The following is a 121,132-nucleotide window of genomic DNA, read 5'->3' as shown; positions in this document are numbered from 1 at the left end:
TCTCGTGTATTTTCAGCCTGCGGAGGCAGAATGAAATCACCATTCTCTGCTTTTTGTTTGCAAAAAGCTTCCCTGGGCAGTTCCTCCCTTTTTTCATACCAGCCTTCGTGTGAAGACTTCATATTTTCACCCAGAGCCGTCTCTCTGTGTACATACTTGTGCTTACCTATATATAAACCTGTCCAGAACTCCTCCCCGGAGCCAACGTACCTGTTCAGCACCCGCTGCTGACTCAGCTCTACGACTCAGGGTAGCAACAAGCGTGGCAATCGCTTTCTTCCCAACGTGTGTTCCCAGAAAAAAAAATCCTGCCCCAGCTCCTTGCTGCTCCCCTGCAAGAGGCAGATCTCCTGCGGGGCCGCTTGCCTCCGCCCAGGCGGGAGAGCATCCAGCTCCGCGGGAGCTGCTGGTGTAACTGGTCTTGAGGGGAGAAGCTGTTGGGGCTTTGCTGGTAGAGGTTGTCACCAAATCCCTTTCTGTTGCAAATTATGGTGGGGGGGAAGAAAAAATCCTGGGTGTTTGGGAGTGAAGGGGTTTATCTGCATGGAAGCTGCTGATGGCAAAGCTGGCCTGTGCCGCTGGTTAGAGCCGAATTTTTGGGTTATAGCAGAGCCAGTTTCTTTGCATCCCTGTGTTCCCCTGGCAATGTACCTCTTCCCTGAGCCCCCATGCGTGCACACCCCCTCCCTGGGATGCTCTTTCCAGCAGATTAAACCCTGATCCGACCCAAACCAGCCCAGAATTGTTGCCGTCTCGGGATGAGAAGCTTCTCCCGTCCAAGAGTGAGTTTCTGTGACCCCTTGCGTTCAAAGAGCTATTTGTGGTCGTGCTCCACTTGTGACCCATCTAGTTTCGGGGCTGACGCTGGCACTGACGTGCCTGTACCTCAGGGCCCCGTGTCCTTGTGAGGGTTTTGGGGGCAAACGCAGCTCTCCTGCTGCACGGACCCTCCGCAGCTGCGCCCACCCCGCGGGTGAAGAACCGGGTGTGTTCCTCGCCGGCGGGGAGATGGGCGAGGGGCAGAACTGCTTCTTTGCTGTCCCTTGGTGGGACTCCAGGGTTGGTGGCTCTTCTCCTCTCGGGAGGTGCCCAAGCCGGGGTTATCCCCCACTGCTCCCGCCCAGCCCCGACACACGCACACAGAGTCAGAAACTGTAGGAAAACTCTTTTACTTCCCTCCCACCCCATCCACGACTCCCTCCCCGTGGCACAGACCGTGGCAGTTGGGAGCCTTCATCGCGGGAAGGCTTCGTTCCACACCGAGACACCAAGAAACAATTGCTACGGAGGAAAGCGAGACTCAAAAGCAGAAGAAAAACACTCTCCGGCGTGTTCCAGCCACAACGTGTCGCACACCGGACCCACGCACGCCACGCAGAGCACACCTATAGGTACAGAGCAGCCTATGTACAGGAGGTGGGCAGCGCCCTGCAGGGCTGCTGGGGGGTGACCCCCGCCTCGCTGCAGCCCCGGCTGGGCAGGGGAGGGCTCTGGCATTTAGCAGAGGCTACAGCTCACCCTCCCTTGCCCCGCCAAAGCCGCCTGTCAACGCGGGAGCAGCTGCCGTGCTCCCTCCCGGCTCGGGCCCGGTGTCACCAGCCCCACGGCACACGAGGAGGGCGAGGGGGAGCCAAGGGAACGCCGAGGGGTTGGGTCCGACTCGCTCCTGCGTGCGCAGAGAGGGGCTGCAGCGGGTCTTTCCCGCGTCACTGTAACCACCCCCTTTGCTGGCGTGTCCGGTATATACATGTATGTACAATCACCCCCCGCTTCCCTCCTGGCCGTGCAGTGTGGGGTGGGATGGCTGGGGGGTGCCCAGGCTGGTTGTCTCCCAGTCACAACACGGCTTGAGGCTGGTTCCCCCCAAATCCCAGTCCTCTTGCCCTGGCTTTTTGCAGTCCAGGTCCTGGAGCAGGCAGGGAGCGGGGCTGAAACCTGGCAGGAGACAGGGGTACAAGGCTGGGGGTCGGAGGCTGGCAGGGAAGGGCAGAGGCGTCCTTGGGTTGGAAAGCGGCAGCTCTCGTTTCAGCGGGAAGGCTGGTTTGGGGTCTGCTGTGCCCATTGCTCGTGCCTTGCCGGCGAGTCCCCCTTTTGGGCAGCCCTGGGCAGGGCGTGCGGTGGGTGCAGCCCCGGCAGAGGGGATGGAGCCTCTCCCTGAGCGGTTTGAAATCATTTCGGTCACAGCGAGGGCTGAAACAACCCCCTCCCCGAGATGTGAGAGTCGAGCCCTGCTCTACAGCAGTGGCCTGGATCTGGGAGCTCTCGTTGCAGGGCACAGAGCTGGCAGTCGAGGCTGCCTGAGCTCTCGCAGGTCCGGGAGGGAAGGGACCTCTCCGTGGAGTCTCCATCAAAGACAAGGCTCTTCCCGTGACGACGGAGAGTCAGGAAGCCCTCCGGAGACAGGACAGCACGGTTCATTAGGAGATAATTATTTCAAAGGAGTCCAAGGCAGCTTTGGTGCTGATATGAGGAGCTGTAGAGATGTGACAGGGAGGCTCCTGGTCCAAACCCAGCCTCTCCCAGCCCATCAAAGCGGGGTTTGGCTATTGAGCACTGAAGAACCACTGGCCACCACAGTGCTAGAAGCCAGGTCTGAGGTGGGCACGGTCAGAACCTTCCCCGGGGTGATGCTCAGCCCAGCCACAGCACCAGGCTCCATGCCCCCGGCCCCCCGAGGGCTGAGGAAGCGGGGACAGCGAGGATGCCTCCACACCAGTCAGTCCCTGCTGGGGTCCCTCGTTGGTGCTGGGGAGAGGCCAGCGGCAGGGAGGGGAAGGGGAGCTGGTTTCTCACGGGCTTTGCGGGGGGCCATGCAGGTGCTGGGCCTGGAAGGCTCTTGCAAAAGCAACCCGCTGCCAACCCCCCCCGCCCCGGTGACGGTGACAGCCCCGCAGCCAAGCGCCCAGCCCCAGCGCTGCCCCGAGGAGGAGCGTGGGGCCGGATCCGTGCTCCCGGCGTACGAGGAAACGCGACGGGACACACAGGTCTCTGCTGCCCCGTCGCCTCCGTGGGGTGAGGAATCTGCTCCTGCTGCTCCAGGCGGGAGCTGTCATTAATGTCACTTGCCCGGGGACGGTCAGTGCGGGAAGCAGCAGCGGAGCCACTTGCAGGATCAGCCTATTTGTGCCGCAATAACCGGGAGAGGTTTCTCATTACGCCACCAGCAGCCCTGCGAGGCTTTTCGGAGCGGATCCGAGATGAGGTCAAGTTCCCACTAAAATCAAGTGGCTGGGAAGGAAAACTTTGTTACTGGCAGCGGCGACAGTGCTGCTGTTTATTAGGCAGCGATGAGCCAGCAGAAGGTTTTCTTCTGCTGGTTTTACTGCGAGCACCGAGGCGGCACGTTCCGCTCTCCTGCCCTTTCCCTGGGGGTGAGCTGCGGCAGGGCGGCCGTGGGGTGCCCTGGGAGCCACCTCATGCTCCCGCCCTGCAGCATCCCACCTTGGCGGCCTTTGGGATGTTGGTGACAGCCCCCCTGAGCCCCTGCAGCCTCGTTACCCCCAGCCCAAAAGAGCCCCTGGGTGCAAAGCAGGGGGAAGGGTGGGATCGGATCACAGCCCCCTCACACTGCTCTGAGCTGCCAGAAATGTCACTGCCTGGGTTTGCCGGGACAAAGCTGACCCGGGCACATGCAGGGCTGGGCACGCCTCCTTCCCAGGGCAAGAAAGCCGGGCTGGCCGTGTTTTCAACATGAGACCAGCACAGAGAGGAGATGCTCCCAGCTGAGGGCTCCCGCTGGAGACCCCCGTGGGTGTGTGGCTGGGAACAGGCATCTCCCCCCACCATCGGTCGGGGCGTGGGTGGCACGGGACAGCACCGGGGCGAAACCAGCCGCTGGCAGGTCTGGGTCTGGCCCCGCTGAGTGCTGGGGGTGCAAACATCAGGTCTCACGATGGGCAGGGGGCTCACAGCAGCCCCCCTCCCCACTGCCTTCCCCTGCTTTCTGCACAAATAACTCCTCCACCGCCCACCAAAGACGAAATACCCAAAGCCCCGCTGACGCACCGCTGCAGCCGCGACACCGGATCCTGACGGAGGGCTCCGGCTGCACCAGGCCCGGCCAGCGCCACCTGATATTTCACCGTGGCGTGACACATCGCTCGTGTTGTCACGCCTGCAGCGCCAGCAGGGCAGCCTGTGCTGTCTCTGAGCCCTGCTTTGGCTGCACATCCCTGAAGGAAGCCGGTGCAGGCATGCGCTGGGCGGGCAGCTGCCTGCGCAGCCCGGCACAGGCAGCGAGGGGACGCTCAGCACCGAGCCCGTGCGCTGCCTCCGAGCGCTCGAACGCAGCCACACGCTCCTCGGCGGAGCAGTAAATAGCGAAAAGCAAATAAACGCTGACAACGCTCTGCTTTGCGCCAAAGAAAGCCGCCCCCGAGCCCTGCGCCGTGTCCCCAACGCTGCTATGCCGGAGCCAGTGCCCTACAGAGCTGTGCCGGGGAGGAGGCGTCGAGCCTGGCCCTGAGCACTTTTGGGGGGGCTGGTGGGGGATGCTGGGGTGGCCCAGCAAGACGTGGGATGCCCTGGGTAGGGATACAGGCAGAGCCATGGGAAAACTTCCTCCCAGAGGTGGTGCATCGCCTTGGGGGGGACACGGCTGAGCGAGGCAGCACCTCAAAGCGGGCAGCACCGCGCGGGCAACGCTCATCCTCGCCTCCCGCATCGCTCGGAGCGTGAGGTGCATCTTGCCGGCGGCGGGGCTGGTGCGGGGACGCCAGGGTGGGATGGGAAAGGGGAGGGTGAGCGAGACCCGGCTGTTTTCTCGCCCTAAACCACCGCGTTCCCACGGCTCGGCTGTGGAGCGGGAGCCTGTGAACAGAGTCTGGCCTCTGGCACAGAAACCGCTCCGGGTGCTCCGGCAGGAAGACAACGCTTCTCCCTCTCCCTTGGGCTTTCCCTCGTGCTCTGGCCGAGGAGGGCGGCTTCACCGGGGCAGGAGCAGGCGGTGGTGGCTCCCGAGCCCCGGGGTGGTGCGCTGAGCTGGAAGGGACAGGGGCAGAGCCGAGCGCTCCAGGACGGTCTTGAGGAGCTAAATGCAGGGGCTGCCGGGTTGGACTGGCCACCCCTCACGCTGTGCGCTGCACCCTGTGTCCCCCCGTTTTCGCATGCTGCGGTGCAGGAGAGGGACCAGGGGGGGCTGGAGGTGGGCTGCCCTGCTCTTCCTCATGCCCCGGTGCTGGAAGCCCTGTCGGCGGCTCTGCCTGGTCCCTTCGGCTCGGACAAGGGTTGGGGTCAAGTCCCCAGCACCCCCCACCTCCCATCCCCCATCCTCTCCATCACCCCTTCCTCCGGCGTTGACTTGCCTGGAAGGAGCAGGGCAGGCGTCACCGGCGGCCGGTCGATGCTCGCTCACCGTGCTGGCAGCCCCGGCGATCCTCGGAGCCACGGCCAGACAAAGCCCGGATCTCACCCAGGGGTAGGAGCCGTTGGCAGCGGGATGTGCCGCAGGCCATGCCAGGGTGCTCCAAACCCCCAGGGGGTTTCTGCTCTTTAAACGCTTCCGAGGATTTTCCCACCAGGGACTGGTGCCGGGCGATCGTGCCGTGGCTGCTGGGGAGAGCCGTGGTGTCGGTGGCCGGCGCAGCGTGGGACTGACCGTGAGCAGATGCGGGTGGCAGGAGGGGCAGCGGCTACCGGGGAGGGAAAAAGGGGGAAATCCTCCATCTGAGGAGAAAACCAGCGGGCAGGTGACGTCACGGCAGGAGGAGAGAAGGGGCTCTCCCGCAGCGGGAGGCGCAGGGGCTGGAAGGAGGCAGGGTGGGAGCGTGGTGGGACCAGAGGGGCTGCCAGGGTGGCAGAGCCGCACGGCCTGGCGTGCCATCACCGGGCAGGGCGGCTGTTGCAAACATGGTCAAACAGCAGCAGGGAGGCTTGGGGGGAGGGGAGACAAGAGAGTAACTTGTAAGCCCCAAATGCAACCCCAAATATCCTCGTCTCCTCGGGGAGGGTGACTGCGGGAGCACTCCGGGGAGCTCCCACCAGGTCTTGGCCACGGGACTGTGCATCTTCGCCGTGGCACACGCGTCGGCACACACCCGTGGCCTCGGCTCCCCCTGAGGTCACCCCGCTGCGTGTGTCCACCTGCAAGCACCCGTTCCGGGGCAGAGCACCCCAAAAGCAACCAGCCCCAAGGGTAACACTGGGGAAGGCAGCGGAGCCACCCCAGCAATCCCTGTGGCCCACGGTGGCACTTTGGTGTTGAAACGCGCTGCATGGCTCCAAGTTGTCTCTGTTCTCCTGGCGAGGCAGCTCCTCTTGAACCGTATCCTTCCCAGCACTCGAAAGCCAACCCACCAGCAGCTGAGCGGGAGCCCAGCTGAGGACCCTCGCCGCCCCTCGGTGTGTGCCCCGCCGTCCCCTAAGCTGGCTCTCCTGCGTTGGCTCCGTACATGCCACTGCCCGTTGGGAGCAAGTGGGGAGAGGAGAGCGAAGGAAGGACAACCCCGCCGTCCTCTCAGATGCTCGTCTGCAGGTCACCATTGAGCAGGGTCCTTTGGGTTTCGGTGGTCTCGTTGAGCCTGGATTTGTCCTGCTTGCTGTCGCTCCGGTCCGCCTCGTCCATGCCGCTGACCTTCACCAGGCAGAGGACATTCTGAAAGCTCTTCTTGAAGTTGTCGGACAAGAAGGCGTAAAGGATGGGGTTGGCGCAGCTGTTGGCGTAACTGAGGACCACCACAAAGTCGAACATGCCCTTGAGGACGGGCGTGGGCACGATCAGGATGGAGACGGAGGAGACGTTGAAGATGTAGAAGGGGAGCCAGCAGAAGATGAAGACAGCAACCACGATGGAGACCATCCTGGTGACTTTCTTCTCGGACTTTTTCCTCTTGGATGAGCCCACTCTGATGCCCGAGGACTTGACTTTGATGATGATGAATAAGTAGCAAAGGCAGATAATGGTGAGAGGCACCAGGAAGCCCAGGATGAAGGTGTAGATGATGAAGCCCGTGTACCAGGCGCCTGACTCTCCTGGCCAGATGATGGTGCAGCTACTCCTGCCGTGATTATGCTGTACCCCAGCATAAATCATGATGGGCATGATCACCAACAGGGAGACGCCCCAAACGGCCACATTGATCATTTTGGCTGTCCTGGGCCGTCTCCACTTGGCAGATTTAATGGGATGGACGACAGCCAGGTACCGGTCAACGCTCATAACCGTCAAGCAGAAGATACTGGTAAACTGGTTGATCCCGTCCACCGTCATGACAATTCTGCAGATGGCTTTGCCAAAGGGCCAGTGTACCAGGGCGACCTGCATGGCCAGGAAGGGCAGGCCGAGCATGAAAAGCTCGTCTGCAATGGCCAGGTTGAGGATGTAGATGTTAGTGATGGTCTTCATCTTGGCATAACGAAGGATGACGTATATCACCAGCGTGTTGCCGCACAGCCCAATGATGCAGACCACGAAGTAGATGAAGGTGAGGATGGCGTTGCTGGTGAGGTCGAAGTGATGGCCCGTGGCGTTCTGCGACGCGTTGGTAGGCGCCTCCACGGAGAAGTTGTCAAAGGGGGAAGCCGGGGAGAACCAGAAGGCGGTGGCGTTGGGCAGCTCGTATTCCAGCTCCATGGCTCCGCTGGTCCCTGGGTGCTGCTGGTGGTTCAGAGGAGCCGAGATGTCATCTTCCCTTGCTCTGGGGATAGAGGAGAAGATTCTAGAAATCAGACAATAACTAGAAAGAAAGGGATTCCCGAGGAGGATTTGCCTATCCCGCCACCAAGCTCCGGGGAAGAGATGCTCCCTGGAGGGGCTTTCCCCAAACCACCTCCCCCATCTCCTCCCTGCAGCCCCCAGCAGGCTGCCCTGGACACACCACAGCTCCTCCAGACCCTGGCCATCCCGGAGACCTCAGACTCCCCAAAATCCCACCGCCGTGTGTCGTGTGTGTGTCCCCCCCAATCCCGGTGGGTGCGACTGACGCCCGGAGCACTGAGCGCCGGGGGAAAATCCACCAGCCCCTTCCCCACCGGCCACCACCGCAGCCGGGACGGGCACCCACGGGGGGCTCCCGGGGACGATGAGCAGCCCCCCCCCCCCCGCCCCCCTCCCTCCTCTCCCCGCCGCTGCAGCCGCCGAGGGGCACCGGGGCGGTGCTGCCCCGGGTGCGGAGCCTGCCCCCCCCCCCCCGGCCCCGCTCACCTGCTCCCGCCGCCCCGGCTCGGCTCGGCCCGGCTCGGCCCGGCGGGCAGCGGGGAAGCGCCGGCACCGCACCGCTCCGCACCGCTCCGCACCGCTCCGCTCGGCTCCGCTCGGCTCCGCGCACTCGCCCTTCCCGGCGCGGCTCCGGCGCTGGACCCAGCGCACCGGCTGCGCCCCGCCCCGTGCGGGGCGGCTCTGCGGGGCCGGGGCGGGGACAGCCCTGCCCGCCCTGCCTGCGCTGCCCGCCCTGCCTGCGCTGCCCGCCCTGCCTGCGCTGCCTAACCTGCCCACCCTGCTCTGCCTGCGCTGCCCGCCCTGCCCTGCCTGCGCTGCCCGCCCTGCCTACCCTGCCCAACCTGCGCTGCCCACCCTGCCTGTGCTGCCCGCCCTGCCTGCGCTGCCCACCCTGCCCTGCCTGCGCTGCCCGCCCTGCCTGCGCTGCCCACCCTGCCCTGCCTGCGCTGCCCGCCCTGCCTGTGCTGCCCGCCCTGCCTGCGCTGCCCGCCCTGCCTGTGCTGCCCGCCCTGCCTGTGCTGCCCGCCCTGCCTGCGCTGCCTAACCTGCCCACCCTGCTCTGCCTGCGCTGCCCGCCCTGCCCTGCCTGCGCTGCCCACCCTGCCTGCGCTGCCCGCCCTGCCTGCGCTGCCCGCCCTGCCTGCGCTGCCCACCCTGCCTGTGCTGCCTAACCTGCCCGCCCTGCCCTGCCTGCGCTGCCACCCCTGCCTGAGCTGCCCACCCTGCCTACCCTGCCCAACCTGTGCTACCCACCCTGCCTGAGCTGCCCACCCTGCCTACCCTGCCCAACCTGTGCTGCCCGCCTTGCCTGTGCTGCCTAACCTGCCCACCCTGCCCTGCCTGCGCTGCCCACCCTGCCTGCGCTGCCCGCCCTGCCTGCGCTGCCTGCCCTGCCTGCGCTGCCCGCCCTGCCTGCGCTGCCCGCCCTGCCTGTGCTGCCTAACCTGCCCACCCTGCTCACCCTGCCCTGCCTGCCCTGCCCACCCTGCGCTGCCCGCCCTGCCCACTCTGCGCTGCCCACCCTGCCCTGCCTGCTCTGCCCAACCTGTGCTGCCCACCCTGCCTTCTTCCCTCCGCTGCCCACCCTACTCTGCCCGCCCTGCCTGCTCCCTTCCCTGCCTGCTCTGCCTGCCCTGCCCGTCCTGCCCTGCCCTCCCTGCCCACTCTCCTCTGCCTGCCCTGCCCGCCCTGCCTGCTCTGCCAGCCCTGCCCACTCTCTTGTCCCTACTCTGCCCACCCTGCCCGCTCCCCCCCCTGCCTGCTTTGCCCACCTGCCTGCTTTGCCCACCTGCCCCCTGCCCTGCTGCACCCACTGCCCTGCCAGCACCCGGGCAGCCAAGCAAGGGCACCTGGGGGCTGCCCGCGGCTCTGGGGGCAGCCCCAGGCTTTGCCCCTTGGAGCGGAGTCTCTCCCGCTCGCAGAGGCTTTGGGGCACAGCGAAAGGTGCCCAAATCCAGGGGTTCAGGCAGGGTCCCAGGGGTGTGTGCCGGAGGTGCTGTGCAGCTGCAGGGACCTGCCTGCTTCCACGGGACTTGAGCAGAAGAGACCCCGCAGGACCACCCACCCCTTGGCTCCTTCCTCTTCCTCGCTCACCCTTGGCCTCGCCACCCGGCTCCTCCTGCAGAAGCCGATTCTCTCCGTTTTGATTCCTGCCATGGTGCAAAGGGCTCAGCTTTTGATCCCTCCACATCCACTGGCAGGGAGGGATGGAACAGGGCGATGGCAGCGTGATGGCCACGCTGTGACCCCAGCTGGAGACCCCCAAGAGAGCCCAAAGTCTCCCGGGAAGCTACGAGTACCTTGGCCTCAGGATTTTGCACCTTGCCACCAAAGGCACGGCGAGGCAGGGCACAGCCCTGGCTTGGCACAGCCTGGGAGACGTGAGAAGACGAGGCAACGAACGCCCACAGCTTTGGGGTCTCCAGGGGCTCGGCAATGCGGGTGGCTGACGCTGCAGCCTCTCCCCCTGCAGTTACCCAGTAACGATGACTGGAGGACGAAGACCAAAAAAAGGGAGGTTTGGGGCAGATAACCTCTGCACTGGTTTGTTTGAAAGCTTGAAAGCAATTAAATAATCGCTATTCCCAACCCCCCCCCCCTTTCCATCACATATCAAAGAGACAATAGAAAGCCGGAAATTAAGAGTGACTTGGAACAAAGAGCCTGGAGTGAGGCCACTGATTGCGGCAAGAGAGGCTGGGAGGTGCCCGTTTGCACTTGGCCACCCACTTCCCGAAGTGGCTCTGAAGACACCAGGTCCTGGGGCATGAGCGAGAATCATCACCAGCCTCATAAATCTTTAGGAGCCTGGAAAAGGCTTCTCCTGAAATAAATTCTGTGGGAATTAGTATCCCAGTAGAAGTGGGTGAGGAGGGAGGATAGGGAAGAAGATGGTTTGGCTGATGCGGACGGGAGATCAGGTCTCTGCAGGGTGCTGCCCCGCTGGGTTGGGGTGTCCCAACCTGGGATGCTGCTCATGGAGCCGGGGACCACCGCCATGCTCTGCCTGCTGGAAATGCAGGCAGAGGTGCAGGCAGAGCAGAGATATTCCCCAACACCGGGGAGGAGGGAGCGCAGCACGCCAGCGTGGCACAGGAGAGGGTTTTGATGCCTTATGACCTTTTCAGAGCTGTTTTATCCTCTCTCGCCTGGTTCCTGGGCCCAGGAGGGATGTCCTGACCGTGCCCTTCCCTCCGAGCCGCATCGGCGGCAGCGGGGAGGGCAGCGTCAAGCCCTGCTGTGCGTGTTTCCAGCGCTGCCTCCTTGAATTTCTCCCCAAACAGGTGATGCTGCCACATCCCTCCGTTGGGTCCCTCAGCGCTCAGCCCCTGCGGTCGGCGAGCCTTGCTCGTGGCAGGTCGGGGTGCTGCGGTCCCCCCTCGCCCCGGCACAGAGACCAGCCCCCAGCCTGGGCTTGCCGCGGTTTTGTGGTGCTGAGCATCATCCTCCCGCTGTGCCGGGGGGCTGGAGCGGTGGGCGGCCGGGGCAGGGCAAAAGCGGGGATCCCGGGGCTGCTGGACTGCTCAGAGCTGCCTGCAGAGTGTCAGGGCTTCAGCCACCCTCTGCCCTTCACTGTCACCTCCGTGGGAAGCTGGTGTTGGATGCAGGGGCCAGGGAGCTGTGTGAAGTCAGCCAGCAAGCTCGTTTGGCTACATCCAGCTCTGTATGATGAAAACCCCCTAAAACCAATGAAAAGGTGGGCTGGTGTGTACTAAGCGGCTGAGCTGAGCTGATATCCATCCAGTGAGGAGCACAGCAGCAGCTAGCTGAGTTGGGAAGCCGTGCTTGAGCCTTTTGAAGATTGTTTTGAGGTTTTTTTTTAATTCTGCTTAGATTTAGGGTTGAATTAAAGCCTAGCGTGGAGTCTGATCTGTATCTCTGGGTGGTCCCTGGTTCAGAGAGACGTTGTACCCCAGCAGCTGGTTTGGTGCTGGCAGATAAACTCCTTTTTGTCCTTTAGCCTGGGAAGCATCCATTCTGCTGAAAAGCGATTTACTGGCAGGGCTGGATATAGGAGAAATGCACGGCCTCTTCCCACACAGCTTTGCCGGCCGATAGAACCCATGGGAGAGGGGCACGGGGATTACGTGACCACAAGGCGGTTTTTAAAGTCCTTCCAAGGTTTCTGCCATCCATTCCCAGCTGTTCTGCAAGAGTCCCCGTGCAAAACAGCGTTTTTTGACCCCTGTCCTGGAAAGGAGTGTGGTAAGGCGCTGGGGGTTGGTTGCCAACGGAGGGGTAGGGTGAGCCAGCCTTTCCCCCCGATACAGGGAGGGGAGGCAGCGAGATCTCTGGTGTTTTGCTATGTTGGACTGGTGGGGCTCTCTGATGATGGAGGGGAACTGGGAGGCAGCTGCTGTTCCCCAGCAGTCAGGAAGGGAAGGATTCCGCTCATCTGCAGCCCCCCCTGCGCTGCTGGGGGGAGAGATGGAGGTGCGCGGGGCTGGTCACCCACTTTTGGGTCCCACGGGGTCCCTGCGCATGCCCTGCCTGTCTCAGCCCCGTCCATGGCTGTCCTCAGGAGCACCCCTGCCCACAGCCCTTCCGCTGGTCCCTCCCGTTACCTCCGTTAACGACAGATGGCAAAAACACCGGGTCATCGCCCTGGACCCTGTTTGTGCTGGGGGATGGGTCCCTGAGGGTTAAAGCTTTCTCTCCTCTCCTTTCCTCTGGGTGCTGCAGCCTCCTGTGGTGGGAAGGACCTTTGCAGGGAGCGAAGTGATGCCATGCTGGCACTGTCACCATCCCCACTCACAACATCCCACTCCCCAGGAGCTCTGACTCCCAGCGTCCCACTCCCCAGGAGCTCCCACTCCCAGTGTCCCACTCCCCAGCAGTTCCCACTCCCAGCGTCCCACTCCCCAGGATCTCCAGGGCTCATCGTCACCTTTGCAGAGTGGTGACCTGGCCCCGAGCAGCTCTGCCTCCCCGTGCCCAAGCCCTCTCCTCCCCAGCCCGCTGCTTTCAGGAGGACCCCACTGTCCCCCGTGGCTGTGGGGACAGGGCCGGTGGAGGTGACTGTGGGGGTTCCTCTCCCGTGGGCTCTTTGGCGGGCGCTGCCCTGTCCTTGCCCTTTCCCTTCCCGACACCACGAGCGGTTTTGGTGGCTGCAGCCTGGCTGTTCCAGGGCTGCCTGCGATGAGGGGAGGCCTTGCTTTTCTGCTCATCACCCGGACAAACAGCCCTGGACCAGCTCCCCGCACCCTCGAGGCAGGGCAGAACCAGGCTGGTTGCTGCCGGGGCGATGCGATCTCATCGGGCAGCGCCTGCCAAAGTGGTGACCGCCGGGGAGGAAGAGGTGCTGGGGCCTTCCCCTGCAGCCAGGGCAGGCGGTGGCACCCCCGCACCCCCCGCAGCACCCAGATCCCGCGGGATGCAGGGTTCTCTACGGCCCTGGTGGGTCAGAGGCTCTCCCCGGGGGGGAGCCCAGCACCCTCCGCATCCAGCTCCTTCCTCCTCCTCTCGCCTCTCCCATTCTCGCCCCGCCGTTATTTGCCTCCGTAATTAGTTTATCGATCTCTGCCGAGGGCAGCGGGGCTGGGCTGCAGCGGGAGCTGCCGCCCGCCTTCCCCGTGAATCATATCGCTGCGAAGCCCTGGCGCTAATGAGCCTTTGGCAACCACGGCCCGAAATCTCTGCTCCCGCTCGTGCTTCTCCCCGCTGTGCCTGGCTTGCCGGAGGGTTGTACACGGTGAATTGGGATGGCACCGCTCCGCGTTTGGCACTCGGGCTGCCTGCACCAGCTTGGAACGCCCGGGTTAGTTACAGCACGCGTCGATCCGCCGGTGCTGGCATCTCCCTCCTCTTCGAAGCAGCCGTGGGTCGTGGCTCGGTGCCGGGGCGGGGGGGGACTCGGTGCTCCCCCAGCCTTGCGCTGGGTCCGTCGTGTCACTCACGGCGAGCCTAAAGCCAGCGGAGAAGCGTAAAGATGTCCCTTGGTGCCCTGTGACTCGGAGGTGCCCTTAGCGGGTGGGGGGATGGCGTAGCCCTGCCTGGCACTGCGCTGCTCCCCTGCCCCGTCCGCTGCGATGTCTCGGGATGTCCTCGGTCCCCTCGGCGCGGCAGCCGCCTTGGTGCCGGTCCAGGTTGGCTCCGTCCGCAGCCTCAGCTTGACACGGATGGATTTGGGTTGGGAAAGAGCCCGGACCGTGAGCCCAGCCTGTGCAAAGGGGACACAGGGGGCGTGTGGAGGGACCCCACTCGCATCTCCAAACCAGCCCAGTGCCCTGGGGTCATCACTGGGCTGGTATGTGTCTCTGCACCTTCTGCCTGGCACAGCTCCCCCAGACATCACAAACGTGTTGTGTTGCAAAAAAATCTGTAGGGATTTCGGTCCCAGCTGCCCCAGGGCTCCCCGGAGCCAGGACTGGGGTGCTGCCACTTGCAGCACCTGAAGGAGAGAGATGGCACAAGGATTTGTGCCCCTTTTGGGGTTTAAAAAGAATTTTAGGGACTCCGGGTCAGCTATGGTGGTGTCCACGGGTCTCATCCTTCCCGGTGCTGCCACAGGCAGGGGCCACGCCGGAGCTGCCAGCCCTGCCTGGTGCTGCCTTTGCCTGCCTGCACCGGGGTGCAGCCGGAGGGGGACCTGCCCTGTCCCCATCATCCTGGGCAAGGTGCCGTGGAGGTGTCCCCTCAAGCAGAAGGGACACTGGCGAAGGGAGGGCGTGTGTTGATTTTTGCTGATGTTTCAGCACGGAGCCTCGATGCCACCAGACTGTCCCCGTTGCTCGGGTCTGCCCACGCGTCCCCAGGCAGGGACATCCCTGCCAGCCGCCCCCAGAGCGTGGCAGTGTGCAGGGCAGGCTCTGATGGCAGCGCTGTCCCCACGGCCAGCCCCGCCAGCCTCACCAGCTGTCCCCAGCCCCTGCCAGCGCCTCTGTCACGGCTGGCCGGGGAACCCCGGGGGTGACGAGGGGACCTCTGCTTGCTCTGTCCCCACGTCCCTCCCAGCTGCATCTGCCTTGTTACAGGAGCTAATGAAGGATGCAGGCAATTACAGGAGGAGACTGATTGAATCCTCACTGGGGGAGGTTTCAAATGGCCTTGACCTTTCCCAGCTGTGGCAGGGGAGGCTGAGCAAAAGCTGTTAAAAGACAAACACTCCAATAAAGAAGGGTTCTGTGGCAGAAGAGCTGGATGTGTCCTTCCGCCACCCCCTGCACCTGCTGGCGTGGCACAAGCAGGAGACACCAGCGAGCCCTGGGGCTGGCCCGGCTCCCTCTCCCTCCTGCCAACGTGGCTGAGCTGCTGGGGGGAAATAGGTGCTGGAGCTACTTCTGCCCCCAGCCGGTCCACGGCTGCGGGCTTGGCCACCGTGTGCCCCATGATGGTGCTTTGAGGGGACATCAATGGGTGGGAGAGGACACGGCGGTGCCCAGTGCGCTGTCTGAAGGCTGTACTGGGGCCAGATGCCAGCGGTGATGGGTGGGGGGTTGTTTCCAGCAGGCTGCCGTGCGCTGATCATGAAGTGGCAGCCTCCGGTTGTTCATGAGCACGGGCGCAGCTCATCACACCGATGTCAGAGCCACTCCCACAGGCTGCTGGGTGGCAGGAAGGGACGCTCTCAGGTCGCCCCAACCCAAAGACCACGAGCTGCCCTTATGCAGCACGGCGGGAAGCCCTGCCCGGGGGTCACCTTGCCCCTCCTGGGGGCTGCGCTTTGCCCCGGCGGTGGCGGTGGCACTGCCAGCTCCCCCGCCTTGCCGCGCCCGCCCGCGCCGCCCGCCCGCCCGCTTGACAATCCCGCCGCCTCACCCTCCCGAAACGCAGAGCCGCGGGCGGGCCCCGCCTCCGCCTCTCTCTGATTGGCGGCCACCGCGGTGGTGGGCGGGGCGGCGGCGGCGACACGTGTTGCCGGTACCAGGAAGTGGCGGCGGGGCCGCGGCGGGGAGCGCCGGGCGGTGAGCGGGGACGGGCCCCGGCGGCTGCGGGACTGGGGCGGTGCGGGACCCCCGGGCTCTGCCCTGGCGGCTGTGGGGCCCGGGGGTGCGGGGGGTGCCGGCGCCAGGGCTGGGGCACCTGCGGTGGGATTTGGGGGGGGGGGGGGCGTGGGGTGTTGGGGTCTCACCCGCGTCTTGGGGCACGGGTGGGGGGGTTCGGGGTGCTGGGGAACGCGGGCTGTAGGAGAGAGGTCTTCCTCTTCCCGGGGTGGGGGGGGGTGTGAGCCGGGCAGCCACGTGGAGGGTCTGAGCCGGGCACCCACTCCGTAGAGTTTGGCAGCGGCCTTGGGGCAAGGCCGGGGGGCCGGGAGGGCCTTCGAGGGGGGAAGAAGCCACTAGTGTGGTGTGTCCTGTATATTTATAAACATGCGTGCATTCCCATGTCTATACATATAAATATAAGTGCATTTTTGTACATTTATATGCCTATATTGGCACACAGGGGTGTATTTTCGTACCAGGGCAGCTCCCCGGGCCGCCCCCCCGTGCACAGAGCACGGTGTGCTCCGATAACCCCCCCCTGGCCCTTGGCAGCCCCTGGGGCGCAGCCCCGAGCCGTGTTTTGGTGGCCCATCCCTGGGACTTGTTCCCCTTTTTACGCCTGCTTTCGAGCTGGGTGCTGCGGGGGCGTTCGCCTTCAGCGTGAGTAAAATTGGGGTTTTCGGCACAAATAAGCGCCGCTGAGAAGCGGGACGTGAGGCACGTGGCTGGGAACCGCCCGGGGGACGTGGGACGAAGCATCCCCTCGCTGGGTGAGGTGTGAGCACCGTTGCTTTGTGCTCTGCCTTGGTGAGCTGAGCCCCAAATCAGCGTGGGGTTGCGTACCAGGTGGTGGGACGTGGTGCTTCCCGTCCCTCCTTGGTCCCCCCGCTCCTCTGAGCGGGGATTGAGTTGGAAAGCCTCGCTTAAGGGGAAGAGAGAAGCTTAGGGAGGCGTTGCAGGGTTAAGCTCCCTCTGTCCCCTTTGGTGAGGAGGGGTTTGGGGTGCTCCCTTGTTAACCAGGGAGGATTTGGGGGGGCTATTCTCTGTCTTGAAACACCAGGCGCTTCTCCTGATGCGCCTTGTCTCTCCTAGGTCAGCATGATCCCAGGGCACGGGCCGGTGATCCAGTCAGTGCTGGGAACTTTCCTCACCTGGGGGCTGACGGCGGCTGGCTCGGCGCTGGTGTTCGTGTTTTCCAGCGGGCAGGTGGGTGCTGGGATCGCGTCCTCCGCCCCCAGGAGGTGGATGGGGTCCGGGATGGGTTTGGCTGCTTGGTCCCAAGCTTGAGAGACTTGCCCTGGGAGGTCCTGGGGCAGGAGGAGAAAAAAAATCCAGCTCATTTCTCTCCTGTGTGTCAACAAAGGAGAGGGGAAAATCAAATTCCTGACCCTGGGCTGCGGTATGTGCTGTGAGGTGCTCAGGAGATGGGGCAGAGCCGCAGGCGGGGGCTCTGCGTTTGGCACAGCAGGTCCTTCTCCTGTAACCTGGTTTTGCTGCCGCGCCTCCAGCGCAGGATTCGGGTCAGCCCCGTGCTCAGAACCAGCGCGGTGCTGCTCGTGAAGTCACCCGGTGTTCCAGATGGAGCGGCCCCCCCTTTGCTGTTGGGTTCCAAACGGCCCCGATGGGTTCGTTCTTTACGCCTCTCTCTCTCTCGTAGTGATTTATACAGGAGTTTGTTGCAAAGTGAGATTCCTTTTGCAGCAGCACGTTCGTTTTCTTCCTGGGGGGAGGGTGATGTGCTGAGCGAGGAAAACGGCAGCGAGGGAAGTGGGCAGGATGCGTGCTGGGCTCCTGGGAGACTAATGGCATTGTTTGCAGCAGCCTGTTGGGAGAGGAAGGAAAATCTTTGAGCAGGGGGAGATGCAGGGCAGCGTGGGTGAGTGGGCAGGAGAGGTTCCCGTTTACCTTTCCCCATCCCTCGGCCTGGGCGGTGGCGGTGGGTTGAGGGAGCCGTGGGCTCACGGTGATGGTGGGGAGCTGTCACCCCGGGCTGGTGGGCTCCTCTGCGTGAGGCCTCAGAGCACAGACACCCCTTGGGTGGCAGAAACGGGGAGGAGAAAGTTGCTGCTGCCGCCGGGAGGTCCATGGTGTGGTTTGTGTTTGTTTTTTTTTTTTTTTTTTTTAGAGGCGGATCCTGGATGGGAGCTTAGGCTTCGCCGCGGGGGTAAGTACAGCATCCTTCTGCTCTTCATCTCGGCCTGTGGACTCCTGCCGGCCCCTCTGGAGCCCCCTTGGGTTGCCCGCTCGCATTAGTGTCTCTTGGGTCGTTGCCCGAGGTGGAAGTGGAGCACGGAGCGGCGCCGGTCGCGTCTTGGTGTGTCTCGGGGCCTCTTTGGTGAGGGTGGAGGTGGCGCGAGGAGGGTCACGAGGACGTCGAGCTGCCCACGCTGGATCGGGCGCTCTTGAGTGAAACTCTCCTTCCCTCGGGCTTCTGAATCGCTCCTCCTGGAGCCCTGGTGTGAAGATGGGCAGGAGAGCTCTTGCCCTGGAGGCTAACGTGCATAGCTGCACCTTACTGCACCTACTCTGCTGCAGAGCGTGGGTGCTGTAAGCCCTTGGGAGAAGGGGCAGTGAAGCCACTGCAGCTCTACATCAAGGGTGCGCGCTAAACGTGGGGCTCATTGCATCTTCCTTGAAGAAAGACCTCTGACTGTGGCTTGATCTTGTGTTGAAGCTTGTGAACGTGGACCTTCTCCCCCTGCCTGGCTGCTGGGGGGATGGGGAGCAGATGGAGGCTCATTCGGACTTGTTAAATCACGTTTGTTTTGCTTCAGGTGCTGGAATGGGCCTGAGAGCTTGGGGGATGTGCTCGGGGTGGAAGGCACCTCTTCCTGGTGCTATTACTCTTGCTCTGAGGGATTTCTGTTTAAACCACCGTGGCTTTGATGTCGATCTCTTGCAGATAGGGACGGGCTGTTTCTCTGAGCGCCGCCGTAGAGAGAGACAGAACTTAACTTGGTCTTTATTTGGGCTGCTGGGTTTAGTTAAACTTCCTCTGTGCTTCCCAGGGCTCTGCCAGTTCCTGCTGGGTAGGTGACACCTGGCCGATGCTGCCAGGTTTCAGGGGGAACCCCGAGCCCGGCAGCGTGGGTGACCTGCCCTGCAGCACCCAGTAACGCCGCTGGTGCTGAGGAGCGGGGCTCCTTCCCCCCTGGGCACCCTCAGCGTTGCTCCTCAGGGCACGATGTGACCATTGGCAGCTCTGGAGGTGGCGGGTTCTCCTGCTGCTCCCGCTGCCTGGAGCAACCCCAGCTGCAGCGCCGCGGTGGGGGCCATGAAACGCTCCAAAAGCTCCGTTTGCTCCTCGCAAACTTCCGCGGAACGGGCCTGTGCCAGCCGGTGGTGTGAATAATTCATCTCGTCTGCGGCAGCGCCTTCTGGGGCCATCATTTATCCATGAAGCCCTCGCCTTAGGAGTTGCCCCTTCTGGAGCTTTCCTCTGCGGTTTCATTTCCGAGCTGTTTGGCTCTGGAAATCGCCCCCCTCGTCCCCGCGAGCCGAGTCGGAGCCGCTTCGGTGGTGTCGGGGAGATGCTGCTGGGGACAGCGCGGGCTGGGCTGTCCCCTCGCTGTGGCGCTGCTCAAAGCAGCCGACCCTGCAGCTGGGGAGGGACCGGGGCATGGCGGGGCGTCCGCCCTGGCTGAGGGCTGGCTCAGGTGCTGCCCTGGCACGCTGCTGTCCTTGCTGTGGCCACCGGGTCACCCTGCCAGCAGCCCTGAGTCACCCCTGCGCGGCAGAGGTGTGGCTCAGCTGGTGAAGCAGAAGTCCTGCAAACGTTTACTTTTTCCCCAGCTTCTTTCCTGTGCTCGGAGCAGGAAAGGGGAATTTTTTTTTTTTTCCCTGGGGTCGCTGCAGTGTCTGGAAGGGAACGTCAGCGCAGAAATCGGCGGCGACAGGGTCCCACTGGCAGAAGGTGCTGCCGCATAAACCGCCCACGAGCTGCGATTTGTGCGGGTTTCTAGGTCACGTTTGTGGGCCTCGGCTGCCAAAGCAGGTGCTGGTTGGAGTGAGCTGCCGTCGTCACCCAGGGTCACCGCAGCCCTGCCCTGATGCTCAGGACCGGCTCTGTTGGAGGAGGATGCCAGGGATCCATGGATGATCCTGCCACGGTTGCTTCTAGGGCCGCTGGGCTCGCTGGGAGCAGGTCAGTGCTCGACGATGCAGTGTTGGGGTGGCGCTGGTGTGGCAAAAGCACCAGAGATTGGAACTTTTGTCTTCCTTTTCGCTCGGTTTGCTCCACGTGTGCCCATAGTTTTCTCGTGTCCGACAAGGGGCTGGCGTTTCCCACCGCCTGGCAGGCTGCCTTCGCGTCGGTGGGGGAAAAGCAGGAGGAGCAGCTGGTTTTGAAACCTATTTGTACTGTTTTCTGTCTCTTCTTCCCTTTAAGACGTGTTTCATCAGACAGCAACGTTGCTCTGAGGGAACATGGGCTATTGCTCTTGCTCTGAGGGATTTCTGTTTAAACCACCGTGGCTTTGATGTCGATCTCTTGCAGATAGGGATGGGCTGTTTCTCTGAGCGCCGGCGTAGAGAGAGACAGAACTTAACTTGGTCTTTATCTGGGCTGCTGGGTTTAGTTAAACTTCCTCTGTGCTCTGTCAGAGCCAGCAAACCTCCCTTTACTGCACTTCCAGAGGCAAGTCGTTGCTTCAGATCTTGCTGTTTTGGTGCTCAGGACCCCAATAATTGTCTGTGTTCCATTGAGTGTGCATGGTGCTCTCTGAGACCAGGATCGCTGGTGAAACAGGGTGTAGAGGGTGGTTCCTGTGGGTAACCGTTTGCCTGCTTGTCTTCTGGGAGCTGGAAAAGCAAAATAAAACCAGAATTAATAAAAAACTTCTCTACCAGGAGGAGGACGTGGGATGGGGATGTCCCCACAACCTCGAGGAGGATGATCCGGGCTGCAGAGTGTCAGCTCAGGATCCAGAAAGTCGCGGCTTGGTGCTGATGCGCTGTCTGACCTGGGGGGGCTGGTGAAAGCTGGGGGGCATGGTCAAACTGCCGCGCTCCGAGCTGGGGAGAGCCGCCTGCGTGCGCTGGGAGCATCCCGGCCGCGAAGCAACATCCCCTCGAGGCACGGCTCGAGCTGACCGTGGCTGCTGGCACCGGCGCCGTCTCGGGCGAAGGGGACCCGTGTGGCTGGTCGCTGTGGCGCGGAGGAGCTCAGCTTCTTCCAGCCCAGCACCTCTGCTCGGTGTCCGGCCGTTCGGCTTCCCTCTGCCTCAGTTCCCTTTCTGGAAATTGCGGATAATAGAGGGGTTTGTGTGCGAAAGCCTCGGAGGTGATGTGTTTCCATGGAGACGAGGCTTCCCTTGCTTGGGCATCTGATGTGGAATTCTGGCTTTTCTCTTCAATCTTGATCTTCTTAACTCAGACCTTTGTCTTTTTAGATGTTCTCCGTTATCTCGGCGTTGTCCTGGGGGTGCTGCGCTCTCAGATGTTGTAAACTCTACATAAACCCTTGCAGTCCTCGGTCCCTGCGGCCTCGCGTGGCTGTTCCTCTTACTGGGTCGCAGTTTGATTTCTTCTTCTGTCCCAGGTGAAGCAGAAAATCATAAAGACACACTCTTTAAACGGCACCAGGCGCGTCTGATGGAATATTCCCTTTCAGTGCTGCTTAAAACAGCATCAGTCATTTACACGGGTCTGCTGGGGCTGGTGCTCGTTGTTGGGGCCTTAATGAAGTCAAGCTAAAAAGTTTGGCAGGGTAAGTGTCCTGCCAGCCTCTCGCCTTCCACTTTTCTTTCCCGTCCTGCCCAGGGGATCTGCTTCACTTGGGTTTTCCGATCCGCCCGCCATCGACATGGCTGTTTCCCTTGGAGCTGCTGTTCTCGTCTCAATGGTCGTGCGGGAGCATGACGAGACGTTGCTGTTGCAGCGGGCGAGCTGAGAGCTTTAATTTTGATGCAGCGGCGTGATACCAGGCTTGTGTGTGCAGGGACCCTCTCCCTGGGATCCAGCAGGACCCGCTGTGGTTGGGAATGAAGATCATTGTCCCGTTTATTCCGTATTTGCGGCTAAAAAAGCTCCTGTGTGGCTCTGGAGCTATGAGGGCTGAGCTGGGGCGGTGCTGACTCCGTTATCCGGGTGGGGAGGAGTGTTGGCGCCGTATCTGGGAGAGCCCAGACTGGGCACCTGCATTGAGTCCCCGCCTGGAAGGAGGTGCTGGTGCCCAGGGCTCGGCGGTGGAGACCCGTCAAGCGCTGGGAGCGGTGTTGGGGCACGGCGTGGTGTTCAGTCCTGCTGCCGGGCTCATTCTGAGCGGTTCCCATCAGCATGAGGACACGGCCCTGGGTTCAGTCGTTTGCTGCAGCGTGAGGCAGTCGGGTTTTGAGCCTGGCCTTCGTCTCTGGTTATGCTGATGTATCCCAGGGAAGGGTTCGGGCTCCCCACAACCCGGGAATGCTTCAGATACGCAGCTGCCTTCTGCGTGCGCTCTCCTCCCCCATCATCTTGTTTTCCCCAAGAGCTGGTGGATTTACAGTGTTGTTGATTCTTGGCTCTGGAGCACAAAGTCTTTTAGCGAAAAATGTCCAAATCCAGTTTGGCAGGAGGTGCGTGTGCCGGTGCCAGCGAGCCGGCATGCTGCGGGTCCCCTGCTCCCCATCTTGGCTGGGCTGAGCGAGGCGGGTGCGAGGGGAAGGCTTTGTGCAGAAAATCATACCCTCTGCTGAAGTGGCTTCGTGTTTTATTGATCTGAGGAGAGCCTGGGCTTTTTCTTTTTTATTCCTGCCTTTGACACTGGTTTGTGTGACACTGGTGGGGTTTGGATGTCTGTCCCTGGCTGGACAATTAAAAAATTTGAAAGAGAGTGTGATTTATTATTTTTTTTTTTCCCCCCATTTTGTTACTTAAATCAGGTGGCTGGCAGAAATCCTTACCCTTTTGTTAGTTCATGAGCATCATCTGATAAGGGATGCTGCTGAACCAGAAGGATAAGTGCCAGCTCCGAGGCTGACCAGGGTGGGCAGGAGCTAGCAGCACCCTTGAGCAGGACCTTGGCTGCTCCCAGGTGAGCCCACGTCCCGAAACCTGCACCTGAGCTCAGAGGGGGCTGAGGGGAGGCGCAGGGACGTTGTCGCTTCTGCCGGCTGCTGCAGGGTAATGACTTCCAGCTCCCCCCCAAAGTGGGGTCAAGGGGTTTCCCTGCATAAAAGGGTGCAGGAGTAAATTGCTTTTCCTTCCCAAGCAGGTGAAGGTGGCTGGTGCAGCCCAGCAGTTGGCTCCTGGTGAGTCTGGGGTGGCTTTAAGCTCTTGTCATCCTCTTCCCCCGTAGAGCAAAGCTGGTGGGAGCTCCGTTGCTGACTTTGGTGGTGACAGGCTCTGGAGGCTGAGCAGTGTCAGGCCTCTGTTTTCTGTGGGGAAATGATACCTTAACATAAGATGACAATATAATTCTGCAAAGCCTTTCCCAGTTGCTTGTGTTTCCACGTTGGAGTGTGTGGTTGTTTTTTAAAGGAGGTGGCATTTGAAATATGAAGTTTGACAGCCGTAGTTAAGCCTGACGTGACAGCCTGCTTTCTTCTTACTCATAGTGAGCTAGATTTACACAATCCCTCAGGGACTGGTGTCTACAGCAATCGGCATCTCGTTCCTTCATTAAAAGTGATGTAAAATGCAATAGTTTGTTACGCGCTTCTCTTCCGCGGGCGAATACTCGTGCCCTGAGAGCAAGCTGAGCATCCTGCAGTTGGGACCTGGTGGGGTTGCTGGGCGGAGAGATCCTCCCGCTGCTGTCTCCGAGCTCACTTTGCTCCTTCCCACTGGATCCTGATCCTGCACTCCCTTTGTCTGTGGAAAGCTCCCCTTTGGAGGGCTTCCCTGCTCGCTGGCGGGGCTGGGGGAGAGCTCGGAGCATCATCTTGTCCACCCCAAGGCAGCGCAGACCCTGTCGGCCCGTGGCAGGGCAGTGGGTGCCGCTGCTCCTCTGCCCTTGCTGCTCCAGACCCTTTCCCAAAGCCAAACACGCAAGTCGGTTTGATTTTTTTTTTTTTTTTAAGCCCATCTGGGCTCGTTTTGCTGACTCGCTTCTTCCCGATGTGTGATGGGACCAGTCCCCAGAGCGGGTCACAGCTGAGCTCCCACGGAGAGAAATGGGGGCCAAGGCTGCTGCTGAGGGCGTTCTGCTGGGCTGATGACTCTTTAATTAACCGAGCCCAGTATGTTGGGAAGCAGAGAGGGAGAGATAAGGTGATAAAATGCACGTTAATAGTATGTTCTTTAGCATAAGCTTAGTGAAACTGGTGCCTTGCTTGGCTTTCTATTCTCACGCTGGGTAACACCCTGAGCAGGGCTGGATTGGAGATCCCTACAAGTCCCAAATTCTGCTTTTCCAAGGTCTTTTGGGTAGCTTTTCCTTCTCCCTCCCTGCTAAGCACCAAGCAAGGAAAAAAAAAAAAGCATTCTGCTGCTGGAAAGGATTATTTTCCTGGTGTTGGTGAAACCCCACGGTAGGACTTCGGCAGCGCTGGGCTGTGCCAAGAGCCGGCATGGTGCTGTTTGGGATGGGAACTTGTTTCCCTCCCAGCCTGGGTGCTCTGGCTGGGATGCTGGGGCAGGAGCAGAGGAGTTGCAAAGCCCTCGTGCTGCAGTTGCCTTGGTCTGGGGTGGCGAAGCTAAACCTGAACCAGGCTTGAATCTGAGTAGCAGAGCCGTGGCGTGCCCTCAGCTAGCTCAGAGATGGCTCTTTGCCTCCAGTCAGCCAATATTTATTCCTTTTTTCTGGATGAGATCAAGGCCGTTTCCTTGCCCGTTCTGCGGAGGAGCCCAGAGCTGGGTGCAGGAAGGATTTGGTTCATTCCAGCTTTGGCTGGGGCGTGGCAGCCGGCAGAGTCGTGGACCCACTCCTGTTGCTGCAAAATGCCCGAGAGGAGGGTGTTTTTTCTGCTCCCACTCTGCCGCTGTTCCCGTTTGCGGGGCTGTCGTGGCTGTGCAAATCCCACAGAACATCACCCTGGTTTGCTCGTGTCGTTCGTTTGCTGCCTTGGACTTTTGAGCCAAGAAAAAGTGAAAACGGGGCGGGGGGAAAACCCTCACTTCTCCATCCTTTGGTGGTTTGTCCTGTTGGGAAGGGGGTTTCGATGGCTCTGCTGGGTTGCAGCGACCGCGCAACTCGTGGGGGTGAGCGCAGGGATCTCCTCGGCCGGAGGGTGGGCTGCCGGCAGAGGCGCTGGTGGTGCTGCCCACCCGCAGCCGGTGTCGGATCCTCGCAGCGTCGGTGCCTCCGTGGTTCTCACCGCTCCCCTTCTGTCTCCCAGGTCATGCTGGCCGCGTCCTACTGGTCCCTCCTGGCCCCGGCTATTGACATGGCCGAGGAGTCCGGCAGCTTCGGAGCCTTCGCTTTCTTCCCGGTGGCCCTGGGCTTTGCTCTGGGAGCAGCTTTCGTGTACTTCGCCGACCGGCTCATCCCAGCGCTGGTGAGTAGGCGTCGCTGGGCTGGGGGGCTTCTGCTCTGCCTTCCGCTCTGCTGTGACAGAAGCTGGGTACAGATTGGTTTCCATCACAGATTTAATGAAATCGTGTTTTTTCCAAGACCCTGGGTGGCTCTGCCAGTGCTGAATGCAGCTTTAGGCTGTCTGCAATCTTTTTTTTTTTTTTCCTCCTTCTTTTTTCCCCCCCCCTTTCACGCTTCTGCTTTTGTTCTTTTCACTGGCAACCCTTTGCAAACAGTTCAGGTGTGACCTTCTGTTTCAGCCCAGGGGTTTAATTTGCAGAGCTGCCAACCCTCTAAGCGTTTCAAAATGGAATGAACCATCCTAATGTCGAAGAGTATTATTAAAAAAAAATAAATAAATTGGAAGCTGTTGGACTTTTACAGCTGAAAACACAAGAATGGCTTAGTAAAGCTATTTTCAAAAACTTCCGAAGAGCTTTGTAAATATTTTATTGGTTTTAGTGGAAGGGGGGGGATTGTCTGTGGTTATGAGTAAGGAGCGTGAGGCTTTCCATTTGAAGAGGGTACAGCTGGTTGTCCTGGTGTCCAGGGGAGCTGCAGCATCAGCCTTCCCCGCTGCCGTCCTTTCTGAGCCTCTCCTGACAGGTACAGCCAAACGCATCCTCAGCTGTGAGGGAAATTGCTTGATATTGTGGCGTGTGGCTTCCCGTGCAAACGGGTGCGTTAGGGTGAAGAACACATAAATGAACCGACAGCGGTGTCGGACAGCTGAAAGCCTGGCCCCGCTCCGTGCTTTCTGCCTCCCCATGTCCTGCCTCTTCTTTGCAGGATACAGCGGGGGGCTGGGGGCTGCTGTGGGGCAGCCAGAGCCCTTGGAAGCCGTTTGCCATCAAACCCAGCTTTTTTTTTTTTCCTTCTGCTCTCGGTAACCCGAGGTCTCTTACCCGTGTTGGCCGTCGCAGCGCTCGCCCTTGTTACAAGGCGCTGGATGCGGCCCGGGCTGTGTTTGATCAGCTGCCCGGAGCTGGCGTTTCCCAGCAAGGAGGATAAACGGTTGCACCACAAAACCCGCTTCTTCCTGATGACTGGGGTTCTTCGCTGCTGAGTTTTGAAACATGAGCGTGTGGAGGAGGAAGAGCGTCAGGGGAGTGAAATTCTTACATTGCAAAGAGCGAGATGGAGCGGTGACAAGGGCGGCCAGCGATGGTGGCGATGGTCTTGTAGGCAGCAGCGATCTATATATTAAAAAATGTGCGGTTCTGTCTTTAAATCCAGTTCAGGTACCGCAGGGAGAGGAGCTGTTACCTCCTCCTTGTAGCTGGAGCGTGTGCTAACGCTGAGCTCGAAGGGGGTTTGTGCCCCCTGGTGATGCTGCTGGTGCGTTTTGCTCCCTGCGAGAGGGGGTGTCCCTGCGCTGGGGTGTCTCCTGCAGCCAGGGAGCGGGCGGGACTCCCCTTGGTAGAGTTTGTGCCAATGCCAAATCCTGCTCGTCCTTCCCCTGGTACCTCGAGCAGGGTTGGGAGAGCTGGTGGTGGATGAGAGGCTCCTGTGTTCCCCACCCAGAGGCAGCAGCGAGGGCTCCTGGGGCAGGTTGGAGGCTCTGCAATGGGCAGGGGATGGGACTTTTGGGGTGTTTTAGGAAGAGGACGGGGTACGCAGAGCCTTGGTGAAGTTGTGAGGGATGCTGGGGAAGGAGCGTGGGTAGAGGTTAAAGCTGGACGTGTTGAAATGAAAAATCAGCCAGTGCCTGGTCAGTCCTGAGCCATCCTTGGGGCAGGGAGTTTGGCTGAAGACGCACCTCCCTTCACTTGGAGCCAGGACTTCTCTCTCAGGAGGCAGTGCTGCTCAGACGAGGGTTAAGCCATTGCACTTCACTTCCAACAAGTCTTGCTGCTTTCTAAATCAACCAAAATCTCAGGGTTCTGGTTATTTTTTTTTCCCCTCCACTTGAAGCTGGGCGGGGAAGGGACGCTGTGCAGCATCCCCGGGGCATGCTGTCCCTGGGAGGGCAGGACGAGGGGTCCGTTTTTAGCAGGCTGCTCTTGGCGCAGAGCGCTCGCTCTCTCTGCCTGGCATTCCTCCGTGACTGGTTTGCTGGATAGCAACAGGTAGTAAAAGCTTTTAATGACTCGTTATCACCCCAGCCCTGCTTCCCAGGGAGGCAGCGAGGCTTCGCTCTTGCTGCAGCCCCACCGGGAGCTCGCGGTGGTGCCCGAGTGTTTGCCCAACGCCAGAGCTGGGGCCGGCGGGAGGGTTAAACCTCCCAAGACAAACTGGTTAACGATGCTGAACAGCTGAAGTCATTACAAATTCCTTACAAAAGACAGATCTAACCCATTTCATCTTTATCTTTCACCGTTTCCCTGGGTGAAGCCTTTCACGTGTTTGTTCGTCCTTTAAGCTGAGTTTATGGAGGAGGAGACGCTTGGCCTGGGAGCGCCCGGCTGGTGGGGGAGAGCAAGCCACAGCGGGGCGTTCGGGGAGCGAGACTGTTGCAGAAACAGAACTCAGGAGCTTTGATAAAGGGGCTCCCCCTTATTTTGGCAACCGTCTCCTCGCCTGTCGTGTCCAGCCGAAGCGTGGCTCTACCAGTGGCGCTGGGTTCGGCGGCTGGGGAGGCGGCGGCAGAGCTGGGTCTGCAGCAGGACGTTGCTGCAGTTTCTGGAATATCTTAAACCACTAACGAACGGCCGGTCTGTCTCTTCCCTCCCTGGCCCTGGTGATGGTGCAACGGGTTTCTCTCCTTCCTTCGCTCTGGTTTAACCTTACGGCTGCTTTTTAAATAAGACCTTGGCTTTCCACTGGTGTTAGGGGAGGCTTCTGGATGGAGAGGGGCGGGTGACGGGGGGGGTGTGTGAGACGCTATTGCCTTTACTAGAAAGTCTTGGGGCTGAGGGTCTTCGATGCCAAGACCTGAAGCCTTTGAGGGAGAGTTTACTTAAAAATACCGCTCGGCGCAGTAGGTCCCTGATCGCTGAGCAGCTATTTTGGGTCTTCTGTAACGCATAAGAATGCGGGAATTAAGTATTATTATTCTCATCCTTCAAATCTGTCTTGCAGCTCTGCCGACTTGGCTGGGTTTTGTTCAGGGTGTGATGTTTTATTGCGTTTCCATGATGGCCGCCTTGCTCTGGCCTCCCTCCTCCTGGAGGAATCCCACAAGAGTCCCGAGGACGCATCCAGCCCTGACTCTGGTTTTCAGACAATCCCTGGCGGCTTTTGCTCCTGAATTTTTTGTTTTCCACACGCACGTGTGTTGCCTTTGTCTTCGAGCTGCCGCATGCCCGGCGGCGCTGCAGGCTGTTGGAGTCCCCACGGGTGTCCCCGTGCCCACGCGGGTGGGCTTTGGGTGGGATGCTGGGTCCGGAGCACCCCTGTTGAAGCTGTGGCTTCCAGGAGCTCCCTCGCTCCTGCCTTTCCCGGGTCGCTGCCCTTAAATGCTCCTCCAAGCAAGCAGGAATTCACAGGTGCTGGTGGGACTGGGAAGGTGGCACGGGTGGGGAAGAGGAGAAAGCTGGCTGGCCGTAGCGGGGGGCAATCAACCCCTGGGGAGCTGCCCGTCAGCCCGGCCGTCCCCCCCTGCCCACGTACGTACGGGCTTCTATTAACTGCCTCGTTCTTTCCGCTCCCCGGCTGCATGACGTCCTCTCGGCTCCGCGATCATTACGCTAAATAGGATAATGAGGCTTAATCAGCTTCATCTCCTCTACCTTGAGGCTTCATTTTGCTCAGAAACATCTGTCCACGTACAGACAGCAGCTCTGTCCCTGGGTGCGTGCGGGTCTGCAGCCAGAGCTGAGCTCGGCCCGGGACCTCCATGGGTGCTGCGGCGTGGGGGGGGGGGGCTGGGGCAGCCCCGGGGTCTTCCCTGGGAGAGGTGATGGGTGTTGAAGGGGGAAGGAGAGGAGGGCAGATGTCGTAGGAGAACCAGGAGTTAATATATAATCCAGGGATAGAGCTGATGGGCCATTACTCAGTTATAACTAGGAGCCTGCCAATACTTCTCGTGTAAAAGATGGTCGGGGGTGGGAGGATGGGGAGCGAGGGCTGTAATTCTGTCCTGGAAATACCAGCTCGATTGGATTTTTAATATTTTTTTTTTTCTTGTCAGCTAGGTACAGGGTTTGTTGGTGTTGGTTTTGGCTTTTTCCTGAGTACAGACTAAATCAATAAAGCCACATGTGATGGGTAGACCATTCTGTAGATTTAAAATAAATAGTAACTAAATCGCCTTTTAAAAGCCTTTTGCCTGGGGCAGGGTGTGCTCCCTCGCGCTGCAGGAGGGACCAGGGTGGCCAAAACCCCTTTCTGGGGCTCCAGGGCTTGTGCTCCCTACCCGGTTTGAAGTAGTTTGGGCTGTGGTTTGCAGCTGCATCGTGGTTTTCCTGAGGATCTTCACGTGGGATGGATGAGAGTGAAGCGGGTGCGTGTGTGGGGATGTTCGTAGTAGGAGGCTGGATCCCGTTAACCCTCGCAAAACGTAACTGCCTTGTGCTCCTGCCCTTTTCTACTTTGGCGAGCCGAGGCTTGCGGGCTTTTTTGGAATAGAGTCTGGGAGTGGGCATTTTGCACAGGGAATTTCAGGCTATTTTTGGCGAGCGCCCTTGGGAAGCATTTGAGAACTTGATAAACAAATATCCGAGGGCTACTCTCCCGTTTAATAACGATGGTGCCTGCCGTTGGGCTCGGAATGTGCCTCGAGGATGTAAGATTTGCTTTCTAAATCTGTGCAAGTCACGTATCGGGGGAAAGCTGAGAATAGTGTGTGGATGGTGAAGCTGCAGGAGGGGGAGGAGAGCCCATCACGCCCGCTCCAGGCGTACTTGCATGTCATTTAAAATTGCAATTCCTTTCTCAGGGCTAAACCACAGCTGGATTAGACCACGGGAAGCATCTTTTTTTGGGGGAGGCCACTAAGCAGTGGTTCCTAGCCCCTACGTGGTGTATCGGGGTAACGGCGTGAGCACCGCGGGTGCAGTTGGAGGATGTTGGTGATCCTCCCAGCTCGGCGCCGGCAGCGTGCGTGCTGCCACCCGGCAAAGATGGAAAGCTTTTAATACTGCTCTCCCTTCTGATTTGCAGGGAGCTGGATTTGATGGGTTAATTATTTCACGAGGCAGTAAAAATGTGCTGGGTCTTGTCGCTGGTGTTAATTTATAATCGGAATAAAGGTTCCTCTTATGCAATTTGCTGATTCCTCTGAGACCTGCCCATCACAAGTTCCCATTCTTAATGTGCTTTTTCCTGTTCATCTGTGACTCCTAGAAAGTTAATTAGCTGCACATCCTCATTGCCATAGTAGGTAGAGGCTTTTTCGATTCGAGCATTAACCGCGGGACGTGCCGCTGCGGGGGGGCATGTGTATTTTCCGGCTTATTAAATTTTTAAGCGTGGGACTGAAACACTGTCCAGAGCAGCCCGGGCACCCAGGCGCAGGGGCGTGGGTGGCATCTTGCCGAGCTCAGCCTGGCGGCTGCGCGTCTTGGGCCACGGAATCTTGGGCAAATAATCAAATAAAGGGGTTCCAGTGAGGTGGTTTTGGTGGTCTGGGGTAGGCAAAAGGGACTCTACCCCCTTTTTTTACATGCAGAGTGTGTTCAGTCTCCCCTGCTGCGTGCTCCTGCTGCCTGCGAAGCCTGCCTGCATCTCGGCATGGCCCTCCCGGCCAGAGCTGAGCTGCCGTGGGGACGCCTGGGTGCAGCAGGGGGGAGCGGGCGATGCACGACTGCAACGCCCTGCCTGCGGCCGTGCTGCCCCCCTCGAAGCGGGGGCAATGCAGCCCTCCGGGGGCCGGACGGCCCCGCTGCCGTCGCTGGGCTTTGGTACGCCTCGGCGTGTCGGCGTCGCACCGAACCCAGCCTGAACCGGTGTTTTGGCGTGCGCAGGGGCTGCCGGAGACGAGGCTTTGCCTCGCAGCGGGGGCGAGGATGGAGCAGAGGGACTCGGTTGACAAGGGCTCGCGTGAGCCGCAGCTCGACTCGTGCATTCCTGGTTTGCTCTGATTTCCTTTGCTTAGGGGAAAATAAATAGCAGCCCTGCTGTTTGTTTGGTTTGGTGGTGTTCTGGCCCTTTTCCACTGGCTCTGGAAGGAAGGAAGGATCCAGCTCTGATGACTGAGGAAGGGAAACTTCTTTTGGGAGCCTAATCAGGGAACGGAGCAAAGTCTCCTGCTGGGAAAGGTCCTTATCCTTCTAGCTCTGAATAGGAGGACCTGAGCGTGGGGTTTATTAACTTCTCAAATAAACCCAACCCAACTCTCCCCGAGGCCGAAGCTGCAGAAGGTTATGGATCCGTGTGGACTGATGCCTGGCAGCGGCTCCCCCCGTGTCCCGTCCCAGGCAGGTGGCAAGGGCAGGATTTCAGACCCGATCCCTGGTGCTGACCACAAAGCCCACCCGTGGGATCCTCTGAAACTCTCTTGTGAGAGTCCCAATTCTCAAGGCTGGCGCCCAGAAACCCCTAAAAGTTTATTTAAAATCTGTTTTCCCCGCATGATCTGCGGAAAGCCTGCGTGCCTCCCACCCCCTCCCTGCCCTTGTGTGGTGGTTTTAGTGATTGAAATCCAGTTGTGGCTAAACAGTGTGAAATTATTTGTGAAAAAAGCACAAAGTTGTAATTATACTAATTTTTAGAAAAGCGTTTTGTTTTATTAATGGAGGTAAAGAGTTATTTGCTTCCAATTTGTCAGCTGCTCTTAATTATAACTGCCTTACTATCCATTAAGCCTTTCAAAAAGCCCATTACATTTGAAGCCCCAGAGCTAGAGCTAAAGAGCAGAGATGCTTTGCATCCGAGTCAGGGTTAAACTCCCCTCCCGCCCTCCGTGGGTTTAGGGGGACAGTCACTAACTGGGCTGACAGCAGAGGCAATCCGGAGCACTTTGCCGGCGCTTGCAGCAGCGTGGCTCTGCGGGCTGACAGCGGGGAGCCAGGAGGTGAAAAAAAAATCCCGTTTTTACAAAAGCAGGGACTGAGAAAACCCGCTTTAATTCTTCCTTCGATGAGCTCCTGCGCTGCACGCGCGTGTCTCCGTCGTCCCCTTCTCCATTGTGTACCTGTGCCCACCATAAAGCACCTCTGTCCCCTCTGGTTACCTCCAGCGGGTATTACCGACTGGTAAGGCTGGTCAGGCAACGTGAGGCTTTTCTCTCCTCTGTGGCTCAGCCTTTGCTGGTTGAATTTCAATTGCTGGCCGGGGTCTGGCTCAGAATTGTAAAAGAGGATAAATTTTCCAAAAGGAAGAGCGCGCTGGAATGCCAGATCTGCCCCGTACCTGCCAGAAGAGTCTGGCTGGCCCCGTGGGGAGGGATGCGGCGCTGTCGGGGGGGTTCTGCTGGATCCTCGACAGCGTCTGACGTTTTGCTGATTGAATTTGAGCCCTCTTTTTTTCAGGCTTTAGTCCCAGAATAAGCAGAAAGCAGGCAGCAAGCTCCCAGGGGGAGAGCGGGGTGTGGGTGCTGCCCCACTGCTCGCAGCTGAGTGTGGACCAGAGGGTTGCACCCATGCTTCAGGCTGGATGGGCGCTGTTGGCGGGAGCCTGCTGGGTTCTGGTGGTGATTCTCGAGAAATTTCAAGCTCCCTTCCTCGCTGCAGCGATGCTCTGCGTGCTGGGGTGGGCTCGGGGAAGGAGTCAGGAGTCCTCTGCCTCCCGTTCCTGTGGCGGTGGTGCTGGTTCGTGGTGAAGAGCTGGCCGGCCTTGAGACGGCGTCGCCCGTTGAGACTCGCTCCTGCAGCCTCCGTGCTCCGCTCTGAGCGAGGCCCCTGTTCTTTGATCTTAAAATCTGCCTTTGAATTTGCTCATCGCCTAACCCCAAATTAAAGCCTCCACTGTGAAAAGCAAACCTGCCATTAAAGTGACAGAGAAGCAGCGAGCGAGGTTGCCGTTGGTTGGGCGGTGAATGTCAGGGAGAGGAAGGCTGCTTTCCCGCAGATCCTGGAAAATACATACGCACAGATCCGTACCTGCAGCACGATGCCAGCTCGAGCTTGCTCTCGGTGTAAACTCTGACTCACCCAGACTGCCTCGACACGCTGTCTGCTTCGGAGACGAGCTGCAAAGAGCCAGTTTTGTGCCTCTCCTGGGCCTGGGTCCCCAAGGAGGACAGTCCCCTCGGTGCCAGCGGCTGCAGGCAGGTGGAGAAGGCGCTCCCTTGCCACGCTCGGTGGCCACCCTTCGGTGCAAGTGGCTTGTAGGTGCCATGAGTGGTGTAAACCAGACGTTTGCTCTTAATCCAGTGGAACGTCGTGCCTTGTTATTCGGCTGGTGACCTGCCGGAGAGCGGCACGCCGCTGAGGAATTGGGGGGGGGGGAAATGTCTTGTATGCTCCTTTCTGCTCAGCCTGGCTCCTCTGCCCAGCATTTGCACCCCCTGGGTGTCTCTGCTTTCGCACCCCCTCGAGGCAGTGGGGCGGTGTGTCTGTGTCCCTGGCGGGGGGCACGTCGGGGTGCGCTACGCTCAGGGTGTGAAAATTGTCATGGTGTGTTTTCCTGTCGGCCCCCATCATGCTCCGATTGTCAATGAGGTGGTGATAGTGATGTGACTTTAATGTGCTGTCCGCAGGCTTTGGAGCTAATGCAAACTGAAAAACTGGCTGGATGAGTCTCCTCTGCGAGTTTCAGGCTGTTTGCAGGCTTGGGAAGGCGCCTTGCTGTTGGTTTGTGTTTCATATGTGTTTTTTATAAGGTCTGTCGAGTCTTTATCGGTGAGGTACCTACCACACATCTAAGCAACTACTATGAGGGCTGATTTCAGAGCTTGATTTCTGGGCTTTAGGTTCTCTTGGTTGCACCCGAATGAGCTGCCTGTGAAAGCCTCGGTCGAGCTCTGTCCCTGGGGCTGGGTGGAGGGGAGCCAGCCCATTCCCCAGCTCAAGCTTCAGCAGCGCCCCGTGGAGCTGTCCTGAGCTTCCAGAGGAAGAGGAGTTGGTTAGCTTCTCGGTGGTGGTAATCAGGAAGTGCCTTGTCCCTTATTACACCTCTCTTCTGTAATGAATTATCAAATTAATTGCATTAGCTGAAGGGAACGAAGGGCTTCTCCCCTGGATTTATTGCCCTGTGCTTCAGGAAGGTGCCTGAGGCTCCCCTGGCTCTGCCGCTGCAGACGAGCAGAGGAGTCGGTGTCTCTCTTGGGCTTCGGTGCTATTTTGGTAGTTACGGGATGTACAAGACGTGGAGAGGAGGAAAAAGAGCAGAAACCACGTCCTTGGGAACGAGCTGGCTGCGGGCTGGGTCCCTGGTGGCTGCGATGCTTGGGGCGGGGGGGGGGGTATGTGGGGAGAAGGGGCTGAGCCCAGCAGCGCTGCTTCTCCATCCGCCTGCCGGGGACTCGTGCGCATCCGCGCCGCTAAATGCGGGTCTGAAGGAAGTTGTGCTTTAACGTAATGGGATTAGGCAGCGCTGGCACGGGGTGGCTCTTCATTTGAGGGGTGATGGATCGCTCGCTCAGCTCCGAGGAGCCCTCGCCGTTCCCATCCCAGGGCTCCTGCCATCCCACCCCGCAGCGGCAGCCGCCCGCTTTTGTTCGCCCTTTCCCATTAATTCAATCTGCGCTGATAGCAAATCATTACCGAGGAGTATATTGTGTAAAAATGAGCTGTTAATTGAAGTTTTGTTTGCTTTTTCTCTTACCCTTGCAAAAAGCCTTGCATAATAAAGGGCTGTGAAAATACATGTTGCCGCGCTACAAATATACAAGGTGGGAAGGGGGCAGGGAGAGAGAAAAGAGGCGAAGCTGGTCTCCATTAGACTTTAATAAGCATGTGGAGAAACTGCTCTCGTTAATCCCATCTGAGGCTTAAAGGTTTATTGCTAACAATTAAAATCTCATATTGTGGTGCTGACTCGATGCCACAAACCTCCCTGCCGTGTCCTGTGGCGCGAGCTGCAGGCGTCGGGGTGGGGGTGCCGTGTGGGGCTGTCCTTAGGAAAACATCCCTCAGGATCTGGCTGTAACAGGCAGGTTTCCTCCCAGCAAACAACTGGGACTGTCTGTGCCTCCTAACTGGGTTTGGTGGGCGGCACTCGTGTGCTCAAAAAACTCTGCCTGGAGCAAGAGGTCCTTGGAAAAATAAATTTACTGGTTGTGCTTCGAGGTTTCCCCGGGCTTCCTGGTGGATAGGAGGGTGGTGACACGAAACCTGCCTCCTGCTGTCGCAGCGATGGGTTTGGTTTGTTTAACCAGCTGCTTGGTGGTTTTTTGCTGGGTCGCGTGGCAAAAGCGGCAAAAACATTCCCGGGCTTTTGTTTTTGTAATGGCAAAGGTTACAAAAACGACCTCCTTTTCTGCCGTGGAAAAAACATCGCTGTTGCAAAACATCACGTTTTGTAACAAACCTTCTGGGTTTGCCCGAGGAGCCTGGGAATTGCCTGTGTTCCCTCCTCTGGGCTTTGCTCGCCCCGGCCGCCTTCCCAGCCCGGGTGCCAGCAACATTCCTGCTGTGTTTTTCCTCCCTCCAGGAACGGCCAAAGCCCCACTCGTGCCAACGAGAAAAATCCGTAGGTTTGTTTTTAATATGAACGTTGCTTTGGCCGAAAGAATGGGTGGGCCTGGGCCTGTCTCCCCTTGGAGCCCCTCGCGTGGGGCTGGGGCAGCCGCCGCTCGCCGGGGCTGGTGCCATCGGCGCTCCCCGGCAGTGATGCTCTGGGGGCGTCCGTGCCGAATACGGGCTGGGAGTGGGTACCCCAGCACCCTCGGGTGGGAAGGGCTGCGTTTACGGGATGCTTTCATTCCTGTTAGAGGGCAGAGTAGGTTTATTGGGGGGCTTGGGGTGGGTTCGGATCAATTCGCCTTCCTCCCTCCCTAGGGCTGCCAGACTTGGTGTTTGTGGGCCGTGCTCAGCGTTGTCAGATGGTGAGAGAGCCGCGGGTTTCGGTGCTGCCAAGGGCGCCCCCTCGGAGTGGCGGCTCCCAGGGGAGCCCCCGCAGCTGGGGCTGCTCCGGTGTCACCCTGCAGGACACCCCGGCTGTCCCCACGTTCCTGGTCACGCAGAAGGGAGGCGATTGATACCTCCTGCCCTCGCAGGCTGTCAGCAGAGGCCGGTGATTAAAGCTGCTGTTTGCAATTTTCAAGAATTATGAGTTATCAAAGTGGCTGGTAATTAGCAGTGAATAAAATGTACTTGCGCTGATATTACATTAGTTACAGATAAGCTGATACCAGCCCTTCCCTAATATTCACTTAAGCTTCCCTGTTTGCAGTTATTAGGGGAAGGCTCTGGTGTCGTGTGGCTGCCAGCTGCGCTGTCAGGACAAGAAAGGCCTCCCTGCCTGATGTGATCTGTTCGTGGGATGCTGCCGGAGCAGATCTGCCGTGAAAAAGCTGAAATTTTTGTCTGTGGACGACCCTTCCCTTCCCAATCCCCGCGGCAGCGCTGCCATAGCTACAAGCCTCCTGCCTGCCGCAGGCAGGGCTGCGTGCTGGGCCGGGGGAGGACGCGGGGCTGGAGGAGCCAGATGGAAGACGCTCGGTGTGGGAAGCGGGGAGCCCCTGGGCCTCCCCCCCCCCCCCCCCCCCCCCCCCCGCGCCTGCTGCCACAGCTCTGCAGAAATGTTGGCGATGCCAGTGCTGGCGTGGTGGGAGGGCTGTGGTGCTGGGTGCGTTGCAGGATCAGGCCCTCTGGGCCTGTTCCTCCTTGGGAAATGGGGTTCCGTGAGGATGCTCTGGTGTTAAGCAATTGCCCGAGGGATCGTTTGGCTTCGAGGTTGAAACTGCGCCGCTGCTCAGGGTCGCCCCGCGCCTGCCTGGGGCTGCGCGAGCCGGTGCCGGTGGATTTCCGCAGAGGCTCCGCTCGTCATCGAGGAGCGATTCCTGTCCAGCCCCCTCGCTGGTGGGGGAAGCGATTGCAACCCCATGTCAGCGCTCCGCTCCGGAGCTTCTGGTGGGACAAGGACATATCTGGGACCTGGGGATGAGGGCTTGGGTTGGGCTTGTGGACCCCAAGAGGTGCCGATGGCCACGTGCGCACCTTTTCCCTTTGCCTTCTCTGGTGCGGTTCGTCTTCTCCTGCCGCAGCGCTCGGAGGCTTCGGAGGACGGTTCTGATCACGACCTCTGGTGGCACGTGCTGTGGTTGAGGTTTGATGACACTTCAGACGGTTGAGCTCTAGAGGGAAAACGGGAGAAATCCATTTCACAACGTGACAGGCAGCGCTGACCCGGCTCTCGTTAGCGAGCCCGAAGAGAATTGCTGCCGAGGTGCCGTTCTGCCTGCCCACTGCTGCTGCTCCTTTGTTAGCGATCTCCAAATTAAAACGCAGAGATGTACCTGAAACGCTTGGAGACCCTTAAACTTTCATATGGAAATAAATTCAGCTTTCCATCTCCATTATGCGGGGTTTGTTGATGAGGTCTTGGGGCTACTTGCTGTTACTCTGGGAGCCGGAGCAGTGGTCTGGGGCGTGCTGGGTGTCCCCAGATTTGTTCCCAATTTATGGGGGGTGAAGTCTATCTCATCAAAGGGGTTTGTGTGCTGTTGGTGGGACCCAGTTGTGACCCCACGCAGCCGGACTGGGCTGTGCTGGGGCATAGGGCTGCCAGGCACCGTGGGAATAGAAATAAGGGAGACTTGCTTGTGTCCCAGAGCTGTGTCTTGGGTGCTGTTAATCATCAGTGTGACTGCACCCACTTCAGCGCTGAGAAGGACCTTTTTTATTGCGTGGAGTATTTACGGTTGCTCTTGAGCTGTTGATTTTAGTATTTCGAGTGAGGAGCTGCCAGTGATCCCGCCTTTGAGAGGAGCTGTGATTCAAGTCCTCTTAAATAGGTGCCTGCGAACTCCTTCCCTTAACCCATCCCTTCGTGCCAGGTCAATATTAACCAAAACCATGGGTTTTTTTCCCCCAGAAGAGGTGGAGAGACTCATTGCTTTGGGGGATGCTGTGCTGGGGGACCGTGGAGCTGCCTGACCGTTTTCTGGCAGGATGCCTGGTGACATCGTGGCTTCTGGCAGCACGACTCGCCGCAGCCTTTAACCCTGTCCTGGGCACGTCCTCACCTCCCCAACTCCTTGTGCTTCTTCCAACGAGCGCTGGCTTCTGGTCCCGCAGAGCAACACGGAGCCTTTGGAAGGAGCCCCAGCTCCGGCACGGTGCTGGGATGGGAAGCGATGTGGCCAAGTGGTGTTTGGCTTTGCTTGGGTTTTTTTTTTTATTATTAAAATTGTAGTTTGAAGTGAGGAGGGCTTTGGAGGAGCGTGGGCGTGAGCAGGAGGACCTGCCTTCTGCACCCTCGGCGGTGGGGCTGCTGCAGGGTGCTGCTCCCCAGGGGTTTGGCACATCCCGTGGGACACCGGCTTCCCCAGGGGTTGCTGGTGCTGTCCCCGAGCACCCCTCCAGGGACTTGGGGAGCAGCGGGGCCGGCCGAGGTCTCAAGAAATGAAACCGCAGGGTGCCGAGGGAGCGTGGGGCACGTTGTTGAGCGCTCGGCGGGTTCCAAATGAGCGCTGCTGGCCCGGGGGGTTCGTAACCAGCGCTGTGCCGCGGAGGTTCCCTTGGGAGCATCGAGCCCTTGATATGTTTTTTCAGATAACAAAATACCAGCCGGGTGTTTTACATGCAAATGGGCGCGCTCTGCTAACGAAGTGCTTTCTGAGGGAGCTCCTTTCCTCCGCAGTCCTATTTCATGTTTTTAACATAAATCCGTTCCTCCGCCTCACAAAAGCCGGGGGGGGGGGGACTCGCTGCTTTGTGGCTGCACAGCCTTTGTCTCCGTCCCCAGAGGTGTTGGGCTCTGTGCAGAAGCAGCGAAGCCCAGCGAGCGGCTGGTGCCCGGCGTTTGCCACGGGCATGGTGGGGGGCACAGAGGCACGGCTGGGGACATGCAGTTTCTCTCCTTCCTCCACGCTCCTCTTTCTCTCACTGCTTTCTGGTCTCTGATCTGTTATCACCGTCTCGCTTTTAATAAGTGTGAAGTGGGAGCCTCTGGGCACCATCAAAGCATGGCTTGTTATTGTCTCTTATTGTCTCTGTGGTAGCTCCTGGACAAGGTGGGAACATTTTTTTTTTAATAAGGTAGTAAAATTTTTATTCTATTTCTCTTTCCCGTCGAGGTGCTTTCTGCTGCTGATTGATACGTGATGGTCTTTGTTTCCTGCGGCTTTGCAGAGGCTGTTCCCGGGCGTTCACTGGGTTAAGGCCAGTGAGATACTGCACGGGAAGAGCAGCGTTGCCGACCTTCCCAGACAAGCAGCACCTCCAGATTTGGGGTGGCCAGACCATTGGGGTTTGTTATTGTGATTTCTTTATTAATTTATTCTCCTTCGTTAGTCAGGTGGGGAAGAGCAGATTGTTTCTTAAAGGTGTCATTCACGCTTAATTTCCTTTTAAAATTTGGTTCGGTTTGGTTAACAACGGGTGCAAGAGGCCAGCTGGGCAGCAGGATGCAATCCCAAATCGTTGCTTCATCCAAAAGCAAGCAGCTGCCTCCTCCTCCTCCCTGTCTCACCCCTTTGCCCAGCCATACCGGGGTGATGGCCACATGGAGAGGGGCATGTTTCCATACAGATTAATTCAGGGTTTCTGCAGCTTTTGGGTAACAAAAGCAGGATCTGCCCATTTAGGCGGGTGCTGCATGGAGCGGGGTGCTTCCCGGCTCTCTGCAAAAATACCTATTTTTATTTTCCTCATTCACTCTCACACACGAGGCCACGACAATCTAATGACCTTTCTGCTGCAGCTACGAGTGCGGTGGGGACTCCCGTGTCCCAGAATAGTTTTCCTCCAAGATCTTCCTGTCCAAGTCTCTTGTTGCATCTCGCTTTTTGAAATAATCAGCCCCCGTGGTTATTTCAGTGAATGCTAATTACTGGCACAAACTAATTAATGTGGGTTGACTTTTCTCTTTCTAATGCTTTTTTAACCCACTGACATGTTCCAATTAAGGGACTCATGCAGGGACCGGACTGAAATGACTCAGAGCAATCACAGTTGGAATAAATCGTGTGCTTTACTGAAGGTCACTAATATTTTTTTCAAATTGCTGGCGTTGCGTGTTTGTGCCTGCCAACAGGGAGGTGACCTGACCTCGCAAGAAGCATCTGAAATAGCTTCAAGTTTGCCTCTGTTCCGGTGCAAGCAGATCCGTGGGTACCACGTCGATAAGCGTTCGATGTGCTGAGAACGGTGACACAGAAAATAGCCGTGGGAGGCTTCTCATCAGGACTGCAGACCTTGAGGCAAGCGGTCTCGACCTCGCCAGGACCTTGCTGGTTTGCATCTGTAGCTGTGCAGTGGCAATACAGGGCACAAGCTGAATATTACCCCCCTGCTCGTGCTCGTACAGCGATTTCTTTTCCCCTTGGTTGGGTTATTGTGACTCGCGGAGCCCTGCGGGCTCTGGCCGTGCCCTGGGCTCGCTTCCCTGCCTGTGCTGGCAAGACCCAGCTGAGAGGCAGCTGCCTTTGGGCTGGGGAAAAAGCCACAAATCCAGTGGTGTTAAAGCCCTACGAAGCTGCTGTTGCAGTGTTTGTAGCCTGTTTAATAAAATACCGATAGGAGCCGTGTGGAAGGAGAGCCGTCTGCTCTGTGAGACCTGCTGTTCCCCAAGTCCGAGGCGAGATCAATGGCAAGCGGGAGGCTGGAGAGCCCTGTGCAATGCTTGCAAATCCTCCCTGTGCACGTGAAGGGTCAAGGCTTTGCTTCTGCAGCTTCAGATCCCCATCCTTGCTTCTCCTTCAGTTGGCATTTTCCAGAAAGCAATGCTTTCCAGAGGTGAAAACCTCTTTAGCTTCAGCAAGACCGGACTCTCTCCTGGATGTGGGCAGACCACGCACTGCAGAAGGGCCGGCAGCAGGGTGAGCCCCTGAGTTTCCATGCTCGGTCTCTCCCTGCCTTACCCAAGTGGGGTTGTGATGCTGAAGTCCCTGTTTCTCCTCACCGTGTCGTGCCACGCAAGTTTTGCTGGAAAACACTTGTATTTCTACCTGCTGTTCCAGCTACTGCTCATGATTCGAGGTGCAGAGCTGCTGGCAGCTCCCCTGGGCAGGCGCCGTGGGGTGGTGCAGGTCTCCCTTCCCCCGGGGGGATTTAAACACGAGCACCTCGTCGGTGCATCTTGTGTTGCTGGGTTAACGGAGGTGAAAGGACCCTGATTAAACTGCAGGAGAGAGCAGAGAGCAAATATGTGATTAGTATTAATAGCGCCGGTCAGACTGTAATATGCAAATGACGGGAGAACAGATGATTTAGTTATTCATCTTTAACCTTTATTTTTGTTTAATGTGACCTTACCCGTGAAGTCTCTCGTTACTGTCTCTGGCTGCTCAGCGTATGTTCGTTTATGCTGCTGCCATCAATCCGAGAGCTAATGCCGTGTTCCCGGCCGGTGACGCCGGGTGCAGCCTGGACGTCCCTCCTTGCCGATGCTCCCGGCGGCTGGTTCCCAGCCCTGCGAGGAGATGGGGACTCGGGGTCCCGCTCCCCACGTTTTGGGTAGAGTTGGTTACACCAGGTCGTACCGCCACCACGGTGGGCCGCATTCCTTCCTCTCAGCTGTGTGGTTATGCCTCTAACCCCGCGTTTCCCATCAGTTTTGTAGCCATCTCCAGGGGGATTTGGGCAGCCTGAGGACATCCAGAGACGCAGACCTTCCTGCCACATGGCCAGCGTGGCGGGGGAAAGGCAGAAACGGTGTCTGCCAGGTGGTTTTTTTTTTTTTTGGCCGATGCAGATAAAGACTCTGGCGCATCCTTGAGTCGCAGCTGGTTTTCGTGAGCCGTGTCCAGGTTGGCAGGAATTGCTCGTGGGAGCAGCGTGGTCCCTCTTGCGGGGAGGTGTCTGCTCTGGTTCCCTGCAGAGTTTACACAGAGCTGGACAGGATTGGGTTTGGCCGTCCCTCGCTGCTTTCTGGAGGGTTACAAATGGTGTAGGAATACATTCCAAGGGAGTCCGAAGTTTTATCGAGCCATCTGGATGAGTCCCACTGAACTAACGCTGGGTGGCTGTGAGCGTGGTGTCTCATTTGATGCTCAAGCGGGTTCGATTTTGGACGAACTGTTTCCCTTGCAAGCTCAATCCACGTTGAAGAAATGGTGCCCTACTGCAAACTAAACTTCTGCAGAGGCCAGCCCAGCAGCCTGACCCTCTGCGAGCGGCTTGGCAGCACTGACAGCAGCGACTGTCCCTCCTTGTCTGCTGGTCTCCTCCAGGATGACTTCGGAGGGAGTTGTGTTGGTGGAGCTGCATTTCTCTGTGTTTGTGGAATTGCATTTCTTGCTGTTGATGCACCTGAATTTTGGCTTTCCCTTTTTAGTCCTGTGCTTCTTGGCTCACAGCTCTTGTTTAACCATGTTCTTGATGTTTCTGCTGGAAATGCAGACTCAAATCTAGACAGCTAGGCAGCTTCTAGAGAGAAGGGAACCCAAAAGACGTGTCTCCGCGCCGCTGCGTGAGAAGCTGCTGTGACACATGCCCCGATTGGCTTCCCAACCACCCAGATGCCAGAGCAATCCCCGAGGATGGGGCTGGGAGGAGGTTGAAGGGGAGATGTGGGGAAAACCCTGAAATTTCTCTCTTGCCTTGCAGGGTTTCAGCGGGCCTCCCCACGCGGCGTTTGCCTTCAGCTGCGACCAACGTGCGGGGAAAGAAAAATACGAGCACGACCCTGCCCATCCGCTGGCCTACGAGAGCGAGTTGTCCATCCGGATAGGTAGAGCTGGGCTCCATCCAGGCAAGCATCCTGTCATATACCAACAGCAGAGGGTACGGGGGAAACCCCCCTGTTAAACTGGCACCTAGGCCGCCACGTATGTGATTGAAATTAGATTGGTTTTGACACGGGCATGCAAAGTGCACCTTCTCTTCCCTCTCTGGATCTGTCTCTCTGCTGTCTCTTGCTCCAAGAATCGTTGCTGCTGTTTCTACTTCAGTTCTCAAAGCCACTTGCACGTCTGTCTGTGCCTCTGAATTATTGATAATTAGGGATCTCATTCACCAGGGAAAGGAAATCATCAGCTTAGCTTGAGATAAGTTTATTTTCAGCGTGGGCACGGCGAGCGCCAGCCCTGCCTTTGCCAAGTTACGCCACGTTGAAGGTGCCCCGTGACGCTGACCCTCGGTGGCCCTCCTTAATTATCGACTAGGACTGGCATTCGTGCTGTCACTCCTTATTTTGGAGGTTAATAGAATTGTAGCTGCCAAAGCGTGGAATAAAAGTGTCTTGTTGGTGGCTGTTTTCTCCTTAAATAGAATTTAAAGAAGGAACTTCTTAGTCAAGGTGGTGGAACCTCGTGAGGCTTCCTGAGCTCCAGGGTGTGTATATGGGGCGCCCTTGCACCCGGCTGTGTGGGGCTACATCCTCTGAGGCAACACTATTTTCTTCTCCTCTGCTTAACAGCAGCTTTTCCTTAGACAAAGAAAATGTCATTTAGTGAATTAGTCTTATTGCTCCTCTGCTTTTTCTTGGTTGGAGAGAAACTGAAATAGCAGTTTACAGTATCTTGAGTACAATTGGGAGCAGATTGAGATGGAGAAATGATCCTTCTTTTTGCAAAGAATAGTGCTAGCCTCTTAAATCAGGCTCCGTTATTTAAGTACATTGCTTAATTGCGTGTTTCAAATCCATAGGATATTTCAGAACTTGAAATACCAGCTTAGATTTTTCCAAAGGGATAGAAGGAAGTTTTGTGCTAGACTCCATGGGCTTCAGGTCCTTGAAGTCTTCTAGCTCTTGGGGCAAGTTCAGGCTTGAAGACAGCTCTAGCCCTGCAGGCTGTAAGGCTGTCACGAGGTTTTTGATGTTTTTTTAAGGGGGAAACTTTACATCCCAGGTGCAGTTTGATTTTATTTGTCGAGAAAAAAAAACCCAGTAGGCAGCCCTGTGATTTTCAGCTGCTGGGGTTTTATGTTTTCATCTTCTCCTAGTTGCAAACAGTAACAGTGCAAATGGTTTCGAGAACAGAAAATTTCCATCCGACTTCCTTGGTTTTCCTCTCTCTGGGGAAATGGTGTTAAGAATCTACAACACGTAAATTCTTTTATTTGTCCCTTGCAATTTTTTTTTCTTTTGCTTACTGAAATGAACTCGGTATTTTCACGAGACACCTCAAACCTTCCAAGAAAGCAGCTTTCCCCAGCTCTGGGTACTGCTTGGCTGCGCTCTGGGGAACGCTCTCGGAACGTAACGGGTATTTTCAAAGCCTAATGGGTGCTAAGTGGAATATTTCAGACTTAATCACTGTTGAATCATTGACCCTTCCTTCATATTTACATGTTTTAAAACAGCTAAAGCTGTGAAAACAACAAAAAAAATCCCAAAGCACGCCGCTGCCTTGTTTTGCAGTTGTCTTTACTGCCTGGGGATGGTGGTGAGGAGCAGGGGGGGCTGGTGTGGAGGTGGCTGGAGGAGGCGTGAACACGCGGCTCTCCAGGGCCCTGCACATCCGAGGCCCTTGCTGTCAGAGGTGTGAGTGTGTCTTTAACGTGGCTGCGTGAGAGGGTGGGAGCAGAAGCGACTTGTGTGGCCACGCTCGCGTGGTGGGATCCTTGTAGCCCCGCTAAGCAAGCGAGCAGGTTTCTTTTGGACATGTAGGAGATGGAAGAAGTGCCACAGCGGGATCTATCCTTCATCTGCTCTGTTGGGAGAAAAAAATTCCTCTTGCTTTTTTCCCCCCTCTAGTCAGCAGTAAGTTGGGGTGGCTCTGTTCTGCCCCATCATCCCGAATCCCTTGGCTTCCCATCACTTGCAAGTGGTTTGTAGGGAATGAGGCAGCGCAGTGCCATCCGGATGGGGCTGGGAGCCCCCTCGCCCCCTCCCCAGCTGGGGCTCTGCTCCCCTCGCCCTCCAGCCCCTCTCCAGCCTGCAGCCGCCGTGCGATCGCAAGCATCGAGGCCGAATCGACATGAGATTTTTTTTGTTATGGGAGTCGCTAGCGGCTGGCTGCCTCGTGGATGCGGGAAGCGAGGCACACGTATCCACGTGGAACGGAGTATGGGCGGATTTGGTATGCGTTGCAGTGAAAAGTCTGTGTCTAGACTTGGTATTTGACAAGTGGGATAATCACTCGGCTTTAATTACTACAAACGAAAGAGAAGCCAGCCTTGTCTTTAATATGTCTGGCTAGGCAAGGGATGTAATCTGCATTGCTCTGTCTCCCTTGGAACAGATTGGGGTAAAGCTGAGGAGGGTTTGTTCGTTCCTCTGGGCGCAGGTGAAGCCCTCTCCGGTGCCATGGGAGGGACCCAGCGGGCTGTACCCTCCGTGCCGCAGTGGGGCAGGGGCTGCCTTGCTCCCTAAACCTCCTCCTGCCACCCCCCCAGGGCTTGGGGCAGCTCAGCCCCCGTGGAAAGCGGGAGAAACCCTTTGGGCAGGGTCACCGCAGGCTGCGGGACTGGGAGGCCGGGGCTGACCCCTCGAATCGTCGCTACGTGCGCGGTGTTCTTGGGTAGTTCTCAGAAAGGATTTACAGGCAGCATCGCACCTTGAAACCTGAGCTGTGACTCATGCTCCTGGAAACTGTATATTGAACAGCGAGGCATGTTGGCTCTTTATCGTGTCCTGGTGCCGAATGATTCACGTCGCTCCAAATGAGATTACGGAGCAGAGTGGGAGGGCGGTGATGTTCCCCAGCAGCCTCCTCCGCTCTCGCTTCAACGTCCCCGCTACCCTCTCGCAGGTGGAAGATCTTCTGAGCCCAAGGACGTGCTTTCGAGGTGTGCTGAGGCAGAGGAGTTCACAGCGACGTGGCTGTCAAGTGCCTGGTCTGAAATACCAAATGTTTTGGTGCTCAGCTGGGAGCATCCCCGGTGGTTGTCACAGCTCCTGCCCTGGGGAGCTGAGAGGAGCAGTCTCTGAGCTGGCTGCCGACCCAAGCCGCAAATAAACGTCCGCTGAAGGGCCTGGCTGACCGGCAGCGTCTCCGCTCGCTCATCCCGGACGCACGGATGTCTGTGCCGGGGAGCGTGTGATGCACCTCTGGCATCGCGCTGCCAACGCTGTTAAGTCACTAATGTTATTAAAAGGAATCAGGGTTTGTTTTAATGACTCGATTAACTTTTGGTGGGGCGTGATTTAGGAAAGGGTGCTGTGGCGTTCCTGCCTAGGTGTTCAGTGAGTAAATTCGGATGGGTTTAGTAATTGGAAAAAAATCCTGGTGTTTGAAATAGTGTGCTTAAGAAAGGAAATGTCATTAAACTTGTTACTTAAATGAGCCATGGGGTTTGGGCCATCGCAGAGGAACCTCATTACGTAGAATTTGTATTTATTTATTTTTTTTTTCCTTAAATTTGAGCTGCTGCATCAAGCCAGCTGCAGTGTTGCAGAGGCTTAGGCGGTGTTTCAGCTGGGGAAGCTCTGGAGTAGGAGAGGCGGTTGGGCTGCGGCAGCACGTGGGCTGGGGTCACCGCCAGCCCCAGCCCCAGCCTGGGTCCATCCTACTCTGCTGCCCGAGACCCTCTGGGCCCATTTCAGCAGCATCACCCCCAGCCTTTGCTCTAACTTTCTCCCTTCTTCCTGAAGCCGTCATTTTTCCCTGTTTTTGCTTTATTTTTCCCCTTCAGAGGAAGCTGTCATGCACCAGGGCTGCTGGAGCGGGCTGCACACGAGAGGAAGCAGACCCCGCTCACACAGCATCTCTCATCAGCGCCTGGGCTGTTCAAGTGCTGTAACGATGTAGTGAACTTCTGGTGAAAGGCAGAAGGGAGCTGGGGAGAGAAGAGGAGGCAAAACCCCTTAGGGACCATATAGAAGGTGTGAGCTGCGTTGTGGGGTTGGTAGTGATGCTTCAGGCAGCATGTGGGTATGGTTTCCCTCTGTCTCTGCTTGTGTCCTCGCAGCCAGAAAATTCACTCTTTGCCCTGTGGCTGCCGCTGCACTGCCTGGTTTCAGCAAGTCGAGCTTTGTCCCAGCTTTTCAGGCTGCTCTGGTCTGCGGCCGTCCCCTGGTGCCACAGGGGAAACTTCTCCGTAGCAATGGCTGGTTCCCATCGTAAGAGCACGAGCGGTTTGCTGCTGTTTGCACTATCAGTTTTCTCCTTGTTCCCTCCTTCCCTGAGCAGAAGCAGAGGCCGTGAAGGAGGGATGATGTATAAAGCCTCTCCAGCCCTGAAACCCCATGGTGATTCATTGGGGTAATATTCAGCCGGAGCCTCGCGTGTGTGTCTGAAAGGTTCATTAAGTCATTGCGACTTCTATAACATGAGGCTCCTTCTGCAAAATGGGACGTTCACCAGTTTTAGATGGTTCCGACTGTATTTGTAATAATGTCAGCGCATTCACGCCGTGATTGGTCTGGAAAAGTGCTGCTTTCAAAAGGCATCAATTCATTTTGAGTTTTAATCGCCAGCCTCCATGATGAACGCCTCTGGCAATGACTGTATTGATTTAAAAACATCCTAATGCCCCTTTCTGGAGTGTTTCAAACGGTTATTGACCATCCTTGTCAGGCTGGCTTCCATGGTTGGTTTTTATAGTAATGACTAAACGTGAATTTATATACACAGAGCTTCCAAAAAATAAATAAAATAGGAGCACATAATCCCTCATAAAGTGATGAAATGCCTTCTTTACACATAGATCTGTACCCCTATTATTCTGGTCGCAGCCTTACTCCTTGGATTTTGACTTTACAGGACTTAATGCAACCTGGTGGTTCGCTCTCCTTTGCTCTGGGTCGGCGTTGTCACTGGGGATAAGTGTCTTCCCGTCTTCTGCTTTCCAAGATGCACGTAGCAGTGGCTTGGGTGTATTTGCAGAGGGCCCCGTTCTGCACTCCTACACTTCTCACAGCCTGGAGTAAATAACCCACCCAGTTCAGCAGGTTGCTCTGGGTGTAAGCCGTTAGGATTCCTGACTCCAAACAGCCTGATCCCCAGGGACATGTCAACCTGTGACTTGCCAGGAGAGAGAGCCCTGGCTCTGGGTGACCTGTGCCGTGTCAGGACTGTCCCTCTCCACCTCCGAGGGCTCTCGAGACGGGGATCTTTGTGCTGCGCATCCCATCTGTTTGCTGTTGCTCATTTCAACCTTGCTGGGGGAGCAGAGCCTGTTTTCACACATCATGGTGCTTGTGTGATTAGTAATAAGGAGTAGGAGGAGAACCAGGTTGCAGCAGCAGCAAAATGACTTCCAAATTCCTTGGGTGGGGTTTGCTTTTTTTTTTCCCTGAGATATTCCTGAGTTAGTGGTAGGTCTTTATAGAGTTCAGCTGCCCTTTGAGGAGAAGGAGAAGTTTTGAGTTGGAATATTGTCAGACCTTTTGAAGAGGAGGAGAAGTTTTGGGTTGGAAGGCTGTCAGAGGTTGGGGGCACCTGAGGAACGGCTCCTCGGGGTAAGCCTGGCGTAACGCTCGGTCGCTTTGCCCTTTGCTTCGTTCCCAGTTGAGCAGCGCTGTAAGGAGCGTGAGAGCTGCTGGCGAGTGCGGGCGGCTGCCGTGGCTGCCCGTAGAGGCACGAGCTGCCTCCACACTTGCTGCTTTCACGACTGCTTGGACAGGGAGAAGCGCTGTGCCAGGAGGAAACAACCATCCCTCTCCGCAGAGGACATCTGTGCCTGGGAAATGGGCTCTTGGCATCTCTGCTGCTTCCTGCTGTTCTCGGCAAGTGTTGTCTTTCGTGGCTTCTTGTTAACGTGTCCTTCTTGCCTGGGCTTCATCCAGTGTCTTCCTAAATGGCCAGAAGGGCTTAGCCTAACCGCCGGCTGCTCTATTTAATTCTGTTCGACTCTTAGAGTTGCAGGAGAGCTGCAGCCTTGTTTCCATCAGCTCCCTTTCGAGATGGGGACCCTTCGATGGGGCCTGCGGGTGGCATTTGGGCTTTCCGAGGGAGAAGAGGACAACACAAAATTAGCTTGCTGGGGATTTGAGGTCTGCCAGCGCCGGTGGCACCGCTGGAGGATTGAGCTGTGCCCTGCAGGTTTGGCCATGGAGGCTGCGCCGCGCAGCGGTGCCTCGTGGTGCGTATGAGGTGCAGAAGGAGAGCTGGAAGGGCTTTTGTCTTTGAGATGGCTTTTCCTGAAAGCCTCTTATCCCGCCTGTGTCAACACAGGCACAGATTGAACCGCGCGAGGACGGGGCTTTCCTGCTCTGCTGTTTGCTGTAGGGTCGGGCTGTGCCGTTGCCTATAAAAAATGGCAGTGAGCAAGCAAAGAGGGCTGGGTAGGCGTGTAAACACGGCAGGGTCCCGCCACCAAGGGTTCGGTGACAGACGGGCGAGTGTCTTCGTGGCTGCTGCGGGTGGTGGTGCAGGAGGGGTAGCTCCTGGGGACACCACCTTGGCTGGCACCGTGACCCCGCACGCCCAGCCCGTGGGACCGTGGGTGCTGGGGACACGGGTGGCATCGTGCCACGTGGGCTTGCCGCTCCGCTCTGCGCTCCTTTGATTTCAGGGTGAGTCGTTAATCTCTGAGGGTTGTTGAAGTCTGTCGAGTGACGCGCTGATGAGGACCCACGCTCTGAAATCAGCTGTATCGGCCAGGGTGGGAGCTGCAGAGAGGCTTTCTGTGGTGCTCACAGCCATTAATCAGAGGAGTCATTTCCCAAATTGGGCCTCGTTAGCTCTGTGCAATATTATCAAGGAGCTTTAATCTCCTGGTGACACCTGACAGTCTGTTAAGCCTTTTTCATTCTGCAGCTGTATAAAATAGGTTCCTCAAACTCAGCTCCACCCTCAGCCTGTTGATTGCAGGCAGCTCTGATGGCTGCAGGGTGGTGCAGGGGTCGGACAAGTGTGCGCACATGCGTGTGCAGGGATGGGCTCTGGTGCTGTAATTAGTCCTCTAGGAATAGCTCTCCTGACTTAGCAAGGTAATAGGGCATTAAAACATGCCCTGAGGAACATCTCCAGAGACTTGTGTTGCATCAAACCCATTGTCTGCTTGTCCTGCAGTGCGGGAGCTGGCTGGAGGGCCAAAATCCTGCCCCAGCCCGGTTCCAGGCTGGAAGGGGATTAGCACAAGTGAAGCTTGGGACAAACCCCACTCCACTGCAGCTGCATTCAGGCAAACCTTAAATTTCAAGGTTTATTAAACTGAACTAACAACCAGTGTCGTTGCCTCTGGAGTGGATGTTGTTGTGGCTTCGTTCAGTAAGCACAGCAATTCATTTATTTTCTAGCTGTGGTTCTTCAGTTGAATGGGGATGGGAATACTTTTTAGTCACCCTAAGGATGCTTTGGAGGAGTGAAATGAGAATCAGGAGCTCCAGCAGTCGCTCTGCATTACAGTAGCAATATTAGCTGAGGGTTGATGCCAGGGCATGTACCGTGAAGTGTCGGAAGGCCATCGGCGTTACTTTGAAGGGAAGGGAATAAACTGCATCAAAAAAACCCCCTTATTCCCCATATTCAAACTAAACAAATATTTTAAGGATAACGAAGTGTGTAAAAAGCTGTAGCCCAGCTGTGTCATCGGGGATTGACCACGGCTTCAGGAGGGCAAAGGTGCATGCGATGGGGTCTGCAATGGGTTGGAGGAATCCCCAGGCAGAGTTGGGCGGGGGCACTGAAGTGGTCCCCAGCCCCTGGGCATCTGTGCAGAGCAGTTTGACCACCTTATGGAGACAGATAGATATGTATTGATGTATACATATATGGGGGGGGGTCTGTGTGTGTATATAATGTATGTATGTATACATATATGTGTGTCTGTGTGTGTGTGTATATATATGGTAATTTGCTGTGTGGGTCTGGTCACACTTTCAGGTGACGTGTTCTCTTCTCTGCAACGTGCCCATCGAGGGCTCTGTGTAGCTGAAAGCCGGTGCTGCTTTGGGATTTTTAACCGTCACCCCACGCCTGGTGCGTGGCGGTGGTTGGGGCGTGCTGGGAGATCCTGGCTCGGCTTCTGCTTCGCGTCAGCTCTGAGCAAGCACAAACCTCCTCAGCGAAAGTGCAGCTGGTCTCGGGGTGCAAAGAGGGGCACGGGGGGAACACCATGAACTGTGGTGTTAGTGCCTAAAAGCATGAAGCACTCGTGAGGGGCTTTCTGCCCTTGCAAGGCTGCGCGAATGGTTCTGGAGCTGCTGAGGGATGGCAAGGAATTGGTGAGCTGGCACCCCGGCTGGGACCAGTGGGCATTGGGGTGTTCAAATGCCTTTGGGGAGGTGAGCCTGTGCCCTGAAAAGAGGGATAAAATAAGACTTTGATCTTGTTTCTGATTTGGAGCTGGCGGGTGTTGGCTGGGAGCTCTCGATGAGGTCTCCCATGCTGCTGCTGCTGCTGCCAGAGGAGGCTGCGCCTGTGGGCTTTGCTCTTGCAGACCAGTTTGCCTCCAGGTTTAAATCACAGCTGAGCAGTCAGGGAAGCTGCTGGGGACAGAGGTCGTCCTCCTCAGGAGAAGGGGGTCAGGAACCTTTTTTCCTTCTGAAGGCAGCGGGTTCGTTTTCCCTAATCACTGGTTCTGATGTGATTTGTGCTTGTGATTTCTTGCCCATCTGATTTCAATTTCAACGCATTTTCATTTCAATTCACTGTGTCCTGAGACAGTTATCGTGTCCAGGCCTCTCTTTTTATCTTTTTCCACATGGTATATGGCACAGGATGATGGAATATGCCTTTTCACTAAAAATCAATGGTTTATTTCCTCCCCTCCCCGCCAGGAAGCTTTCCCAGATACAAATATTGATTGTTCAGATAAAAGCCACATTTACACTCTAATTGCTCTTTAAATCAGTGGGGTGGTGGGTTTATGCTATAATTGCTCTTTGAACCAGCACGGTACTGGGTGGGTGCTGTGGGACGGAGCTGCTCCTCGGACAAAAACGTGGAGAGACGTGCCTTGGTCGTCTGAATTGCTTGGGTAACGTTTTGCAGGAACCTCTGCCTTTGGCCAAGTGACACACAACCGGGAGCTGCTGCGGCGCAGCCGTCACCTCCTGCACGCCAGGCTCGGAGTGACTTCAGCAGCGTCAACATTTTCAACGCTATTTTCACCCCGACAGGCTCCCGAGAGGACAGCCCCCAGCCCTGGGGTGACCATGGGTTCAAACTGCTCCCTGGGGAACAGCGCTGGGGTCCCCCCCTGGGCCGGGCTGGCTGGAGAGATGGTGCTCAGGGTTGGAGCTGGAGGTGCCACATGGTTACAGGGGGATTTTTGCATTTTTGAAGGAAAAAGCTCTGCGAGGGGCAGAGGTAATGAGGGCTGTGCTCCTGCAGCTCCTGCCTCGCGCCGGGTCCCTGCTGCCTAATAAGACAGAGGCTGTGATTGAAGCTTTGTCGGCTCCTGGACTTTTGCAATGGCTCTATTTAATGTGAATTTTTCAGCATCTAAAGAGAGGGAGCTCCTGCTGGTGCTGTTCCCGAGGAGGGAACCCAAACTGCAGAGCATCCCCCCCCCCCCCCCCGCTCCCCGGCTTCATCTGCCTGTTTCCATGAAAGGCAGAAGAGCTTTGAAGCAGCTGCCCTGCCTTCCCTGCCTCCAATCTGCCTGCTGCTGCCTGCCGCGTCCCCAAGCCGTTCAGCGACGCCCAGGGGACCCGGTTGAAAATGGGCTTTGTGGCTGGGACTTCATGGGGAGGGGGATGCGGGGCTGGGTGGGAGACCCTCGCCCGGGCTGGGGCAGGTCCATACACCAGTGATCCCAGTCTGCACAGCCGCTGGGAGAGATGGGGGTTAAATAACCCCAATTACAGAGTGTCTTTCTGCCTTTCATGCAGGCACTGCCACACTGGAATGACTTTTGGTTTCAAGCTGAGCCCGTGTAGTGGGTTAGCTGCTTAGACAACCTGTCCATCACTCACCGTCCCTTTCAGTGGGCTGTTGTAGAGGAAGGCTTTATTTCATCCTGATATGGGGGGCAAACAGCGTTCAGCCTGGCTGGGTGGGCTATCGCTGGGCTCCTGGTTGTTTTTTCCGTGGCTTGCTGCTCGGCACAGAAATGGGCTGTTCCTGACTCGGGCAGGACCCGGGGAAGTGGTGCTGTCCTCCCCCTTGGAGGCTGCACGGGGTGTTCCTTCGTCCCGGTTTGGATGCAGCATAGCTGCAGCGTGTGAGCAGAGATCTCAAACTGTGATTTTTTTCGCCCGTATTTTCTAGTAGGATGCGGAAGCAGGAGGGTTGGTGGGACTGGAACAGCCCCGGCACCCAGAGCAGGAGCCAAGCCCGGCAACTGCCTGCGAGGGAGGTGTGGTGGGAGTGTGCTCCCCCGAGCATCCCCGTCCCCAGGGCCTGGGCTGGGGTGGAGGGGACCGATGGCAGCAGGGCAGGACCCGCTGCTGGCTGTGAAGGCATCGCTGCAGGGGTGGAGGCGCCAGCGGGGTTTGGCACTCGGCTTTTTGGGAGCTCCGCAGAAAAAAGTCTTTTATTTTTTTCTTTTTAAAGACTTGGTAGGTTCTCATCTGTATGTGCCGTAAGCTTAAACCAAGTCTCTCTCTTTTTTTAAATGGTGTTCCCTGCAAGTCCTACAGCTCAAGCGCATTCACTGTGTGTCACCACGCAGCAGAGCGCTCGCCCTGGGCCCCAGTTTTGCCCTCCCTGGTGCGAGCTGGGCGGGTGATGCCCCCCATGGCACGTGCTGCTCCACCGGCCTCAAGGGCATCTGGAGAGAGGAAGCAAAGCTGAGACTGATTTTCTTCAAAGCCCTGAGATGTATCTGTGGCAGCAGATGGTGTGAACCGCCTTAAAGTCAGGATGAAGTAGCACTGAATTCCTAATTACGTATAATTAACATGGTGCTTATTTATTTATTTCGCTGCCAATGGGCGGCTCTCCTCTTTGTACCTCAGCAGCTTTCCCAGGGCGCGGTGGGGTGACCAACACGCTTGACTCTGGACATTGCGTTGGCTCCAGAGCTGACCTCAGCCTGCTCAGTCACGGCCGTGCTGGGCTCGGGGTATTGGCTGTGCCCGGGAAGGTGCATCGCTGCCGGGTGCGAGAGCCTGGCGAAACATCTGTCGTTTTATGCCCTGTGTCGGTTTTTTGCTGCTTTAGTTCTGGGGTTGGTCTTTGGGGAGAGCAGGACCAGCCCCAGCACTGCGTCCCTGTGTGTCGTAGGCAGCGGGGTCCCACTGTGTAGGGATCAGAAATACCTTTGAGTGGAAACAGGAGTTGTCTGGAAGGCTTAGTGCTGAGGGCTTTTCCATGAAAAGGCAGATAAAGGCTGTTTAAAATAATCCTTTATTGAAATACTAGAGGAAAATTTAAGAAATGGGTATTATTTTTTTCATGTATGTGTGTACTTCCCAGCTGAATTCCCATGCCGCAGTGGAGGAAGGAGAGCTTAGCGCCGTGCTGCCGGCTGAGTCATCCCCGTCTTCCCACCCTGGGCTGAGAGAGATCGATTTGCTTTGGATTCAAAGAAAAAAAAAAGAACCCAGCTCCTTCCCGTCGTAAACACCGGTGGTGGTTCAGATCCCTTTTTCTGAAATTGATTTTTTGAGAGGTATTTGTTGCCCTCCCCGAGCTCCAGGTCTCTGCTGAGCCGAGAGCAGCCCCCAGGAGACGGGGTCCTGTGGATCTTCTAAATGTTGAGGACCAGAGACCTGCCGGAGCATCCCCTCTGCCCCGTCCCCACTGACTGCAGTGAGCTCAAGGCTGAGGTGGTGATGAGGATGATGATGGGCACAGCTTGGTGCTCTGCATGGCCAGGGCTGTGTGGTAACCCTCTGCGGGGGCAGGTGTGGCCAAACCCCTGGAAAATTGGCACGTTCTTGCCGCAGGGCTTGGAGCGAGCGCAGGGGAATTCCCGGTGTGAGTTGGGCTGTCCTGACCCCCTCGAGCCATCCCGGATGGCTGGGCTGGAGCCACACAGCCTGTTTCTACTTAAACTCTGCTAGAAACAGTTTTCATTTCTGAGATGTTCATCCCAGATCCATAAATCAGAATTTATTGAAGGAAAAAAGCCCAGACCCTAAGAGAAGTGTCTCGTCTTGCAGCTGAGAGGCTGTTGGTGAATCCTCCGTTTCACGACATAACGCTGCGGGTTGAGCCCTGGTTTTGCTTTTCTGGTTTTACCCCAAGGACTACCTAAAATAGGAACATTAAAAATTTAATAGTAGGCTAGATAGTGCTGTCACACAGAAGAAAAAGACTGGGATCCTTTCACTAATGCGGGGAGGCGTCTCCTGCTCTCCTGGCAGGGCTCAGTTCAGATCTGTTTCCTTCCCCTTGGGCATTGCCCTGCTGCAGCAGCCGGGTGCCTCTGAAGGAGGAGAAATTAAATCTCCTGCTCTCCTTCCTGGGTGCTCGTTACACATCGGCTAACGAGCATCCCTGGCTGGCCAACTGCCCATTGGGGTGGGGGCGAGCCCAGGGCTGCCACTGGGATCCGAAGCTGTGCCGGCATCGCCGGGGCGTTCGGGGAGGGGATGCGACTGCCGCGAGGTCCCGTGGGAGGGACGGCGTGGGGGGTCCCACCTCCCGAGCCCCACGCCAGCAAAAAATACGGTTGTGCTGCTGGAATTTGTTTCTGCGGATCGACGGAGGGGAGCTCTGGGGGTGCGTGCGATAGCAGCGGGGTGTCACGCTCCGAAACGCACCCGTCGGATGATGGATTGTGTTCCTGCAAGCAGCCTGACGGTTTGGGTTTGCCGGGAGAGCGGGCAAAAATCCAATGTGCTTGTCCCTTTGGGGAGGGCAGGGATTGATTTTTGTCAGTCCGAGGGCTGAGCTGCTGAGAACAAAGGAGCACTTTATTTTTCCTCCGAAATGGATTATTTATTCATTTTATTCTTCAGACGAGGAGAACAGCCCCTTTTGCCAAGCGTGTCTTCAGTCTGCCCGGCCACGACAGCGACAGATCTGGGGGGATCGGTGCCTTTCCCTCGCTCTGGGCTGCGGCTGGTGGGGGACGAGGATGGGACCCCAGGCGTGTCCCTCCAGACGTGGTTCTGTCCCAGAGCACGCGCGAAGGCGCTGAACAGCAAACGCAACCTGCTGCTGGGGAAACGCTCCCTAGAACTGGCTCACAAGGAGCTGGCGTGCGCTGGGCGACTGTCCCCGGCTGCAAAAGCTGTCGCTTTATATCTTGTCCTAACGGTCCCCTGCCCCAGGAAGCCTCTTCTGCCAAAGGAAGGTGGTAATTTGGGAAAGATGCCGCTTGGAGAAGCGTTGGGTTTGGAGCAGGGTGGCTCCTGCCTCTCCCTCGGTGCTGGGCTGTCATCACGGGCACCGCTGCGTTGTGCTGCTTCCACCTCTAGTTAAACCTCTGGGCTCTGATGCATTTATTAATTGATTTTCATTTCCAAACGCATTTAATGAATTTGCAAAGAGGACTTCTCTAGCTGAAGCCACCGTGTCCTTTCTGAATAAAAGAGGAGCAGGTGACTTTGAGCAACGGGTATGCTAGGGTGAAGGGATGAGAGGAACAATGGAGAGCAGGAGCGGAGCAGCTCGTCTTGCCGGTCTCTGGTTCGGCATCTGGAAAGTGCTGTGAGGAGACGTCGTGTGAGAAAGCCAGCGGCGACGCCCGCCGTTCGGCTCCGCTCTCTGGGATGCCGACGGCGTGGCCACGTCCGTGCTGATGGCTGCTCCTGGAGGCTGGGCCAGCCCTCGGTTCTGCTCCGTGGATTTCCACACTTCCACTGAGCTCTAATTAAAAAAAAAAAAAAAAAAATTAAAAAAAAATTAGGCAGGAGGGAAGGGTACAGGGAAGACGAGCCGGGGTATAACGTGGCAGTAAGTGGATGGAAAGGCAGGCGTGTCCGGCGGGGAGGCGATGCCAGAGCCCCCTCGGGCGGGAGGCAGGGCTGGCTCCTTTGCAGATGTGGCCCCGACGTGCCGGGACGGTGGTAGGACCCTGCGGTGACGGCGCTGAGCCCGTGGTCGCGTGGCACCGCGCCGGGCTGCCGTGGGGCTGCTTGGAGGAGGGTCGACGTGAGCCCCGTCCTCCCCGCTGCCCCCGTGGCTGCAAGGTGATCATCTGAGCCCTGATAAAACAGCTCCTCATAAAAATTCCTGTTTTCTTTTTTAAGCAGGTAATGAGATTTGGTTTTTTTCCTTCCTTCAGAGATTCGCTGCGTCTGATCTCGCTCAGATCAGAAACTGTTCCCTGCCAAGGATCAGAGATCTGAACGTAGCTCAGCCCTCTGAAATGAAGTGATTAAATTAACTCAAATGTGTAAAATTTCAGCATAAAATGATCCGGCGATGCACTTTATCTACTGGGAACTCTTTAAAGAGCTTTTGGAAGTTCGTGCGAATTAGTTTGCTTAAAAGGACCTGGTGCATGTAATTACATTTAGCATCGTGCTGTCGCTCTCGCCAAAGAAATTAATCTTTAAACACCGCAGCCGTCGAGCGGTGAGGTTTTTGGCGTTCCTCCCCTCTTCTGACACTTGGCAATCGCTGTCACCCGAGGGCAAGAGCGCCTTGGCCTTGCCGGTACCGCAGGTTGCCACCATGTGCTTGGCTGATGCCGTGTCACCTCTGTCACTTGAGTTTTGGTCCTTCACGGGGAAGCAGCCCCGGTGGCACGGATCACCGTGAGGTCCCGTGCCTTATCGGGGAGATTTCCCAACGATTTCTGGGGCAGGTGGTGGGGTTCAGGCTGTTCCCAGTGCTGGGATCTCCCTCCTGAGCATCCCTCCTCACGCAGCGGGTGCAGCAGGGAGGGACCTTCCTCCAGCAGACCCCACTCGTCCTCCGCGTCCTCATGGATGTGGCTGCCATGGCACCAACGTTGCTGTGAACGGGGGGGGGGGGTTGGTGCTGTGAGAGTGAATCCCTGCGGCTCTGGGGGAGGGAGGTGCTGGTTTAATGCATCCAGTTGAGATTTCCAGGGGATTGGTTTGTCTGGGCCAACCTTGGACAACCGGTGCCCTTTATTGCAGTTCTCCAGCGCCTTTCCCTCGAACGAAGAGCTGCGTTGTGGATTCCTTTTCCCCTGCAAAAGCACACCCAAATGTGCACTGGCAGCTCTTGGGGATGACGGGAGCTTTCCCAGAGGCAGGAATTCCGTGGCAGCTTGAAGGATCACCAGCGGCAGGTGATAAAGCCGGGCAGTAAGAAAGATCTGTGCATGGCGTGTCTGCCCGTGCTTGGTTTCTCAGGCTGCTGTGGATAAATGATGGCACGCAGAGGGCTGGAGCGGTAATTTCATGCCAGACTCGATGATGGATCGCTGGAGCAGCGGGGGTGAAGTCCATGCATTACAAGCACGGTTTGGAGGGGACAAAGGTGGTGCTTGCAAAGAGGGGGGGAGGCTGGGAAGGGAGACAAGCGGTGCAGCAGCAGCAAGGATGCTCCGGAGCAACTGCTGGGATCGCTGGAAGAAGGAGGCACCCTGGGTCCCAAGGGAGCGATGGGGGAGTGCTGGAGGCGTGCTGGGTCTCTCTTGCAGGCTGGGGTGTCACTAGTGTGACGTTTGAGCTGGGGTTTGGGTGTCAGGCTCCCCTGCGCTCGGTTGTTGATGCTGTCTTTGGAAATGGAGTGGAGGAGGGACCTGGTGGGGCTGGTGCCGGCGCAGGGCAGGCTGACGCGCTCCAGCGTCCTCCTGACTCCAAACTTCAGACAGATCCCGGCAGTAATCGCGTGTCTGAGAGCAAGTGGTAGTCAGTCATGCCGAATTAAACAACCTTTTATGAAAGCTCCTGTGCACGCTTGGATAAATGAAGGCGCCTAATAGACAGTGAGTCATGACACTCTATTTATCTTCCTTGCTGAGAGCCTGAGCAGATGCAGGGACCTCTTTTATCTGCCAGAAACATTGCAAAATGAATTTGTGACGTTCGGGGGGCTGCAGGGGTGAGATCATGCCAGCAGGCTGGAGCTGCAGTCACCGCACCGTGCAAACGTCCCGGGTGTCCCGCTCCCATCCCTGCCGCGGCACCTGGCACAGGGGTGGGGTTGGTGGCCTGGGCAGCCCACGCCCTCTGCTCGAGCAGCCCGAGCTTTTGCTGGCAGTAAATAAATGCTGTTTTTTAAGACATCCTGATTTTGACCATAGTTGGGCAATTCCAGGGAGCTCCTTTTTCACCAGCTTTGTTCTCTGTGTGCAGACTTTCCAGGAGCTGGCTTTTTCCCTCCTTTGGGAACTTGTTTCTTTCAAAGAGAACCTTTTCCCTTGGCAGTTTTATTTCCAGCTCCAACGTGATCCGTGCTGTCAGACCCGATCAGAGCAGCGGTATGCGACCCGGGACCGCCGCCTGCTCCCCTCCGCCTGGCTCAGAGCCTGCAGCGCTCGCTGCCTCTCCCTGTACCTGTGTGCAAGGGGATAGCAGTTATCCCATAAAAGGTGCTGTGCTTAATTACTTACAGTAATTAAAACCTCTTATGGAGGTGTTGGGTAAGACAGCAGGGAGCAGATGCTCAATAACACCCATCTGCTCTTTAGCATCGAGGCCCTTCTGCGATCCCTGAAATTCCTGCTGCAGTGGCGAAAAGAGGATGAGGAAAACAAGGATGTGGAGAAGTTGAGGAGGAGGAGGAGGAGGAGGAGGGCGAGCTGCCATCATTCGCTGCCAGTGTGTGCGAGGAATAGCTTCGGTCACTGGTGTGCGCTACGGGATGGGCACTCGGTGCTGGGGAGAGCAGTTGGGCTGATGGCTTCAGACTCAGGCGCTGCCAGTAATCCTTGAAAAAAGCCTTTAAGAAAAGGGAAAGAAGGTGAAGAAAGATAATGGTGGTGGCTTCGGAAGGCAGAGCGTGCTGTTGCTGTAATGCAGAGCGAAGCTGAGTGCTGCATGGGGCTGGCTCCGCTTCCCAGGGGCTGTGGATATTGATTTTCATGTGTTTTCTCTTCTGGGGCTCCATCATGGTGAAAAAACGAAGGGAAACGAGACGCTGGGGAGAAGGGGATGGTGCACACCGGTCCGTTGGTGGAGGGGTGTGGTGGGGAACGCTGCCTCCTGACCTCCCAGGGGCAGCACCCTCTGCCTTCAGAAGCCTTCAGAGGAAGGAGGGATGCTCCTTACCGAGGTGGTGCTCCCTCTGCCCCCCTGCCCAGGGTCTCTGCTGACCCACGGAGGTGCTGCGGCCGTCGGCAGCGCAGGCGAGCGGCGATGCCTTTGTGTGGCAGCAAGAGGCGGAGGCCAGGGGGGGCATTTTGCAGTGGAAGCACCGGTGGGACCCGTGTGCCACAGGGATGAAGCCCAACCGCCACGAAGCATTTGTTACATCTGCTTAAAGTTAATGGAGCACCGAGGGTTTATGGAGACGAGCGGGGAAAGGGCTCGGCTTTGCAGAGCGAGAGATGTTAATAGCACCACGCAAGCATTTCTGTAAGGGGCTCGGGCTGACTATCGGGCCTTTGGGAATCTTTGAAATTTTCCAAGTAATTTTGATTTATCCCAGCCATTAGGGCAGAGAATTGAATGTGCAATTATTTTTGGTACCTGGGGAAGGCACGTCAGCTACTCGTGTTATCATTTTCTTTAGCAAATCGTTCCTTCTTCCCTTCCCCACCCCCAGACAAACGGTCAGACTGGGCTTGCTCAGCTCCCCTGGTGTTAACAGAGCAGCTATAACACACTGTACTGGTTTCCAGCTGCAGACGAGCAGGTGCTGGCAATACGGAGAGTGATGCCGGGCTCGGAGGAGCCGAGAAGAATTTGGCAGCAGGTTTGCTGGAGCCGGGCCGGCCGCTGGCTCCACGTGCGGCTGCTGCTGCCCTGCTCCCTCCCGGTGCTTTGCCGTTACCTGTGCTCAGGGGCTGCTGCCAGTATCATGGACATCATTGGGGCAGATGAGAGACATTGCTGGGCTCCAAATAAGAGCATTTGATGCTTTTCTTCCTTCACCTTGTTCCCATGCGCGTCAAGACCGAACGGGTTTTACAAATAGCTGGCGAGCGGCGGTTTATCAGAGGTTTTAATAAGTCTGTTGTGCATCCGTGCTTGGTACTGTCTCTCCTTCCCTTCTCCTACACTTTAGAGCTGACCAATTTTTATAAACAAGGATGCTAATTCATCCCTCGTGAGTTTAAACCGAAGGAAAAAAACCCCGGAGCCGCCAGCGTGGGACTCGCGTTGCTGTGAGAGCCCAGAGATCCCCCCCTGGGCCACTGGCAAGTCCGTGTCCCTTCTTGGTGAGGCCGAGTCTTATTGCAAGAATTTGATGGGGAAAAGATGGAGGAGGATTTTGGAGCTGTAAATGATTTTCCTTCCATCATCTTCAGCCAAGGCAGGCTCCGGATTCCCAGGAGTGTGTTGGCTCCGGCGTGGAGAAAGACGGAGATGTCGGGATGCTGCCCAGGAGAGCATGCCTGTGCCGGGGGGGACCAGCTCACTCCTGCCCCCCAGCACCGTGGGGCTGGGCTGGAGGGGGAGGTTTGCAGCTGAATCGAGACTAAAATGAGTCTCAGGCCACCTAAGAGGGGTGGCCAGCAGGGGAATCAAGTCGCCCCATCGCTGGCTCAGCAGCCTGGTTGAGCACATTTAACTTCAAGTATTTGAGAGCTGTAGGAGGAGAGAGGCAGGGCTAAAGCCAGGCCTAATTGGAGAGGAGGAGAAGGGCTCTAAAGCAGATGTGGAAAGCTGGCGAGCTCCGTAGGCTTTGGTTTGAAGTCAGGAGCTGAAGTGCTGCAGCAAAGAGGGTTTTTTGAGCGGAGAGTAAATAGCGATTCCTCTGTTTGTGTACCGCCGGTGAGTACAATAAAGCTGAGCTCACGGCTAATGCAAACAGTTTTCATTAAGAAATAATAAAAAATAAAAAGCCATTTCACATGCTGATAAGAAGCCAGTTGGTTTTTGTATTTCACCAGCGGTTTAAGCCCTACTCAAAGCCATTTATCTTTTTCCAGTGCTGGCTGCAGAGGATATGAAAAATGCAGCAGGCTGCACATATGTAATTAAACTTTTGGCAGAATCTTTGCCCTGCAGCTTTACTAAGAAATTCAATAATGATAAATAGAGTAGAATATATAGAGGACTTTTTGTGAACAAGATTTAAAATAACGTATGTGGCGCAGATAATTTGCCACATAATTGTCTTGGCACCGTTCTTGCGAGCGCCCTTGTCTGATCGTGTCAGCTATTCTTTAGAAACCACCCCTTGTTCTTCTCTTATCACTACTCCAATTTGCTATTGAGGCTTTCCTGATTTCCAGCCAAGTCCCTGTTTAGCCATAATTATTGTTTTGTTCCCCCTTAGCCCGCGCAAGATGCAGTGTTTCAAGCTGGGAGCACTCTGGGCGCTGCGTTTTGTGTGACAAGTCCCCTCCCGTGCTGTGTCGGACGCTGTGAGCTGGTATCATCACTCCATTGTAATCATCCTTTTTTTTTTTTTTCCTTATCTTTTCCAACAGCAACTGGAAGTAAAACACATCGCTTGACCCATGTGGGGTTTGTAGTCTCGCTGTTACGTGTGACACTACCGGGAAAACTGTGCTGGGGGGGGGTCTCCCCAGTTTTGGTGTTGCTGCCTTTATCCTCTGCTAATGCCCCGGTCGTTTGTACGAGAAGCAATTTTGTGGCCAAATTGTCCATCCAAACCGCCCTCCGCACTTCCCCTAGAAAAGCTGCGTCTGTTCTGTTCATTTCCCACCGATTTCCCCTGTTTGCTGCTGGCAGGAGCGGAGCTCCTCACCCCGTGGCATCGCTCTGTCCTTGGAGGCGCTTCAAAGAGGGTTGGAAAAAGTCTTAATTTTCATCAGAAGGGCTTTTTCCATAGTACCAAGCAGACTGCTTGTAAGTAAAATAAAATAATAATAATAAAAAACGGTATCTAAAAGGTGTGCTGGGACTGAACGGGTGCCGTAGCAGGTCTGGGCGTTCGCTTTCATTAGCGAGAGCTGTGAAATGGATCTTTTCTGGTAACGGGGTGAAGGGGAGAGCGCGCCGCCGCAGCGCCGTGGTAATTCTCGACAGAACGGGGGTCGCTGAAGCTTCCCTGGTTGCATCCCTTGCTCTGCTCCTTCGTGGAGCTGGGGAAGCCGAAAGCCTGCGAGCCGAGCGGGGTGTTCGTGTCTGGAGCTCTCAGACAGCCCCGAGGTGCCGCTGGGTCCCTCTGCGGCGCTCGTGGCTCCTTACCGGGGCTTCTTTCCCCCGCTGGTGGCCGGGTGCTCGGCAAATCCTGCTTTTTCTCGATGAAAACTCACCTGCAACTAGGAGCGGGGGGAAGCTGAGATCAGAGCCTGGAAGGGGGAGCTGGAAAGGCTCCGCTTTGATGTCTAAACGTCAGGAAAAGCCTTGCTCTGCCTCGCTGCAGGAGTCCTGGGGGGGACAGCACAGTTTTATAGTGAACCCCTCAAATCCAGGGACAAGGGAGATAAGGAGAAAGTGCGACTGGACTAAGGCTGATGAACCAACAGCTCGGAGCACTGGGGGTTTCCCTGCATGAGCGCGTTGCCATTGCCGGGTCAGGCTGGAGCAGGAGGCGGCTCTTCCCTTCCCGGGGGCTCCGTGTGTGTCCCGAGGGGACAGCGAGCGATCCCGGGCATCGTGCCACCGCGGGCAGCCCCGTCCCTGCCCCCAGCCTGGGGAGAGCTGTGATTCCCCAGGTAATGGAGCGTGAGAAACAGCCGAAAGGGAGACGGGAGTTTAATAGCGGGGGGGGACACACAAATTAATGTCTTTGCAAGCAGAGCAGATGCCAAGGCAGCGGTGTTCTGTTCGGAGCCGGGAAGTTAGGTTTTTGGAAATGCTGATGCCATTTGCTTTATTGGTTCTGTTAAGAGCCAAGTGAAAAGCAGCAGGGAGGTTTTGATTATTTTTTATTATTTTTTTTTGGCTCATTCTGCCCAAACCATGGGGCAGGAACTGAGACATCTGGGGGTCCCACTGGGGGCTCTGGGTGAGGTTTTCCTGCCTCCCGTGCTCATCCCCTGCCTGGGAGCACATGGGCCGTACTGTAACGAGCAGATCTTCCCTGATAAGGTAAATCCCTGGGTTTATTCATTTTATTTAGTTCATCCCAGGGAAGATGAGGGTGATGTGGTCAAGAGCAGCGGCATGGGGTGATGGATGGCTCCTTGACTTGGCATTTTGTTGCGCGCTGTGCTGGGCTGGAGGGAGAGGCTGGATAAACCCGGAGGAGGAGGAGGAGGCAGGCTCCAGCCTGAGCCTGGTCCCGGGGCAGAGCCAGGGTAGGTGAGAAGGAGGTAAGGGAAGAGCTGAGATTGCAAAGGAAGATGTGTTGGGCACAGGCTTGTGCTTGCTTGGCTGGCACGTGCTTCTCTTGAGTCAACAGCTGGGTTTGTCCGTCTCACAGCCTGAAAGTCAGGAACGCTGAGGATGGGCTGGACCAGGGCACGTCAGGAGCTGAGCAAAAAGATAAAGGGGAAAAAAAAAAAATAGGAGAAAATTGCCAGCAGTGGAGCAGCCTGCCCGGCGTCAGCAACGGCACTCTCAGCTGGTGCTGTGAGAGATGAGAGCGCAGCGGAGGCGCTACTGTACTGGCAGCTGGCAGCTCTTTGGGCCTGATTTACGAAAAAACAAGTCACTGATATTATAGTCTGCATTTTCCCTGCGTTCCCCCAGCACAGACCCAAAGTGTGCAAAATGCAAAGCCGCCAGCAGCCAGTGAAACCTCCGCTTTCAGCGTTCGTCCTGCGTTTGTACCTCGCAAAAACCACCTCCAGAGCCTGTGCTGCCCTGGCTGCTGTGGCGTTGCGGTCGCTCGTGGTTTTCTTGAGCGCATCTTGCTTTCTCTAAAGGGAGAAACGCTGGTGTTTTGTCACTTAAATGCAAATGTTCTTCTCTAAATGTCATGTAAAACGTTTTTCCTCCTCCCTGGAAAGCCCTTGATGCTGGAGGGGGATTCCTGCACCCCTCTGCATCCTGGCATCACCCTGGGTTTTGTGGGGGTGGTTCTGCAGCACCGGGAGCCCAGGGGCAGCCCGGGGCTGGTGCCGTGGTGCAAAGCCAAGCCCGTTGCACTGCGGTGGTGGGGCTGGGTGCAGGTCTGTGGGTTCAGCCTCGGTGGTCGGGGCAGGGTCAGCTGGGGATAACGCTGTGTGTGGGGCCAAGCAATGAGAGGGGATGCACGCCAAGAAATTAAAGCAATCCAGTGGCCTGGCAGAAGAAGGGGATTTAATCTGTAAGTGGCTTCGGCCTTGGCTGCCCCATTGCCAGGAGTCTGCTGCGCCAGCGTTCCTGCGGCGAGCTGGGCAAGCGGCTTGGCCGGATCCGGTTGTCCTTGTTACTGCTTAAAAAACCCCTATTTATCTCTGTCCCCGCAGGCTGGAACGAAGCTCTGACATCAGATGTTACCGCGCGTTATTGATGGGGCTGGGATTGGGGGACAGAAAGCGTCTGGCTCCGTGCGGCCAACGCCAACACCAACATTTATCCGTGCAGCATCTTGCTCTGTTGGCGGAGCGGCGGCGGCGATGGCCTTTTGGGGCCGCGGGTGTCACCGTTTGCAGCCCTGGTGATGCCAGCCTGGGATGCTCCTGTGGCACGGGAGGTGGCAGGAGAGGATCCGCCGGAGAGCTTCCTGGTCCCGCTACAGACAAGTGGGCTTTTAGTCTTTGGGTTGGTTTTTTTTCTGCTACCAAAATATATTAAATCCTTGGGTTTATTTTCTGTGTCAAGGACCGTTTGGGGATGCCTTTACGTGTCTGGTTTTGGGTTATGGAGGACAAGATGTGGAGTGTTGCTGCCCCCCCTGCTTTCCCAAGGTGACCTCCTGTGTCAATTCACACGAGCCCTCCTATGCTGAGGTTCTTAACCGGCGCTGAAAACGTGCGGTCGGGCGTCATCCTCCTCCCAACGGCAGGGAAGCGACGGGCGTTCTGTGAAAACCATTTCAGGTGGCTCCTGACACTGTGTCTGCAAAAAAAAAATCTTGGAGTGGGTCAAGGGACAGGAGAGAGAATTATCTAAATCCAGGGGGAGAGAGTTATGTTGTCTAAGTGTCAAATCTTTAGTATGAAGCTGTAGCTGTGGCTGTGTGAGGTTGAGGAATTTGTGGTCCTCACTCCTTGGCTTCCCTTCACCTTCTCATGCTGAAGGTGAACAATGAAGGTCTCGGTGTGCGTAGGCTTTATTGCGGTGCTGCCTGGTGCTCGTTCCACCCTTTGCAGCCCTAATTTGGGCTTGGGTTTTAGTGACGTGGCTTTAAATATCTCCTTGAAATAGAGCCGATAGTACTAGTCCTGCTGGGAGCAGAGGTCTGTGAGAGCCCCGGGGTTATCTGGTGATGTCTTACAAACGGCAGCGGCAAATCTTGCGGCAGCAGAACAAATGGTCGCTCAGGACAGCTCGGCGCTCTCGTTTCGTGGCTGGGCTGAAACCAGAATGAAGTGTGACGGGGTTTTCCTTCCTCAGCAAAGGCAACGGAGCTGCAGACCTGCTGGGTTGAGGGGCGGTGCGGGGGGATATGGTCTCGCTGCGGTCCCTGGAGCTGCTGCCCAGCAGCTCTGTCCTCATCATCCTCCTCAGCCACCAGCCCCAGAGCGTGCCTCTGCCAGGCGGGGACTTTGCAGGCGGGTCTGAGCCCAGGGGTGACACCGGGGAGCCGTGTGGGGCCGGGAACGGCTCCCTGGAGGAGGAGGAGGCAGAGGATGAACTATCTCAGGGTCTCCCTGGCCCATGGGCTCTGCAGTCTGCATGGGGGGGAAACCCCCTACCCTAACCTGAAGCGAGGGGGAGGAAGGGCCAGCACACACCCCTTCAGCCTTGCTTTGGCCGGTGTTTTTTCCTTCTCTCTGCTTTTTCCTTCTGGGAGGGGAGGCAGGAGATGCCCAGCTCTCCCTCTGTCACCCTCTCAGCTGACCTGGCTGATTTTTCTTTTGTACCCCCAGACAAAGGTGAGAACGGGGAGCCCTACCAGAGGAGGAAGGGCGCGGGGACCAGCCTGCCAGACAGCCCCCCGGCCTTCCCCATGGCCAGGGACGGTGCCCCGACAGCCGGCAGCAGCAGCTGGAGGCGAATTATGCTGATGATCCTCGCTATAACCATCCACAACATCCCAGGTAAGTCCTGTCCGTCTGTCCACCCACCCCAGCTCACGGGCAGCCTCTTCCCAGGGTCGGTGCCATCCTGGGAGGGTCGCCCAGGGCTGCTGCCTTCTCTCCCTTCTTCTTTTTCTGGCTGCTCGCAGATGGCACCCGCCGAGTGGGTGCCTGGGTGCCTTTTCACGAGGTCTATCACGTCAAATCTGCCTTTCTTGGTAGGGCTGAACCACGTAAGGGCTTGGCAGCAAAACCTCTTGTGGGGAGGGGGCTCGGGGGGAGCCTGTGGGCTCAGGCTCGCGGCTGCGTCTGGAGCATCTGCAGCCTCGCTCGGTGTTGCCAGCCTGTCGTGGGCGAAAATTGTAAACCCGAGAGTATATTGAGAAAGATGACACTGTAAAGACAACAAATTCTGGTCTCTTTTTGTTTCTCTTCTGGTCCGTGTGCCAGCGAGAGATGCATTTTAAAGCTCTGCTTCCCTGCGGGAGCACGTACAATCGGGGTTTTCTTATTCAAGGGATGGAGTTTGCCAGTAGATGGAAAACCGCAGAGCCCTGAGTCTTGGAGGGCTGTGTCCTGCCAGGGGCTGGGCTTTGAAACTGCAGAAAAAAGATGTGATAAAAAAAAAAAAGGAGAGATAAATTTCTAACAGCTGAGGACACTCAGCTGCTTTGCAATTCTTGGCGATGCTGAAAGTAATAGAAGGGAACCTTTGCAAACGCTCGCTTTCCTCGTTTCCCCTCCCTCCTCCTGCTCTTCTTCTTCCCCTCCCCTTTTCTTTCTCTGTTCTCTGCTCAGTCTCTGCCTCTCTCAGGTGGTAGGGGGGCTGCAGGGGGAATAGGAAAAGGCTTTTCTGCATGACTTGGATCTGTAAATTTGGGGAAAACCGCAGAGTGCCTTTGGAAGAGCCGTGGTTTCCGAGCTGGCGCGAGGCTTGTTGGCAAGGAGGTGGCTATTGTCAGCCCTGCGAGCTGCTGCAGCGCGGGGCTCGCTTTAACCCTCCGAGTCGGGGAGGGGGGAGCTGCCTCGCGTCCTCACGTGTGCTTTTTGATTTCGAGAGTGACTTTGATCCGACGCCAGGGCATCCCTCTTGAATTCCATCACTGGGCGGGCTTCCCGGGTGAGAAGGCTCCGTTAGGGGTCTGTCCCCACAGATCCTCTATTTCTCCCCCTGCAAGGGCACCCCAGGATGGAATGGCAGGAAAAAATCAAAGCAAACAGGCAGCGGGCTGCGCGTGGGCGTTCTTCTCCTTGAGCGCTCGTGAGCTGCCCTCCCTTCCAGCCTTGCTGCTATTTACTGGTCTCCGGGCAGTAATTGCTTCCTTCCAGCCGGTCACTGGTTCCCAGCACCCTTGGGTGCTCCTGCTCTCACGGCTCGGGGTGCCCAGCTGGCCAGGCTGGGAGCGTGGGGGTTAATCCTTCGCTGCATCTTTTGTGGGTGATCTGCTGCATCGCCAGCACGGGCTGCTTCTGTACATCAGCACTGCTCCAGTCTTATTGGCCACAGTAAAATAATTTTCCTCTTTTCATCCCTTTTTTAATTATAGATGGGTAACTCAGATGCCTTAGTTCAGCTCCGCGTACTGCTGGGGGAGGCAGACGCCTGGCAGACGAGGCGAGTAGAGAGCTTTAAATGAGCCACACGCACAAAAAAAAAGGGGGAAGCGTTTGCACCGAGTGAACCGTAATTGGGTTTCATCCTTCAAACGAAGCACCGGGGAGCCGGGGTGAAGAGCCGGGCGGTGTGTCCATCCTGCTGCCTCGGGCCGTGTCGGCTGGGGATTCCTGTCCCTGTCACCAGCAAAAAAAATGGAAGTTTTGTAGAGGGGTGAGCAAAACGTCACCCGTAGCAATAGGTTAATGGAACACAGGGGCAGAGATGCTGGTCTAACCTTTCATTGCTCCTGCAAGAGCATAAAGCCACCTTTGATGGTTACAGAGGCTCAGAAATTCTCAATTGCATCTTAAATGTCACAATATTAAAGCTTAATATCCAGAGAGGTGTGTGAGAGCGGTGGCCTGCGGATGGTTCTGCTGCTTGGCCCCTGCCCAGAGGCTTGGCTCAGCTCAGCGGGGATCCCTGGGTCGTGGTGGGGGGTGTCTGTCCCTGCCAAACCCTGTCCCCAAAGTCCCCCTCCTGCTCTTTCCCAGCTGGCGTGTGCTTTTCCAGTAGCTCCACGAGGGCTGTTGTGGGGCTGGGTGGGTGACAGTGGCTGTGCTCGGTGGGACCGCTTGCCGACAGCCCAGCCCTGTACCAACACCCTCCCTTTTAGCGGGGATTTGCCCAAAGTCATCCAGGGGTTTCAAGTCCCAGAGGTTGGATTCTGCTCCCCAGAGCCCTGCCTACAGCTCGCAGGATGCCAGCACCGATTTCGCCCTAATCAATAATTCAGATTGTGATTAAAGCTGCTCATTACCGGGGTCTCTGGTCTTTTCTTGCACAAAGCAGACGCCGGTCTGGCCTCTCGGTGAGCAGCAGGATGGAGCTTGGCTTGGCTTTCCCCAAAGTCCTGTGGCTTTCCCAGCAAAGCCTCGGCAGCACCGGCGGCGCTTCCCCGCTCCGCCACAGGCAGGGTTTGGAAACACTGTCATGCTCTACCTCAATTATCATCCCCGCGAGCGGCGAGGCTGGCACTGTAATTAGCACGGGCTCCCGCGGCATCACGACACCTCGGTTCGCGTGCGGGGTGATGGCGCCGGTGCCGGGGGAGGAGGTGCTGAGCCGAGAAGTTGGGGATTCTCCGTGCCCCGGTGCGGCTGCCGGGCCCTGGGCTTGCAAAATCACTCGGCGCTCGCTCCGTGACCACGTCTGGGGCTCACTCCGCTCCCCTGTGAGCCAAATGCGCTCATGGGGAATCCGGAGGTTGTCCAAGTGGTTCCCAAGGGTTTTCTGTCCTACTCTTGTCTTCATAAAGCTTCCTATCCCTTGGAGGAGGGGGTGCAATGCTTGGGTTGCTGCGGTGAGGAGGATGCAGCCCGGGGAGGGTGGCTGCTCCTCCTGTCCATGCTCTCCTTGCTGGACCTCTGGTCTGGCCAAGCGTCTCTGATGGGCTGGAGGTGGTCTTGCTCCTCTGAAACCTGCGGTTTCCACGTCCGAGCCCAAACTCTACCACGTCCCTCTCTCCGGTGGTTAAAACCCTCGCAAGGACCAGGTCTGGCCCCGTTCTGCTCCGCCACTCGTGGGGAACAGGCTCCCTCTTTTATCGCCAGCAGAGAAGAGTTTTGTTTACTTTGAGCCCCATTTAGGGACGACCACGTTTCGGTCTTGGCAATGCGTCTCTCTTTGGTTTCAGGCAAATGTGCTAGAAGGCAGTTCATGTGCGGGTGAGATAATTGAATGTAAAGACCAGCCTCTCGCATTCAGATTGTTTTTAGTGAGCTCTGCCGGCAAAGCAAAAGGTCTGTTAATTTGTTCCAAAGCCGGGGCTGGCAATGTAAAGAATAAATTGATAATGACAGGAGATGCCAAACTGCAGACGATTCCTGCTAATTAATATTCATATATGCCGGGTTTAGTGGAACATTAATTATGTATTTAATCAAGCCCTGTTTATTCTGGTTTATCTTTGTACCTTGGGTGGCTGTTAGGCTGAAGACTTCAGATTAATTAAAATGTTACTGGTGTATCACAAATAACAATTAGCGAGGTGTGAGTCGAACCGCCTTTCTCTTTGTGCTCATTTAGAAGGGAGGAGGAGACCCCGGTAGGACGGAGCTCCTGGAGGGGTCTGCTCTGCTCTGAGCCGAGCCGCGGGGGGGTGCAGGCGGGGATGTCCCTGCTGCGAGAGATCGGGGGGTGCCTCCGGCGTGGAGAGATGCTGCAGGAGCCCCTCACGCTCCCACCGCTCTAGGAGAGATGGAGGACAGGAGCCAGGCCGGGTTCTGCAACCATCTGCACGCCCTGGGGCTCTCCCTGGAGTCACGGTGCTCATGGGGGTGTTGCGGGGGTCTGCGCCTGCCTGGGACCCTTGGTGCCTTAACCGGAGCCCGAGTCGTTTTCTGGTGGGTGTCCATGTGTGGCGGTGGGACCACAAAGGAGCTGCAGGTGTCGGGTTGTGGCAGTGCCCTGCCTCGCTTTCCTCCAGCACCCAGGAAACGTGGATTTCTCTTCCACAAAATCAGCTCGGCTGGTGGCAGGCGCTTGGCTGGGATCCTGCTCGCCGTGGGGACCGTGGTTCCCCATCCCTCCGTCACCCTGAGGAACGTCCCCGCCGGTGCGCCCTCCGCTGCTGCCGGGTCTGGTCGCTGCCAGGCACGAGGTGATGCTTCCAGCCACCCTAACATTGCCGAGGAAACATGAATTTCCCTTTTTCTCTGCGATGCGGTGGCGGGCAGAGCGGGGCGGCTGTCTTTGCTCCCCAGTTCGATTTCTGCGATGTTTCTGCCTCAAGTGTCGCCGTTAAGCCGAGGTGTCTGGGAGGGAGCAAATGGGACGTGGCAGCGGCGCCGCGGTGTGCACGGAGCCACCAGGTCATGGTGCGAGGTGGCACTGACATCCCCTTCTCATCCCCGAAATCTCACATGGCCCCCCCTGAGGCTTTCTGTCCTGTTCCCATTGCCAGAAACCCATTAACAAGCTGGGATTTATTTTTTTTTTTAAATGGGAAGGAACAAAGCAAGGAGCAGGACAGCGTGAGCGAGCTAAATGTGGAACAAATTCACCCTTGGCAGTGAAGGTGCTGCAGGGAGGAGGCAGGGATGGTGGGGGGTCACTGTGGGCAGGAGGGAAAAGATTTTAAATGGAGAAACTTTTGGGTGGTGATGTCTGTGGGAAGGACGAATGAGTCTCCTGGAAAGCTGCACTGGGTCAGGGGGAAGGTCCCCACATCCCCAGGTGACTGCATCCAAGTTCATTTCCCCTGGGACTGCGCTGGGAGGTGGCAGCGAGAGGCGCCCAGCTGCGCCGTGCTTTGGCACCCGCGCCGTGCTTTTGCATGTGGCGGTGGTTTTGGGGACCCTCCTTCTCTGCTTGCCCGGGAGGGAGAGATTTAGCCCCAAAACTTGTAGGTCTGGTTCTGGACAGTGCTTGGAGTAGAGGCAAAACGATGCCCAGGGGAAGGTACAGCCCGAGGACGGCGCGGAGGGAGAGGGTGGAGGATTTACAGGGCTGGCGCCCTGCCTGCGTCCCCCTGGCGTCGCTGTCTCTGGGCAGCCTCACGTCAAGGCACGTTCCCTGTGTTGGTGAGCGATTTAGGCCCGGTACCTCCTGCCCGTCCCCGCGGCAGCCCCTCTCCATCCTGAAGGGAGATGCAGAGTTTGGCAGCGAGTGCTGCCGCTTCATTTCATCCCGAGGAAAGAAGGGGGGGTCTGCCCCAAAGCAGAGCAACCGTCAAGCTGATTTGAAACACGCTTGTTTGCAGCTTTGCTTGGGAAGGAGAACGATTCGGCTGAGTGCCCTTGGGGCAGATAACGTGAGACCTGCCCGCTGCCCCCTGCACGGCGGGATCTGGCTGGGGACAGCCCAGGAGTGAGAGCTGCCCGCTTAGATATGGGAGCTGCCTGGACGCTCCCTTTTCTTTATGGCTTCTTGCAGCTTGAACCGGTTTTAATGTCCTTTTGTGTGTCTCCTGCTTTATGACTGTCTGGGGGAGAGGAGCAGATGGCGGGGTTTGGTTCTGGTTGTTGGCTGACGGGTGTTTTCCTGCAGGCAGCTTGCACAGCAAATGGGAGCTGAATGCCTGGGCTGCCACCACCCTGCACCGCCGGCTGGGATCCGGCCGGCCACGGGTGGAGGAAGCTGGTGGGGACCCCAGTGTTGTCACCCCTTGGCCCAGTCCCCTGTTGGGGACATCTCCAGCGGTGGACAAGGATTTAGTCCGATCCATTGCTCTTTGTCTGTACGGTGGCCAAAACCAGCTCCTGGCATCGAGGGCTGGAGGTGTGCATTGTGCTTCTTGGTTGTCAGCTGCTGGAGATGTGTCCAGAAAAAAAAGGATATCTACTCACTGGTGAGGAAGAAGATTCATGATGAGGTTTGTCCCTAAACCATGGGGTGGTTTGACATCTCCCAGGTGAGGACCCTGCAGTGGCTGAGTCCAGGTTCGACATGCTCCGCTGGTGGGTGCCAGGTGGGATGCTGGAGGCTGCAGCTTTTTAAACGTTAAACAAAGTCAAGGTCCAGGCAGAGCTTGTCCATCAGACCTAAGCCAGAGCTGGTATTTTCTGTAGTGGAGCTCATCCTCCAATGGTCATGAATTTGAGGATGGGAACAGACTGCCTGTTGCTGAAGAGGAGGGTATGGAGAAGAGGGGTTTGTGGATGGCTGCAGCAGCACAGAGGTGGCATACTGTGCTGTCAGATTGGTGTTCCTTGGGAGGGGGGGATTTCCAGGCTGGTTACTTTGTCATTAGCAAAAAATTGATTGAATTCGTTCTCCTGGGACAGGCACTCCCATGCACTCAGCCTCCCCAGAGAAGGCTGGGGCAACGAGTGTGATATTGCATCTCAATTATAAAGTGGTTATTTATATGTATATTCTCAGAGATCCATTAAAGGCTGGTGACATTCATTTTGAACGATGGGGTTTTTTGTCGGTCTGTTGAAATTAAGACTATTTTGCAACTGTTGACTTTAATAGGCGTTTGGTACCCACTGGGGTTTGGCAGAGCATGAGAATGGGAGCCATTTAGCTGCGCCGATTCATCTGTCTCTCGTCTGCGTGATGCCTCTTTCTGAAATTACAGCAGACCTCCTTCCACTGCCCCTTCTGCTGGTTGCATCGCTTTTAATGGTTATTCTGGGGCACTCTTGGAGCACCTCTGATTTCTGCTGAAAGGCGCTATTTTTAGGAAGAAGGAGGAGGAGGAAAAGGTTTGCCTGTGGCTTGAATTTCAGAGAAGGGGGTGAAAAGGAAGCCACGGGTAAGGGAAGGTGTCCGTGTGTGCGGTGAGCAGGTTGTGCTGCAGCTCGATGGAGCTCGAGTGCTGCAGAGGGTCCAGGGGAGCAGAGGAGAGCGCTGGTCCTGGGACCAGCTCGACCTGCCCTCGCGGCTCAGAAGGGTGGAAAGATGCACATTTGAGCAGTCATGAATTTTTCACAACGTTTTTCTGCTCCGGGGAGAAAAACCAGGCTGGGACGTGGCTTTCTGAGGCTGCTGCCCGTCCCGTCTCCCATTGGATTTCCAGAGGGACCCTTGGGGGGCGGATGCATCGGGGACGGAGTGGTGGTGGTTTGCAGCGGTGCTGTGATGTGATGGCCCTGCGAGCAGCCGGAGGGGAGAGGACAAAGGGCAGCTCGGATGCCGCCGGCGGAGACAGAACCGGGTGTTCGGTGCTCACCGGGGTGTCTCGCGGCGGTGACTCATGTGGGATCCGGGGGAGCGCGGCCGCCCGCCGGGCGCTCGCTCTGGGAAAGGTTGCTTTAACCTTTCATTAAACCTCCCGTTAATTGTCGCCTCGTCAGCACACGTTGTGACATTTTCATCTATTAAGCACCTCGATGGATTGGAACAACTTGCTCGAAAAGTCGTTAAGCTGCTGTGCTGAGGGGGTGGAAAGCGTGGGGAGGCGGCCGGGTGAGGTGCCAGCGCGGGGCAAAGGGTGCGGGGGGCAGCGCCAGCGGTGGGTGGGGGGCAGCTCTGCCCCACTGCTCTGCTCCAGGCGAGATGCCACCAGCAAAAACCTGGTCGTGTCATGGTGGAGCCTAAACAGAAATCCTCCCGTGGGCCCAACGGGGCTCTCCCGGGCGCCTCTGCACGCCGTGCATCGCCGTTGCCCTGTCCTCTGCGTGCACCCGAGGTGTGGGTGCCCCTCTGTCACTGCCGGGGGCGGGAAGGGCCCTGGCCCCAGGCTCTGGGCTGCTTTGGGCTTCGTGGCCACTGGCTCGGCTTCCTCGGGACTTGCCCTTGCTCCTCCTGGGCAGTGGGAGGCTTCGGGTTTGGGGCGCCTCGGGAAACGGTGCCCGAGTAACAGCCCGATGTTAAAGGTGATTTCACGTCTCACGTGGGCACGGTTGGGAAGTTTTCCTCTGCAGCCCGGAGGGGTGTCTCAGCCCATCGTGCTGGCACTGTTAAAGCAGGGAGAGCGTGGGGTGTCTAATGCCTCAGCTCATATTTCAAAAACTAATTTGTAGGCAGACACCTGGAAAGCCAGCGGAGAACTGATAATGTACATTTATCTCTGCAGCATCGTTTTGAGTTGGTGATTGCTGTTTTGTAAGTGGTAACAGCCACAAAGGTGACAAAAGCCAATTAAATACAGTGTTTTCAGCAGCTGGAATGAAAATCCGCTGAAATATGCGTGTGGAAGCTCCTTTTCTTTCTTATCCCCATCAGATCTCACAGGTCTGTTGCATTAAACATCAGTGAGCAGTGGCCTGAGAAATGGTTTGCGTGCTAGAAATGAAACATTAAATGTCTGTGATGGATTCAGGTTGTGTGGGGTCAGGGAGAGCCCTCTTCCAGCACGGGTCGGTCCCTGCTTTTAGGGTAGTTCTAGTTTGTTGATTTGGAAAAGAGTTTTCTTCTTCCAGAGAAGCATTTCTATGAAGAAGGAGCTTTGGGATGTTGGGCAGTTACTTGAATTCGTTAAAATCAGGTACCTCTGGTGTGAGCGGTGGCCGTATGCTGCCCCGTCAGCTCCTGTTTTGCTGTTGCAGCTCGATGGATTGGAATGACGGTTTGCTCCACGGTGTTGTGCTTTGGTGAAAGGGGGAGAAAAGTGGAACAGGATGGGATGTAGATGGTCTGGCTCCTGTGGCATTAGGGGAATTACCTTGTCCTACCTAAATTACCTTGTTTAATGGACACAAACCCTTGAGCAAGGCCACGGGCGTCTCTTGGGCTGGTTTTTCCCCACACCTGTTGCCATGGGTGGCGCAAAGTCACCTTGTGTCGCATCCTACCAGGTTTGCTCTGAGCAGCTTGGGCTCGCTGGTCCCCTCCTTGGCAGCTGGTCGCACTCAGGCGGGTTCACTGGTGTGAGCGCCCGATTCTGGAGGCTTTTTTCAGACCAAGCTCCTGTGAAATTGCCTGGGTTTCCCCCCCAGGGTAAGACATTTGGTAGCCCATTGGGGCTTAAAATCTCCTTTTAATTCCATTTTAACTCCATGGCACCACACGCAGCAGTATGGTTTGGCTTGTTCCGTGTCCATCCTGCTGTTAAGCAGCAGCGAGCTGGTGATTCTGGCTGTTTGCTTTTCCAGGCGATGACTGGCCCGACCTTGTCGTCATCTGCTGCTTTTCATCGCCTGTTGCACAACCTTGATGGGACCCGTCCGTGAATCCCTGGAAAACTTGGAGGCAATGTTGCGCCGTTAGTTTTTATCTTTCGAAATCAAGAGTTGAGCTTTCTGGGCACGTCAGAAGCTTTTGAGACGTTTCACCTTCTTCCCGCTTAGCACATGCACGTCACGGGCCTCAGCCACTGCTGAGTCGGTGCTTTATTAATGCCTCTAATGGGCAAACTCCCGAGTCCTTTAGAGAGCTGCCCCCGGAGCGGGAGAGAGGGGCTGAGCTAACGTGCGATGCCGAAGCGGGGCTGCGGTGGCTTGCCTGCAATCCCCTCCCCAGAAAGGCAATTTCTCTCTGTTTTCAAACTGCCTGGCTTCGCTGCGCTTTCCTACAGCCCCCATCCCCTCCAACCTGTATCGGGTTTTCCTCCCACACACCTTTTTTTCACTCCTGCTACCTGCACAGTCACTCCAGGGCTTCCCATCGGTACCAGCCGCGCCAGAGCTGGCAGATCTCTGCACCATGTGCCCAGCCGCGCTCACACAGTTTAGTTGTCTGCTCCCTCCGGGGCATTACGGTGTGAGATAGCACTGAAACGGGTTTATTCCTCCTATTGCTTTTTTTTTTTCACAGCCACCATTTCAGAGGTGTGGGGCGGGATCCGTGGGGCTTCACAGCTCTGCCTCCTCCCTGCCTGTGTCTGCCCGTGGTTGCAAATGGTCGTGAGGATAATGATCGTCCAGGACGGCTTTGTCTGGACAGATTAATCCAGTGTCTTGGGGTTTGTTTTCTCTGTCCTGGCACCGTTTGCTGGCAGGGGCTGGGATGCGAGTGCTGCCGGAGCAGCGGTAGGATTTGAGTTTCAAATGCAGAGTGAGATCCGCTGCTTTCTGGCTTAGTTAAGTTAAAAAAAGAAAGAAAATGTCTTTCTAAAATGACTTTAACCTCCTGCTTGCTAGTCTTATAATGGTGGATACCTAGAAAATCACTGAAATCTGGTGATCCCTGCGCTATCTTGTGCAGTAATGGCAAAGCGATGTTACCTAGAGGGAGCTGGAATTCGGCCTTGGGGGGGAAAAAACTTAAGAGTTTGAATAGTGACGACAGGGACATGCTTAAAGTCTCATAGAAATACAAACCTCATTATAGCAAGATTAATTTCCCACTAGGAACTTAACCGTTCTTCAAAGAGGAGGATGAATAATTGATGACATGTTGGCATCTGTAGTGCCTTCCTAAAGGAAGCGTGTTCATTTCCTGACCCAGGAGGATTAGCTCCGTAAATCCTCGCAGGAGGAGACAATGTCACTCCCGGCTCTGCTCACGCTGCTGCCAGGCTCGAGGTGCTGGTGGGGGACGTGCGGTCCCAGGCCTGCAGGTCAGCGGGTGTAAAGCACTGAGGCACATGGGGTGTTGGCAGGTTTTGGCCTTACCGGGGAGAAGGTCTTGGGCAGCTGCCCGTGAGTCCAGCGCTTCGTTACCCAGAGGATGCTTCTGCAATGAGCCCTGCCAGCGTGTCTCTGGCCTGGCGTCCGCGTGGGCGCCCACGGTCCTGGGTGGCACCGGGTGGGCGGTAGCTCACGCGAAGGGTGTTCTCGGCCTTGCAGATTCTTCCCTTTGCTCACAGAGGCATTTACTGCCATTAAATCCAGAATTCTTCCCGTTTCTTTCAAAGCTCTGCAGGCACAAAGCTCCGCTGAGCCGTGCTCCCCTTATCTGCCCCAGAAATCTGATGTCCCTGGCAGGCAGAGCTGTGGTGTTCCTGCCGTAGGTAGAAGTGATTACAAACTCTCCTTTCTTCTAATCTTTGCCCTCCTTCCAAGCCCAAGATTTTGCCTCCGCTCAGACCGCGGGATCTGTGAGTTACTTCTTGTTTTATCATCACCACAGATCCTCCTCCTCCTCCTGCCCTGCCTGCCCAGGAGGGCCGTGCTGCATCCCCAGAGGAGTTTCCCACAGGGATGTTTTTTAAGCAAAGACACCCATGGGTGGGCGACGGGCGTGCTGTGCTGCTGAGTGCGTCCTCTGGGATAATGAGCGGGTCCACGTTGGCCCGTCGCTGCCGTCCTAACCTGCTGGTACATCAAGAGAAGGGGGGAAAACCCCAGCCCCCCACCACGTCCACTGCTGCTCCACAAGAGCAGGCTGGCAGCTCTGCCGGTAGCATCCCGGTGCGGCTCTGCCGGGTGAGAGATGAGACCGAGCAGAGGGCAGGCGAGCAGACGCGGGTGTAGCGGTGAGGCCAGACCAGGCACGAGCTCTGGGGTGCTGCCACGTCGTTTTCTTTAGTCCTGAAATCCTGCCTACGTGGTGACAAACTGATTTGGAGAGAAAAGTGAATTTTGTTTGGTGGATTCCTTTTTTTTTAAACATTCCTGTAGGATATTGTTCTCTATCCACAGCCTACGTTCATTTGCTTGCTCTTTACAGCATATAAGAGTAGTGTAATAACTGGGGTTAATTTACTTGCCACTGTAATTTATGAAGGCCCTGTGAGCGATGCTTGCTATTTACTCGTTTGGATTTCTAGGGAATCTGAAGGGCTTTTATTTTTGGTTGCTTTTGTGAACAGGCCTTCTCCCGAGGATTACGGGTGGCTCCCCTGCGAAGCTCATTTCACGCTCAAAAACGGAGCTGGTGAGGGCAGAAGCTCAGCGAGCCCCCCGAAACCCGCACCCTGGGTTTGCAGGAGGGTTTTCCTGGCTGCTGATGGAGTCGGAGAGGGAGCTGCAGGGGGCTGTGATCCCTGCCTGGCTGCATGAGCTGCCCTGAATAGGATTTAAAACCGCAGCCTGCTTCATTTCACCCGGTTCTTTCAGCTTGCCAAGCTCTCGCGGACGCGGGCGGTGGGTGATAAGGGAGAGGTTTGATGGGATGGAATCAGCTGTTCCCCTTTCAAGTTGATCCTTTCCACTTGAGGCTCATGTGGCATTTGCAGCCGGAGGTGCTGGGGGGTGATCCCTGTGACGTGAGCCTGGAAGCGGGTGCTCTCTGCACGACCAGCCACTCCGGGCAGGGCTGGAGCTGGTGCTTCTTGGAAAATAGATGTTGGAGAGCGTGAGAGCAAAGAACCAGCTGTTCAATGCTGTGGGCAGCAGCAGAAGGTGATTCCGGACTAGGGAAAGCAGGCAAACCCCGATTTTGGACTAGGGAAAGCAGGCAAAACCTGATTTCAGATGAGGGAAAGCGAAGCAGCTTCTCAAGTGAGTTCAATCTCTCTTCATTTCCCAACTTCTGCACAGTTTGGGGGTTTTCCTCCCCTTTGATTGAACACGTGCAGCACCGTCAGTGTGTACCTGAGCAGTGAGTCTGCGCTGGCTGGAGCTGTCCATGCCTTCTGCTTTTAAAGTAGAAACGTCTCTTCAGTAAATCTCTCCTTTTTCAAGTTATTTGTGTATTTGGTACATTATCCTCATCCAAGCCTTTGGTATCGGGGCTGGTTGGGAACTGGCAGCACAGCACAGAGCTACACCCAGGTGCCCCAGGACTGCCCAGCATTCACTGTGGGCTGCCTCGGTGCCAGCACCTTGCTGCTGCCTGAGCAAACCTTCCTCTCCTCCCTGCGAAGGAGAAGAGTTCCCTGGAAAGTGCAGCACTAGGCATGTTTTTTGGGGGCTGGTCCAGAGGCAAGACACCCTCCTGTAGCCCAGAGCACCACGGTGACGGCACCACCTCAGGAGCCCACATGGGCCCCTTGGGGCTGGAGAGCTTTGGCCTCCCCGAGAGCATCTCAGCATGGGGTGGGAGGGTACAGGGCTTTCCACACCGAGGGAGAGGAGGTGGATGAGTGCTAGGCCTCATCCCAAAGCCCATCCCAGCCAATTTGTGTGCTTCCATGGATCAGAGCAGACGGGAAACGTCATTGTCCTCCTGGCTCAATGAGACGGAACATCTTGTGCTGTTTTGCAGCTCTGCTGATGGGGCACAGAAGTGAAATTACAGTAAAAATAAACCCAGAGCTGTGAGAGCGTGCTGCACGCAGCCCAGTCCCCTCTGCTCGCTGGTGCTTGAAGGCTGGCGGACAAGCGCTGGGGGGAGCTGGGGACCTCAGGCCAAGCGTGAAGGTGTCAGAGGTGCTCTGGGAGCAGCGTGGCCCTCGCTTCGCTCCCTCGGCTGACGTCCTCCTTGCCGGCTTTTCGTGCGCTCCATGAATCTCTCCTCGGCCGCTCCACTCGTGTCATACTGTGCCGTCACCTTCTGCCTGGTGCCTTGACATGACTCTGGGCTCACCTGGCTCTGCTCTGCTCCCCTTTCCCCGGTCTTTCCCTTTGCCTCCTCGCCGTGATGCTCTCTCTTGGCTTTTCCTTTCCAAGTTTTGCGCTGGCTGCCTTCCCCGTGAAGATGCTTTTTGGGCTCGGAGCAACATCCTCACTAGACCTGCGCTTGCTGTCCCCGCTCCCGCGTGGTCCTCTCCTGCTGTGCCCATGGCCGCCATCCACGTGGCTCCGAAGGTGCCCTCTGAGGCTGTGGCGGAGGGAGCTGATCCTGCGCAAAGCAGCAGCCAGAAGCTAAGGGAGAGCGGAGGAGGATGGCAGGGCTCATCCCCAGGGCTGGTACGGGCTCCCAGGGCAGGGAAAATGAGTTTTCCCTTGGCTGTGGAGCTGGTGGGCGCCCCATGGTGCGATGAAGACGCGCTGCTTTCGATCAGGTCTGCGTGTCAGAAGCAGTGGGTGAGGAGACCGATGGCTATCGTGCTTTTTGCCCTCGCCCCCGCGACCAGCAGGCTGCCCTAACACCTCCCAGCGCTGTCTGGCATTAACCACAGGAGTCTCTGCAGTGACCCTCCAGCGTGGTTACTGCTCTTCAGCTGGAGGTTTTGAAGCTTTTTTTAATTTCTTTTCTCGGAAAACAAGCAGAGGGGAAAACATGCCTTTGAACGGGCGCTGCCGACTGAGCGGTTGGTAGCTGATCCTTAAGTTAGCACAGGATTAGGCTGATCCCTGGGTAACGCCTTATCAGGATAAAGCGTCTTGAATTGTAATGCCAAGGAATCCCAAGAGAGGCAAAATCCCTTTGTTTAGGTTAAATAGAAGTGTTTTCTTGACAGTGGCTGAGATTGGTCATGTTTTTCTTCCTTTTTTCTGCCATTCTGCAAAGAGATGCCGAGTGAACACCCCAGCCTGGTGCCTTCACTGCGCGAGCTCTCCAGCTAACAGGGTCGTGCGGGCCCTCCAGCTCCTCCAGCTCCATCGCCGGTTGCAAGAGGGGCTGATGACTGCTTCAGCCACTGAAACCCTAGGAAAAACCCTCTCTGACATGGGAAAGTTTCCTGTAGGACATGCCCTCCTGTCTTCCCCCCTCTTTCACATCCCAAGCTGTGGGGCTTTTGCCTTGCGCTCTGCGGAGCGGTGGCCCAACGTAAATCCTTCAGTCCTTCAGGGTTGCCTGGGACTGTGCTCCTCTTTTTGCCTTTGCTCACAAAGGAGCTGCTTCTTTTTCAAGCTGATGGCTGAGCCTTCGCTGAGTGAGGAGATCTGCCCTCCCATACCCATCTTCAGTGACCTAATGTCCCGGCCATCCATTTGCAGAGCCGTCCGTGCGGCATATCTGTAAGTGGTTGACACAGAAACATTAACCTTTCTCTTTTTGTGTCTTTTCCCACCTGAAGAAGCTGCTTGGGCTATTTATAATTTGAATGTGTGCAGAATACCCAAGAGAGGGGCTGCAACCGGAGGGCTGAGCTGGCTGTGAGCTTTGAGTGTGGGCAAACCGGCAGCAAGCTCTTCCTGCTGGTTTCCCGTGTAAATCTGTGCGTGTCTGCTCGCTTACCTGCAAAACAGAGTCGTTTGGGGGCTTGACATCGTCTTTGAAAGAGGCTGAACCTGCATTATTGAAGCAGTGAAGTCGTTGTGTGATCTTGGCAGGCTTTTCTAGATGAAATATTTGAAACAAATCGCAGCAATGGGCTGAGTGCGTCACACAGGAGCTACTCTATATAATGAGAGGCTTCCCAAGCCGCAGCAGTGACCGTGGGATGTGCTGGGGTCCCTGCTGCTCCTGGACCACGCGTGACACCGGACTTGCTTGGCCGTGAGTTCCTGTCGGAGGCTCCAGGGTCAGCAGCCCGCTGGCCCATTCGTGGTCGGGCTCGTCCTGCCCCAGCTCTCATGGGCAGCGGGGACCTGGACAAGCCCACGGCCAGGCGCGGCGGTGTCACCTCCTCCTCTCCGCGCTGGTGAGCGTCACCGCCGTGCTGCGGCTTCCACCATCAGCTGCTGCTCCCTCTCCGAAGAAGCGGTTCACTACGCACCATCTGTTGCTTTTAATTCCCCGTAATTCGTTGCCATGCGTGTGTGGTTTGTACTCTCATTAATTTGTGCTGCCGCGTTCCTTACTCCACGAGACTGGCTTTGCAGCGGGGAAATCGTTGTGGTTTTCCCCCCTCTCTCAAAGCTATTTTGGTTACACAAACGAGCACTTTCGGCCTTTGAATTTTGCTCGCTGGGCAAGTCTTGCTTCCAAAGAAATCTTTGGGAAGAGCGGCGCCTGAGCCGTTCGTGTGGAGCTCCGTTGCGTCCTCACGGCCGCGCGGAGCGCAGCCACCCGACGGCCTGAAGGAGCTCTGCCTCCCAGGGTTTGCTCGGCTGCCTGGAGGGACCTGCGAAGCCATCGCCAGCGGCTGGTGCCACCCCCTTGGCACTCGCAGCCCCCACGGCTCCGCTCCCGCCCCCGCTGCTCGCCCGGGCGGGTGGCGTTGGGGCAGCGTGAGAGCTTTGCACAAGCGTGTGATCCCTCCTGGGGTCTGGTGCGTGGGCCCTGGGTGCCTCGGTTCCTCTGCGTGTTTCCCTAGAGGGAGTGATCATCCAGTCGTGGTATTTCAGGGACAATTCGGAGTCCCCTTACCCCGTAACCCCACACGTAGGGTTGATCGCTGCTGCCATTGTCCCCGTCTCCATCCTGAGCCTTGGCACACGCCCTGGATCAGGGCTCCGAGGAGCTGTCGAGTGTTTCGGTTGGCCTCAAGGATGCAAATGCCGTGATTATCCAAGTTAGTGCTGCTTTTTACGGTGTGTTTCCAAGGCAACTGGAAATTCAGAAGACCACAAACACACACGGTCCTCTTCTTCCAAGACCTTACCCTCCGGTACACAGGTAAACACTCCCAGTGACATTTTCAACCTGTCTGAATGCTCATCTGAATTGTCCCCACTGTCCCCTCGCGTGGCTGCCAGCAGCCAGAGCGGGTAATTGCCTCCTTTGAAAGCTGTAAAACCCAACCAGCTACACAAACAGGTTTGCTTCTGTTCTTTGAGTATTTTCCTCCTCTGCTTTGCTCGGAGGGGAGCGATACCACAAAGGCTGCAAAAACCAAAAATGGGGATTTTGAACGAAAGAAGAAGAAAAAAAAATAAAGGAGCAGTGGTTTGATGCTTTCTGAAAATAAGATTTTTTTCAGGGAGGGACAAAGGAGCTGTGCTGGTGGTGGGAGGGTAAGAAAAGTTTGAGAAAGGGCAGGAGGGGGGCAGGGAAGGATGGAGCAGTTATCCCCAAGGTGCTACCCAGGAGAGGCAGCGGTGGATCGCAGGTCTCCCGCACCCGCTGCCCTCCTGGGAAGGCTCCTTGGCTGGTTTTCTTTGGGATTTATGGCAATAACTGTAGTCGAAAATTATGGGATTAACTGCAATCTAAAATAATCTGCAAGGTGGGAATTTTCTCATGGAGTTTGGGTTTCCTACTGCTTTGGAGACTGTCAGTGCAGGCGTCGTGCTGGTAGTTGGGCACGGAGAGAGCAGAAACCAGGGAGGTGGCACTGCCGGGAGCCTGGTCCCAGCTTAGCACAGCTTCTGGGGAGTTAATGGGAGAAGTTGGTGCTTGGTTCTACAACCCCCCCGTGGCACCAGTGTGCGTGACCTGGCAGAGGCAGCTCTCTGCAGAGGGCTTTGCTGGGCTGGGATCCTTTGGAACTGACTTTGATGGTTTGCGCTGCTGCGGCCCGTGTTAAGACAGCATTTCAGCTGGTGGGGGTGGCGATCTTTTCCCCTCCAGTTTGGGGAAACTGCTGGTTTGGGTTCATAAGGGGGTAGTACCCTGGGCAGTGTGGCAGGCTCTTGCATTGAGCTTCGATTAAATGCACTTGGATGGAAAGGAGAAGGGTAACGACCTGGAGCCCTGCTTTGCTGCTCGCGCCAGGCTTTGCTCCGTCGGGGCGCAGGCGGAGGGCTGGTCCCAGGGCTGTTGTAGGGTTTGACCTCACCGGGATTTTTTTCTTTCCTGTTTCAGAGGGTCTGGCAGTGGGAGTTGGATTCGGGGCTATCGGAAAATCAGCGTCTGCGACCTTCCAAAGCGCCAGGTAAGCCGCAGCGCCCCTTCTGCTCTGCGTGCGTCGGGTTTGGCGTGCGCCTTTGCCTCTTGGAAGTTGTCTGTGCGTCTGTCCCACATCGCTACTGAGCCAGGGAGGCTGGAAATGCATTGACTGAAATTTGTCTGGAAGCACAAGTGCGGGCAGAAGGAGCAGAAGAAATTCCTAGTGCTGCCGCGTTTTCCTAGTGGTTGTGCTTGTCAGATGTGACAGAAATGCAGAGATTTTCCACAAAAGCAGCATCCCCGACGGGTAGGAGCAGCTGCCGGAGCTGTTGGAAAGCGAGTGATGGCTTTGTTTTCTGTTCCTGCCAAGCAGGGCCACTAGACCCTGTAACTGGTGGCAATAAAGGCTCTGGGTCCTCCCGGCATCCCCGCTCGCCTGCTCCAACCTCGCCAGCAGCCGCTCTCGCCCGGCTCTCTTTTCGGTGGCATTGCCCCTGTGCTCCCATGCCAAACCTTTTGTGCCTCTCCCTGGGACTGGTGTGAACACGGCGGGGTTCATTCAGCCCTTCCAAACTTTCTGGAGGGGGGTTTGGGCTTCGGGTGCGTTTTCACACCAAGCGGGAACAAAACCTGGGTGTGCAGGGTGGGTGACGGCAGGGAGAGCCCCAAGCTGTGACTGGGCACACTGGGGTGTTGCTAAAGAAATGGGAGAAAGGAAGAAGTCTGGTGTGAAGCGGGAGCCGGAGGAGCTGCTGAGGCTCTGGAGGAGCTGCTGGCACCTCTTGGTGGGCGGCTCACACACGGCACCCTCCTGCCGAGGCTCCTGGACGTGCCGTTACCAAACGCTTTTCTGTTTGAGTTTCACACCCGAGGCTCGTGGCCCACCGCGTTCCCTTCGCCCTTTGGTTACCAGACCCGTGCTGTAGTTGATGTGGTTTGGGGACACACGGCGTGTGCAGTTGGTGAATAACCTGTCCAGCCTTGGTGGCTCGTGGATGAAAGTGCCGTCCTGTCTCAGCTGCCTTGCTCCTGCTAGAGGATCTGTGGGGCCCCAGGGCTGGTTTTGGATCCCTCCAGGTTGCCCAGCCCCTTCTCTGGCTGAGAACAAGCTGCACGTGTGAGGACCCTGCGAAGACATGAGCGAAACCTTCTGTACCCCTGTTAGATCCCCCGCTGATGGGGGACCCATCCTGACAGCACGGGCTGGCAGTGGGTGCGCTGCCCCGGGCACTTGGATGGCAGTAGCTGCCATTTGTGGTGTGAAAAGCAGGATACACCAGCTCTAGACACCGTATTTCTCTAACCTTTTGAAATAAAAGGCTCTTCAGAAAGCCTGCAGAGGCTCTAGAGATGCTTGAACAAAAGGACTTTTTTTCATCAGCTGCTCAGTAGAAGCTAAGAAGCCAGAAGCAGCTGGTTCTTTCTCTGTATTTACAACGGCATTAATCATGTTAGATGAAAGGTGGAGTCTGTACCATGAAAATACCAATGCAAATGTAGTCAGCTGTGAAAAGAGACAAAATAACTTCATTGCCATCAATCTGTCTGTCATTGTCATCTGCGGGCAGCCCAAAAATCGCTCCGTGTAGCCGCTCCGCCGCGAAACCGTTTGGAAATGTCCAAGAGTAAAATTTTAGGTGGTTAATTTGTGTTACGTGGGCTTGAAAAATAGCAGCGGCGTTAGAGTTGAAGTGAGCTAACGTGAGAAATAGCGCTAACTCTTTGACACATCCGAAGGGGAAATTGCTCCTTGTCCGGCCTCAGCTCTTGGGGGACACGACGTGCCCGTTATTTTGAAATAGCCTTTTAATGAAACTGCTGCGTGACTCAGTTTACCTCCTCCATTGTGCTTCTGCTTCCCCCTGGGTGTGACTAACCCCGTCAGCACCGAGCCGAGCTGGAGCTGGGGTGAGCTGCCTCTCAGGAAGGCTTATTCCTCCAAGCCTTGGATCGTGCAAAAGGATTTATGAACGCTCCGACGCGCTCAGAGCTCGAGCAAAAGATGCAGGCGCCTGGGGACGCTTGCAACGGCTGGTAGATGTTCCCAGGCTTGGCTGCGACTTGCCCACGCGAACCAGAGGACCTTCCTTGCTGATTTGTGCCCGATGAATAAACGCTGGCTGGCTGCGGGTAGCGCTGGCCTGATTGCATTGCTCCCAGAGGGGTGAAACCTCCGCGGGAGCCTGAATTCATTCCAGCTCGCTGGTGAGACGCGGCCGTGCCGTGTCCTGAAGGGCTGTTTTCAGAGCCACGGGCTTTGCAAACAAGCAGCGTGTTTGCAGAGAGACGATTAGGGAGAAGGGGCGAGCACCAGCCGCTCCGCAAACCTCAGCGGTGACGTCTGGGTGGCTGTTGAGCAAGCTCAGCGTTGGGTGTTGCAGCAGGGTCCCTGCCCAGCGGGCACAGTCCCAAGTGCTTTGCTTTTTTGTTGGACAGCCATGCTCGCCGGCTGGGTTTGGATGAGGGTTAACACCCCCCTTCCCCACACCTTGCAGGAATCCTGCCAGGCTTTTCCTCGCTGAGGACTTTCCCCCGTGCCGGCGGTGGGAAGGTTTCCCGGTGCTGCCCGCGGCAGGAGGGGTGCTGCAGGGCTCCCGTGCGCTTGGGGCTGTGCTGATGCCGAGCTCAGCGCCGGCTGAGCGTGATGAGGGACTGTTTTGGGGTTTTAAAGCACCGTGGAGCTGGGGGTGCTGCAGAGATGGGGCTGGTTGGGAGCCACGGTGGCCGGGGAGCACCGGCACGGGCGGTGTAAGCAGAATAGTGCGGGTGCAGACCCGCAGCTGATGGTCCGAATCAGGGGGATGCTTCGGGTTTTGGTTAACAACCAAAAAAGGATGATTGGGAAGCAGGGTGGGATCCTCACCTTGGAAAACACCTGGTGTTTGCGTGTGCTGGCATCACCTCTGCCGTTCCCTGACTCTCTGGGCTGCGGTGGGGTGCTGGCCTCTCACCCCTGTGCTTGCAGGATCTGTCCCGCTGGGCTCCTCCATCCATCCCATCTCCTCCGTGCTGCCTGCCAGGCCCCTGCCCGCGCTCGTCCGCGTTTCTTTGCTGCCACCGGGTGTGCAGGCTCCGTTCCTGCGATCTCGCTCCTCCGCAGCTCCTCTCCGCCGGTGCCAGGGCTCGCCCCTGGATTACAGCCCCCTCGCCTTGCCGAGTTGTTTCATTTATGGCTTGGGGCGTGGGGGGAAAACCCACTTGATCTGGCCTTTCGGGGGGTGCGAGCAAAATGCAGTCCTGTGCCCAAGGAAGGTGGGGTGTCAGCGATGGGGCTGGGTCTTTGCTTTTGTGTGCCGGGTGGGTATCGGTGCTCCTTTGGCCGGGCAGCACGCTCGAGCCTGTTTCGGAAGGGAGATGTAGGGTTTATGGCAGTTTTAGACGGGGCTTAGGATGACTTAATGTCTGCTTTTGGGGTGTTTCCCATGGGGGGCTGAGCCGCTGCTCATCCTTGGGCAGGAGCATCCCTCCCTGCGGCGGAGCATCCCTCCCTCCGTGCTGCGGGACCGTGGTTTGCCCACCCGCTTCCTCGCAAGGAGAAAAAACATCAGGAAGTCCCACAGCGGCTCCGGACCAAGCTGCTGCAGTGACCGAAAAGGAGCGAGGCCCAGAGCGAGTGTGCCTGGGGTGAAGAAGCGATGCCTTGGGTGCAGAGCAGCAGGGCCTGGTGTGGGGTGTGCAGCGAGCCCCGGGAGGGGAAACTCCTCTCCAGATGTGAGCGGGGACGCTTGAGCTGCTCCTGGCTGCCTTCCAGGCAGGAAGGTAAAGAGAAGGGCAGCCATGTCTTAAAAAAGCTGTTTTACCTCCCCCTCTTTGCACACTATCGCGCAGGGCGGGGGGGAGGAAACCTTCTCCACCTCGTGTGGCTGATTTAACAGGAACCAGATGGGGCTGGAGCTGCCGCGATCAAGACGGGCTGAATTTGCACTTCCCTTGGCCGCTCTGGGGATGCAGAGCGGGCAGGGGTGCAGGCAGGGGTGCAGGCAGGGGTGGCCAATGCTGGTGTGCTTTGTCGGTGGCTTCCCTGGGTGTAGGAAGAGAGGGGCCGGGGCAGGTCCCCGCTGCTGGCCCGTCTCTCCAAGTCCCTGCTGTGTCTTTTAGAGGACAAAACCACCCACCAGTGAACCCTGAGCCACTCATCCCATGCTGGGCTGCTGTGAGGTGGGGTCCAGGGCTGGCAGGGGGGACATCCTATGTGCCCACCCCACTGTCCCCTCTGGACCCACATCCCTTCCCTCGGGACCCGCCTCGGTGCCGCTGCGTTGGTACCCAGGACCCCGCAGCATCTCCCCTCCCACGTCCCTGCCCGCGTGGCGGGAGCTCGTGCCCTGGCTGGGAACACGAGAGCGGAGGGGCAGGTGGGGTCCTTGGGGACCTCTCTTTTTTTCCACCTCCCCATCAGAAGCTCTTCCTTTTGAGAATCAGCACGAAGGGCTGGTTATCCCCCTCCCCATTCCTCCTGGCAGCGTGCTGGTGCCTTGGCGTGATTCTTGGGTTTGGGGGGAGCCCGGTGGTGCAGAGAGGGGTCCTGGGGAGGGGGTGTGGGTGGGATTGGAGACGCAGAAGCTTGGCTCTGCTTCTCGCCGTTACAAATCCTCCGTGTGCTGTCTGTGTTCTGAAAGCAGGAGGCAGCTTGTAAGCGAGCTGTATGCAAGCACGCAAAATCCAAATCCATTTTCTCACGGAGCGTCGCTTCTTCCTGTGAGTGTGGGTTTTTCCTGTCGAAGAGGAATTCACCACAAAATTGATTTCCTCGGTCAGGATTGCAGGAACTCCTGAACGTACCTGTGTTATGCTGCAGAACGAACAGAAAACTGCCCTGTGCCAGCAGTTTTGCTTTTAACGGGAGAAAGGTTTGGGAATGTCTTTAGGATATGGACCCGCTGCCCTGAGGAGGCAGAGGGAGGGTGAGGGCTTTGCCTCCAGACAGCAGCGGCCAGGGGAGACGGGGGCAAGCGGTGAAAGCAGGACCGTTTCTGTGACCAGTCTCATCTGTGTGGTGAGCGGTGCCTGGGCTCAAACGGCTGCTTAATTTGGGGAGGAAGAGGGAATCTCTTGCGCAACTGACTTTGAGCTGCGTGGATTTCCCCTGCCAGTCCCTCCCTGCTCCTCTGCAAGGAATCGCAGCGCCGTGTTTCCAGCAGACGGGGTGTTCGCCGCGTCACCGGCTGGCAGCACAGGCAGCGGGCGATCCGACAGCTGATACTCATGGTTTTTCCCCGGCTGAGCTGCTTTCCAGCCGGCGTGTGAAGCCTGTGCACTCAGGATGCTCTTCCAGTGGAAATCATCCCCATGGAGCACGGGTGCACGGGGGCTCTTCCTCCCAGTCTCCGTATCTGTTCGGGTGTAACCTCCGAGGGTTTCATTTTGCAGCCTCAGTATTATTTTAATGGGTTTTGTGTGTATAATTTGTAAAACATGAGAAAAGTTTGTTATTAAGGCTGGAAAATCAAGCCCGCAGCTACTGGGAGATGCTGGAGACAGGATTGCCCGTGCACTCTTTGCTGGGATCTTTGTCAGCACACGTTGCAATCGCTGCCCAGGTGCCCTCTCTTCTCCCCTCTCCGGCTCCCCTGCCCTCACCGTCCATCTCTAGGTCCTTCGTGGTTTGGTTCAGGCTTCCTCCTCCACCGTAGGACGGAGGGTACGTGAGCACCGCGGTGCCTGGCTGCAGGGACAGAGCATCCTCCGAGGATGGGGGGGTCCTGGGGGGACGGGAGTCCCCGGGGACCGCTGAGCTGCCGCCTGTTCTTGTGTGACACAGCCCGGGAGCTGCGGGGCTGCGGCCAGAAAGCAGCCTTGGTCAGGCACGAGGCTGAGTCTGGTCACAAGGGACAGGATGCACCAGAAAGTAAAATATGAAAAAAAGAAGATAATTTCAACTGCGGCAGCGTTTTCAGGCCCGGGGTGATCGGTGAGGTCCAAGTTTGGCAGAGGGATCGTTTCATTTTCATTTCAGCCAGAGCTGCGAGGCGTCCCCAGCCCAGGGCTGGAGCTCCTGCCCACGCGAGTGCCCCCGCAGCATTTCGGCTGTGCCGTGGGATTCCCCCAGCCCCGGGAATTCCATGCTGGGATGATGGACGGCTCCTGCCTCGTCTGAAAGAGCATTTGTCACCTTTGCCGTAGGTTTGCTGTGCTCGTTTCACTAAATACCTGCCCGTGCGATGCTTGGAACGGCCGAGCCTGGTGCCCCAACCCCACGTATCTGTTATGTTCTGCATTTTTGAGGCTGGCTCGTGTGTGTGCTGGTGGCTCTGGGCACCTTCCCCGTGCTCCTGGCATGGATGGGGCAGAGCTGCTTCTCTGCTTCTTCCGTCAAAAATAGGAGATGAATTAGGACAGTGCAGACCTGGCCGTTACGGTGAACTGCTTGGCTGGTTGCAGGCAAGAAATATCCACAAGTCTGACCCGAACTGAAAAAGAATAAAACACGGATGGGATTTGGTTGCCCTCCTCCTCTCCAAAAGCACATGGTGCATTTTGGGTTTTAAACCAGTGGTTTCTGCAGAGCCAGAGCCGCGGCCGAGCCGTCCCCATCCCTGGTGGCTGCTCCTCTCCCGTCTGACACTAGGTGGTAACATCCATGCTCCTATCGGCCTGTTCTTGGCAGGTTTGGGGCTGGTTGGTGGTTTCACCCCGCTGTAGGGCAAGCCTTGGAGCTAACGGGACTCCCAAAAGCAGCTTTTTCACTAGAAAAAAATGCCTAGCAGAGGGCTGCTCCTTCAGATGCGAGAGAACGTTCAAATAAGGGAAACCGATACTGAGTTAAGTGCAGTAAATTACTTGGAGCAGATGAAATATATAAAGGATTGTAAGTTTGAAAAAGAAAGTGAAATGTTTTGTTAAGCCATGGGTGGTCTGGGCACCACGTCCTCCTCGAATACCCTGGGTGCAAATAATCTAGAGAGGTTAAAAGTGGTGTAGGCGAATTTTTGGCAAACCTGAGCCTTAGGATGAAGCCGAGACCCTTTAGGGGTGGGGGGCTGCGGTCGCTGCCTCTGGTTTGAAGCAGAGGGGGTGGTGGGGGCTCTGTTTGCGGTGATGATGGCAGCTTTCCCTGCGCTGCTGGGGAGCGACTCTCGGGGTTCACGTGGATCCCCTTTAGCAGCCGGAGCAGTCGGGGGGCTGAGCCAGCGGCAGGGGAACCCCTCGGCACTCAGGCGGGGAGCGGAGGCGTCTCCCCGCTGCGGGTGTCACCCCCTGGGCACGGCGCTGCCAGGGCTGGGACCTCCCTGCACTGGCCTGCACCCAGCGAGCTGTTCTCACCTAAACCCCGAGCTCCTCGGGGCAGGGAGCGATTCCTTCTCCCCTTCAGCAGCCCCCAAATCCCACCAGAGACACTGTCTCATCCTCTTCTGCAGGTATTGTTTTGTGCAGGGTCAGAGCCCCGCTCGTGGGGGTGCAGGAAGGGGGAAGAGCAGACGTCCCTGTGGGTGTAACGTTTAACTTGGGCTTAACCTTCCCCAGCTCAGCCCGACTTGCAAAGTGCTTTTGGTGCCGATGGACCATCGTGTCGTGGCACCAGAGCTCCCATCTGCCCTGGCTATATCTCCTGAAAGAAAGCTCCTCTTTAGGGCAGCTGGAGAGCGGGTGCAAGTGTGGAAGTGATGTAAACAGATATATATTTATTTCCCCCCCCCCCCCCCCCCCGCCCCGATGATGGTGGTGATGTTTCCTCCACCACAGCACAATGGTTCCCATTCATCAGCCCTTTTGCTGGGAATGCTGGCCTTGTTTTGATCTGTTGTGCCCACAGATTGTTTCCTGTCCAGCTTTGGTAAAACAGACAGAAAAGAGGCTTCGAGTTGACAGGCAGACTTTGACTATGGCTCGGAAAATATTATTTCATGGGACAGCCTGTGCCTCCCACACTGTGTCTCTCAGGCTGGAAAAAAAAAAAAAAATCGGCTTGATTAATGTACGGAGATTGAAACCAGGCAAAAATTTTATACTGTGTTTTCTTTGAATGAATGGAAATCATTGTGGTCTGAGAGACAGCAGAAGACACACTGGGTTTTTCTCTCGTTCGCACACATGCACTCTCCGTCTCTTGCTTATGAATAGATCCACAGTGGAGCTAATAAAGAGGTGCCTCGGGTAGGATCAAAACGTGGGGTCGAATCCCAACCTCTTTATCAGACCGAGGCCCTGCACAGAAGCACCTGATGGAAAAAACCCACCTATGGATGGCGGGTGAGGTGGGGCTGGACGGGGATTTCCATCATTCCCTGGGATGCCAGACAAACGCTGCTCCTGCAGCCAGGCTGCTCCTGCCCGGGGTGCAGAACAAAGCCCAGCGCTGCCGCTGGTTACAAAACAAAACTGTTGGAAGATGCTTATTAAGCACCTTTTAATTAGCCTTTCCTGAAGGTGGATGTTTATTACCAAGCGAGAGTTACCGAGCAGGGCAGGTTTCTTGTGGGCTTTTCTTTGGTGAACGGAGCGGGTGGTACCAAGGTGCGTTTTCCCCACGGCTGGTGCTCTGGAGAAGAAGGTGGTCTGGAAGGGTTTGGTGAGCCACAAGCCAGGATCGTGGCTCCTCAGCTGCTGCCTTTCTCATCCTGGCTGATGATCCTCAGCACCGATGGCTGAAGGGATGGAGAGGAGAGGAGGCTCGTGGCAGCGGCGCCGGCATCTTCCCAACAGAAGCCTGAGACGCAGATGTCCCAGCCCCGAGGTGCAAAGGGGCAGATGGGCTTCGAGAGAAGAAATGCACCATTTAGGCAGAAGAGCAGGTCCTGGTGCCAGCTGAGATGAGGCTGTGTGGATGTTCTCCTCCATCGCTTGCCGGGAGAGCTGGGGCTTCGGTTTGGCTGCAAGGGGACGGACGCCCTGTGCTCGCCCTGCTGCAGCGGCGGAGCTGACGCCTCTGCCCAAAGCCTTGTGCTTCTCTCTTTGCCCGTCAGAAAACGGTCTGCTGAGGTAAATGGGTGTTACACCTCCTCTAGGACTTTAGGGACCTGCGCTTCCCCCTCCCCAGGCCTTTCCCAGCACCTCTGTCATCTTGGAGTTCCCCCGTTCCTGTTGGAAGCCGTGGCAGATGCTGCAGGACAACGTTGGTGTGTTTGGTTTGCCCAACAGAGGATGGCCATGGCTCGTGGAGCGACGTAGCCTCCCCTCCCGCTCCTTATCCTCGATAAACAAGCTTACACTCCCAACAGACAGAAACCACACTGACCACGCTGTCTTGGCTTCCTCCTCTTCCCAAGAAAAATTACTGCTGCGTGAATAACGAAGTCAGCGTGACACCAAACACAGCAGCACGTTCAGCCTCTCCCGGCGCTACCGACAGCCCCCGTCGTCTTGCACGGCCGGGTCCGCGGGATGGGCAAAAAAAAACCGCGGTGGGAAAGCTGTGTGGCCCGCGGTGTTTTTATTGAGCTGCCTTCAAAGCTACCAGATGTTTTCCTCACCAGGAAAATATTTGTTCTCCTGCAGTGCCTGGATAGTCTGTCGTGCTGCAGACGGACCTGCTTCCCACGTTGGTGCAATGCTGGGGAGTTAAATCTGGGGTCTTACAGCGCATTGTTGCTCGGTCCCTGATGGGGACAGGTGCAGGCAGGGAGCAGAGACCTTGTATTCTGATCTTTGGATCAGGAGCAGAGCGCAAACGTTTTCCCGGTCCTCTCAAAAAAAATAGTAGCTCGGTTTGGTCACAGCAGTCCGGGTTGCTGGCAGTTGGGTTCAGGGTGAATTTCAATCTGTGGGGGAGACTTCCCCAGTGCAAACCAGATCTCTGGACCCCAGCGAGGACCCTCACCTGCCTGCAGTGCCCCGGATCCCCCAGACAATGGATGGGCGGTGGGAAGGCGCTTGTGTCCCACCATCGAGGAGATGCCGGGGGGAGCCAGGCCGAGCACCCCCCCGGCAAAGGAAACCCATTTCTGATCGACAGCTGCCATCAGGCAAGGCTTCAGCTGAGAGAGCAGCTCCTCGGTAGTTCTTGGCAGTGAACCATGTCTTGAATGGTTTACCTTGGCCTGGCGACGCTGGTCCTGCCTCCTGCCAGGCTGTGGAGGTCGGGGTGGGTCCATTCCCCCATCCCTGTGCACCGGCGCAGGGTGGATGCTTTTTGGAGGATGGTTTTCTTGGTCTTTGTGTCTTGCAAGCGGGCGCTTGGCTGGCCAGGAGTGGTTTTTCTGTTGCGTGGCTGTTTAGGGGCAGCTGCTCTTCCCGAGGCAGCCGCTGCCAGAGGTCCCTCTCGGCCGGTGATGCTGCTGGGGAGCACGTGGAGATGCTGAACTGCAGAGCAGGGCTGTGCACCGGCTGCTGGGTCCCACAGAGGTGCTGGGCAGGGGGTGAGGGAGATGGGGAGCATCTTCCAAAAGCAGCCAAACCACAGGAGGTGGAGGGCTGCTAGAGAAAACGGGTGCTTTGTGCTTCCCTGACATTCCGAAACCAGAATTCAAGGCACTCGAAGTCAGTGCCTCGGCAGGGGAAACCTGCCCGAAGTGGTGCAGCCCGTGGCGGAGCCAGGCTGAGCAGAATCCCTCGGGCTCTCTGGCTTGTGTCCGTGTGTCAGAGGCTCCTTCGCCATGCTGGTGCTGGCAAGTTTGGTGGCAACGCTTGTTCTTCTTCACTTGTCCGAGACGAGTGGGTTAAAAGCCTGTGGCAGCTCAGCCTCTGCTGGGCCCCAGCTCCTGGGGCTGGATGGGTGCTGCAGCCTTTATTTATTGCCCCAGGCTGGAGGAGGAGAAGACCTCCCAAGTCAGCAGAGAGGTCTCCAAAGCCTGGCTGGGAGCCGGGCTGCTGGCTGCGAGTCCCTCGCTGGCTCTTCACGTTTACATCACCGTTTGTATAAATAGTCTCCCCTCCTCTTCTCTCTCACTTCTTCCTTATCCCTTACTCAAGTGTCTAGACCGAGGAGGGTTTTTGGTTGATTTGTAATACTTACGAGAGACAGCTGGCCTCCCAAACAACATCTGGCTCCGTGGAAAGTCTGTGTAAGCGTTGCTTTCTTCTCTTTCTGTGGCGCTCACTGCGGCTGCAGATACAGCCTGAAGGACAGGGGATGATGCCAGGAGCAGCTCTCACGTGGAGCTCTTTGGCTTCTCACCTCCCTGCGAGGAGGCTTTGCGGGGAGCTGCCCAGCCCTTTCCCTGGGTGTGCTGTGGGCCAACGGAATGGTTTCTCGCCGAGCCACGGCTGAGTGCGGCAACGGCCCAGCAGCCCGTGGTGGCCCTGGACGAGGAGAAGGCTTCAGCTCGGCGTTTCCAAGAACCCATGAGGAGCAGCAGCTGCTGAAGGCGTTGTAACACCTCCCCAGGGCCACGGCTCACCCCGCGCCCCATGCTGGAGGTGAGGCAGCCGTGGTTTTCAGTGCAACCCTGTCAGGTGCCAAAACCCCTCTGGGGTTTTGCTGGGGAGGCTGCCCAGAGCCGGGGAGGACCACGGAGGGGTCCCAGGGCCGGCTCTCCGTGGCGCTGCAGTCACAGCAGGCGCTGCAGGGGCTGGGTTCGTCTGGAGCTGAGCTGGGGCTGGTGGGGCCAGGCTGTGCAAGCAGCCGCCCTTGAACCTGGCCCTGACTCCCCTGGGATGAAGCGCTGGGCACTGGTCCCTCAAAAAAACCCACAACCCAAAAGCCGGCAATCCTGTGTTCTCCAGGACCTTACGCAAAGGTCTCTGCTGCCCAGCTTTGACCTGCAAAGTGCACCCGTTCAGTTCCTGTTCACCTCAAAAGCAAGAGGGCAAAGAAAAAAAGCAGAGAAAGAAAAAGCCATTATCCCTGTTTATCTTATCAAGGTAATGCCAAACAAAGCTCGCTTTGAACACCAGGTTCGTCTTTGCAGCCCTGGTTGCCTGTTCCTCTCTTTAGCAGCCTGGTTTAAAAATAAACCCTCCGAGGAAGGGAAGCAATTTGAAAGAAGACATTGTTACTGTACACGATGCGATAATAGGGCCTTTTATAGCTACAGCTGTTAGTAAATTGTTTAGTTCCAGGTTTTCAGGCTGCATAAAGGAGCCGCTCCGGTGCTTTCACGCTCTCCCCCAGCGTGTTTTAACAGCGATGCGGCAGGAGAGGGAAGAGGGGAAACCATTTCAGTACTTTTAATTTTGCTTTTAGCGAACGATCCCCATCAGGCTGCAAACGTGGATGCACGAGGATCCTTCGTGAGCCCCTCAATGCAACCCCGCCACGGCAGCGAGCCCCGTGGGCTGGGACCAAGGGGGATGCTGAGCTCCATCGCGATGTTACCGCAGGCGCCTGAGAGAGGACGAGTGAAATCCTTATGGATATTTATCCATGTGTAGAGCTGGGCTTTGATTCCTTTCAGGTTCTTTTCACCCCCTTGCAGGGAGGAAGGGTAGTGCCTTCATTAACTACGCTCGTCCCTCTTCCCTCGCTTTGCTCAAGGCTTTTGATTTCTGTAGGTGATGGGGGCCGCGTATGCTGGTGGCTCCTGGATCTGGAGGACAATGCAAAAAAACCCTTAAAAAATACTCCCCCTAAACCCTTCCCCCACCCCAGTATGTTATTTGCACTGAGATTTCCGCGGCACGTAAAAGAATTTTCTAGGTGCTGCGTGCTTACGATTGGAAGATTCTTACAGAAAGGGGAGGGTTGGCGGTTTTGCACGAAGCTATAAACATTAGTTGGCAGGTATTATCGGGAATTTTTATAGGTGGGCCGTAATCCCAGCCCTGCTTTTAGACCACCCAGCTTCTGCGTGTGTTTTAATTTTTTTAAAAATATTTTAATAACCTTTATAAGGTTCTAGATCTCCCTCCAGCTCTAGCCCTGCCCGAGATCAATGCGACCACATCGTTAAATTCTGCTTTATTTATGGGTGTGCCTATATGAATATGTAAAAATTTAAATTATCTGCAGCCTGACGCTGCTTCCAATAGAGTTAATGAGGTCTCATGGGAGGGTCTTCTCAAGGTATTTAAAAATAGGAGCTTCTGACTTGTAGGGTCTTAACCGAAACCTCCTGGTGATGGTTGGAGTTGGAAGGTGCTGCCTGCGGCTCCTCAGTGGCTGCCGGGGAAGGAAGTTCTTGGTTTCTGCTCAAAAATGGAGACGCTTCTGTCCAAGCCATCACCTTCGGGAGCCAGCTCTGACGAGGTGCAAGCTCTCACCGTCCCCACAGACTCTTTTTGTGGCTGTTGCCATTCTGCTTGTAACGGCTGGGTGGGATTTACAGGGTCCCTCGGAGCCGGGTGCCTGCGGGGCTGGGGGTGGCCCCTCACGATGCCGAGCTGTTCTCCGAATACGCTGCTGGAAAAGGAAAGGTGCGGTGAACAGCAGCGGCGGCGCCTCTGCCTGCTGCTTTTTCGTGCTGCCCTGCTGTCCTTATCTTAGGAACGGGGAAACTGAGGCAGCTCTCTGCTGCACGGGGCTGAGCCTCTCCCTGGGAATATTTGGGTCTTGTGCTGGTCCCTTTCCTTGGGCAGGACTTTACCCCCAGTAAATACGATGGGGAAGCGATGCTGAGAATGGGAAGTGGCGTCTTCGTCCATTTACAGGTATCTGTCAAACTTTTCGGCTAGGTAGACCTGTGCAAAGAGAAATTTGTCTGGGCCGTGGCTCCTGCTTGCTCTTACGTGCTGCGAGAGCGAGCGGCAGGACCAGGGCCGTTCCTCCCTGCTTGCATCTCCTGCACAGGGCGTTTTGCAGGGAGCGACTCCAGGGCTCGGCCACGTCTCCTGCTCCTTGTGCAGGTACCAGCCTTGGAGAGCCGGAGCCTGGCGAGGCTTGGCTGGCGCTGGCCGGATCCTGCGCCCGCAGGTCCGATTCCCGCTTTTATCTGGCAGCAGGAGAAAGCGCCGAGGCTCCCCGAGCCCGTCCTGCTGCCCAGCTGAGGTGGAGACACGGTGAAGGAGAGACGAGAGCAGGAACGCGCGGAGCTCGTGAAACGTGTCTTTGTGCTTCCCACATCGGGGGAGATGTGAACTTTTACCCTGTGCATGAGCCTGACTCATAAATCAAACAGTTACATAAATAACCGGGCAGATAAGAATAAAGATTTTAAAACCCCAGAGGAATAAATAGTCCCTGGACAATGGGAGCCCTCCGTGCGATCCGGCCGTAACTTCCAGTGACCGCCCGGCAGCCGCAGCTTCGATCGCTTATCGCCGGCCCGGCCAACATCGAGGTGCTCTTGCCAGCAGCCGCTCGCCTCGGGGCAAGGCTGGCGGGGGCTGTCGGGACTCGTGTCCTTTCAGGTGTGCCCTGACCTGCCTTTGCTGGGATGGGGACATGCCCCAGCCCCATGGAGCATCCGAGCCCGGGGCTGGCAGTGCCTGGTACCCGGAGTGATGACCCTCGTGTATCTCCCGGGGAGTTCTTGCACCCTTGGCCAGCTGCATCCCAGGGCTTGCCCACCTTCGTGCGCCAGTGCCCAGCTTCCTCGGCCAGTTGAGCTGTAACGCTGACGACTCGGTGGTTCATGCGGGACGGGTCAGTCCTCCACAGGAGGACGCAGTGACGGGGAGGTGCAGGGGGAGCTGAGCTTTGTGTTCGCTGTCGGTTGAAGTGGGATTTTTGGGGGGGTAGGAAAGAGCCCAAGTGCTCGTGTGAGTCTGGCCAAGACGCGCGTGCCGCGGGCAGGACGCAGAGCGCACAGGTTTGGGGAAAAAGTCCTGTCTGGTTTAGAAAAGTGACGTAACTGGAAGATGGAACCAGCTCAGGCACGTGAATGTGTGTGGATGCTTCATGCACAGACCCATCCCCGTCCCCTTGGTGCACAGGATGCGGCCGGCCGGCTGGCACGGGGGGCTTCCCCATCCTGCCAGCCCGAGCTGGGGTTTGCTGGTGAGGGGAGGGGGGTGACAGCCCAGTCCCGGGCTGGCCTGGCATCCGTGGGGATTTGTGTCGGGAAAGCTGGAGAATTTCTTGCTCTTCAGCTAAAGTTCACGTCCCGGCTGCTGCAGTCGGAGGGGAGAGTAGGTTTTATGACTTTGAACTTCGCTTGTGCGCCTTTGGGATAAATTAAGGGTAAAATTTCCTAAAACTGTAAATGTTTACTGCGTGCGGATCCAGAGCGGTGCGTGGGGAAGGCTGGCAGAGGGCCAGGCGAGCAGATGTGACACAGAGCAGGCGGCACGCTGCGTAGAGCCCGAGGGGGCGATGGGAAGAGGGAGGGAAGGGGTAGGAAGAGGCACGGAAGTGGCTACCGAGGAGCAGCGCCGAAGGGGCCAAGTACCGGGGGAGCAGGTGTTGTCTCCGTTGGGATGTGCCACCACGCACGGCTCTAGCAGAGACCTGACCTGAGCTTCTCTATTCCCGGGAGCAGGCTGGCGGAGCTCAAACCCTGGCCCTTTTTGTCCTGTGCTTTTTGTGGTCCTCCTTGGACACGGGTGTCCATGTGACCATCCAGCTGGTTCCTGCCTTCTGATCTCTGCAGCTCTTGCCCCAAATTCTTTCCTTGCTGCTTCTCCTCTTCCCTGTGCTGCTTTTCAGAGGTACTGGCTGGCTTTGGTGCCGTTTGGAAAGCACCTTGCTCGTGGCACGGGTTGGGTGGAGGCTCTGCTGTTGACTTCCAGATGAAAACGCCTGGTTTTGGGGGGATTTCGTTCAGATCCAATTTCCAATCTGTCCCTACGTCTGCACAGCTTGAAAATCGTGCAGTGGCTACCAGCCTGGTGGTTTCTTTGTCGGTGGGGAGGAGTGCTCAGAGCTTTCGGGCTCAAGGCATCATGCGATGGGCAGCACGTGCTGAATCCTCTGCCGGGGATGGGGTGTATGCTGGGTCCTCTGCCTGGCGTGGGGACACACACTGTTCCACACGTTTCTGTGTCCCCGTGGGTAACGGGGCTGGTGGCCGCATTCAAGAGGAGGAGGCACAGTAGGTTTGTGCCCACTTGTTCTTTTTTTTTTTGTTTTTAACGGTTTTGAGCGCTCGAGATGGAAGATGCCGCATTATCAAAGGGCGAATCTGCGGCAGTGACATCCTCCCGCCTGCTTTTGCAGGTCTGGCCTTTATAAACGCTGAACACCCAAAACAACGGAGTCACCAGGAGCCCCGTGAGCCCGCGGATGGGTCAGGCTGCCGCTCGGGGTGGGAGTGTGGTCCGGGGGACACGGGGGCTGGCGGCGGGGACTGCTGCCACCCCTCTCCCCCCGCTCCAGCAGCTCCCCGGCCGCCTCCTCGCGTGAGAGCCCGCCGTCCCGCCGGGGCAGAGCTGTGTGGAACAGGTCGGGCAGGTATGGGGAAACGCTCAGGGCCCTGCGCTCGCCGCAGAGCTCCTTCCCACCTGCGAGCCCTGATCAAACACCTCGACGGGCCGCCCGAGTGGGAGCCATGATGTAATCTTGGGAACCCAAAACAATCGGCCCTTTCATGGCAAGACGATAACAATCAAAACAGTATGTAAGGGCCTGCCATGCAAGAATACACATGCACATTATACACTGGAGGGAATTGAAAGCCGTAGTGAAAAGGGGCTTGTTAAGAATATGTAGCCTGCTTTCATAATCAGTTTGTAAAAGAATAGGCCCTTGAAAACAAGGGTTTAGGCTTATAGAAGGCTTTCTGTGCCTTGACCTTGCAAATATGCAGAGATGCCAACTTTTTTTTGAAAGTGAACTTGGAGTCTCCCAGCGTGGTGCCATAGCAGTTGGCAGGCGAGCTGGGGGTAGGAGGTCCAGCCCCAGTACATTCCCGGGGGACATGAAGTCTTTCCCTCTCACCATGAGGAGCTGGTCCGAGCTGGAGCTCCACCAGGATGCCGTGGTTTTAGCTTTTCTTCCTTAAAACTGCAGCGCTGGGCTCTGCTGCAGCAGAGGATCGGCCAAGGCAAGGGCAGACCCATCCCAGCATCGCTGGCTCTCCGCAGAGCTCACGTGTAGACGACAAGTGTCCTAGTCGCGTTTCTGTTCCCAGATGGAGAAGGTTATGGAGGATGTTGCTGTCACCACCACCATTTAACAGGTGGGGAAGCTGAGGCAGAGAGCTAGGAAAGGTAACATGTCTCATGCATGTTGGCTCCTTGATCCTCAAGGCTTCCAGTGACACTTGAGTCGGTTGTGCCCAAACGGGAGTGACATTCCTGCCTTGGCCAGGGCACCGGTGGCAGAGCCGCTGACGGGGCACACGCATCCCCAGGCAGAGTCCGGTGTGGTTTCCCCTGGGCTTCTCTGTCTTTAGCCCGATGCACGTTTGTAGGCTGGGTGTGAGCCGCCCGTTATCCTCCTTGTCTGCAAAGTGGCTTCTAGCTGGACACGGGTGACCCATCAGACCAGAAGGGATCTGCTTCTAACGCCTCTCTGCCAGTTATTCCCCACCTTCCTCGCTTTGGAGACCCTAGTGTGTCTAAACATTTCATCCTGATGATTGTCCCTCTACGGGGATCATCTCTGCTCATCTCCCCGTCATCGTCTCCTTGTGTCCTGTAGCTCACTGGGGGCACTCAGAGCTTTGGCTCCCCTGGGCCAGGCGGTTCCAGTCTGTCTTTTTTTTTTTTGTGCATCTGTTTTATAATGTATTTCTTTGCAGTCGGGGGAAGCCTTCCAAGAATCCCCACCTATTTCCGTAATAAGGACGCCTTTGTTTTCCCCGTACACAATGCAGCTTTGATTCGGTTGCTTTCTCACCGACCGTGCCGCCGTCAGCTCGACGCGGGCGCTATGGAGGTGGCGCGAGGTGTGCGCGGCTCGGCGGCGAAGGGGGAGAGCAACGTCCCTTGGGGAGGTTTTATTTCTCAGGCACTGGAGGTAAATCTTCTTTGCCTTAGCACCGGGACATCTCCCAAGACCCTGCGCTGGGCAAACAGAGGTGGCCCCTGAGCAGTGAGCGGAGGTACCCTCCGTGCAGTGAACCGAGGCAAAGCAAATAGGAAGGCTTACTTGTTCCTGGCCTCCATGTTGTCATGGAGTTCCCCTCATCCTGAGGAGATTAGTGGCCCTAGGAAAGGCTCGAAAGGCCCCAAAGTCCCAAGAAATGTTCAGGCAGAGCTGCGGTGGGAGGAAGTGTTGAAGGAACGAGTGGTTCTAGGGCTGGGAGAGTGTGGTGTGGGCGAGCAGAAGGCCTTGGCGGGGACTTGGAGGGACTGGAGACCGGGAGGTGACGTGGGGACCATCTCAGCCTGACGCTGAGCCCAGAAGGTCTGTTCTGCCCTGTGGGTGTCCCAAGGCAGGAGCGAGGAACCCCCATGCGCGCGCTGCAGCTTTGTGTGCTGGCGCCCAACGCCCGCGTTTCTTGGCAAAACAGGGTAAATTTGTGACCTGGGGGGGGGGGGGGGGGGGGGGGAGGGCTGGGGGAAGTGGGTGGCCTGGCCCCAGCGGGTCCCCGTTGGCGTTGAGCACACCGTGACCCATCGCACGCCGCGGCACACGGCACATTGCTCGCCGCAGCCCATGGCTTGTTGTACTTGCCGAGCTGGCTACAGCCCCATCCCTGGCACGTGCCGGACCCGCTGGGCACCCAGCGCTGCCACGGAGGTGGCCCAAGCTGTAGGGCCGGGGCCGGTCCTTGCTTTTGGGGAGCCCTGGTGGGTTTTGCGTAGCGGTGTGCATGGGAGAGAGAGAGGAGGAGGAGGAGAGCAGGGGCAAACCCACTGCTCGGGGCTTTTCCCACTTCTCTCCAGGTTAAACTCCCCTTCCTCCTACCCCCCGGGGCTGCTGCAGGGCAAAGGGTCAGCGCGGGGTTCCCTCCACTGGGTGGGACTGGGGGCGAGGAGGGGGCTCGCCACCCTTCCCATACAGACCCCTCCATTCACACCTCCCTCTCCCACCCCATTAATTTGTTGTGGTCGGGGCCAGTAATAGCTGCTTTGTGCGACGGCGAGGGAAGGAAGGGAAAAAAAAACCCAACCCCAGTGCACAGACAGCAGCTCCAGTGTTTTCTAAAAGGGATGTTTTTCCCCCTCCGTTCTCTCTCTCTTTCCCTTGAATAATGTTTTTGATTGTAATAGCCTGTCCTGGTTAGGGAAACCCACAGCCTCTCCCCCTTCCCCTCCCCTCTTCTGTAAACCCTGGTAGAAGTTTAAACAACCCAGAGAGATTTTTCTCACCAGTCTTATTTTACTAATAGGAAACAAGTGTTTTAGAGCAGCAAAGGGAGCTTTCAGCTGCTGGCAAAGGAATAACTGACCTTGCAGAGAGGCGCTGGGTCCTGCTCAGGGCTGGAGCTTTGAGCTCCCCAGGATGGTCTTGGTGTCCCCCCAGGTACCTCGTTGCTGGAGCTTTGAGCCCCCCGGGATGGTCACGCTGTTGGTGTCCCCTGGGGACAGGCCACGGCCAGCTCCACTGACACACGCCAGCAAAGCCACGATGGGAGAAATGCTCCAACTGTGGAGCAAGTGATTGTTCGCTCCCGTGGAGCTGCTCAGCCTCAGGAGCCCACGCCGTGACAAAATGAGCCCCGGTTGGTTCGGTCCTTGCAATATTTTTGTTCCTTGGGTGAAGGAGAAAACTCCATATCCCAATTTCCTGGTTTTCACCAAAAATTCACAGCTTCTGCTGAGCTGGAAGGGACCCTGGAGTGGAGTGGAAGGGCTGTTCCCCAGGCTGGAGCAAATCCTGGCTGAGGATGGGTGATGGCGTGGGGAGGGGGTGCCGGGAGCAGCCTCTGCTCGAGGAGGTGCTGGTGCACGGAGCTGCCTCCTGTGTAGAAGATCCGACAAACCCCCCACTGCAAATCCACCTTCCGTGACCACCAGCTGTTCACAGAGCTGTTTCCATCTGGGATAAACTCTGGACGATGTGGTGGTCCCACCATGGGGTTGCTGCAGGGGAGAGGCTTGGGCGGGTGCAGGGTGCTCTGCAAGGGGAGAGGGCAAGCAAGGAGAAACCTCCCCTAATTCTCTGCCCTTGAGCATCCCTTCAAACCTCCCCAGTCTGTCCTTCAGTTGTCAACTCTGAGCCGTGTTCTCTGCTGCTGGGGACGTGGGGCTTTACTTGGAGGGGTTCAGCCTCATCGTGCCTGCCCGTCTAACCCCTTTTCTCAGGGTTTTTAGTCTCTTGTGCCTGGAGAAACGGTCCTCACAGCAGCCTGCCTCCTCCTGGGCTACTGCACCCATGGACAGACCAGCTCTCCCCTCCGGCTGGTTTCGGCTCAGAGCGCCGCCTTTCCGAAGGATGCAAGAGGGGGGAAAAGAGAGAAGAAGAAAACGAAATCCCGTGGCTAAAATACACTCCTTCTCTTCTGAAAAATACTCTTCTGATGAGCCCCACGCCTCGTGGGGCCTCCCTGGACAGGTCTCTCCTCCTCCATCTGGTCCCTGTCGCTGCCAGGGCCGGTGCTGAAGCTGATTAAACGCTGTGGAGCTCTTTGAAGATGAAGTTTGCTGTGTTCATGTTAAATACCAGCATGGCTAGCCCCGGGGCTAGGCTCACATCCAGTCAAAAGGCATATCTTTAATAATGTCTGGGTTTTTTTTCCCCAAAGCTCACAGTAGCCAACCCCAGGCTGTGCTTTCCACCTTATATCTATTTATTGATCAATGTTTTTATTTGTGTGGATAGGAACTTAGCCATCGGGATTGGGATTCAGAATTTCCCAGAGGGCCTGGCCGTCAGCCTGCCTTTGCGTGGCGCTGGATTTTCGACGTGGAAAGCGTTTTGGTAAGCCGAGCTCCTCTTCCCCCGTGGAAACGAGCTCCTGACGAGCGGGCGCCTCGGGATTTCCTCCTTGTGTCCGTTTGCGTGGCTCCATCGTTGAGCTGCCCTTGGGGTGGGCTTGCTCCGGCCGAGAGCCGCTTCCCCCCGGTCTCCGTGGAGTTTTTGCTGGGGCTGGAATGATGTACCGACCTGCTGGGTCCCCTCCTGGCATCCCAGAGAGCTGCTGCTGGTTTCCAGCTTTGAGGAAGGGTGGCGAGCGCTGCCCTGCTCCCCCCGCCGTGCCCAAGCTCAGCTCCGAGCTCCCAGGGAGTCCATCGGTGATGCCGGCAGGTCACCCTGTCCTGCTTCAGCTGCCTGCGGTGAGACCCCAGCTCCTGCACTGAACAGGGCTTTTTTTTTCCCCTAATTTTTTAAAATTTTTATTTTTATTTTGGTTCATTTCTCCTCTCACTTCGCTCTGGGCTGGATTTCAAACCCGCTTTTTATTTTTTTTCTTTCCCCTGAGGTGAAAAAGCCAAGGGCATGAACTCTGCGAGCGCAGGGCTGCGTTCCTGCCCGTGCACGTGTGCTGGGCCGGGTGATGGATGGGAGGGCAGGGGGGCGGCTTGGAAACGGCTCCCGCCAAGGCTTTGTTTTCTTTTCCTCCCACCCACCTCCAGTTCAGTCAGCGCAGCCGGTGCTGGGACTTGCACCGGGGTTGCTGCTGCCGGGAAGGGAGTTCCCATGGTCCGGGGAGTTAAAACAGTCCTAGAGGGAAAGCGAACGAGGGGGGAAGAGCATTATTTCGTCCTGGTTGAGGTTATGGCCAGATGTCCTCTGTGGGATTGAGCTGTGCTGGTTGGAAATGGTTCCTCTCTGACCCATCCCTGCCTGCGAGCTGGATCCTCAGATCCCGCAGAGCTCTCAGGAGAAGGAATCTCGTCGTGCCTTAATTCCCTTCCTGGAAAAATCAGCTAGGTTGGGAAAAACCAGCTAGGTTAGGAAAAAACAGCTAGATTAGGTCAAATCGTCTTCATTGCTCGTTGGCAGACGGCTTGGCTTGGCACGGCCGGGTGGCCCAGCTCCTCCCGGCCACGGTGGCGTTAGGGAGGGCCGTGGGGATGGGGAGCTGCAGAGCCCCCCCTCGCACCGCGTCCCCGGTGGCTTTTCGTCGGGGTCTTTTGCAGGTACGGGCAGCTGAGCGGCATGGTGGAGCCCTTAGCCGGCGTCTTCGGCGCCTTCGCCGTGGTGGTGGCAGAGCCTCTCCTCCCGTACGCCTTGGGCTTCGCCGCCGGAGCCATGGTCTACGTGGTGATGGATGATATCATCCCCGAGGCGCAGACCAGGTGAGACCCCCTCGGTGACCCCCACTAAAGGCAGGCAGACACAGGAGGAAGCACCAAGGGTTCTGAAGATCCCTCCCCTTGCCCCCATGAGACAAAGCAGCGCTTCCCTCGTCCGAAAAGGTGGTCTCAGCTCCCGGGAGCTCATGCCCTCCCCTTTTCTCCCTGCAGTGGCAACGGCAAGCTGGCCTCCTGGACCTCGATATTAGGATTTGTGGTGATGATGTCCCTGGACGTTGGGCTGGGGTAGGGCAGCGCGCCGCCCCCGCAGGAGAAGACTTCAGAGCCACTTGTGCAGCGGCGTTTGGAACTGGACACGTGTTACCCTCTAGACTTTTTATTGTATATATATTTTTTTGGTTGGATCTGGTTTGGTGTTGATTTCCTATAATTTTATATCTCTGCCTCCCCTCCAACGTCACGTCGATGGTTTTCCAAGCACAAATACGGGTGGTTCCTCGCAGGTCTTGGTTTCCTTTTGCCACCAGATTTTTCTTTTCCTCTCGGGAGGGTCGTCGGACGACGCGTGGGCCGGGCTGCAGGTCACCCTGTCCTTCCCCTTCTGCGCTGGGCTGGTTTCTCTGGGTCAGGTCGCTCTGGGTTTTGATCATCTTTGTTCTGTAGAAGATTAGGAATTCGCTGTCGTGTGTTTAAGCTGGTCTGTGGTTAAGTACCGAGGCGTTTGATGGAGGGAACTCCTTCCAGAGTCTCCATTTCGAGAGGCAGGTGAAGGCCTTAGGGCTGAGAGAGCACGTGCAGCTCTGCGGGACCGTGGGCCTCCTCTATCCTGCTGGTCCTTGGGAATGTTTTAGAGAATTTGTTTTGATGGCTGCAAGTAGTCCAGGCAAATAAAAATGAATTTTCTTGGGATCTCTCTAAGAAGGAAATGTCATTTTTTTTCCTAAATTTATCTCCCAAGTGGGGCGTTGATCCAATGCATCGTGTCCATTAACCTGAGGTTTCTCTGGAAACAACAACAAAACGAAACAGGAAAGCAGACTGTTTGGGTTTTCTAGCACGTACTCTTTGAAGAGGCGAGGTGTGGGCACCCTCGTTGTGGTGGCGGTGCTGCCCGACGGCTGTACCGCAGGATGCGTTTCCACGTGGGCCCGCGGCTGCCTCCGGCCTTACCGAGCGATCGCTGGTTTGGGGCTCCTGGTCCCCATGGTTCAGAACTCCCCAAAAGAGCCAACGCAGGTTTGTTCCCGACGGTGGCCCTGGTCACGCTTCCCCCTGCAGGAGAGCTCGGAGCGGAGTCAGGACCGGGAGCTGCCATCTTCCTGAGCAGCATCGGGGTGAAAGAATCCATCGGGGTGAATTAATCACCCTACCTGAAGAGCCAGAAACATGCACCCTGTCTCCCTGCCTCTTCCCCCTCTGCTTTTCCAGCACCTCTTCCTGAGCAGGCAGGATTAGTCCCTGGCCAGGCTGAGGAGCGAGCCCTGCCCGTCCCTCCCTGGGCCTGGGGCGCGCTCAAGCCGGCAGCAAGACCCCGAAGGTGGAAGGATGCTGCAAACCCCAACCTCCCCCTCCGCTCGGGCTGCTCCTGTCTGCAGTGAAAAGGGCTTCGTGAGACCCCCCCCCCGGCAGGAATAACGGGATGGGGGGAGCTGGGGGGGGTCACGGCCCAACGCTGGGTCCTGCCGGAGGAGGAAGGGCAGCCAAAGGGAAGAGGCTTGAATCAACGAAGCTAGAGCCATGCCTTTTTTGTCTGGTTCTGGGGTTTTGTTGATTTTTTTTCAGTCGGATTTCGTTTGTACTGCATTCGTGTGTCTTGGGGTGATACAAAACTACTGGTTTTGCCAGTCGATTTGACCTTTTAACTGTGATTGGTTCCAATAAATGGGAAGTTCGGCGTTTGCACGGGTGTTTTAATGCTGTCGAGCTTCTCCTCCCTCCGTTCTGCTGCGTTTCTTTTCTCCAGCTTAATTGTTCCTGGCTCGTCGAAGGTCCTGCCTCTCCGCCGGGAAGTCAGCTTCTTCGGCGAAGAAAAAAAAGGGGAAAAAAAGCTGAAGAAAGGCACCTTTGCCGTGCCTCATCCAGGGACCTGTGAGCGTGTTTAAGCATTTGCTGGGTTTGCCGCAGCCGACTGGCTCATCCCCGGGTCCGGCGCCTGACACTGGGTCGTGCCTCAGGAAAAAGCAACGGCAAGAAATCCCTGGGGAGGGTGGGGGGAGGCAGCTCTGCCTGCGCCAGCCTGGGGGTGCGAGTACGGCGGGGGCGCCTGGGGCTGGACACAGGCGTGGGGCTGGACACACACGCACACACGTGAGGCTGGACACACACACACACACGTGGGGCTGGGCACACACACATGTGGGGCTGGACACACATGTGGGGCTGGACACACACACACACAGGGCTGGACACACACACACACACACACGTGGGGCTGTACACACACATACCTGGGGCTGGACACACGTGGGGCTGGACACACACACACACATGGGGTTGTACACACACACACACATGTGGGGCTGTACATGCACACACGTGGGGCTGTACACACATGTGAGGCTGTACACACACATGCACACACATGTGGGGCTGTACACTCACATGGGGCTGTACACACACACGCACACACGTGGGGCTGTACACTCACATGTGGGGCTGTACACTCACATGGGGCTCTACACACACACGCACACACAAGGGGCTGTACATACACACACACACGTGGGGCTGTACACACACACACGTGGGGCTGTACACACACACACATGTGGGGCTGTACACATACACATGCACACACGTGTAGGTGCCGTCCCTGGCTCGGCTCAGCCCCACGGGCGGCTGCGACCGCATCCCGCAGCCCCAGGACAGGGGCTGCTCCTGTGGGACAGCCCGGAGTGCTACCCTCCTGGGGGACGGGAAGGGGGACCCGGCGGGTACAGGGGAAATTCGGGGTTCTGGCCCTCAGCAGGAAAAGCAAGGGGTGGCAGGACCCTCTGTCAAACCCGCGGGTGAGAGCTGTCCCTGCCATCCCTGGCGGGAGCGGGCAGGGAGAGGGAAGGGACCTGCCCACGGCCGGGAACAAGAGCCCTTTGCCCCTGCGGCCGGTGTCTCCTTCCCAGTGCCACCAGTGGAAAGGCTGGGTGACCTCCCAGCTCTTCACCTCGTTTCTAGACACGCTGGAAGTGTTTGTGAAGCGTTTAGCCCTCTGTTTTCAGCGGAAACCCTTCACTCGAAACCGAAAAACCTCAGGGGTGTCCAGGGGTCGGGATTTCTCGCAGGCTGTCGGTGATATTTTCTTGTTTGATTTCTGGTGTGTGGTGTAAGTTGGTACAAAAAAACACGTTATACATTTAAGGGCAGCTTTGTAATCAGCTTGCTGCGAGGTAATATCATGTAAAGCTTTTAATCCTGCTTAGATGTAGCCAGCTGAGATAATTATGTACATTGGACCTGTAGGGAGGCAAGTGGGGAGGGTGATGCAGAAAGCACATACAAAAATCCTTCTTTTCTGTTTGTACCCTGGAGGTGAATGAAATTATATATCTATTCCTTGGTAGGATTGAAAAGCTGGCCAGGGGCCAGGCCTGAAATTACCCGTGGAAAACAATAGCTGTCGATGAAAAGGTGGGGTTCGGAGCAAAGGCAACATCAACACACAGCCAAGCCCCGCAAAATGGAGATGGGGGCCGGGAGCAGCCGGCTCTTGCACCGAGACTGAGCTGGAGGGAAAAGAGAGGAAGGTTATCCCGTGGTTGGAGCCGGGATTTGGGAGCCCGGAGGGGTGCTTGGCTCCAAAGTCTTTGCCTGGATATGCTGGGGTGGAGCGGGGGCTTCGCCTTCCCGGGGGCTCTGGCTGCGGGGTGGTCCCTCCCCATCGCTGGCAGCGGCCGCTGAGCCCCCTTGGTAGAGGTGTCCTGTGCCTCTGCGGAACGGGGAGAAGCCCCTGGCCCGCAGCACAGGGGGTTGAGTGCCCACGGTGACAAAGAGCCGGGCAGTTCCTTCTCTCCATCCTCTGGACGGGTGGCAGTCAGCCTTCGGAGGGGCACAGCGGTGCCCGGTCTGGTCTGAAATGTCCTTTGAGCCCCCTACAAGCGTTAATATTAAATTTTAGCGTCAATGCTGGTGATTTTTCCCCCCTGCTACTAATTTTTCAGTAAAACCTCACACACACAAAAACTTGGGTTTTATCTTAAAACAGCAATAACTTCTCGCATTGGCTGGAGGAAAACTCAGCACTGTGACTCCCCTCCATCCAGAAGCCTCAAACCCCAAAAGGCAAAGTGAAAGGTCTGTTTCTACACAGCCCGTGCCTGCGCTTTCGTGATGGGGTTTAAAAATAACCCACACCCCAGGACAAGCTCGCGGCCTGATGCTTTTGTGGGTGCTGTGGAGTTTTGCAAGCCCTGCTGATGACGGAGGGTGACCCGAGTTGAGCTGAGAACTGGAAAATCCCCCGCTTCTTCCCAGCCCCGGAGGGGGTTGCATTTGGCAGCGGGTGAAGCTCGGAGGCTGTTCGGAGCTGCGTGTGCAAGCACGCGTGCCCCGGGCGTGGAGCTGGTGCTTGGAGAGCTTCGCCGAGCAAAGGTGCTGTAAAAAAGCCTAACAATGCAGCACCGGGCGTATTTCACTGGGGGGGGGGGTATGTGTGTGTGCTTTTTTTTTGTCTTTCAGAGGCTGAACCACCGAGACGCTTTCCTGCAGGGCAGCCGCGGGCACGGTACCCCATTGGGGGGTAAATGGCTGGGGAGAAGTCAGTGGAGGAGCCCACGGGGAAACTCTGCAGCCAGGGACCAGCGTCGGGTTGTGCTGATGACGAAGGGGTGGATGGAGAGGCTGCTGATAGCTGGGGCGTGCGGCTCCGTGCCCGTGTTTGCCGGGGGATTAGGGCTTTGGAGAGGGGATTATTTGGGGTGGTGAGTGTGTAATGCAAAGCTTCGGGCTTCTCCCTTCGGGGATGGGGCGGATTCCTCCCGCCCGGAGGTGCGGTGCAAGAAGAAAGCGCTGCCCCCTTTGCTCCCCACCCCTGGGCAACGCCGGGCAGCTCCCGGCGGGTGCCAAGGCGGGACGTGGAGGTTGGCACCACGGCACGACGCCTGCTCGGCCGCGGCTCTTCCCTCCCCGGCAACTCCTTCTCCCGGCCGGGGCGAGCGCGGTGAGGGGCCGCGGTCACGGCTGTGCAGCCGGGGCAGGGGACACACGCCTTTTCCCCGCGCCGGCGTGACACGGTTCACGTCGCCCCGCGCGCGGTGCCGTGAGTCAGGGCGCAGGAATGGGTTGGCTCGGCTCTCCGTGGGTGCCGGGTGCTCGCCGGCCCGCGCCGGGGTGCTGGGGAAGGCGAAGGCGGCTGCGGTTTGCAGGGCTGGGCGGGGACAGAAAAAAAACCCCAAGCGAGGGCTTTGCACGCAACCGAACAATAATCCCATTATTAGGGCCCGCGCCGTCAAACCAAACACGGCACAAAACATCACCCGGGCTTGCGAGATGCGCGCCGGGGTAGAGCGTAGCACCTGAGTCATCGCTTGAAAAGGAATGGATTTCACCTCCCGCCCCTCCCCTCAGGAAAGAAACGATTCAAACCTCAAGACAAAACGACTTCTCCTCTTTGTACACGGGCTTTGTTGTACTTGGCAACGAGGCTGCAATTAAAAATCGAGGCGCTCGCCCTCGTGCGCACACACGCAGGCTCCCGGCTCCGAGCTGGGGAGCAAACGGACGGCTCCTCTTCCCGCTCGGGCGCCCCAAGACCGGCGTGCTGGCCCGTGTGGCCTTGCTTCACCCCCAGCGTGGACCCTCCCCAACCTCAGGAACGAGCCTGGTCCTGTGGGACCAGAGGGATGAGGGGAAATTTCAGCTCAGGGTGCAGTTCTCCTAGGGCAGATACTACGGGGTCGTTGAGTTTCTAGCGGAGATTTAATGCCAGTCCCTCCTTTTAGGTATATATTGGCGCTCTCTAAGCACGGGTATTTAGTCCTGCCTGGTCATCCAGCCCTCAAAAAGCTACGTGCTCCTGTCCTGGGTGTCTGCGACCGGAGCTCATGGCTGATCTCCCGGTTTCCTTTCTCCTGGTTGCTTTACTTTAAAAAGCTTCGTTTCAACTGACAGGTAGAAAGGTGGTGACTGTGGAAAGGTTCCTCCGAGGGACTTTCTCCACATGGTTTCATACGTGTTGTGTGAGGTGGGAAAGGTCAACACGAGGGTGGAATGCCGTCGGCCCAGGAACAGCTCCGTATTCTTCAATCCAGGGGGTTGTTCCTAATGGGAAAACAGGGAAAATTACACCCTGTGGGATCTGCATGTTGCACAGCTCTGATCTTGGTACCTCTTGTCTTGTTTTAAAGCTTTCACAGTGTGGAGGGAAGTTTGTGCAAGCACAGGGAGAAAATATTCGTAGTGTGTCCTTGGTTGAGGTTTCTGGGATGTGTTTCTGTGCCTCACAATCCTACGAGGGGGTTCTTGAGAGCAGGAAATGGAGCCCGAAGGTTTATTTAATATAATCTTACCAAATGCTGATGATAACTAAAAAACTTTTGTGTCCAGACCTGGTTTGCACGGGGAATTGTTTAAATCCCTCTCTCGCTGATGCCTTCTCGTGCTCTCGCAGGGACAATGAAAGCGTTACAGCCCCGACACGCGCTCGCCCCCCGTCTCGTCTCGTACAACCCTTCTGCTGTGCCTGAAGCAGAAAACACAACCCGCTGCTCCTAAACCCCTGTGAAAACAGGAGGGAAGAGAATGGCCTGGATCTGCTTTCCTTTTACTGCAAAATAATTTCCCTGCCATAAAATTACCAGCGAGAGCCAAGGGAAGATTAGGTCATAGGGAAAAATGCCGGTTGGGAAACAATGGAGGGAGGTGCTGGTAACGGCCGGGGTGCGGGGCTCCCCACCGTCCTGGCCTGCCCCCAGGGATGCCCACCTCCACCGGGACCCCCATCTCGGCTGGCCCCGAGCCCCAGCGCTGCTCCCCCGGCTCCGTGCAGGACAGGCAAAGAGCATCAGCCCTCCCACCCCTCATTATTCCTCTTTCTTTCCCAAGGTTAAAACCCACAGTGAGGGCTGGAGCATCCCAGTTTCTCCCAGCCTGGTGTTTCAGTCTGGGCTGGCAGCAGGGGCAGGCGGGAGGTTGGACTCGGAGCACGAAGCAGCATCTCACTGCGTGTTTGGTTTTCCCCTTTCCTTTCCAGGCCAGAATTTGTCCCAGAGCTGCTCTGCCTCCGGTGGGAGGGGGGGTTTGCAGGTCCTACCCCCTGAATCCAAAGTCGCCGGCGTGTCCCTGGAGGTCAGAGACCCCCGGGAATTTGGGGGAGAGGTCTTGGCGCAGGTTTCACAGAAGCCCTCCAGTGCCCTCCAGTTCTGGGTGGTGCCAAGAAAAAAACCTTTTGGAGACCAGGGAAACAAATCCAGACAAGGGGGCCCCGGGGGCCTCCCAAGTCATTAAACACATTAAGTTGTTTAGAACAAGGAGGCCCAGGTGACTGGGTGTGAAACCCCCCCGAGGCCTCCGTAATTGCTGTGTAAAGGCAGCACTGGTGGGTGGAAAGGAGACAAAGAGATTTGGGGGGGGTTTTTTCCTCCCACTCGGTTCCCCCGGTGCAGCTGACAGTGGTTTTGGCATCATGGGGGGCTTGGGGACTTGGCCACGGTGGCACCTGGGCTGCCTGACGTGATGCTGCGGTCCAGCGAGGTGCTGCCCTGGCCCTGGGCTCAGGGATGGGGCAGAGGGAGAAACCCCCCCAGGCTTCCCAAGCGTGTGTCATTTCTTTAAACCGACCTCGGCTCCAAATCCCCCGAGGTGTTTCGTTGCCTCTGAGACCGGTCCTTGCTCTTGTGGTTCCCCAGGATCAGAACAGGCCTGTGAGCAAAAGGGACTTTTTTTTTTTCCTTTTTTTTTTTTTTCCCCTTGTGCAAATCTTTTTCCCTTCTGCTTCGTGCCAAGGTGAGCTGAGAGTCCACCTCCACGCCAACCCGCCTGTCCCTAAACCTCACGTAGCTCCAGAAAGAACCAGAAGAGGAGCTGCCTTGCCTTTCAGCCAAGGGAAGATGCAGAACTCCCGAACCCAACCACCTCTTCATCTCCAGGGTTAGACACACGCCGTGCTCCGACAAGCTGACAAGCGGATGAGGTGGAGCATTGCAATCTCCCTTGGCCAGCGGGAGCGGGATGCTGCGGGTCGGGAGGAGCAGGAGCCTCTGCTGAGATCAGGGACCTCCAGCTCCAGCTTCCCCAAACCCCGTATGCTCGGAGCTGGCCGTGTAGGACGGGCTGGGCATTCATTTCTTAAGGACATCCACCTTTCAGCTACCTTTTAATTATAATTATTTGATCAGAATTTCTCAAATTAAGAAGTCTGAAAACACCAGCGGGAAACACCACCTTGTGCTGCAAAGCTGCGAGCCGGGAGGGGACGACTTGATGATCTTAAAGGTCTTTTCCAACTAAAATGACTCTGTGGTTCTGTGATGTCCATTCCAGAGCCAAACGCTGAGTATTTCATCACAATTATTTAATAGGGCCAGGACCAGCTCCACGGGGCTGCTCAGCACCGTGTGCCTCAGCTCAGGGATGGCTGGGCTGGGCTGAGACACCCCCTTTGCAAAGGTTTAAGATGCTGTCCACACCGAGGGGGTCTCTGCGGGGTCTCGGCTGCTGTTAACGCAGGGAGCCACCCTGCACGGTGCAGGAAATGCTGGTGAGCCCTGAGAAAAGGTCTGAGGTTCCTCCTCCAGTGGGGTTGGCTTCTCTCTCGTCTTTATTTTTTTCCCTCCCCCTCTCCTCGAAGCTCTCCGAAACAAGTGCTGGTTTATTGCAGATAATTTACCAGCTGCACAAAGGCTGCCTTGTGCCGCTGAGCTCCAGATGTTTAACATTTCACCAAAAAAAACCCCTAATCATAAGGTACCTGTTTGACTGGAGCACCAGCTGACCTGGAAGGGGGCAGAGCTGCCTCCCAGCCTTTGCCTCCCCTTTCACAGGCAGCTGCCGGCAGATCCCAGCCCTCGGGAGAGCGGATGAGAGCTGGTGCTTCGTAGGTGACTCGGAGTCACAGTTCGTGCTGCCCTTTGGGGCTGCGGAGCTGGGCTTTGCCCGAGGTGTGCTGGGCAGGAGCGGCTGCAGGGGCTGATCCCTTTTGGTGATCCCTTTTGGTGATCCCTTTTGCAGGGGGTGATCTGTTTTGGTGAACCCTTTTGGTGGTTCCCTTTTGCAGGAGCTAATCCCTTTTGGTGATCCCTTTTACAGGAGCTGATCCCTTTGGCTGATCCTTTTTGCAGGGCCCGATCCCTTTTGCTGGTCCCTTTTGCAGGAGCTGATCTCTTTTTGTGATCCCTTTTGGTGATCCCCTTCCCAGGGGCTGATCCCTTTCGGTGATCTCTTTTGCTGGTCCTTTTTGCAGGGGCTGATCCTTTCTGGTGATCCCTTTTTCAGGGGCTCTCTGCAGCAGATCCCCCTCCCACGGCTCTGTCAGCGGGTGCCTGCAGATGAATCTCTTCTTCCCACCCGTGGATCCTGCTCGTGGGAAAGGGGCAGCTCCAGGGTGGGAGCTGCTGCCTCAGCCAGAGCAGCCGGGGCTGCAGGGCAGGAGACCTGGAACGGTTCATACCGGGGGTTTTGCTGGCCCTGGGGCCAGCGGGGCTGCAGGTCTGCGTTTGTCCCCAGGGGCTCTGGCACAGCCCCGGGGGTCCCGCTGCTCCGTGGCTTGTGAGAGCACGGTCCTGTGCCCAGGCTGCACTGGGATCCCCATGCCCAGGTTGAGCCAGGATCCCCGTGTCCAGGCTGCACTGGGATCCACATGCCCAGATTGAGCCAGGATCCCCGTGTCCAGGCTGCACTGGGGTCCCCATGCCCAGGCTGTGCCAGTATCCCCATGCCCAGGCTGAGCCGGGATCCCCATGCCCAGGCTGAGCCGGGATCCCCATGTCCAGGCTGAGCCGGGATCCCCACGCTGCTGCCCTCGCCGTGCTGCCACAGTGCCGGCGGTGCCGGGCTCCTCCAGGAGAAGGTGGCCCAGCAGCTTGGGGTGGACCGAGCGCTGTGGTCCTGCAGGAGAGCAGTCGCCTGGCTCTGCTCCATCCCCACCCCGTTCTTCTGACTGCAATCCCTTAATTGTTTCAAAAAAGCGGATGACAGAAAAGCTGGGGAGATAATGACAGTCCCTTGCCCCCTCCTTATCTCTGGGGAGAGAGTGTTGGGCAAACAGAAAACAGAGAATTAATTCTGGCGGTGGCCGAGGCTCCGAGGACCAGGCTCTGAATAGCAGGCAGGGTTGATTTACTGCCCTTGTTCGCAGCGATATTCACCGTTTTATTGCCACTGTAATTATTGTTCTCCGTCAGGATCTCATGGAGATGGCAGGCTGGCACCAGCCGTTCCCCACTCCCGGGGGCCGAGGGCTGGGCCGGCAGGGCTGCCCGGTGTCCCCAAGCGTTCGGGGACACGCTGGCTTGGGACCCCCGCTGCCTTGCCACGGAGCTGCCATGAGGATGAGTGTGTGTTCCTGGGCTGCCTTCCTCCCCAAAACCCCGGGGCTGGGGGCTGTGAGAAACGACGGCGCGAGGTGCAGCCCGCCCAGGGCTGTGGGTGCCCTTTTCTGCGCAGGGTTGTGGCGGAGGGAGAAGGTGACGGAGGCGGCGATGGCCAGGGGTGCGTCGGGTCTCAGGGGGACACGGCGGAGCCCAACACACCCTTCGGCTGGATGAGGCACCTCCTCGTCAAGCTCCATCGCTCTGCGATGGTGGTGGTGGAGGAGGCAGGAGGAGAGCTGCCCATTCTTCTCCCTTGCCTGAAGGGACCCTTCGCCGCCGGACAGCGGGGCGGGCGATGGGCTCTCCTGGCAGCCGAGAGGCCTCGGGAGTGGACTGACCCACTGGCAAGTGCTCCCCAGCCAAAGCAGCCCCTCATTCTCATGCAAAACGGGCAAGGGGGGAGGTGAACGAATCCCTCTTGGGGAGCAGAGCCGGGCAACTTCACCGCAATGAAGTAATCCTCCCCCGGCACCCGGAGCATATAAAGCACCGTGGAGCACAAGTGCCTCTCTGTCCCCTCTCTTTCTTCTCTTTCTCTTTAATAATCTTACTCTTTTGTCCCCATACATTTACCCTCCATGTCATTGTCCCCTTCTGCTCCGGTAGCTGGCTGCTCATTGCTGCCGGACCCTCTGCCTCGGAGGTGCTCACGGTGCCACCTGTTTTTTCCACTTTATTTTCCAGGACACCTGATGTATTTATTTTCTTTTCTTATTTTTTTTTTCCCCCCTCTGGTTTAGGGTCTATTAAGTTTACTCCTTCTTCCCCTGCCCTGGGAGACCCGGTTAATGAGTAACCATAGCGTGCTTGGAGGCAGCTGTCTCAGACAAACTGACGGAGACTTTTTTGGAGCTGCATAAGGGAACGTTTGTTCTGCAGCTTCTCAATAGATCCTTGTGCAGGAGGCAAGAAGTGTGGGGAGAGAGAGAAAGAGACACTAAATCACTGGACTCCTTGAAAATCTCGCTGCGTGTGTGTGTGTTTTTATTCCTTTTTCTAATAGATGTTAGCTGAGTCACCTTTTCAAGTTTAAATAATGAATTTATCTTCACGACGGAGCACACAATGTACCTTTTAACAGCGGTCTGGTTTTAAAGTTCTTTTTAAGTAACTTAAGTACGAACCGCACAGCCTTATATATACACTGGCACGGGGTCAGCGTCACATGAGTCTGGATGTTCTTTGTCCCGGTCCCAGCCTCGAGCACATTTTGCTCTCATGGTTCATAATTTTACCTGGTCCCTTCCTTTGCTTTTGTTATACAGAGACGTTTTGGGGGGGGTTCTCAGGTCTTTGCCGTCGGGGATAAGGGCTGTTTTCTCTGCCCTAGGATGCCTGGCTGATGGGCCAGGTCAGGAGATGGAGGCCCGTGTGCTGAGGAGGAGAGCAGACTGGGCGAGCGGGTCCTGTGCCCCAGACCTCCTGCGTGACCTTGGCGGTGGCATTTAAACCTCTCTTCCCCGCTTTGCTTTTGTCACTGTGCAAACAGGTGACGGACGTGCCTTTCCTCACACTCGCAGCGGCTTTTCCCTTCCCAGCGTGCCGGGAAGCCGGATGGGATGTGGTGAGCAGGCAGAAAGCCGTGGGAGCAGGGTCCTGAATTGCTCCTGGTTATCTTGAAATGTCCCTCTCTCGCTCTGTGGCTCTCGGTTCCTGTCAACTGTCGAGTTTCTCGTGGCCGGCTCTGCACTTTGCGGGGCTTGCTGAGGGCTTTCAAGTGCAGGAATTGCTGAGGGCTTGCAGGGCTTGTTGCAGGCTTGCAACGCTTGCTGAGGGCTTGCAGAGCTTGCTGAGGGCTTGCAGGGCTTGTTGCAGGCTTGCAGGGCTTGCGGGCTTGCAGGGCTTGCTGTGTGCTTGCAGAGCTTGCTGAGGGCTTGCAGGGCTTGTTGCGGGCATGCAGGGCTTGCTGCAGGCTTGCAGGGCTTGCTGAGGGCTTGCAGGGCTTGCTGCGGGCTGGGGAGCATCACACCAACCAGCCGACGTCCCTGCGTGGCTCAGGTCACAGTCCCTGCTCCTGGTCCCCACGGCAGGACGGGGCCACCGTGGCTCTGCAGCTGAGCGCTGTGCTCTCACCCTTCCTCCGGGCTCCTGGGCACCCCCCACGCCCCCCGCCGCCCCGTGCCGTGGGGCGCAGGATGGGGCAGCCTGGCCCTGCATCTCCCGTCCCTCACGTGCTGCTGGCTGCAGCATCCCTCGTGCACTGGGACCAGCGATGGCAGCGAGATCCTTCGCTCTACACCCGCTTGGGCCAAACCCCCGCCGTGCGCCGCAGCCCCCCGCGTCTCTCGGGGTGGCTCTGCACCGCGCGGACCCCCACCCGAGCAAAGCGCGGAGGGGAAAGGAGCGTTTCCCGAGGTGCCGCCGTCCTTCCCTCACTGCTCCCCGCAGCCTCTCGGCTCCTTTCAGGGCCAGCTTTGCTCCAGTTCTCACCCAGGAGGTTTCCCAGTGCTCCCACAGCCGGACGAGGCAGCCGGGGCCTGCGGAGCGGTGCCCGGGTGGGAGCAGCCCGTCCTTCCCAGCGACCCGCCGGCACGCGCTTGTGGTCCAGGCGGCGATCCAGCACCGGGGAGAAAACTCCAAATGTGGAACCACACTTTTCCTCCTCTTTTACAAAACCTCAGGGGTTTTTGGGTTGGGGTTTTTTTTTTGAACTTTGGGATTGGTTCAAGTTTTGGGTAAAGATTCAGGTTGTTTGTGTTTTACCTGAAACGCAGCTCCCCGTTCCCTGGAGCAACAGTTCTTTATTGGCTCTTGCAGACACTTGGCACTCACAGCGCGTGAAATAAAAAGCTTTTTGTTTCCATATTTCAGTATATTTATATATATTTAACTGGTTTGGGAGGGTATTTGAAGGTCAGAGGACTTCCAGAGGTTACGGTGCTGGCCAGGCCCTGGGAACAGCCGTCCTGTGGGAACTCATTCCCACCTCACCCTTCCTGCATCTCTTTCTCTTTTATTTTGCCAAGGCTGGTGCCCATCACTAAATGATTTTTTAAAATTTTTTTTTCTGTAAAAATCAACTGCAAAGTCCACGGTGAACTTTACAGATGTGCCATTCACAAACTGGCGTGGTAGAAGCAGCGTGACCTTGGGCTGCGAACCCAACCGTGCTGCCGCGAAGGTGTTTGTCCTAACAAAGCTTTTTACCCGAATAAGCCGTTTTCTGGGCTCCACCCTCCCACGAAAGGCTGGTGCAGCTGCAGGTAAGGGCAGGCGGGCTCCCGTCGCCCTGTGATGCGCTCCCTGTTTGTCCGGAGGAGTCAGCAACCAACCTCTTTCTCCAATTCCGTATCCTGAGGACATTTGCAGAAGAGTCAGCGCCCATTCACCCTCCCGGTGGGATTTCAGCCCTGTAGCTGTGGCGCAGAGACCCTCACCCCCACAGCCCGCCCCACAGCAAGGAGCAGAACTTGCTTCTCCAGCAAAACCCTCTGCCCTTCACCGTGATGCCGAAGATTTCCTCTGCTTAAAAGCTTTCCCAAAACAACTCAGAGCCGGCGGAGCCGGTGGACACAGGCAGTTGCGGACCTCGGACCAAAGCGCCCTGCTCTCCTTGCCAAGGGGAGCCGCGAGCAGGATAAAGGATGCTTTCAGCTGCCCCAAGAACCAACTTTGGGAAACCACTGGTTTTCCACGACTTGGGAACATCTGGTTGACATTCTTTCCTCCACAGGCTCTTGTGTAATTGTCCTTATTACCTGATCCACAAGCACTTTGTCTCGCTTTATGGGCAATTCTGCTCTCCCTGCCTGCCCGCGCCACCCACCACCATCGCATCAGCACACGGGCCACTTTCCCAATTAAAACTCGGTGCTTTCTTCCTCTGGCTCAGGTCTCCCCTCCCCATCTCAGCAGTGGCTGAGGAATGCGAGACAGGAATGCTCTCCTCTCGCAAGGAGCCGGGGAAGGGGGGGCCGGCTATCACTTAAAAACAATGTCTTTGTGTTCCCAGCCCGCTGTAGTCACGCAAGGCCATGCCTGGGTGTGCGCGGCTGCCTGCTCGCCCGCTGCCTCACCTGGCACCCACACGGCAGCATTCAGCATCTTCCAAAACCTGTTACCATCACGTCACCTTCTTGCAAAACCAAGGCCGGCAGCATCCCATAAATCAACGCCGAGCTCCTCTGTGAGCGAGCAGCTCACCTCGCCATTTCAATTCTTTCCTCAGAGACCAGCTGGAGGGGGGGTCTCTCCTCTCTGGGGGTCTCGGTGCAGAGCAGAGGTACCTCACCGGCACCCGGGTACTTTGCACCGGTCGGACGTTGCCGGCAAAAGCCCATGGAGCCGCAGCAGCGGCTGCGAGCCGCTTCAGGGGATGATGTCTACCAGCGCGGTATCCTGTGGGTATGTGGCTACGGATAAAATGCCACTAGAAAAAGGAGCAAATCTTCTGAATGAAGCTATAAAAACTGTAACTCGCCCTCTGAAATCCCAAGCCATCTGACCACACCACTCCATGCTTCCAAGCTCCAACAGGAGCCCTTTGGAGCCCCAGCCCAGGTCTTGGTGGGTCAGCGAGAGCCTTTCCATTGACTCCAGTGAGCTTTGGGTCCCATCCTGCCCCTGAGCACCACAAGGCCAAGTGCTCCCACCCCACTGCGGTGAGGGGTTATTTTTGCTGCAGAGCAGCTGGGCCGGTTCTACATCCCTGTGTGTGTCGGTCCATTTGCAGCCCAGTCCCGGGTTTATGGTCTGAGCAGCTTTCAGGGGCTGAGGCAGGTGAGGGACAGTGCACCGGACGCCGGCACATCCA

The 121,132-nt window shown here is 57.0% G+C and overlaps 2 protein-coding genes across 2 annotated transcripts; one reads left to right on the top strand and one right to left on the bottom strand.

Moving 5' to 3' along the window:
* Positions 1-6,454: 6,454 nt before the first annotated feature.
* On the bottom strand, positions 6,455-7,570 carry SSTR2 (somatostatin receptor 2). Its single transcript, XM_009951694.2, has one exon. It carries the CDS (start codon positions 7,568-7,570, stop codon positions 6,455-6,457), a length of 1,116 nt encoding a protein of 371 aa, XP_009949996.1.
* Positions 7,571-16,677: 9,107 nt separating this feature from the next.
* Positions 16,678-106,166, top strand: SLC39A11 (solute carrier family 39 member 11). The gene is made up of 9 exons (XM_086473643.1): positions 16,678-16,785; positions 17,705-17,743; positions 24,837-24,995; positions 42,490-42,634; positions 66,514-66,684; positions 84,053-84,122; positions 104,481-104,579; positions 105,743-105,901; positions 106,070-106,166. Exons 1-9 carry the CDS (start codon positions 16,678-16,680, stop codon positions 106,146-106,148), a joined length of 1,029 nt encoding a protein of 342 aa, XP_086329769.1. The 3' UTR covers positions 106,149-106,166.
* Positions 106,167-121,132: the final 14,966 nt, after the last annotated feature.

Source organism: Leptosomus discolor, chromosome 15 (assembly GCF_034619465.1).
Source record: "Leptosomus discolor isolate bLepDis1 chromosome 15, bLepDis1.hap2, whole genome shotgun sequence".
Classification (NCBI taxonomy): domain Eukaryota; kingdom Metazoa; phylum Chordata; class Aves; order Leptosomiformes; family Leptosomidae; genus Leptosomus; species Leptosomus discolor.
Note: the sequence above shows the minus strand (reverse complement) of the source record. Positions and strands in the feature narration are given on the sequence as shown.

Coding starts and splice junctions, on each gene's coding strand:
- SSTR2 (XM_009951694.2), bottom strand. CDS start 7,570: ATGGAGCTGGAATACGAGCTGCCCAACGCCACCGCCTTCTGGTTCTCC.
- SLC39A11 (XM_086473643.1), top strand. CDS start 16,678: ATGATCCCAGGGCACGGGCCGGTGATCCAGTCAGTGCTGGGAACTTTC. Junction 66,685..84,052: donor AACCATCCACAACATCCCAG/GTAAGTCCTGTC, acceptor TTCCTGTTTCAG/AGGGTCTGGCAGTGGGAGTT. Junction 84,123..104,480: donor GCGACCTTCCAAAGCGCCAG/GTAAGCCGCAGC, acceptor TTGTGTGGATAG/GAACTTAGCCATCGGGATTG.